The sequence below is a fragment of the Macrotis lagotis genome, chromosome 1, assembly GCF_037893015.1.
Source record: "Macrotis lagotis isolate mMagLag1 chromosome 1, bilby.v1.9.chrom.fasta, whole genome shotgun sequence".
Lineage (NCBI taxonomy): Eukaryota > Metazoa > Chordata > Mammalia > Peramelemorphia > Peramelidae > Macrotis > Macrotis lagotis.
Genome location: NC_133658.1, coordinates 160,821,687 through 160,965,865, shown reverse-complemented (window position 1 = coordinate 160,965,865; position 144,179 = coordinate 160,821,687). Strand labels below are relative to the sequence as shown.

The 144,179-nt window shown below is 37.2% G+C and overlaps 4 protein-coding genes and 2 pseudogenes across 5 annotated transcripts in view; 2 read left to right on the top strand and 4 right to left on the bottom strand.

Moving 5' to 3' along the window:
• The window catches only part of LOC141504348 (aspartate aminotransferase, mitochondrial-like), a 5,082-nt pseudogene extending 4,574 nt beyond the window's left edge, over positions 1 to 508 (bottom strand).
• Positions 509 to 588: 80 nt separating this feature from the next.
• On the bottom strand, positions 589 to 8,541 carry NANP (N-acetylneuraminic acid phosphatase). The gene is made up of 2 exons (XM_074209289.1): positions 8,324 to 8,541; positions 589 to 1,424 (listed from the first exon to the last, which is right to left on the bottom strand). The coding sequence occupies exons 1-2, from the start codon at positions 8,411 to 8,413 to the stop codon at positions 765 to 767; spliced, it is 750 nt and encodes a 249-aa protein (XP_074065390.1). The 5' UTR covers positions 8,414 to 8,541; the 3' UTR covers positions 589 to 764.
• A 22,658-nt stretch (positions 8,542 to 31,199) lies between these two features.
• Positions 31,200 to 53,204, bottom strand: POLR1B (RNA polymerase I subunit B). Its single transcript, XM_074209288.1, has 15 exons — positions 52,958 to 53,204; positions 50,838 to 51,005; positions 50,416 to 50,562; positions 49,526 to 49,658; positions 47,199 to 47,335; positions 46,865 to 47,088; positions 46,070 to 46,241; positions 43,127 to 43,298; positions 42,212 to 42,493; positions 40,308 to 40,441; positions 39,101 to 39,271; positions 38,448 to 38,604; positions 37,156 to 37,352; positions 35,905 to 36,158; positions 31,200 to 35,071 (listed from the first exon to the last, which is right to left on the bottom strand). The coding sequence occupies exons 1-15, from the start codon at positions 53,132 to 53,134 to the stop codon at positions 34,189 to 34,191; spliced, it is 3,408 nt and encodes a 1,135-aa protein (XP_074065389.1). The 5' UTR covers positions 53,135 to 53,204; the 3' UTR covers positions 31,200 to 34,188.
• Positions 53,205 to 57,996: 4,792 nt separating this feature from the next.
• Positions 57,997 to 101,482, bottom strand: TTL (tubulin tyrosine ligase). Of its 2 annotated transcripts, none has more exons than XM_074209287.1 (7): positions 101,171 to 101,475; positions 89,219 to 89,297; positions 84,199 to 84,440; positions 78,820 to 78,955; positions 75,604 to 75,873; positions 62,554 to 62,697; positions 57,997 to 61,664 (listed from the first exon to the last, which is right to left on the bottom strand). In XM_074209287.1, the coding sequence occupies exons 1-7, from the start codon at positions 101,325 to 101,327 to the stop codon at positions 61,550 to 61,552; spliced, it is 1,143 nt and encodes a 380-aa protein (XP_074065388.1). In that variant the 5' UTR covers positions 101,328 to 101,475; the 3' UTR covers positions 57,997 to 61,549. The 2 variants fall into 2 exon arrangements, 1 of the variants encoding a protein (XP_074065388.1); XR_012473322.1 differs by lacking the exon at positions 57,997 to 61,664 and adding an exon at positions 67,029 to 67,160 and having other exon boundaries at positions 62,612 to 62,697; positions 101,171 to 101,482.
• Positions 101,483 to 134,586: 33,104 nt separating this feature from the next.
• Positions 134,587 to 135,678, top strand: LOC141514576 (ETS-related transcription factor Elf-3 pseudogene; annotated as a pseudogene).
• Positions 135,679 to 142,122: 6,444 nt separating this feature from the next.
• Positions 142,123 to 144,179, top strand: part of LOC141518144 (uncharacterized) — a 36,479-nt gene continuing 34,422 nt past the window's right edge. Inside the window, exon 1 of the mRNA XM_074229919.1 lies at positions 142,123 to 142,131. Within this exon, the coding sequence (XP_074086020.1) occupies positions 142,123 to 142,131 (9 nt within the window). The remainder of the gene's footprint in view (positions 142,132 to 144,179) is intronic.

The following is a 144,179-nucleotide window of genomic DNA, read 5'->3' as shown; positions in this document are numbered from 1 at the left end:
GTACCTGGGTTCCAATCTGGGCTCAGACACTTAATAATTACCTAGCTGTGCGGCCTTGGGCAAGCCACTTAACCCCATTTGTCTTGCAAAAATCCCAATAAATAAAAAAATAAAAAAATTCACAGGGGCAGCTAGGTGGCGCAGTGGATAGAGCACCAGCCTGGGAGTCAGGAGTACCTGAGTTCAAATCCGGCCTCAGACATTTAATAATCACCTAGCTGTGTGGCCTTGGGCAAGCCACTTAACCCCATTGCTTTGCAAAAAAAAAAAATTCACATTAGAGAAGGGATACATTTTTAAGGCAAAGCACTTTTGTACTTTACATAAGTACTTATGGAGTGTTAACTAAATTGCCATGAAAAGTGTTAGTTTACAGGTACTTATAGGTAGAGATCAGTATTTCCTGACAAATATTTTTCACAAATCTAAAATTCAGAATCAATACCTATTTTAATCCATAATAAAAAGATTCAAGATGAGAAACTTTTGGGGAAAAAAATTCCCCCAGTAATTCTCATGATATTATATATAGAAGTCTTTCAGATTATATACCCACCAAACCCATAAGAAGTTTCAAGTTTTCTGATATAAATTAAGAAAAAACTTTTATTTTTCTCAAAGAAAGTGATATGTGACTTTTAATAAATTATTAGAATTAAACATGTTCTTTATTTGGAACCTAGAAGACTAAAAGAAGATAAATACCTCTAGTACATTTCCAGTAGAAATGTGAGGGAACTTCTTAATGTCTCTTTTGGTATTTGTTAAGCTGACAAAATAGGCATGTAATCTATAGCCTTTAAGATAGCAGGTAACTCTAGCACAGAAGAAACAACATAGTGAGGTACTGGGGACTCTTTCTGGGGCACAATTCCATTTTTATTTATCCAAACTGTTGCTTTAAAACCAGCATTAAGACCTCCTTGGATATCTGTTTCAAGAGTATCCCCAACCATCACACAGTCTCCTGGCTGAACCCCAAGGAGATCACAGCAGTAATAAAAGATAGATGGTGCTGGTTTCTCCTCTTCTTGCTCTCCACCTACAACAATAGCATCAAAATATGGCTGACAGTCACAAGCTTCAATCTTCTCCCTTTGTGTCTGTGTGTCACCATTAGTCAAGAGAAGAAGGGGGATCTCCTTTCGAAGTTCAATCAGCATGTTTTTAATATCTTCTGATAAAGTTATATGCTGTAGACGTGTAGATTTCCAAAGAAAATAACATTCTTTGGCCAGTTCTTGAACAGCTGTCTCCTCTCTTGTTTCTTGAATAGCTTCTTCCCAATGTGAAATCCTTAGATTAGTAATGGACATTTTGGACTCTCTGTAGCATTCTTGGCTGAATTTAATTTGGACTTTTTCACTAATGATTTGAGCTTCTCCTTCTTTGAACTGGTATTTTGACTTCAATAGTTTTGTCACCTGATAAAAAGATATAAACTTAATTAAGACACAAATCAATCCACATGAAGTTCCTACTATATGTCTAAAACTGGAGATACAAAAGAGGTGTGTAAACTGCTTTCAAGAAGTTTACAATCTAACTGGAGACAACATGCAAACCAATATATAGCAAACTACATGCTAATAGGATAAATAGGAAATAATTAACAGAGGGAAGGCCCTAGAATTAAGAGACAGTTAGTGAAGGCTTCCAGGAAAAAAAAAGGGATTTTAATTGGGACTTGAAAGAAAGCCAGGGAGGGAAGCAGGAAGAGTGGAGGAGGGAGGACATTTTAAGACTTCAGGGGCAGATCCTAAAGATCTACATGCATGTCTGAGCTGGTGTTACTGGATCAAAGAGCACATTGTTGGGGAGAAAGATGTGGAGACTGAAAGGTAGGAGGAGTCTAGGTTATGGAGGGCGTTGAATGCAAACAGAGCATTGTGTATTTAATTCTGAAGGATCTAGGAAGTCACTAAAGTTTACTGAGTAGAATGAAGTGGTCAGACCAGTGCTTCAGGAAAATTACTCTGGTGGCAGTGTCAGAGGAAAGAAGGGGGAGTATTTGAGAGATGCTCCAAAGATAAAATTGACAGGCCTTAGAAACAACTGAAATATGGGGAATGACATAGTGAGAAGTCCAGGATGACTCCTGGGTTGTGAACCTGAGGGACTATGAAAATAGTATTGCCATCTATAGTAATAGGGAAGGAGAGGAAGGGAGGGTAAGGAAAGAAAAATAAGCTTTGTATTTGCTATGCTTAATTTACTACTTGGCATACCGTTTGAGATGTTTGAAAGGTATGCAAGATTGGAGGTTGGCAGAATAGGCAGAATCATTGGAATAAAAATGGTAGTTAATTAAATCCATAGGAGCTGGTGAGATCAACAAGTGAAGTAGTATAGAGGCAGAAGAGAAAAGGGCCCAGGCACAGAACTGTTTAGAGTGTAATCTGGACCAGGATTAGCAAAGGAGACTGAAGAATGCTCAGACAGATTAAAAGGAAAACCAGGAGAGTAGTATTCCAAAACCCAAGAGAGAGAATATCCTAAATTGGGTTATGATCCCTGAAAAGCTTAAAGTAAATTTATACTAAAATGCATTGGGAGTCAGAACTTCTTCTTTCACATGTAGGGAATGGAACTGGATACTTCCCTAGCTCCAGATCACAGTAGCAGCAAGTGATTCCTCTAATGGTTCAGTCCCAAGGAGATATGAAGAGTGGGAAAGAGGAGCTCCACGGTATTAAAGGAAAGGAAACTGTATGGAGCCAGGCTTCTTGCCAGTATAAACCTTCTGGGATACTTTTTTTTGGGGGGGGGGAAGATACAAAGGGGTGCTAAATAACTCTGTAATTCTTACTTTCCTATAGGCACCAGAGACTGCATAGATTTCTATTTTTTCCTCTATTTCATTGTGGAAGAAATGAAAACTTACATACAGTTATTTTGATTTAACGGGGTTTTTTTGGCTGCTTTTAGCAACTAGGAAACAGAATGACATACCCTTTACCCACTCCTTTCTGACTTACCACCTTTAGAGAAAGTAAGTTACTAATAAATGCTGGTATGAATGACAGGCAAGAAACTTTTAAAATGAAATAAAACTTCTGCAGGAAAGAACAGGAAGGAAAATAAATTATTATTTTTTTCTTGTCCCTCATTTTTGAAGATCATTTTTTTTTAAAGAAAATCATCTGTTTTTGAAGAAGACTATGACATAAGATGCCATGATATGAAAATTAATCGAGTACTGTGCAAAGTCACTAATTGGGAGGGTGGTAAAGAGGGAGGATATTATCTAGGAAAGAAATGTTACTACCATAAAAAACTTTCTGGGGATTTAGGGGTAGGGAAAGAAAAATCAAAGTATTATACTACTAGTATTTCAAAAGTTAAGTTTAGACCACCCCTTATATACCTGGGGAGTCAATTGTGGTGATACTGAAAAAGAATACTCTAAGAAATGACAAGGGAGACAATTTCAGGGAATCTTTGGTTAGTATAAACTGATAAGGCTGAAATGAGAAGAACCAAGAAAACTATACAAAGACAACAAAACTGTGAAAAAAAAAAACTGACTCAAGAACTTAACAACCTTGTCTTCAGAGAAATTTTGATAAAGATGTGATCTACCTCCAGAAAGAGAGTTAATAGACACAAGGTGTAAAAAAAAAAAACACATTTCTGGACATGGTCAATAGTCTTTTTTTTTTTTAGGTCAATGTTCTTTTGCTTGACTTTGCTTCTTTGTTAACAGAGATTTCTTTTTCCCTTTTTCTATTTTTTTCATGGTGTGGGGGAAGACTTTGAGGAAAGAGGTCAGCAATAGTAATGCTCCCCAAAAAGCCATCATAACTTTTAAAGAAATGTACAAAACAAAGATGCTCAGAAGGAAGGAGACAAGCAGAACAGTCAAAAAAAATGTGTAAAGTTTATTATTATTATTCATAAAAAGTAAGCGATATGAAATAGATTTATGATTTCATTTAGAATTACATTTTTATGTTTTGCTATATGTATGAAAATGCTTTTTTGATGTCTTAGTTTTGAACAGTTTTCCTAAAAAGTGAGTAAGATGTCATTCCAATAGCATTTATTAGTTAATTTATTAGCGCCCATATGCCAGGCATTGTGCTTGGCAATGGAGATAGAGGAAATAAAATTGAGATTGTCCCTGCTTCTGATAAGAATTCATACAACACAGGAGATATGAAGTAAATACAGTGATTGGGTGAGAGGAAGTACCTATGGGGATAGGAATCAGGGTCTTACAAGTGAAGCAGTGCTTGAGCTAAGTTTTTAAGAAAGTCAGGGAAGGAGGTGTAAATGAAGGTGTAAATGAAAGAGGAGTGCATTCTAGGCACAAAAGGTTAGCCAGTGCAAAGTCATGGGAAGAGGAGAAGGAATGTCCTATTAAGAGGAAAAACTCTAACAAATAGTGCATGAAGGGGAGTAATATGGAAAATATGGAAATAAGCCAGAGCCAGACAGTGAAAAGTCTTTAAATACCAGAGTAATTTGTATTTAGTTGTTGAGGTAACTGGAAGCCAATGGAGCTTTCTGAGTGGGTAATACGACCTGAACTTTAGGGATATCACTGGGGCAGCTGTGGGAAAGATGGACTGGGGTGGGGGGCGAGGGGGAGGATCAGTTTGTACTTCAAAGGTCCAGGTGAAAGGTGTTCAAGGGGCCAAAGGATGGTGGTCATATAAACAGAGAAAAGCAGCCACTGCCTTGTGGGGGGTGGGGAGGAGGCGAGTCAAAATGAGGTGTGAACCAATTTCAGCTTTATCATGAGTTGTGCAACTTTGGGCAAATCCCTTTTCTCTCTGTGGGTTCCAGTTTCTCCATCTGTAAAATGAAAAGGTTGGACTAGATGACCTTTAAAATCCTTCTAAGCTCTAAATTTATGATGCTAAGGGACTGACTATGAGGGACGCTATGGAGGAAGAAACAAAAAGGCTTAGCAAATGATTGGAAATGGGGGTGAGGAGGGCTACAAGTTAACTTTGAGGAATGTACAAAGTAGCCAATTAAAAATATCCAGTAAGTAGTTAGTTATGTTAAAGTAGAACTGAGGAAAGAGACTAAGGCTAGATATATAATAGACCTGGACCTGTTTCATAGAGATAACAACCCATAAGAGCAGATGGGAACCTCAAGAGCATTCAGAGAAAGGAGGGTCCAAGACAAAGCTTTGAGATAGACCCACAATTTACGGGTTGGATGAAATGAATGAAATCCATAAAACAAAGACTGAAATCTAGCCAGACAGTAGAAGAATCAAGAGAAATGTCATGAAACGCTAAGAGGAGAAACTATTCAAGGTATCAAATGAAGTAAAGAGGTCAAGAAAAATGAGGATTTCTTAGACCTTTTCTTAAAGGGCATTTGATTTAGGAACAAGGTATTACTGATAACTTTGAAGAGAACAATTTCAGATGATTTAAGGATGGAATTGGAAGCATAACAAAAAAAAAATTGGAAAAGGTCTGCAAAGATTTTTATAAAATTTATCTCCATCAATTACAGTGGAATTTACAACATCTGATGTGCTACAAAGCCTGAAGGAAGATGTAAAGAATAGCACACAGCAAGGCAGGGGAGGTGGTGAATTCTGTGTAGTATATGGCTATTCTGAGTACACTGAAATATCAATTTTCAACATAAGTGAAAGAGAAGATACCAAAAGTTGAACCTTATTAACCCTCCCCTCTGAAAAATCTGAGAAATATTAGTAACTACAGATGGACTTGTTTACTTTCTCTAGCTCTATAAAATATACTCCATTTACATACTCCACATACACCATTGATGACAGTAGAAGGGATAGACAGGATTCCATAAGCAATTTACTACAGCACTGAAAGGTGTCAAGATGATAAAGTTCCCCTGTGCTTATTTGTTGACTACCAAAAAAAAAAGCATTTTATTGGTAGCTAAAGTACCACTTTAAAGTCTCTTGATAGGGGTGGCTAGGTGATGCAGTGAATAGAGCACCAGCCTTGGAGTCCAGGAGTACCTGGGTTCAAATCTGACCTCAGACAATAATAATTACCTAGTCGTGTGGCCTTAGGCAAGCCACTTAGCCCCATTGTCTTCAAGAGTTGCCTTGGCTAAAAGTCATCACCCACTGGTCATTCTGGTGCCATACCTCTTAGAATTTACAGCAGTATTTATTAATCACACATATTTATAGGCTGATGGAAAAACAGAATCTGTTTCAAGATTCTCTTCTATTGTTTATCACCTCAAATTTTTCAACAATGATTTGAGTTAATCATTCACTCAACAAAGATTTATTCAAAAAAAAAAATAAAACAACAAAGATTTATTAAGGGCTTACTATGTGTAAGGCAGTGTTAAGCACTGGAGAGACAATCCAAATTTTTGTTAAAGGAATTACAAGTCAGAGGGAAAAAAAGGCAATTTACATAAAAACAACCCAAGTGACTTAAGTGCAACAGAGGTTCAGGCAAAGTGCTAAAGGAAGTATTAGGAAGCAGAGATGACTTTCACTTGGGGACCAGACTAAGAAAAAGTTCTACCCTAAACTGGAAGAAGGGTAGCTAGGTGATTCAGTGAATAGAGCACTGGTCTTAGGAGTGAGGAAGATGGAAATTTGAAACCAGCCTCAGACAATTGCCACTTACTAGTCACTAAATGACTTCAGCAAGTCACTTAACCTTGATCACCTAACATCCAGAGCCATCTCCAGTCATTCTGATTCATATCTGGCCACTGGACCCAGATGGCTCTAGAGAAGAAAGTGAGGCTGATGACTTAGCACAGCACCCCCCCCCCCACTCAAATCCAAATCATGTACTTGTCATGGTCTTCTAGAACTAAGGACAAACAAGTGCAGTATAAATATTATCTTTTGAGCCTCATAACAATCTTTAGAGTTAGTGCTATTATTATCACCCCCATTTTGCAGTTGAGAAAGCTGAAGTTAAATCATTTGTCCGGGATCATACATCTAATGTATGGGACAGGAATTTAAGTCAAATATTTCTGACTCCAGGCCCAGCCATACTACCATCCAGCTGTTGCTATTAACCAACACCTCTCCCCCTACCACTGCCACCCCCAGGACTGTTGTAAGAATTCAACCAATACTATTTATAATATGTAATTACTAGTTAATATTATTATTATTACAGATGTGGCACTAGAACTGAATTGGAGCCCGCGGGCTTAGGTTTTAAATCTCGGCTCCGCCACTTAGGAGAGGAACTTTGAGGCTTGGATTAGATAGACAGCCTCCAAGGTCCTTGCCAGCCCTGTATCTAGGACACTTAGCACTTATAAAGAGTGAAGGGAATAAGAATGCCAAACAGACTATAAGCACAACCTCAAAAGTCCAAACTGTAGAAACAGAAGAGAGATGGGAAGTGGTCGGTTTGTATTGTAAGGGGTATAAAGTGCTGACTTTTCAGAAACATAGTGCTAAATTAGTCTAAGCCATAGGCCTCCGTTTCTATTTCTCAAGAATCAAGTGAGCTTGAGAACCCGGATCTCCGACTAGAAAAATTATGTCACCCTAACCTTATAAGATGTAAATAAAGACTAACTTTCCTGGGAAAGCTTAGGTACACTTCCCTTCTCTTCGGGCCATCAAGTTTAATCAATTGTTGTAAGGTTCGGCAGAAAAGAGGAGGGTGAATGAGTTGTGGCTTTTGTGGCTTTTTTAACCCTGCTTCAGCTTCTGTAATTTGGCTTTTCCTGCTCTCTCTCTCTCTCTCTCAGAGTGAGGAACTGCCCTGCTTCTTGCAAGAATCGAATTAAATTTTAACTCTTTGCTGCCACTTTGAGAGGACTCTGAGTAGTCATTTCGGGTTAGGGTTTGAATTCCCCGCACTAGCGTCCTCCAGACGGTCACATTTGGGAACCATCCAGGTTCCTCTCCTCCAGGCAGTCCTCAGGCACAGCTCGGTGGTGAAGTTGGCTGGTTTTGGGGTCCAGACCTGAGCCTGTGTGTGGCTTTGGCCAAGCCGCTTGACCACTCCCCTCAACTTCTCCAGAGCCCCGGGGCTGTTATGGGGATCACCTTAAAGCGCCGATCTCTAGCGGCTATTGTCATGCCTCCGTTTTATCGGGGTCGTGCTCCAGGTGTGGCCCGACCAGGGCAGGGTGCCTGGGGTCCATCACCTCCCGGATGGTTGCATCAGCCTTCAGGCCATTCCGCCCCGCTCGGTGGGCGCCCTCGAGGTTTTGGGGGACAGCGGAGAAAAGTCCTTTGGGGGTGGGGGTGAGGCAGGGGGTCGGGGCGCTGGGCAAAAGGCGATGAACTGGGGGTGATCTCGGCGCAAGAGGGGGGGAGGGGATTGCGGAAAAAGCCCGGCCAGGGGCGGGTGGACGCCGTAACCGTTACCTCCAGCATGGCTCTCCTAGTGGCCTCCGCCGTGTCCACCAAGGTGTTGTCCAGGTCCAGAAACACCGCCCTCACCCGGTGCAGCCCCATCCCGCGTCCTAACGGCCCGAGCTCCCCGCACAAGTGGCGGCAGCGAGGGCAGAAGTCCTCGCGCGTGCGCAGAAGAGCCTGGCCATCCCCACCCCGCCTAGAGGGGCGCTCCAGGCGGCTGAAAAGGTCACCTGACCCGCGGGCCCCGCTCCGCTCTGGTCACGAGGCCGGCTAAACCAATGCCCTTCCACTTCCCACCACGCCTCCCCACCCCGGTTGGAACTCCCGCGAGATTTCAGAGGCGGCGCGAGAAACTGTCGGTCTATAAAAGGCGTGAGCAGCCGCGCCATCAGAGGGCGCCGATCTGAGGCGGGCCACCGGGAATGAATGGCGGGAGTGTGAGGACGGCGCGTTCAGTAACGTAATGTGGGAGTCTGTCAAAGCACAGCCGGGTGTGAGGGACGAAGGCGCCGCCTCCCCCGGCCCTTTACGCCTCCCTGATTCTTGCGCTCCCTTCTCCTTCTCTGAAGTAAGCCCTAAACGCGCTTCTGACCCTTAAGCCAGGCATGGAACGGGCTTCTCTGTTCCTTGGACAGACGAAGGCGGAAAACGTGTGTTAAAAACGTGCTGTGGGCCGGAGATAACGAGAAATGGGCCTTGATAGGGGCGGCCTCCAGCCACTCGGCCGCTGGGGGAGGCCGACCCCCAAAAGCTACTTATAATTCCCTTAAAAAAACGTTTTTGGCACCGAGTGCTTCCTTAATTATTTTAGCAGAAAGTAGACATAACGAGGATTCTTGAAGGATCCGCAGCAACCTCATTAGGTAGGTAAGCTGAGAAATCTTGATACAGTATTTCACTCCATTTTATTATAATATTTTCCCCCCCTTTTTTAGGTTTTTACAAGGCAATGGGGTTAAGTGGCCTGCCCAAGGCCAAACAACTAAGTAATGATTAAGTGTCTGAGGTTGGATTTGAACTCAGGTCCTCCTGACTCCGGGACCTGTGCTCCATCCCCTGCACCACCTAGCTGCCCCCCCCCCCCATTTGTTATAGTATCTTAGAGAAGAGCAAGGGACCCTAAGTGAAGCAAAAGAGATAGTTAGCAGAATCTCACATTTTCTTTTAAGTTTCCAATTCCTTATTATAGGCTTCTAAAGTAATTTTACTTTATACTAAAGTATAAATAATTATCTATTATCTATTATATATAATATATATTATATAAATATACTAAAGTAATTTTAAGAAACTCCCTTTGTCAATCGTCCAAAGAGCAAGAAGCAGCATAAAAAACAGATTCCTAATTTTCAAGTAATTCCCGTCTAAAACAAGTAGATTCTGAGGTCTCCTTTAGATTTAAAATTGTTTTAACCAAAGTTAACAGTGTTAACAATTGGACTGTTTCAGGTCCTGCCTAATAAGATTGCTTATGGGGTTTTGTTTTTAGTTTTTGCAAGGCAAATGAGGTTAGCTTGCCCAAGGCCACACAACTAGGTAATTATGAAGTGTCTGAGGTCGAATTTGAACTCAGGTACTTCTGACTCCAGGGCCAGTGCTCTATCCACTGCACCACCTAACCACCCCTATGTTTTTGCTTCTAATCTTTAACTTCAGACCTGGAAGGGTATTTTAACTTATAGGGGTAACTTTAGTAACTATCCATTAAACTTAAAGGGAAAAAGAAACTCTGGAGTAAATCCATATTTGATGGAAAGATTATTTCAATAGCCATAATGTTGTGTTTTATTAAAGCACAGCCATGAGCTAGGATACACATAAAAGTAAGCATTGAATTATTAGGATAAGCTTTCAACTAAGTTACTTTTAAAGCCCAGGGCAGTTAGTATATTAGTAATTCTAACCAGAGAAAATGAATGTTTTCATAGGTATTTAGAGAAATTTTGACTTCTATTGATTTTCACTTCAGAATTTTGAAATGTTGGGTCATTTTCAGTATTTATTTGATAAAAATGATGGTATTCTGAGTCTTATAGTGGGTAGGGTGTTCACTGAATCCTTAAAGTAAGTTTAGCAGATTTTACATTGGAATTTTAATTTGTTGACATGTCACTGAAATGACAGCTCAGGGGCAAATTAGAATAGATAAATGTTTTAAAGCAGATTGCTCCTACTTTAGATAATAGAAATAATTGTTGGGGCAACCAGCTAGCAGAAAAAAAAGTATTTTGTTAATATAACAATTTATGATGGTAAAATGAGAATTCAATTCTATTGGAGATAGGAAACTTAGAGATTACAAGGTGAATGAGGAGAGGAGATAACTGTGAAAAGCTATTTGAAGCAAACATTAGGAATCTTGTCTATCAAGATGAAAAAGCTAGGAGGGTTGCTTCTTTCAACTCCACTTGAGGTCCACTAATTCAATTCAACATGACTAAACATCTGTCTTTAAGGAGTTTTTGCCATCAACTAATAAATGTGTTTTCTGTGACATTTCCAGCCTATTCTTGGAGCCACTCAAAATATAACTCAATATATGATTTTTTTTTTAACCATAAGTACTTTCAAATATGGTAAACATTAGGAGAGAAACATTTGAGTGTATGTGCAAGGCCTTATATGATAGGATAATAGAGGAGTTTAAGAGATAAGAAATGTGGTAGAGAACAAAGGGAAATTATTCACTGGAGGAAAGGAAAACATATAAAATTAAAAACACCTACATTTAAGAGCAAGACAATTGGCATGCCATACCTGTTGAATCATGAATCCTTAGATGGGATAAATTACTGTGAATGTTCATGAATTTTGGAGTATTGGAGTTCATAGCATCAACTACTACATAAGACAACTCTATACTCATCCCCTTTACCATAGCAAGATCTATTAATTACTCTAATTCTATAATTCTGGTTCTGTTTGCCTTACTCTGGGCTATTTTTCTGAAGCATTAAATCTTGATGTGCACCTGAGGTGACAGGAAATTTAGATGCTCAGTCTCAGTAATAACACTGAAGTATAAAGTGGGATTTTTGTTATTGTTTATGGGTTTTTTAAAACAATTACTTATATTATCTAAAGTAGGAACAATCTACTTTAAAACATTTATCCATTAAAACTGGATACCAGTATTCATGTGCAAATTATTACTGTTGGGCATTTCATTTTTTAGCTGTCCTACTCCCTGAGAGAAAAAGAAAATGTGGCAGTATCAGGACAATGCCTGTTCACAGAAGTATAATTTATGCTTAGCTGATTAGGTGTTAGCATTGTTAAACTTAGAATGGCTCAAAGGAAATAAGAAATTTTCTTTCATTCCCCAAACTTTAGAGCAGGGATTAATCTTTTTTCCTGTGACCTGACTTCCTTTGGCAGTCTGGTGAAACCTGTGAACCTCTTCTCAGAATAAATAACATATATTGCTTACATTCACAATTGAAAGAAACTTTAGATTTCAGTTAGAGATTAGTAGACTATATTCTTTCTCCAAGATCATGGACTTACTGAAATCAGCAGCTAGTTGGTCCAGTAGATAAGGCCCTAGATCTGGTATAAAGAAACTCCCGTTGGAATCCAGTCCCAGATACTTGACTAGCTGTATTTCTCTTGGTAAGTCACTTCACAACTCTGTCTCAGATTCCTCTTGTCTAAAATGGGGATAATAATAGTACCTGTCTCCCAGAGTTTTTGTGAGGATAGAATGAGATATTTGTGAAGTACTTAGCAAACCATAAAGCACTCATAATGCTAACTATTTTAATATTAATTCTAACCACAGTCTCCGTACAGGCACTTAAAGATATAAAATCCTTTAGCATAAGCCAAGTCTAGGAATCTTTTCAATATTCTGATCACAAACAAATTTGCTACATAAAAACTATACACATTATTTTATGGAGGTTCTTTTTCTGGAGTTGTATTCATTTATGAGTTGTTTTCTACCTATCATTTTCATAAGGTTTTGAATTTTACAATTTTACCCCCTCCCTTCCCTTCCCTCACTCCCCTACAGCAGGCAGTCTGATAATCTTTACATTGTTTTCATGCTATATATAGATAAAAATTGAATGTGTTGAGAGAAAATTCATATCCTTGAGGAAAAAAAACTATTAGATCTAGTGAAATTATGCAGTACATAAGACAACTTTTTTTTTTAATTGAAGGTAATAGTCTTTGGTCTTTTAAACTCCACAGTTCTTTCTCTAGATACAGATGGTATTCTCCATTGCAGATACTCCAAAATTGTCCCTGATTATTACACTGATGAAATGAGCAAGTCCATTAAGGTTAATCATCACCCCCTTGTTGCTATTATGGTACACAATGTTCTTCTGATTCTGCTTATTTTACTCATCATCAGTTCATGCAAGTCTTTCCAGGATTCTCTGAAATCCCATTCCTCCTGGTTTCTAATAGAACAATAGTGTTCCATATACCACAGTTTGTTCAGCCAATTCCCAATTAACAGACATCCCCTTGATTTCTAATTCTTTGCTACCACAAACAGAGCTGCTATGAATATTTGTGTACAAGTGAAGTTTTTACCTTTTTTCATGATCTCAGGATATAGACCCAGTAGAGGTATTGCTGGATCAAAGGGTTTGCACACTTTTATTGCCCTTTGGGTATAATTCCAAATTTCTCTCCAGAAAGATTGGATGAATTCACAGCTCCACCAACAATGTATTTGTGGCCCAGATTTCCCACATCCCTTCTAACATTGATCATTGCCCTTTCTGGTTATATAGGCCAGTCTGAGAGGTGTGTGCAGTCAAACTTCAGAGATGCTTTTATTTGCACTTCTATGACTTATTTTCCAGCTTTGTAGAGAAAGAGGCAATAAGATCTAAAATTTTGCTAGAAATTTAAATCAATCTTTCTGGTCTAGAGTTAGTCAAATCTACTTTTGTGTGTGTGTGTGTGTGTGTGTGTGTGTGTGTGTGTGTGTGTGTATGTTTTTTGGATATGGAGGGGATTGCCTTTATCCAATCTTTTTAAAGTTTCTCCTATTGATCATCTTTCACAGATTATGAAACAATAGCAATACTCAGCAATCATGTCCTTCAGTTCCTTCAGTATTTTCAGATATAGTTTATCTGTGTCAGGTGATTCAAATTCATCAAGGACAACTAGATGCTCTTTTTTTTTTGGTTTACAAGGCAAAGAGGTTAAGTGACTTCACACAGCTAAGTAAGTATTAAGTAAGGATCGATATGAACTCAGGTCCTCCTGACTCCAGGGCTAGTGCTGTCTCCACTATACCACCCAGCTGTCCCTAGGTGCTCTTTTAAAACTATTATTTGCCATAGATTTTAGTGCTCTTAATGATGCAATGCTTTCTTGTTCAAAGATAATGGTTTTATTTTGTATTCCTTATTAGTATTATTAATTGGTCTTCTTTATTTGTACTAACTGGGACCTAGCTATAGAATGCTAACTTGTTTCTAGTGAAAGCAATAAAAACTTTTCACATTTGTTTTTTTTTGAAAGATGTTTCTTGGGGGCAGCTAGGTGGGGCAGTAGATAGAGCACTAGCCCTGGAGTCAGGAGAACCTGAGTTCAAATCCAACCTCAGACACTGAATACTTACATAGCTGTATGACCTTGGGCAAATCATTTAACCCCATTGCCTTTCAAAAAAAATTTTTGACAGTAAATAAAAATAAGAATTAAACAGCTTTGCTCCTGTGTTTGATTGTCTCATGTATCCCTTGTAATAGGTCTAGCCATGTCACATTCACACATACACACACATACACATTCCCTAGGGGGTTTTTTTGCCCAGTTTCAATTTATTTTGAACTTTAGCATTCCTTAACACCAAACTATCCAATTACCTATATACAGTGATTGATGAACTTAGCCATCAGTTGTAGTGTTCACACTACATGGAACCATGAGAATTATGGTTATAATTTACTTTTTCTCACTGCTGCTTTCATTTTTGTCAGGGTCTTAATTTTTTTTATTTGATAAGCTAAGCAGCACAATGATTTATTAACTGTGTGACCCTGGATTAAAAAAAAGCATGAGATAATGTGTTACATCTGATATTGGAAGGAGATAATCCATATAAACTCCTGGGACTCTATAAAATGTTTAGAGCTTTTTTATAAGCTGTTGCAAACAAACTGGAAGGAAAGATTCATATGATGGATGATTCAAAAAATGTCGAAGATGTATATATGTATGTCATTGACCATATGAATTAACTCAGAACACTACTAAAGGTTTTGATGGACAAAACTAAGATCTTGAGCAGCTTGAAATTAAAGATCTGAACAGAACATTTGAAAAACTCATAATAGAATTTGAGTGATTATTGACTCTTAAGACAAAGCCTTTTTATTCAGCCTAGCATTCATAGGGTTCAGAGTCCTGAATTGGAGGAGATACAATTTTAAAAATTTGTTATATTTGTATAATCACATTTTTTCCTGGACTAGAGACTGATACCACTTTTTTTCCCCCCCTGGATCTCATTTCCATCCTCTTCTCTTTCTTCTTACCCAATTACAGGTGTCTTATCTTCCTTAACTCTTAAACCTTTTTTAGTTAAAACTTGTTTAGTTTAGGACTTATCCCTCTTTTAATTTGCCTTCCCTGTTGTTCTCCCTTTTCTCTTTTCTCTCCTGTTTCCATGTTGAGTGAAATGTATTTCTGCCCCCAGTTGTGCATGTGTGTATGTATGTATGTGTGTGTGTGTATGTATATATATATATATATGTGTGTATATATATATATATATATATATATATATAAATAAAGTCTCAAGTGCCACCTGCTACTCCCATCCCTTCCTCCTTGTTTGTTTAGTCCATATATCTCCAAATTTTATGAAAATTCCCCCCATTCTCTCCATTCTTCCCCTCTCCACTTATTCCTTTTTCCTTCCCTTTGCTTCATTTGAAAGCATTTTTTTAAAAAAAGGGAGAGAAAGGAAGGTGATAGAAAAATGTGGAACTCAAAAGCTTGCAAAAGGATGAATTTTGAAAACTATCTTTGCATGTAACTGGAAATTTTTTTTAAATAAAAGCATAACATAAACATTCCTAGGCTTTCTATTAGATTCTGAGAACCCTGATGATGATGCATTCTAATGGACTTCATCTTCTTTCCATATAAACAATTCATCTTTATTTAATCTTTTATGATTGCTCACTTATATTTACCTTTTAAAATTTCTTTTGACTCCAATGTTTGTATTTTATAGTTTGTACTTCTAGTCTTTTCATCAGGAACAGGAAGTCCTCTTTTCCTTGAAGGTCTATTTTTCTAGCTGTATGATTATATTTAGTTTTTCTGGATAATTTATTCCTGAATGTATCCTATATCCTTTGTCTTAATATTGTATTTGAAGCTCTATACACTTTTATAGTTGTGGTTGCTAAATCGAGTTTGATCCTGACTATTCTAGCTACTTGAATTTTTTCTTTTTAATACCTTTAGTAGTTTTTGTTTGATTTGGAAGCTCTAGATTTTGGCTATAATATACCTGAGTGTTTTTTATTTTAGGATTTCTTTCAGGAAAGATCAGTGGATTCTATTTCTACTTTGCCCTCTAATATTAAAAGTTCTGGGCAGTTTTTCTTTTATGATCGGTCTTGTCTTTCTGGTAGTCCAGTAATTCTTAAATTATCATTATTTTTTGAAACTCAAGGTTTTAGAAGTAAATGTTGAAACTTGCTTTTGCACGTAGCTGGAACAAATTTAAAAATAAAATAAATGATCAATTCTTGATCTATTTTCCAAGTCAGATTTTAATATAAGATACCTTATACTTCTATTTTTTCCAGTCTTTAGACTTTATTTCAATATATCTTGTAGAATCATTACTTTCTGCTCTTGCAACTTATTTCATGGGTGGTGTATGATGAAGATGATGATAATGATGATGTTTGTCTTTCATCCTTGAAGTTAACTATGGCATCAAGGGGGGTGATGCCATAACAAGCAAGTGAATTGGAGCTGAATTGAGGGGGTCACTAGCCTCATTTTCTCCTCTGGAGCCTCCTAGGGCCAGAATCAGGATGACTGGAAATGCAAGGTAATCAGGGTTAAGTGGCTTGTCCAAGGACACAACAAGTAGTGTCAAGTTTCTGAGACCACATTGGATCTCCTGACTCCAAGGTTGGTGCTCTATCCTCTGTACCACCTGGCTCACAATCCTGGGTAACACTGAAGAGAAAGACTCTTTCTACTGCCAAAAGCTTTGGCCTGGTCCACTCTTCCCCTACTTGTTAGATATCCTGACCCTCTCTGACTCAGAAATGGCAAGTCAAGAGCCTAAAGCTATTGCAGCTGCTTTTTGTACACCAGCCTGAGATAGTTCAGGACTTCTTACAACATGCTGGCCTATTAGCCTTGGAAAAACACAAAGAAGAGGCTCTCTTGCCTGCTTTCTTCTAGGAGTCAGCCCAGTTCTTTTCTGGTTCAAAAGTTATCACCTATGCTCCAGTTGTATTTCTTTTCAGAGATGTTTAAATGGGTACCAAGTTTAGCCTGCTCAGAGTTTTGTCCTCCTCCTCCCTTTCTTCCTTTCTCCTCTTTCATAGATCACAGTTTCCCATTGAAATCAAAAGTTGTATGTATTACATTTAATTTCTTCAGCTAGGAAAAAAGGAAAAAGAATAAAAAGTTGAAGTGAGAGGTAGACAGCTTTGGACAAGTGATTAGATAGTATATTCTGGAGAAATGATGTACGGCTATAAGGATGATAATATATCCCTTGGAAAAAGGTTAAATTAATAAGTCAGGCACTTTGACATCACAGTGAAAGAAGTATTATTCATGTCCCCCATCACTTCTGTCAGACTTTTGGGGTATTGATACTTTTTAACAATGCCAGATGCTTAAGGTTTAATTGGGTCACTAGAACTTTTGGGGGGTATAATTTAGTTTTAACCCACCCAGATAGCCATAATGTGACTGGCTTATTAAAATTTTACTTTTTGAGGGGAGTTTTTTTTAAATTATGTTGTGGAATTTTTTTCTATCTTCTCTCACATTCAGAAATAAAACAGGGTATTTAACATATGCAAGATGCAATCCTAATAAATAACTGAAATAATTCTTTCTCATTTTGAACTTTATAAACATGAACTTTAAAAAAAAAGTTTTAATTTTAGTTAAGGTGATAGTTAAGTGACTTGCCCAAAGTCACACAGCTAGGCAATTATTAAGTCTCTGAGGACTGATTTGAACTCAGGTCCTCCTGACTCCAGGGCCAATGCTCTATCCACTACACCACCTAACTGCCCAACATGAGCCCCCTCTGAACTCTGGACCTACCACTTCAAGATTGGAATTGAGTCCTTGGGGAGCCTGCACTGGACTGTGTACCTTTCTCTGGTGCAACAGATCTTTCCTGCCAACCTAAGTTTCCTTGAACTGGAAAATTTTTTCATTCTTTCTTCTTGTAGGTTCATGGAAAAAGTGTTAAAGCAAATTTCTCTGATAAATCTTGTCTCTCAAATGTATAGAGAACCAAGTAAAATTATATATACATGTTATTTACATATTTTATATATATGCCAAATGCATATCACTTCCATTTATAAATTCTCAAAGAATATGAATAATTTTCATATGAAGAAATCAAAACTATAGTCATTTAAAATTGCTCTTTCATATTGATTAGAAAAATGCAAATTAAAGACTGATACTGTTTTATCTGTGTATAATGCTTATAATTTCTACTACTTTAATTTTGTGACTTTTGGGATTATGTAGAGTAATGAACTCACTTATTAGAGACATATGGAAGAAAGAGCTCTTCTGATTAAAAACTTGTGTTAAGTATTTAAATTGTATGTATACTGATATGCAAAATGAAAATTAACTTAGTATTTGAGAAAACTACAAAAATGTGGGAAGTCTCACTGTGAGAAGGTCTGTGAGAATTTGCCAGACAATTTTTGGCCTTGGTAAAATCAGGAAAGCTTAGCTCTGTTAAAGAAGAACTTCTAAGTGAGATGAGCAGAACCAAAAGAACATTGTACACCCTAACAGCAACATGGGATTGATGATCAACCTTAATGGACTTGCTCATTCCAACAGTGCAATAATCAGGGACAATCTTAGGGTATCTACGATGGAGAGTGCTATCTATATCCAGAGAAATAATTGTAGAGTTAAAACAAAGACCAAAGACTCTACTACCTTCAATTAAAAAAAAAGTTGTCAAATACACTACATAATTTTGCTATATCTAATATTTTTTCCTCAAGGATATGTTGTTTCAACACATTAAATTTTGATCAATGTATAGCATGGAAACAATGTAGCAAACTGCCTTCTGGGGGGTGGGGAGGGAAGGGAGAGTGGAGGAAAAATTGTAAAATTCAAAATCTTACAAAAAATGATAGAAACTACTAGTGTACAAAATTGGAAAACAAAATATTAAAAAAAAAAGAAGAACCTCTAATGGGAACCTTGTAAATTTTAATCTGAAATTAGGATAACTAGCAAACTTCAAAGTTTGCTTATTTATATAACATAGAAATGATTTATGTAGTGAATTGTCTGAATATTGATTAAGAAATATCAAGTTACATCTTTGGGTCAATTTTGGATCAATGAGTCCCAGTTGCCTTTTGCCATAAGGATTAATATGCAGTTCATTAAACTATCTAGGCAAACTGGAACCAGTGCCTTTCTGGTTTTGATTGAACTATCATGGCAGTCTGATGGCACAATAGATAATGTGCTTGAACCTAGAGTCAGAAAGACCTCAGTTCAAATCTGGCTTCAGATAATTACTAGCTGTGTGACCCTGGACAAGTCAAGTAACTTCTTTTTTGCCTTAATTTCCTTATTTATAAAGTGGGGATAATGATAGAACCTATGGTTTTTTTAATCTCTTTTAAGAGAAATAAATTTAAAAATCATTTTGTTCCTATTTGACCATTCTTTCTGATAATTCTAAATGCCAGCAGGACCTTTTTACAGGTTAGATGATCAAGGATCCTTTTGAAGATTTTTTTCCCCTAACTTATAAACTCTGTCATTTTTATCACCCAAAGGACTCAGGAAAATTGAAATTCTCAAAACTTCAGATGTATTTTCGGTTCCTTGATCTGAAATTCTTCCTATAACTCTGATAAGTTAACAGCTTTAGGTTTTCACTAGTTTTCATCATGTGAAATAAATGGACAGTCAATATGACTAAGTTTTGTCAAGCCCTATTAAATTATACTACATTCCATCACTAGCAAGTTTGAATAACATTACTTGAATAACATGAATTGTCAATAAATATCTAAGGTATACCAGTGCTAAATGCAGGACTACAAATATTAAAAATAAAGTCCCTGTCCAGAAGGAGCTTACAGTCTAAGCTAACGAACCTACTACACACATACAGAAGCTAAGTGTACAGAAGTACCTAGTGTGGGGGCATGATGAAGTCAATGAAATAATGAGTATAGTTGGAGAAGCTAAAGAAGTTCAAAAAGAATATATTTGAGTGGAAAATAAGGAGATACTCACTGAAAGGGCATTGCACAGGTTGGAACCTGGCATGTGAATCTATTTTTCTAAATACCTCTAACACTTGAGGCATTCAATTCCAGGTTCAACAACTAATATTGCAGTGAAAGGCCCTAAGGTGCTGATTCATGGAAACATATCTCTCAGGGTAAGTGGTTTAAACTGAATAGTTTGATTTAGGACAGACTTCTCCTTGACTTAAAATTGCCAGAGGAAGACATTTCCTAGACATGTCTTGATGAAGTAATCTGCTACATCCAGATGATGGAGCAAGATACCTGCTGTCTTAAATGGATGTTATCATGCATACCCTGTTTCTTTTTAGTCTACTGATTATAAATTTATGTTTCTTGTTTGTTGTTTCTTACTGTGTCCTAATCCTTTGGGTAACTAGATGCTAGATTTAAGGAAAAACTGGAAATTTAAACCTTGACCTCCCTCATTCCAGTATCTTGTAAAAATTACTGATAGTGTTTCAATGTGTGGTTGGTAATACCTTAGGTACCACAAAGATACTGCTCTTGAGATTCAGGTCCTTCCTGCTAAATGTGAATACTTTTTGCCAATTACCATATTTCCCCATGTATAAAATGCTCCCATGTATATGGGAGCCCGATTTTGGGGGGGCCTGAAATTTAAAAAATATATATTACATAAAATTATTGAACTCATTTTGTTCATAAAATTCACACAGCTACTCATCACTGCCAAAACTCCCATCCATTGGCTCTTTCTCATCTGCGTTTGATGATGAAGACTTAGAAGAGGGTCTGACTGCTCACCTGCCTGTGCTCTGGGCTGTGGTTGGCCACAAGCATTCCCTGGGCTAGTCTGGTGTGTGGACACATGCTTAGTCCATCCCATTTCATGAACCTGAAGCACCAATTGTGTCCTCTTTTGAAATCAATAATTTCTTTTTCATCATCAATTCTTCTGGTCTCCTGCTGAACCGTATTTGTGGACACAGGAATTCCAATTACCCTTTGCTCTTCAATTTCCTAACTCAGGCCATTTTGCTTACTCCTCTCTCATGGCTTTCTTCTGCCAGAATAGGGTTTTCAGTTTCTTCCAAACTGATGTTCAGCAGCAAGATTTCCATTCATTTTTCCAAACTGGACCACTTTGAACTTGAATTCAGCACTGTATGAAAATCTTTTCTGAGCCATTTCTAGGTGGAACATGGCAAAATACAACCTAATATACCAGTAACAAATGCAAAACAATGAACTCAAAGACAACAAGTGCAAAAAAAGTGGGAAATACAAGTAAAAAAATCTACAACCACTGTATAAGAGCTCCCAGTTTTTAGCCCCCAAATTTTTCAGAAAGGGGTGCATCTTATACATGGGGAAATACAGTAGTATGTTCAAAAAAGAGTAGGTCTAGAAGATCAGACAACAGTGTATTTTAAATCTGTTTAAGTTAAATGAGGATCTGTAGATAGAAAAGTTACTTCAAATGGTTGGATCATTACATTACTGGTATATCTTTTCATGTTGAGTCTCATTACAAACTGAAGAAATTGGTTCTTAATTTTATTCCAAAGCCCAGGTGCCGGTACAGATACAGGTATCACTGGATAAAATGGGCATCATAAGTGATTAGTATTTTTCTCTTTATATTTTGACATGAAGACATATTGGTTAAAATGAGCAATCCATTGAATGACTTTACCTGTCCCACCCTTTAGAACCATAATACACAAACAGCAAAACAGCATTAAATGAGTTCCTATATCTACTCAGTTCAGCTGTGAGGAGATTGTGGGTGAAGTACTGAGGAGGAACATAAATGCTCAATTGATTCTAAGCCAGTTATTTTATTAGCTACAAGTATGTATCCCTGTTAGCTCTAGCCCAAGAGTCTCGCAGGCAATATAGGTTATGGCATAATGTGGGCATAGCAATGGGATAAATACATATATATATATCCCAATTGAGGATCCAGATAAAGGTTTATATCATTATAAATCTGATTGCTATTGTATAGATTCAGAGGGAACAAGTGGGAGAGGGACCTTCAGGGTAGTCAATTAGCAGGTAGCCTGTATTCCCTTATTCCCCAGCAACTTCCCATCAGTTTCAAGGGTATCATAATTAATAGATTTTGCTAACATTGGGTTAGAAGAAATTTGATAAACTAATTATGATCAGTAAAGCCTTATATTAATTCTAGCTATTGGTCAAGCCTCATACTAAGTCAGCTAGGTGGCATAGTGGCTAAATGCTAGGTTTGAAATTAGACTCATTTTCCTAAGTTCAAATTTGGGCTCAGACACTTATTAGCTGTGTGACCCTGGGCAAGACACCTAACTTCAGTTTTTTTCATCTATAAAATGAACTGGAGAAGGAAGTGGCAAAACACTCCAGTAGCTTTGCTAAGAAAATCCAAATGAATCACAAAGAGTCAGACACAACTGAATAACAAATTTTTTGATTGGATTTTCTTTTTTTGGGAAGGAAGAAACTTGATGGGGCTTTATTTTTTCAATTAAAAGTATTTTTTGCATCTTCATTTTATTAAGTTATCATATAATTTTATTTTTTTCATATTACTACAATAGTCATGTTGTAAAAGTAAACATAATACCCTCTTACCCCCAAAGAAAGAGAAACCTCAGGAAAAAGTGAGAGGAAAAAAAAGTGTGCTTCAGTCTGTATTCACTTCAGCTCTGTCTTTGGGATGGATAGTTTTCTTTATCATAAGTCCATCAGAGAAATTGCTTCAATATTTTTTCCTACAGTTGCTATGCTAGTTGTATTTCTCTTCATCCTATTCCCTCTGTCACATTTATTCTGTTCTCTCTCTCTCCTTTCAACCTTGTCCCTCTTCCAAGGCTAGGTGATGCAGTGGATAGAGCACTGGCCTTGGAGTCAGGAGTTCAGATGTGCCTCAGATACTTGATATCTGCTGTGTGACCTTGGGCAAATCACTTAACCCCAGTGCCTTGTAAAAAAAAAATTGTCTTGTATTTGACTATCCTCTCACACGATCTTCCCTCTCTTCTATCACCTACACCCTCCTCCCCACCCCCATTCCCATTCTCCCATCCCCTTCCTCTCCTTTTTTTTCCTCTAGGGTAAGATAGATTTTTATTTATTTAATATTTATTTATCCTCATTTTGTACAATTTTTTATACATTAATAAAATATTCTTGTTTAAGAGTAAACAACCCCCCCCAAAAAATATAGACTCACTTGAGCTATAAAGTAAAGGGGAGAGAAAAAAAATAAAATTAAAATTAAAAAAATAATAGTAATAATTGTAGGTATGGCCAATTGGTGCAGTGGATGGAGCACCAGCCCTGGAGCCAGGAGCACCCAAGTCCATATCTGGCCCCGTACACCCAACAGTCACCCAGCTGTGTGACATGCAAGCCACCCCCAACCCCACTGCCCTGCATAAACCAAAAAAAGAGAAAAAAAAGCCTAAAATAAAACAAAATAGTAATAATAGTAGGGGCAGCTGGGTGGCAGACAGAGCACTGGCCCTTGAGCCAGGAGCACCTGGGTCTGAATCTGGTCTCAGACACCCAACGATCACCCTGCTATGTGGCCCCAGGCAGGCCACCCAGCCCCATTTGCCCTGCAACCCCCCCCAAAAAAAAAATAATAATAAAAAATGTGCTCCAGTCTGTGTTCCAACACCACCAACTATGTCGTGGGTGGTTCACATTCTTTATAATAAGGCCATCACAAAAGTTACTTCCATATTTTTCCACTGTTGTCATTGCTGATCACAACTCCCTCCTTTCATATTTCTCCACTACCATGTACTATATTTTCTCTCTCCTTTCACTCTGACTCTGCTGTAGGATAGCTGAGTGGCACAGCAGACAGATCCCTGGCCCTGGGGCCAAGAGGCCCCAAGCCACCCACCCCCACCCCCTTAGGCCCAGCATCTTCTTGGCCCTATGGTCCAGGACAGGCCATCCAATCCCAGCCCCTTGCAAGAAGTAAAAAAGAAAATGCGTTATATCTGACCACTCTACCCCCATGGTCCATCCTCTCCTCCTTCATTCACATCCCCACACCTTCTCCCATCCCCCCCTCTCCTTCTTACTCCAGATGTCTGTACCCCATTGAGTATTTATGCTGTTTCCTCTCCTAGCCACCTCTGATGAGAGCAAAGATTCCCTCATTCCCCCTTGTCTCCCCCCTTCCATATCATTGCAATAGCTCATTGTAAATAAAGAAAATTTTTATTGTATGAAATATCTTGGCCTATTCCCCCTCTCTTTTTTCTTTCTCCCATTACATTTCCCTTTTTTCTATTGACTCCATTTTTACCTCATATTTTATCTTCAAATTCAGCTTTCTCCTATGCTTCATCTATAAAAACTCTTTCTACCTGCTCTGTTAATTGAGAAGGTTCATATGAGTATTATCAGTGTCATTTTTCTATACAGGAATACATGCAGTTCATCATCATCATTAAGTCCCTCATATTTTCCCCTTCTCCTCCCATCTCTTATGTTTCACCTGAGTCCTGTATTTGAAGATCAAACCTTCTGTTCAGCTTTGGCCACTCCAACAGGAACATTTGAAATTCCTCTGGTTCATTGAAAGTCCATCTTCTTTCCCTGGAAGAGGACATTCATTTTTGCTGGGTAGTTGATTCTCAGTTGCATTCTAAGCTCTTTTGCCTTCTGGTTTATTATATTCCAAGCCCTATGAGCTTTTAATGTAGTTGCTGCTAAGTCCTGTGATTGCAGCTCCACGATATTTGAATTGTGTCCTTCTGGCTGCTTGTAATATTTTTCTCTTTGACTTGGGAGTTCTGGAACTTGGCTATAATATTCCTGGGGGTTGGTTTTTTGGGTTCTCTTTCTCGGGGTGATCAGTGAATTCTCTCCATTTCTATTTTGCCCTCTGCTTCTAGGATATCAGGGCAATTTTCCTTTGGAAATGATGTCAAGGCTCTTTTCCTGATCATGACTTTCAGGTATTCCAATAATTTTTAAGTTATCTTTCCTAAATCTGTTTTCCATATCAGTTGTTTTTTCAATGAGATGTTTCACAGTTTCTTCTAATTTTTCATTCTTTTGGTTTTGAAGTATTGAGTCCTGATTTCTCATAAATTCATCAATCACCCTGAGTTCTATTCTTTCTCTGAAGGATTTGTTTTCTTCAGAGACCTTTCTTATCTCTTTTTTCCATCTGGCCAATTCTGCTTTTTAAAGCATTTTTCTCCTCAATAACTTTTTGAACTGTTTTATCCATTTGACCTAAACTGGTTTTTAGCATGCTATATATATATATATTTTTTAGTTTTTTGCAAGGCAAACGGGGTTAAGTGGCTTGCCCAAGGCTGCATAGCTAGGTAATTATTAAGTGTCTGAGACCGGATTTGAACCCAGGTACTCCTGACTCCAAGGCTGGTGCTTTATCCACTATGCCACCTAGCTGCCCCATAGCATGCTATTTTCTTCAGCATTTTTTTTGGATTTCCTTGACTAAGCTGCTGACTTCATTTTCATGTTTTTCCTGCATCTCTCTCATTTCTTTTCCCACTTTTTCTTCTAACTCCCTCATTTGATTTTCATAGTCTGTCATATACTGAGCCCAATTTCTGTTTTTCTTGGAGTCTTTAGATGCAGGAGCTTGTGCTTCCTCATTTTCAGACTGAGTGTTTTGATCCTTCTTGGGCTCACAGGCAAAATATTTCTCAATGGTGTTCTTCTTGTTTCTCTGCTTGCTCATTTTTCCAGCCTTAGCCTGTTTTGGGGGTACTTCCTGAACTTTTGGGACACTCCCACAAGGGTCTCAGTGTGTGAGGCTCTGTCCTCCCTTCTGGTCTGTGAATGACCATAAGTGCCCCCCCTCTGCCACAGGGCTGAGGTGGGGGGGCCCCTGCTGTTCTATGGGGGGGGCCTAGACTGCAATCAGGATCTGAATGTGGTCAGAACCCCAGAGTCCTGTTCCAGGGGCAGAGCTCAGCAGTCTCTCTCTCTCTTCACTCCCCTCCCTAGGTTCAATGGGTTCATGCTCTGGGGGCTCCTGCTTACCAGCTCTACCTGCTTCTGGTTCCTGGATCTGGACTGCCTGGGCCACGCTGCTTGCTGTGTGCCCTGAGGGCTGGGCTTCATGTGCTCTGGCAGAAGTTCCCCCCCACCCCATTCCTCTAATTTGTGCCTGGTGTTCCGCGGGGGTAGGTCAAGAAACTCCCTGGCTGCTGTGAGCCGCACCCTGGGACTGCCTCCGGGAGGCTGAAGTTCTTTCGCACTGGTGGGCCACCCCTCTGGTGGGCCGCCCCTCCAACCCCGGGGAGCAGAGCCTTTCTGCTCTTTTGCAGGTTACCTTGAGTAGGAGAACTGCCTCACTGTGTCCCTCTGTGAGTTCTGTCTCTTGAAAATTTAGTTAGAGTCCTTAGTTTAGAATTTTATGAGAGAGCGCCTAAGACATGATCCTCTCTTGTTGCCATCTTGGCTCCACCCCCATAAAATAGATTTTTTTTTTTAGGTTTTTGCAAGGTAAACGGGTTAAGTGGCTTGCCCAAGGCCACACAGCTAGGTAATTATTAAGTGTCTGAGACCAGATTTGAACCCAGGTACTCCTGATTCCAGGGCAGGCCCTTTATCCACTATGCCACCTAGCAACTCCTATAAGATAGATTTTTAAACCCTATTGAGTGTGTATGTTATTTCCTCTATGAACTTCTTCTGATGAGAATGAAGGCTCACTCACTCCTCCTCACCTTCTCCCTCTTCCATTATATTGCAAAAGCTTTTTTTTGCTTCTTTTATGTGAAATAACTTATCCCATTCTACCTCTCCTTTCCCTTTCTCCCAGTATATTCCCATTAGATCCCTCCTGCGCCTTGTCTACATAGGCTCCTTCCTTGTCTATATGAGTTATAAGCATCATCTTCCCATGCAGGAATACATGCAGTTCAACATCATTAAATTCCCTCATAATTAGCCCTTCCTGGTTACTCTCTTTATGCTTCACCCAAGTCCTGTACTTGAAGATCAAATTTTCTGTTCAGTTCTGGTCATTTCAACAATCATTCAACAATCTGGTCATTTCAACAAAATCCCTTATTTCATCTTTTCCCCCCTGAAAGAGGATATTCAGTGTTGATGATTCTTGATTATAATCCAAACTCTTGCCTTCTGGAATATTTTCCAAGTTCTATGGTCCTTAATGTGGATGCTGCTAAATTCTGTTATCCTGACTGTAGCTTCATGATATTTGAATTGTTTCTTTTTGACTGCTTATATTTTGTCCTTGACTTGGGAGTTCTGGAATTTGGCTATAATATTCCTGAGAGTTTTTATTTTGGGATCTCTTTCAGGTGGTGATTGGTGAATTCCCTCAATTTCTATTTTACCCTCTGCTTCTAGGATATCAAGGTAATTTTGCTGAATTATTTCTTGAAAAATGAAGTCTAGGGTTTTTCCTAGCCATAACTTTCAGGTAGCCCAATAATTTTTAAATGATCTCTCCTGGATCTTTTTTTTTTCAGGTTAGTTGTTTTTCCAATGAGATATTTTACATTTTCTTCTAGTTTTTCATTTGTTTATTTTATTGTTTCTTGATTTCTCACAAAATTATTAGCTTCCCCTTAGCTCTATTTTACATTTTAAAGAATTATTTTCTTTAGAGAGCTTTTGTTTTCCATCTAGCCAATTTTGTTTTTTAAGGCATTCCTCTCCTCATTGACCTTTTGGATTGCTTTTGTCCATATGACCTAAACTTGTTTTTAAGATGTTATTTTCTCACTTAATAATTACCTAGCTGTGTGGCCTTGGGCAAGCCACTTAACCCCATTGCCTTGAAAAATCTAAAAAAAAAAAATGTTATTTTCTTCAGTATTTTTGGTATCTTCATCAAGTTGCTGACTTGGTTTTCATGATTTTTCCACATTGCTCTCACTTCTCTTCCCAATTTTTCCTTTACCTCCCTTACTTGATTTTCAAAGTCTTTTTTAAGTTCCTTCCATAGCCTGACACCAATTTATGTTTTTCTTGGAGGCTTTGGATACAGAAGCTTTGACTTTGTTATCTTCTGAGTATGTATTTTGATTCTTGATGGACCAAAATTGGCTATAGTCAGATTTTTTTTTTCCTTCTCTTGTTTGCTCATTTTCCCAACCTATGACTTGATTTTAACTCTTTATTAAGGTGGGACTCTGCTTCCAGGGTGGAGAATGCACTGTTCCAAGCTTCTGAGGGTTTTTGCAGCTGTTTTCAGAGACATTCCCCAGGGACCTCAATTCCTTCAGTCTTATGAGAGACTGATTGCTCTCCTGACCTGTGTTCTGGTTTGTAGATGACAAAAAGCACTCCCCTCTGCTCTGAAACTTTTCAGGAGGGTCTTTGCTCTGCCAAGGCAGTAAAGACCATTTTCCTGAGACAGGGACCCAGACTGTGACCTGAATCTGAGTATGGGCAAAGCAACTGAGTCCTGCCTCAGAGATGGTAAAGAGACCTCTGCTGTCTCCTCCTGACCCCCTTACCATGCATGGCCTGAATGTTTTGGAAGCAACTGCCAGGTGGCTCTCCAGGCCCCTGCTCTCAGTTCTCTAGCTGGGTCTGCTCTGAGGCCTGTGCTAAATAGGGCTCCATGCTCACTCTGGTGGGGCAGAGTTTTCCCGCTGACCTTCCAAGTTGTCCATGACAATCGCTAGGCTGAGAGGTCTGGAAATGGCCTCTGTTGCGGCAGACCCAGGAACCCCTCGGGATGTTCCTGAATGGCTGGAGCTGGTTTGTTCCAGGGTGCACTGCAGCCCTTTCTAAACCCTGTGTAACAGCTTCTCAGTGGATCTTCCAAGTTGTCTTGGACTGAAAAATTGTTTCACTCAATCTTTCTGTGGGTTCTACCATTCTAGAATTTGGTTAGTTATTATTTAAAGGTATTTAGAGTGGTCTAGGGGAGAGCTGGGATTTCCTACCTTTACTCCACCATCCTGGCTCCACCCAAAAAGCAACAATTTTTATCATTCATCTTTTCTAAAATTTTGAGTTTCAAATTTTCTCCCTCCTTCTTTCCCCTCCCTCCTCCTTAAACCAGTAAGCAATTTGATATATGTTATATATGTGCAATATGTAAAATCCATTTCCATATTAGTCATGTTGTAAAGTAAGTTTTTCTATTGTCTTTTTAATCAGTTTGAATAAAAGTTTGTCAATTTTGCTTAAAAGAATCAGCTTTTAGAATTATTTGGCTTCCAGTTTTAGGTATTTTTCCTCTCATTTTTAAAATATTTTTTCCATACTCATTTTTTTTAGGTTTTTTTTGCAAGGCAAATGGGGTTAAGTGGCATGCCCAAGGCCACACAACAAATCTGAGACCAGATTTGAACCCAGGTACTCCTGACTCCAAGGCCAGTGCTTTATCCACTACACCACCTAGCCACCCCTGCCATACTCATTTTAGGTTTATTTGTTGGCTTTATAATTTTTTTTTTTTGTAGATTTTTCAAGGCAATGGGGTTAAGTGGCTTGCCCAAGGCCACACGACTAAGTAATTATTAAGTGTCTGAGGTTGGATTTGAACCCAGGTACTCCTGACTCCAAGGCCGGTGCTCTATCCACTGCACCACCTAGCCGCCCTCTCTAATTTTCTTAATATGTATATTCAGTTCTTTAAATACTTTATTAATATATGTTTGTAGAAATGTGATTTTCCTATGAGAATTGCTTTGGCAGCATCCTAGAAATTTCAGTATGGGGTGTAATCATAATTTTTTTCACGTAATTATTTCTATGATTTGTTCTTTGACCTCATTATTTAGAATCCGTAAAATCTCTATTTGAGTCTGTGATTTATTTTTGGTCACTGAACTGGCTACTATTTTTATTATGTTATAATCTGTGAGAATCATATTTATTATCTCTGCCTTTTTACATTTATTTGCAAGTATATCTGTACTCTAATAAATGGCGAATATTTGTAAAACTTCTATATGGTGCTGAGAAATATGTATGTTCTTTTGCATTCCTATTTAGAGGATGTTACAAGTCTTTAAGCTCTAGTTATATTTGTCTTTTAGACTTCTGTTTGTCCAGTTCTGTTTATCTGTTAGCTTCTACAAAAACTGAGGGACATTGAAATCTTCAGTCACAATTGTTATTTTAATTTTTTGTAGTTTTGTTAATATTTCTTTTATGAATTTAGTTGAGGCATTTGGAGAATATAAGTTTAATATTGATATTGGCTTGTTGACTGCAGTTACTTTCAACACTTTCAGTGCAATGTAGTTTTTGTTAATCCTCTTTATAGTTTGAATTTTTTTGTTTTATCTTTTTTTTTTAAGGTTTTTGCAAGGCAAATGGGGTTAAGTGGCTTGCCCAAGGCCACACAGCTAGGTAATTATTAAGTGTCTGAGGTCAGATTTGAACCCAGGTACTCCTGACTCCAGGGCCGGTGCTTTATCCACTGCGCCACCTAGTTGCCCCTGTTTTATCTTTCTTTTTAAAGAATTTCCTTGATGTTCCTTGATGAACAGTATTCCACCCCCACCCCCCATTTTTATTCTATGCGTGTCTGTTTTTTCAAATGTGCTTTATGTAACTTCAGATTATGGAGTTTTGTTTCTTTATCCTTTCTGCCTTTTTTTCATTTATTCAAACAAATTAGAATTGTTTAATCCATTTACAATTAAAGTTTAGGAGAGATAGGTTTGTTTTTCTTCTGTTTGTCTCATAGTTTATTTTTCCAAATAGAATGTTCCATGTGCTATTATAGTATACAGTACTATTTTAGCTTAGCCTGTTTTAGGATTGCCCTGTTCTGGTTTTCTTTTTTGGAGCCTCTCCATCCCCCCTTCCATCCCCCCCCCCATTTTTTCATTTGTTATTCTTTTCCTTTCCAAAACTCCTTTGGAGTTTTGCTTATTTTTTCTTTCCTGCATTTATCTGGTTATTTAATTCTTCCCTTCTTTTTTTCTTCAAATTAAATTTTTTTTCCCCTCTAAATAGAACCCCCCCCCCCACTACCATTCTCTTATCTTCCCTTCTATTCTAGACTTTAGTATTTTATTCATAGTCCCAACAGTCCTTTTTGGTTCATGGAATTATACCTTTTAAAGTTCGTATTTTTGATTTCTTTTCTGAAAATTTGCTATTGCTTTGTGTAGCTTGCTTCCTCACTTTTATTCTACTGTGCCCATCTTTAAAAAATACTAATTCCTCCAGGTGATATATTATTGCCTTATGGTGGAAATCTTCGTATGTGTCTCTATAGCTCATTATTGATCTTTGCCTTTCCTTTGATCTCTTTTCCTCCCCTCCCTCTTTTTTCCCTAGGATGACTTCCCAGTCATTTGGGTTTTAAGGACCAAATTCCTGTAGGTGATATCCAATGTAAAATCCCCATTTCCTTTTATAGGATTTTTTTCTCCTGTAGGAGCATTCATCAGTGCTACCCCCTCCCACCATTGAACAAAATTGCTCCTTTTCTTCTTTCAGTAATCTTTACCTCTTCACCCATACTCTTGTAGGTGATTTTTTTTTTTGAGATGACAGGTTTAATTTTTTTCTTCTTTGTTAGTCTATGACTTGATTAGGACCCTTGTTTTCAAGAATCAGTTTTCTTGGACAAATTATTTTTGATTGAAGTCAATCTTTTTGCCTTAAATATGAGATTCTAAGCATTCAACTCTTTTATAGGGTTTTGTAACCCTGATTTTTTTTTTTTAGGGTTTTTTCCCTGACTGCATCCAGCTTTTTTCTTTGACTTGGAAGTGCTGCATTTTTTACCTTGATGTCCCTAGGAGTTTTAATTTTGAGGTTTCTTTCAGATGACCTGTGGATTCTGTTTTCAAGCTGTCATAATAGTTCTGGGCAGAACTTTCATTTCATGAAATATGATAATCCAAGCTCTTTTATTGGTCATGGCTTTCAGGTTGTCCAAATGATTCTTAATCTATTCTTTACATCTTTCAGTTCTAAACTTGTTTAGGGCCTTTTCTTGTTCATGGAGTTCATGGTCCTCCTCCTTCTAGGGTTCAAAGCCTCTTTCCTTCATCCCAAAGCTGAGTTCAAGGGACCTCTTCCTCTGTGGATTACATTGAGGCTGTTTCTTCACCCTCAAAGATTTTCCCTTTTCTTGGACTGAGCAATAGACCTTTTCTTCCTAATAACCTTTGTCAAGGTCCTTTTCTTTGGCAGGTGAGTTGGGTCTTCCCTTCTCCCTACCTCTTCCTCAGTCTAGATCAGAGCCACCACACCAAGAGGGCAGTCAAGGTGGTCTATTTTTAGTCACTTAGAAAGGTGGTAATAGAGGCAGAAGGAGGGATTTAGGGAGATGAAGGTGAGCTGCATTATTTCTTTCTATTCAGTCATTTTGGCATCAATTGCCTATTGGTGTAAATTCAAAATGAGAAAAATGAACCAAGAATAACTATATCTTAGGATTCCAAGTGACAATTTTCCTTTTAGGATAAAACATGCACTCATAAATTATGACTTCGACAAAAAAAAAACAACTCATGTTCAGGTACTTAGAGTTGCCTATTAGATTGATAATAGTAACAAAATTATGCATTTCCTGCCAAATTTGACAGACTGGCAAATATGTCTAATTTAAAGGACCCCCAAAAGAAAATGCAACTGGTTATCATATAATTACAGAAATTTTTGTCAACTTCCTTAATTCTAAAGTTCCTTCAAATTCTAAAATTTTGACACAAGTATAAAAGAACAGAGAACAATTTTCTTCATCAACCTATTCATTAGAAAGCCATAGCAGTTTTCTTATTCGTTGAATGGCCAGATCTGATATCCACATAGAGGGTTGGAATATCTCAGAAATCTGTGCCTGGTATGTGCTCTTGAACTCTTTAAAAAGACTGGCATGTTTATCAATTTAAAAGAAATAAACCTACGAGAGTGCGCTAATCTGTTGGATGACTTTGGGATCCAGAAAGATCAGCCTAGAAACTTGAGTCAAATCTAAAAAGTTTAATAGTTTAAAAAAGCGGTATCCAGAATAAGGGAAATAATGCTTCTACTGTTCAAATTGAACTGGAGTGGCACTACACTGATCATTGACTTCTCCTTTGTAAGACCATCATCTGTGTCCATTTTCCCTAATGATTGGTGCCCTCAAATGCTTTGTCATAGGTTTTCTTTTTTACCCACTCCAACTTCCTTCTTGGCAACCACATAAGTTTGTATGAATTCAGTCATCTCTCTCATATATAACCTTAGCAAGATTTTCTTTTTCACCTGCATTTTCTTGATTTCTTTAGATGTCTAAGAAAGGCATGATCTAAAATAGTTGAAAATGCTTAAGAGATTTAACATAAAAATAGATGCATCAGGTCACATATTTAACATCTTGTGCAGTTAGCTAAAAAGCAGGATAGCCAGTTGAGTTGAGATTTCAGACTTCACTAAGTCTGCTTAGAAGTTTTAAAAGTAGACATTTTAAATTTAGTTTTCTTTATAACAGTCCACTAGGGGAATGGATTCTAGATCCTATACAGGGCTAGTCCTGCTTCTCTGGACTTCTAACCCTACTTCCACGTGAGTATGTTTCCCTCTACAGAATATAAACTCTTTGAAAGTAGAGACTATTTCATCTGTGTCTTTATCCCTAGTGCCTGGCACACTGTAGCCCTTAACAAATACTTGCTGTACTAACTTTAGTACTATAGCTATTTTCACTTTATATAAACTCACATTACACAAATCTGCTTTCCAGTGGGCAGGCAGCAGAACCTTGTGCCAGCCAAAACTTTGGCTCCAGCTCCTAGCAGGTGGTAGTGACAGGAGCACTGCTATAGCCTCCTAAGCCAGGGGTCTTTCACTCTTCATGAACACTGAAGTTACTCTCCTTGCAGGGACAAGGCCCTGTAGAACCCCACAGCGGGAGGAGGAAGTCTGTTAAACAGACCTTATGTTAAACAAGAACTGGTTGTACTGCTTCTCTCACCTGTTTTGATTCTGAAAAAATGATCTAAAATTATCATGAAATTATGACTTAAAAGCACATTAAGGTTTCTGAATCAATGTTTTAAATAATAGAAAATAAAAAAATTTATCAATATGGGTAATTACATCTTGTGTAAGGAATGTGGTTCAGATAAGAATGTAGAGAACCTTAGTTACAATCTTAAGAGATCTTAGTCTAATTTATTTAGCAATAGTCATACATAAGGTCTTCTTTAAGCTTCCTTCTTTCCTATACAGAAACTCAACTTTGTTATCAAACTGTTCATAAATACAAAAATTCGACATAAATTCTACTGAATATTGAACACTGTATTAGTTTATGTGCAAAATATTTTGCTTCCTGAAATGATTCCCAAATAATGTTTAGACAAAATAAGATTCAAATTCTTCCAGCCCCCCCAAAAAACTTGTTTTTTATTAAAAAAACATTTTAAATGTAAAAATATATCTGAAACGGAAATCTTGAGAACAGAATAGTTAAATGACATCGAGTTTGACTTTTATGTTCATAGCTGCCAATTCAGCTACAAAATAGCGGAAAACATAAGGAACAGAAACTGTGTCAATAGTGTCACTACGGTTACACACAGTGCAGTTGTACTTCCTGTTGCGCATGGCCGACCAGGAAGGTGGTGGCTTCTCTAGAAGTGGTGAAAGCAAGCTACCACACTTCACACACACATGGGCCACTGAGCGGTCAGAGCAGTTGAAGAGGCGGTCATGAAGCAGAAAGGAGGTGCCATGTGCTAAAAGGGCATCTCGTTCCATTTCTCCAAAACGAATTCCACCCTGAACATTCCTCCCCCCAATGGGCTGGTTAGTGACTTTATCTCGGGCACCAGTTGTCCTCACCTGAAATTTGTCTGAGACCATGTGTCGTAAACGCTGATAGTAGACCACCCCTATGAAAATATCTGCTTCTAATTCTACCCCACTGATGCCACTGTATAGTCTCTCCGTGCCATAGAAGTTGTAGCCAGCAGCCTTTAACATCTCACCAAAGTGCTCTAAGGCAGAGTTCTCCTCTGAAAAGGTGAAGGGGGTGGCATCATGACAGAGGCCATGCAGAGCGGCAGATTTCCCTGCCATGCTCTCAATCAACATGCCAATGGTCATTCGAGATGGAAAACCATGAGGATTGAACAGAATGTCAGGCACCATCCCACTTTCTGTAAAAGGCATATCTTCAGCAGGCCACAATCGACTCAAAATTCCCTTCTGTCCATGGCGACTGGCAAATTTATCACCGATTGTTGGATTTCGGGGGACTCTCATTGTGATGCAGATGCTTTTGAATTTTCCATTCCCAGAGTCATTGCTACATACTTTGATATTATCCACAATACAGTTTTCTTTATTTCTAAAAAAAAAGCAAAGTTCATATTTATTATTAACTTACTCAATGGTCTTAGTTTCTTTAAAATAATGTATTTGGGTAAATACTTCCACCATGAAACTTTACATCAGAAATTCTCTTTCCCTTTCTCTGTTAATATGGATCCCAAATACCCCAAGGCTCCCCCCACGTTTATGTTTATAATTTGTAAACTTTCAATAAAAATAAAATTAACCACATCAAAATGCCAAAATGGACCAGAAGGAGAACTGTTCTGAATGTTATTGCTAAGTGAGTTTTTGTTTAGCACTGAAAACGAGTTGTGGTTTTCAAATTGAGGATTCCCCTGAAAAGCTTCATGATTCCATTTGTAACAATCAAGTTATTTGAAATGCTACCCACTGTTTTACTGAATTTGTTATAGAAGTCAACTAAAGATTAAATTCAGCTCAAGAAAACAAATCTTAAGCTTATCTTTACTATTTTTAAGGAAATTACTAAAACAGAGTTGTTTGTCAATCAGTCAAAATACATGTTAAGCACCTACTATATGCCAGACCTCTTACAGAGGGTTCTAAGAGAGAGACTGGTACACAACAGTCTAAAGGTAACCTTTACTTTTTGTAGCATTTGTTCACTTATTATGGCAGTAGGTACTGAAACTTAATGCTTTCCTTTCCCCAGATGATGTCTGGAAAAGTTCCTGGCTAATCAAGTCAGCACCGATTGCTAAAATGTGTTCATCTCAGCAAGAAGCCTAACAATCATATTTTCACATAAGCTTTTGGTAGAAGAAAGCACATCTCTAAGGATCCTCTGTAAAATGAATAAATTTTTAAAAAAGGATCCAAACTTACTTATAGTATGTCACAAAGCTTTCGCCTGTGTTGATATTTAGATAACTGTAAAAAGGGTCCCCATATTTCAGAAGAGCTCCAATATGTGGCAAGCCATCATCATCTAATTTCTGTTGAATCCGTTGATCACCAGGCTTGACTCCAAACACCAGACTATCATTGCCTTGCTTGATTTTTTCAGAAAGATCTATGAGTTCTGTCTTGTAGACACTTCCATGAGCAAAGCCTCTTTCCCAAGAAGCTTTATTAACAATCTAAGAAAACAAAAGAAACATTTATCTGAAACCTGCTAGATCACTGTCATATTAGAACTTTTGTTTGGTTTTTGAAAGGCAGTGGGGTTAAGTGACTTGCCCAAGATCACACAGCTAGATAATTAAGTATTTGAAGCCAAATTTGAACTCAGGTCCTCCTGACTTCAGGGCTAGAGCTCTATCCACTGTGCCACCTAGCTGCCCCCAATATTAGAACTTTTAAAGATAATTCTAAGAAAAACGGCAATTCTATTTGGCTTTAAAATAATCTTTCATCAAAATCAAATATATTAATGTCACTTTCAGTCTGAACTTGAATTTCCAAATTAAAAGAAATCTATTTACAGGATGATTTTTTTGAGAGCAAGTATAATCAACAAAGAAGAAAACTAGCCTACTAAATTTCTTTAAAATGGAAACACATACAAATAAACTATTTCCCATCATCTCCTACTCTGGTACCTTTATGGGGCCTGGTGATACATCATAATTTTGTTCTTCAAGGACCAGCCAAGATGAATTTGGAGAGATTCAGGTTGACTGAAAGAAGATAAATTTTTTGGCTGTGATACTGTTCAGACTATTTGAAAGGCTGTGGAAAGCTATGCTATATACTGGAGCACTGACAAAATTGCAGTTCCTTGAAGAACACTTATTCTCATATCAGTTCTCCTCACAATTCACTCAAATAAAATAATCAAATCACACATTAAACAAATAACAAAGATTTTAAGTCCTTGAATATTTAAAGAATTTGTTGTATTTTAAAGTCTAAAGTCTAAATGTATAGGTGCCAAAAGCAACATATCATGTCAGACTTTTCCTATGTTATTTTTTGCCAATTGCTGGTGTTTTTTTTTTCATTCTATTTTTAAAACAACATATTGCTCCAAAGGCAGGGGTTGGAGAAAATATGCTGGGAAATATAGGTAACAGAAAAATAGATTTTTTTTTAATGCCACCCTGCATTTTTGAAATCCCTTTCCCAATAACATACCATAGCATCTTCCATATCATATCCTGTGTAAGAAATAACTGCCACAATAGCATTTGTCCCAATGGGATAGTTATCCATATCATAATAATCATACATGTATGGCCTGACCAATGGGCTTTGTGGAGTCTGAAGACGATACAGTTTATTATCTGATCGATCACGGTAAGTAAGAAGTGGAAATCCCATGGTTTGTTTGCCTAGAGGAAAAAGAGGAAAAAAAAGAAACCCAAATTGTGAATACTCAAAATATTTTTAAAAGATTTATTATCTCACTATCCGATGTATTTTTCCCCATATGATGGAGAAAAGTCAGTGATAAGCAATAGAGAATGGCAAGAGAGAAAAACAAAGTAAAAAGAGAGCCAGATCCATAATCTACCTACCCCCCAAATTCATGACTTTTGGGCCTTAATCAAGGATTCCTGTATTTTTTTTTATGTAACTGACATTTTCATAGCACTTTAAAGTTTGCTAAGTGTTTTTAAATTCATGAACTGATACAGGTAAGAAGTACAAGCTATATGATTGCTATTTTACAGATGAATATATTGTTGAAGATAATGCTTAAATAACTTGCCAAGGGGTCATATAACTAGCACCTGAGATAGGATATGATCCCAGGTTTCCTCATTTCAAGTTTTGTGCTCTATCTTAATACTCCATGCTGATTCTCATCACTGAAAATATTCTCAAAAAAATTATTTACCAATTATTTCAAATTAGTTTGGGAGATTTCAAAGAGTTTTTTTTTTTTAACTGTATTATCCTATTTCAACCAGGCTGGTAGAGCAGCGAACATGAAGGTCTCAGTACTGACTGGCATAGGGGGTTTGACCTGCTATTTCCAACCTGGACTAGTTTGCTCCTTGTTAGGAAGTGTAGAGGGTCTCCAGACTTAGTACAGATGCCCAAATGACTTAACTCACTGTAGCTCAGACTTCCCAAACTCAAGCAACCCACCAACCAATGGCTCTCCTAGTATCAGGAACTAGGCATGCCCCCAACTCCTGGCACTCATTTCTTTCTCAAGTTAACAAGTAAAACAGGAGAGAGCAGCAACTAATTAGGCTGAAAAAAACAGACTGAGCTTGATCACCCTGTTACAAATCTATTCCCACGTAAGAATAGGGTTATGGAAATATACACCTTATTTTGGATTATAGTTTAAAGTACTCACATTTTATATTTTAAAAATAGTGTGTAATTAAAAATTATTTTTACCTGTTTGTTGGGGGAAAAATATTCAGTTTTTAAAAGTAGCATGTAATTTTCCTAATTAACAAGATAATTACCCATCTGGCACTGATACATGTTTCGAGGACTCTGATTATGATCAGAGAAAGGAATGAAATTGGCCACTACACTCAGCATACTGTGAGGAAAGAGCTCCTGGTGTGTCGTTACTCCGGGAACAATCTCATTCTCAAAGATAGCAATGTTCATAAAGATCTGAAACCAAAAAAGGAACAAAGTAGGAAATAAATAGTGGATGTCATATTATTTAGAAGCATGAGAAAAGGGGAGAAAATTTTAGTAATTTAGCTGAAATCAAATGAAAATGCTTATACTCCATAATCTATGGGAAATGAAGTTAAAATTTCCAGTACTCATTTCCTGTTGCGATCTAAAGAAATATACAATATAACAAAATTACAATATACAGAGTTGATTTTTTAAAAAATTAACATGAGTTCTCTATCTAAAGAATGACATATATGTCAAAAATATAATATGATAATACAATATATATATCAATATATTATATATGACATATAGAATAATAATGAGAAAAAATTTTAAATCACCATTCTATAATTCTGTAATGGTCAAGATTCCAATTATTTTTATCAAGTATTTTTAAGAGATGGAACAAATGGGCAATTAAAAAGACACCTGAACCCACATAAGTCTTTTTTATAGATACCAAGAAAGTACATCCCCCTACCTGTTCCAGAGTGCCAATTAGTTCTTCTTTACCTAATTCCAAATTTTGTACAGGTCGTATCATTCTACAAGGAGTAGTGAAAAGAAATAGTCCAGGGTACAAACTTGGTTTTCCAGTCATTGGGATAAGAACTATTTCCATCCAAGGAGGGATTTGTTTTTCCCCCAATACCTATTTCCAAGAAAAAGAGAATCAGAAAATGCTCCCCTCCTCTTTAATTCCATGAATGATAGTTCTATATTTTAGCAAAAAGCAAGCCACCATGGAACTAGTAGCAAGTTTCAAATTATCCCTGATGAATGGAAAAAAAAAAGAAGTAAAGATCAGAATGGAAGGAACTTAAAGTTCTTGTACCTTTCCCTCTTCTCCAATCCTTGATGACAGAACTATTGAGCAGTGGGACAAATTAGTGGAGGGGCTAGTTCACTAACTTTCTAAATTCCTCCAGAATTTTATGCCTGATAATTTAGTCTCCTATAATATAACCAATTTAGGAATAACCAATTATAAAATGCATAGTTAAGCATGTGACAACTCACACCTCACATGTAAGCCTTGTAGAAAACTGAAAATACTTTCTCTAGTTGTAAGCTAAATGTATAAACTATGAGCAAAGAATGTACAATTTTATGGACAGTTATTTTGTTTCTCTCAAAACAAAGAACATTATAATTCAAAGGATAAAGTCCCTGGAATTAAATAGAGTAATCTATTGGAGCAGCTCTCCAAATACCTATTTTATTTCTCTTTTCAAAGCTCTGAAGACACCTAATTAGTATGACCTATTTGAACTGTATCAGGTCTAAAATCCATTATATGTGAACAACCTAATCTGGGTACTCGGTTTTTAGCTCCCAACTATAATCATTAATAGTTATTTTGTTTAGTTTCTCAGTTAGATTTTAAATTTGCCAATCAATCCTTCAAATTAGAGACCAGCAAACATGCTGATCAGACACTATCCCCTAATTCAAACCATTTAAGCTAATTACCCACTGTGTTAATCTGTTAATTACTTGTCCGAAAATATTTTTCAACCAGGTACCAAACAAAATTCTCCCTAGAAAATGGCCATTCCTATGCTCTCTCAAATTCCTTCAAATTAATTTATGGCCCACTTTCTCAGAACAAAGAAAATAAAAAAGAAAAGTTCAAAATAAAAGAAAAAATAAAAAAGGGAAGTCAATTTAGAATTATTTAAGATCACCTTAAAATTCCGAAGACAATCTGCAATGGCAGGAGCAAGATCCTTTTCCACCCAGCCTATCATGATACCATTCAACATAACAGGATAGCATTCGTTATAAGGTTGACCTGGAGTCCCATCAAATGGTGTAACCCCTGGGGAAAGAGGGCAATAATATGATAAAGCAAACCATATCCAAACCCTTCTAGTCATTAAATACCTGCACATGGGTTTCCAATAATCTCTGTCATCACTTTGAAATACTTCAGACATTTAATATCAATACCCTTAGACTAATTTGAACCTATAGGCCTTCCTTATTCTTTAATCAGAGTACCATGAGTCACAAAATGAAATCTCAACTTTTTAATTAATTTTTTCCTTATTGGTAAGAGGCCCCAGAAGTTAAATATTGATTAAAACCAAAAGATCAATAGATATACAAAATAGAATGCTTACATGCATGATATTACAAAGATGGTTTAACTGAAACATTCAACACATTAACATAGAAAAAGGGGTCAGAATCACAGACTTTCAGTGGATACCTTGTCTAACCCCAAAAGTAGCCCCACTACCAAATCTAGCTTTTTGACTGAAGGGTCAATGAGAGGACATCAACTAGCTCCCAATAAGGTAGCTGGCTGCACTGAAGGATCATGTTAGCAAGTTTTTTCTTATACCAAGCAGATGTTTATCATGTATCAGATGTTACTTTTAACTGTTGTAGCTCACTGTTTAGGGACATTTATTGTCCTCAATTTTTGAACTCACTTCTGGATTCCTGAAATTGTTTAAGATCTTAGATCTCTGTGGAAATGAAATGTCACTATGTAAACATTCTAGAGGAAGTTTTGGAATACTAGAAGATATGTGCAGTCTAGGATGAATGGCTTCTGGACTCCACTCTAAGATAAGAGAACTAAATGGATACAAAACAAGAGGAGGAGATCAAACTGTTTCTAAGTTAGAAAAAATACCACTACAAAACCAATGAGGAATGGAAGGCTCATGTAAAAGACAAAGTAGGCTAGAGAGGAAGGGGAAAGAGCATTAGAAAATAAACAAAGGAGTTGGCTGAGGTGGTGAAATGTCAGTCATCTTATGGGCAGAAAATGCAATGCAATCTGATATAGAAATAGAAATGAGTCTGGAAAGGACTGCTATACTCTCCTTAGTCCATCACATTACATACCAGATAGGGTCAATGGGCACAGATGTTAAAATGGCACCCACTAGATCTAGAATGCAGGGTCTTTGGCATTAAGGATTGGTGCTTTTAGGTCTTTACTTTCAAAGAAAGCTTTGAAAATTTGTTGCTTTTCAACATGGAGGCGATGATCAACCTTGATGGACTCACTCATTTCATCAGTGCAACTATCAGGGACAATTTGGGGCTCTCTGCAATGGAGAATACCATCTGTATCCAGAGAAAGAACTGTGGAGTTTGAACAAAGTCCAAGGACTATTTCCTTTAATTTAGAAAAAAACAAACTGATATCTTATAGTCTGATCTTGTTATCTCTTATACTTTATATTTCTTCCTTAAGGATATGATTTCTCTCTCATCACACTCAATTTGGATCAATGTATAACATGGAAATAATGTAAAGACTGACAAATTGCCTTCTGTAGGGGGTGGGGGGAGGGAAGTAAGATTAGGGGAAAAATTTTAAAACTCAAAAATAAATAAAATCTTTAATGGAATAATAAATAAAAAAAAATTGTTGCTTTTGATTTTAGCAGAATTTTGTAAAAGAGCAGAGCGTCACCTCTAACATTGCCAATTCTACTTTTTTAATTTTCAAAGTGTTTTCAACAGTTTGCAGGGTTGAAACTCCATGTTCTTGATGATCTCCCAAGAACTTGGCATTATCCATCACAATCACGGTAGGAGGAAAACTCACTTTACTACAAAAACATACCTAAGGAGCAAAGCAAAGGTGGGATGGAAGATATGTAGGTAGCCTGTGTGACTATCTCACAGATAGCAGTCAAGTGGTTCATCAGGCCACAGGGTTCTCCATCTGGTGTGTGCACAGGACAAAGGAAACCCCAGGACTCAGGAAGCAACTTGCGTACTGTGGTCGTTCTCATCTTGGCAAAGGCAGCACCTCGGTGTACACAGCGAAAATGGGAAAGGTAGCGTATGAAATTGAGTTTGTCAGCCACCACACAGAGGCCAGAATCTTGCAACATGCCAAGACCTGAACAAAGCAAACATCAAAGTTGTTTAAAAGCTCCAAATGTTCATAAGTTACTGTAATCAAATAAATTCTATATTCACTGCTGTTAAATAGGTTTATACATGATGACTATCCCTAATATATTTTTGTCAACCATTTCAACCTTTAGCCCAACCAAACCTTATACTAAGGAGGTATGTTTCTTGTAGTTGGATGCCTGGTTAACACAGAATTACATAATTCATTCCTAAATAATCAAGAACTCGCTATAGCTATCATTTCTGATAGTTACATCATTTCTGCTTTTTATTTGAAATGCCATAAGAAGTGACAAATATGAAGAATACATCAAAATATGAAGAAAACATCAAAAAAGGGAAGCCTTATTAAGTGATATGGGATAAAAAAAGCAGGATGAGGCTAGTATATATATTATGTAAAAAACAAACTAGAAAAAGACTAGAGATGCAGAAGCCAATAGGAGACTTAAAATTTTATCTTGCTAAAGCTGATATTCACTTAAAATTAAAAATAATAAAAGCCTCATGTATGGACAGTTTTTATTTTCATTTGGTTATTTCAATATTCTCAAACATATGCAACAAAAATCTAGGACAGTTTTTTTTTAGTAATTTAAGAAAAAAATAACTTCACCTGATTTTGATCGTAGAGTCCCAGTAGCAAGAAGATACTCAAATGGTCTTGTAAGCTCTAATCCCATACTAAATACTTTCATCAGATTTTCAGTATTAATAGAGACATTGGTTTTTTGAGCTCTCTTATCTAAAGCTATTTTAGTAGACACCAACCAAGCTTCCATCTTTTCCTGAATTGAAAAGAAAAATAAACAAACAAATAAATAAATACAATGGGGAGATGACTTTTTAAAAAATTTCCAAGTGCATTATAATAACAAAGTGACTTAATCAGATCAAAATTAGTGGTAGAATTTAGGATGAGAACCTAAATCTCCTGATTCCCAGATCAGTACTCTCTAACTGAATTATGCCTAATGAACTATACAGAAATCCTCTGAAGTGCCCCCTCTTCCATAAAGCCTTCACTAATCCTGTACTAGGTCTTCCCCCATCCCACCTAGCAATTTGTTCAATAACTTTCTAATGCATTTAACATGGAGTATTTTTTTTTATGCACAGGATATATATCTTACTCTTCTACTAGAATGTCAGATCCCTAAAGGGACATTCCTTATTTAAAACTCTATCTCCATATGGTGCTTTGTACACAGGAATACTCAATAAACACTGTTTGAATAAATCAGTATTTCAGTTGTTTACAAATATACTGATATATGGTCCTTTTTTTTGGCAAGGCAATGGGATTAAGTGACTTGCCTAAGGTCACACAGCTAGGTGATTATTAAATATGAGGTTGGATTTGAACTCAGGTCCTCCTGACTATTCACTGCACCACCTAGCTGCCCCAGTCTTTTTTGTTTGTTTTAGGGTTTTTTTTTTTTGCAAGGCAAATGGGGTTAAGTGGCTTGCCCAAGGCCACACAGCTAGGTAATTAAGTGTCTGAGACTGGATTTGAACCCAGGTACTCCTGACTCCAGGGCTGTGCTTTATCCACTACGCCACCAAGCTGCCCCTGCCCCATAGTATTAAAGTGAAGAAAGTATAATCACTTCTATATTATTCACATGGGGCTAAGGAAAAGGTGAGATAACAAAGATGTGGACAATAAAAGAAAATGTAGCTGGCTTTGGAATGTTTCTATGCTTAAATATGAAAAGTCAATAAAACTTTTCGCTCTTGAGAGACTAGAGGTCTCAGCACCTACACATGCTTCAACCCTTGAGAGCTTTAAACAAACACTAAGTGTCAATTAATGAAAACAGTCAAGAAAAGTAGATAATTGCACTTAAGAACTTGGAAGGATGTAGGCTCATCAGCTGGGACAGCAATGAAGGAAGAGGCCATATACAGAGTGAAGTGGTCTTTTTCTTCTTGCAAAAGTCCCTCTTGATCTCATTATTGGCCCTTTCAACCATCCTCCTATCACCACTTTTTTTCCAAATCTTTCTCCTTATTTACTGGTTCCATCTCTATGCTTCAACAAACATACTCAGATCTCCATTCTCTTAAAAAAAAATCCTTTTCACTAAATCCTAACATAGCCTCAAACTACTGTCCATATCTTTCTTTTCATAACTCAACTCCTAGAAAAAGCTCAACTTCACTTCCCATTCACTTCTCAACCTCTTATGCTCTAGATTTCAATCTCATCTTTTTAACTAGAATGAATTTCTACAAAGGGCAGCTAAATGGCTCAGAAAATTGAGCAATGAATCTGGAGTTAGGAAGATCTGAATTCAAATTTGGTCTCAAACACTTAGTAACTATGTGACCTTAGGCAAATCATTTAATCCTATGGAAAAGGAAATGGCAAACCACTACATTTAAATTGCCAAGAAAACCCCACAGAAAGTATGGTTCACATGGTCATGGAAGAGTTGGCACAACTAAACAAATGAACAGTTTCTACATAGTAAACAGCAATATGTTAGATATAGATCTGATGATCTATCCTTTTTCTTTTTTTCCTTCCATTTGCTTTTTATGTTATTGATCTCCCCTCAAGTTTTTTATAAAGACATTTCTCATGGGTTATTTCTTTTAAGTCTCTTTTCTATCATCCTTTTCTCACCCTTTATACAGATATACTCAGAATCTTCCCTTTTCCTATGGCAATATCATTAGTTCCTATGGGATCTACTATCATCTCTATACAGATTAATCCCAGCTTGATATGCCCAGTCCCAATTACTCCCCTGAACTCCAGTATTACATAATCAGCTGCCTATTGGCTATCTCTAGGTGGATGTCTGATAGGCACCTCAAATTCAATGGATCCAAAAGAGAAGTCATCTTTTCCCTCACATTCTTCCCTTTTTTCTAATTTTCTTATTATGTTGGAGGTTTCATTCTACTTCCAGTAACCCAGGTTTACATTTTCAAAGTCACTATTGAAGGCTCTCTCCCTCAGGTTAAAATAAGTTGTCAAATCTTGTCAACTGTCCCTCTCTAATTTCTTTCACATAGAATCCTCTCCCTCTAATTATACTAAAACCACCCTAGTTCAAGCTCTCAAGTCTTGCCTAGACCACTAGCCTTCTAATTGATTTCAGTCTGTAGTTCCTCCCTCCTTTAATCCATCCTTCACTGATGCTAAACTGACATTCCTAAGCACAGATATGACCATGTCATTACTTTGCTCAAGAAATTCTAGGGGTTTCCTTTTTAACCAATTACTCTGCTTTTAAAGCTTTCTGCCTACCTTTCGAGGCTCACTGATATATTCCAGTCAAACTAGACTCCTATGCTGTTCAGTAAATATGACATATTATTTCTTGCCTCTATAGTCTGGATCCCTCTAAAAAGTCATTTCTGTTATTGTATCAAGTTTATAGGCAATCTTGGTTATTTTGCATGATAAAGTACTATCTCTTTGGGCCCAGAATATCACTTATTAAAATTCAAACATTAAGGAAATTTGGAAAGAATTGTAGGTTGGTGTATTTTGCATTTGAAATACAAGAGAAGAGTGCCCAAAGTGTAGAAAATATTAATTTACCTTTAAAAACATAAGAATGAGTCTTCCTGGTGTGAGAACTTCTTGATTCATTAAACTATCAGGATTCTCCTCCATACATTCTTCTTTGGCAAAAGTAAACAACTTTCGGGTCATGAGACAAAGTACATAAAACTTTTCTTCATTGGATTTCAGATGGATACACACACACTGACTTAAATAAAAAGAAAAAAATTCAAAGGAATTCAAACAGTGATTGACACTATATCATTTTCTTCTAATCAAATTCATGAATATTTACTAAATATATATGTAAACATATAGCTATTACTTAGTCAATCCATACTGAAGACTATGTAGCCTCAGAAGAGAAATGGAAAACTGTCATTTTCCAATACCATAGTTTCTTTCTTCTAACTTGGTCATTAAGTTAAATCCAATGAAAAAGAAAAAAGCTATCATTATACTAAGTCTTTGCTCCAATAGATTCTTTGACTCAGGATAGCCACCAAATTAGTTGCTGAATTATATTCTCACTATGTCAACTACATACACTCACACCAGACCTTTAATGCCATTGCTCTAAGGAATTTTTAGTGAGAAAACATCCTCTCCCAATGTAGGTCAGCACAGGCCTGCCTGGGAATCAGAAAGGTTCAGTGAGTTGCCCAGAGTCACACAGTCAGTAGGAGTCAGATCCAAACCCATAATTTCCTGGCTCTGAGGATGAGGAGCTAACTACTATATCACAGCATTTCAAATACATAATCATAAAAACCCCTCACCTTGAACCCCAACTAACAACAAAGAAAGAATACTTTTCAAGAAAAGACATACTCTAATAGAAATTCCGCAGTTTGTTCATTCGAGTACCAATCAGGAAGGTTGAGCTTTACTCTGAAACGTTCTCCCAAATAGTTAAGGACTTGTCTTTGTGTGAGACAACCCTCTTCCATTACAGTTCTTAACATCTGAGAAACACAGTTCCTAAAAAAAGAGTTCTCCTCTCTTCCTTTAATCAGTTCCTGAAAAATCTGGTAATCAGAAAAACCAACTAATGCCTAGAACAGAATAAAAAGAAAAGTTTAACATTAGTGACTTAATCAAATCTATATTTCACATTGTATAATCAGAGCAAAGCTCTGGAATCTCATGAGAAAAATGCTCATACCTTGAGTACAAATCCCAGAGGAAGAAAAAACAATTCTTTATGATAAATAAAATTCACCATCACTGAACCATTCTCCAGGTAGTGAAGGTTCATGTTGATTGCAGTGTGTTCATCCCTAACACAGTGCATTGAAATTCCTGTCAAAAGAAACATTTCAAAGTGAGAAACTTCAGCAACTCTGCTTGACTATGATACAAAAAAGGGTAACTCTATACTCACAAGGATAAACAGTTGTAAGCTCAAGTAACTTTTTTCATAAAGATCAGTTTGATTGCTGATACAGTTCTCACTTGCCATAAATTCACATTTTACACATTCAACTTTACAAAGAAAGAATTCTCCAAGAAATGCACATTCCCCCCCAAAAATGTTAACTTTACTGTAATGTACTGTATCGCACTCTCTTCCCTCTTATCCAATGACTCCTGGTCTCCTATTCCCTCTCTGCTCAACAAACAAAAATAATCTTTTAAACAACCTCCCAAAGCAGAATGAATGCAGAGAGATCCACCACTACTATCTTTAATGGGAGCTTGAATGGAGGCCTCGAGAGATGAGAGCTGAGAGAGATTTGCTCCAATCTACCCCACTTGCCCATGTGTCTGTCTTTCATTTGTCCATGGCCCCTGAGTGTTGCCCTTCTTTCCTGTGTCCATGTCCAACTCCAAAATCAACCTTCTACATGGCTTGCCCTGGATCCCATGTATTCCTACTCCTGTTTCCTCCCCACACATACATATCCTTGAACCATTTGATGGGATGCTCCTATGAGCCCTCCTTCCTCTGCAAACTTGCATTAAAATAAAAATCACTTTCCACAGATGTCTGCAGAATGATCCACTGACATAATTCAAGAATCATCTGTCTGTGCTTATATAGGGTTAGTATGTACTTATGGAGAATATGATACATAATTTAAAAAATTAAGTAGCCAAAATGACTTCCTTCTTCAAAATATTTGGAATACAAAGCAAGAGAAAGACAGAACACAAAAAATAAGGAGAATCACAGAACTGGAAGTGGAAGGAACCTGAGAAATCATTTGTCCAAGCCCTCCACCATCGTATTGTATTGCAATTTAAGGTCTCTGTTGGTCTAGATGGGAGCAACAAGTTATGATACAGTTTAAAATGATGTTTATGACCCATGGGACTGTGAACAAATCATGAAACTCCCAGCCTTCTATTTCATTCCCTTGTGGTCTGACACATCTTCTAGCTCTAGCTAGTTCTGTGATCCAGTGATCCTTTGATCCACACTGAAGAATTTCTACTTTTTTTTTTTAGGAGGGGGGAACTACATTTAAGATGGAGGGATTATGTTCTTTCATATAAAGAATTGACTTTGTATTTTAATATACACAACCAAGAGAACACAAATGAATTCCATTACAGTAAAGAGGTTGAAAAATATTTTTTAATTTTTGCAAGGCAATGGGGTTAAGTGACTTGCCCAAGGTCACACAGCTAGGTAATTATTATATGTCTGAGACCAGATTTGAACTCAGGTTCTCCTGATTCCATGGCCAGTGTTGCTATCTAGCTGCCCAGAGTCTCTCTATATGTTTATTTATTTATTTTAGGTTATTGCAGGGCAAATGGGGTTAAGTGGCTTGCCCAAGGCCACACAGCTAGGTAATTATTAAGTGTCTGAGACCGGATTTGAACCCAGGTCCTCCTGACTCCAGGGCCGGTGCTTTATCCACTGCGCCACCTAGCCGCCCTGACTCTATATATTTAAAACTAAAATAAAGGAAATTTGGAGAAGTAAGAAAATTCTTTCTTTTATTGAGTCAAAAATCAAACAATTAGTATTATACAGGGCAGCTAGGTGGCGCAGTGAATAGAGCACCGGCCCTGGAGTCAGGAGGACCTGATTTCAAATATGGCCTCAGACACTTAATAATTACCTAGCTGTGTGGCCTTGGGCAAGCCACTTAATCCCATTGCCTTGCAAAATAAAAAAAACAACAAAAACCTAAATTTAAAAAAAAGTATTATACAACAATGCACTGTGTGAAAAAACAAACAAAAAAATATACTGTGATGTCTATCTGTGAAATATACAAGGAGAAGCTTGTTGATGATCTGTTAAGAATGGTGTTTTATAAACAGAACTGGGACAAAAATTGGAATCAATAAATATCAAGGTCTCTTCCAACTTTTAACAATGAAATACTTAATAAAATGGAGTCACACAAAAGAAAAAACAAGAATCAATTTTAAAAAACTTTCTCTTTATTTCATTTAATCTGCTGACATTTAACTTAAATTTATCTTTTTTGTAAGCTAATATTCCAGTATTTATTGTTATGATTCACTACTCACCATAATGGGTATAGCCAGGGCCTCTGGTTTTCCATTTTGGTCTTATCATTGCAATGGGAAAATTCCTCCGAGGCATAATTAGCATCCTGATAATTTTTTCAATTCCATTTATTATGAAATAGCCTCCCATCTCCTATTGAAGAAGTTATAGGGATGTTATCACCACAAGGTTACATATGCATATTCATATCTATATACGAATACATCTCTGTAAAATCAAATATTGTCCAAATCACTAATAAGAGAAATGTACATTAAAAAACTGAGGTTTTCATTTATACCCTGCAAATCAGCAATGACAAAAGATGGCAACAGTTAATGTTAGAGAAGTGAAAAAGTTAAACACACTAGTATACTGTTGGTGGAGCTGTAAATCAACACAATCATTTCAGAAAGCAATTCAGAATTATGCAAATAAAGTAACTAAAATAACCATTACTCTTTCACCCAGAGACCCCATTACAAGGTTGTACCTGAAAGGAAGCCATTGATAAGAACAAAGTCCTCAAATACAACAAAATATCTATAGCAGTATTTTTTATGATAGTAAAGAATCAGAAACTAAGGTGGTGACCATCAATTGGGAAATGACTGAACAAATGTTGATATATAAATGTAACAAAATTTGCTGTGTTGTAAGAAATGATGAGCTAAAAAGAGAAAAGCAAGGAAATATTTATAAGAACTGATGCACAGTGAAGGAAGTCAAGAAAATATAGTGACTGACAATGTGATAGGAAGAATACAACATAAATATGCACATCAAAAGCAGAGGTGACAAAATCATAAAGAATAAATATGACTCGAAAGAAGGGATGTAGATATTAGATAAGATTTTTGAATGCACTAAAAATGTCTTTATTCATCCCAAATTATTGATTTCCTTTTACCTCTGCTTCTTCATGGTGCTCAATAAGAGCTTTTGGAGGAAGATTATATAAGTTGCACAACTTAGACTTCACCATAATAGGAATATAGCCAAGGCATTGTTTAATAATTCCCTTTGGGATTCCATTCACAGACCAGCTGATATCAGCCTAATGGAAAAACAGAAGGAAAAAAAGTTCATTAGCCAAGATTATATGTCCATATAACTGAAACTATAGAAGTAATAAAAAGGTTCATTTTAAACAGTTAACATAACAATTCTAATTTTGGGAGCAGAGTGAACAGTTCTAATTTCTAGATATTTAATACTTTAGATTTATAAAACAAATTCCTAAATGATAAGAAACCCAGATATATGTGAAGAGCATTAGGCATACCAGATATATAAATATTCATTTGTTATTAGTCATCTTTATTCACTTACTGTCAGCTTTCCCCGATATGTACTTCTCCTACCACGACATTCTGCTGGGTAGACTTTCAACTCTTTGCAGATGCTCCCTTTAGGGACCACAGGAGGACTAACCACAGCGTCCACAATGGAGAGAGTGATGCGTTCATCTTTAAAAGCAAACTCCAAGGGTGGAATGGCCTGAAAACACAACGTAACTTTTCTTTTTGTTGCATTTTATTAAGATCTTTCATTCAAAAGATTCTCTAATTACATCTTCCTAATTTAACTAATAAATTCTTACTGATTGTCATAAAGGAGATAAGCTGATTTAGACTTGATAATAACTGAAGCTATCAAAGAAGAACAAGGCAATCACTGGAGATGGTGCATTCCTCCTCAATAGGAAGGTTTCATTTATAACTTTCTAATCAAGAAAGACATCATTTTATGTATCCAGGGGCCTTCAGAAGTAAGGTGGTGACAGGAGATCAGGTTTATTTTATCTTATTTATTTTAGTTTTTTTGCTAGGCAATGGGGATATGTGGCTTGCCCAAGGTCACACTGCTAGGTAATTATTAAGTGTCAGAGATCACATTTGAACTCAGGTACTCCTGACTCCAGGGCCAGTGCTCTATCCACTGCACCACCTAGCAGCCCCAAGAGATCAGGTTTAAATGTGAAAAGGAAAATGAAGTCAGAATTGCCTCTTAGTGACTTCATGGGACAGAAAACAGAAAAATCTTCCCTGAATATTTCATCTCCCTCAGCTCCACTCTTTCATATTTTAAGACATATTTTCATCCAGATTCTCTCATTTTTCTTATTTCAAAAGGAAGACGCTTCTTAAGGCTAACTCTGCTACCTGTGCCCCTGAGCCATCCTCTACTGCAGAATATTTTGAATTTATTTTTCCTTTAGTTCTTTGCCTTACTTCTACTGGCATGCTACCATACCAAAACACACCTTTTTTTTTTAAACCCTTTTAACCCTGTGCTACAAATCTCATTTCTTTCCTCATTTTCAGTACTAAACTTTTTTTGGAAGAGTCTATACTTGTTACTTCTATGTACTATCATTCACATATTTCTCAAACCCTGATAATGTGACTTCTGCTCAATCTCTCCACCAGAACTTCTGGAGGTCACTGTTTCTTTTTGTAGAATATATGATAAAATGGAACAAGCATAGGAGAACTGAGTTCAGATTCTGTGGCTGATGTTATGTAGTTGTAAGACCACAGGTCCCTCCATCACTCAATTCCTCCGGGCTTAAATTTAAGAAATAAGCAAAACTATAATAGTTAAACCTCTATCTACCTCACTATTTCACTGTGTGGTTTAAATGAGAGGCTGGGATATGATGTTTTATGAATTTATCTATTTTTGTCTGATTCCCTTGCTAGATTGTAAACTCCATGGGGGCAGGGTTAGGTCTTCCTAAAGTTTGCATATTCCCCGGAGCCTAACAAGATGAACAACCATTTACAAGGGGCTGAGACAAAGGCAAAAATCAAAATAACTCTGGAGAAATTTGTATTCAGTTGCAGGAAGAGGGGAAACAACACACATGATAAACACTGCTGAAGGAATGGGTGATTCTCAACCAACAACTATTACTTATAAACTGTCAAAGACAACAAGGACCTCCCCATAATCTCTAGGCTCAGTTAAGTCAATATTTATTCAGAACCTATTGTGATCTAGAAACTGGGCAAAGTATCGCAGATATAAAAGTTAAAAATCGGATCCCATTCTCAAAGAGTTCATACCATAATCTGATCAAAACTGGATAAAGTTGGGGTAAAAACAAAATACAGGATAGACTGGGGAGTCGTCTCGGGCGGGGGGGGGGGGACACTAAGGAGGGCTGGGAAAGGCTCCTGGGGGTGAGATGGGGTGAGATGGGGTGGGATGGAGAGAAGAAGCCGTCCTTCCCCATCTCCCGCGGGCTCAGCTCCGGACCCGAGTCAGTCACGTGGGAACAGAGGCGGGGGCGGGGCGTGGGGAAGGTCAGGGCACGAGACCAGGAGGGGGAGGGGGAGGGGGAGGGGCGCAGGGGGAGGGGCGTGCCGCTTGGGGTCAGGACGGGCCGGGTCGGAGGTCAGCGAGGGCGGGAGCCCAGAGAGAGCCGGGTGGGGGGGGGCGCTCACCTGCACCGCGTGGCAGAGACCCTCTCGCACTGCATAGTTGAAGGACTCGATGTGCGCCCGCGTGAGCTCCTGCAGAGCCGGGAGCTGCTGCTCTTTGGGGAGCCCGTACCCCGGCTCGGTTAAGTGTTTCAGGACGGGCCCGCTGGCCAGGTTCCGCCACTTATTACCGGGATCCATGGCGGTCCCGGCGTGGGAGAAGCCAGCCCCGGCGGCTCGGGATCCCAGAAGGCACTTGAACTCCCGCCCCGCCTCGCTCTCGTGGCCTTCTGGGAAATGTGGTCCTAAGGAGCGTCACAAAAATAATCCCGGAAAACTACAAGTCCCAGCAGCCTATGCGCGTAGTACTTTCAGTTTTGCTCTCTGTGTGTCTATAATTTAACACCAAAATTTTGTCAAATAGGACATTAGAGAAAATTATATATATATGTATATATAGTTGACTCAATAAGTCAACAAACATATAATAAGTGCTTACTATGTAAGTGTGTGAAATGCAAATATTAAAAGAAAGACAGTCCATCACTCCAAAGAGCTTAAATTCTAGTGGAAGAAGACCTTACATAAAAGGAGGCCTAAAAAAAGGAAATAGGAGGAGAGAGACATAGTAAAGAAACTCCAGTGGAGAAAAAAATGGCATCCTACGTCCTTAAAATGGGGATATCTTGGAAAGAGCAGGAATCAAACAGGATCTTGGTATCTAAACCAGAGACAGTCAAAATAAAAGGGAACAACCCCCCCCCCCCCCATCTAAATCAATATTATTGTTATTGTTGCCCAGTTGTGTCTGATTCCAGGCACTTCCACTCTCTATCTATTGAAGTTCCATGACACTCTATCTCATCCTCTCCTGTCCATTTTTCCTTTCGCCTTCAGTCTTTCCCAATATCTGGGTGTTGTTTTTTTTTTTAGGTTTTTGTAAGGCAATGGGGTTAAGTGGCTTGCCTAAGGCCACACAGCTAAGTAACTATTAAGTGTCTGAGGCTGGATTTGAACTCAGGTACTCCTGACTCCAGGGCCGGTGCTCTATCCACTGTGCCATCTAGCCGCCCCATGTTTTCTAATGATTCTTTCTTCTCAATATGTGACCAAGCTTCAGCTTCAGTACTTGACTTTCCAAGTGAATTCATTTCTTTAAGCCTGAATTAATTACTTTAAAAATAGACTGATGCGATCTTTTTGCTATCCGAGGGACTCTTAAAAGTCTTCTACAGCACAGTTTGAAATCATCGATTCTTCAGTGCCCAGTTTTCCTTATTAGGAAACTGAGGCAGACAGTGGTTAAGTGACTACCCAGGGGCAAACACCTAATACAAATACTCTCACAACTAATTCTCAGAGCCATACATTGGTACTCTGGCTACAGATCTCTGTTGGCCAGGGGATAGCTTTGCTTCCTAGTATGCTATCCAGTTTTACCATAGATTTCCTTCTGAGATTCAAGTGTCTTAATTTCATGACTAAGGTTGCCATCTGTAGGGTTCTTTGAGTCCAAGCCTATAAAAGCTAACTCTGTTTCCACTTCTCCCTAGGACCATTTGCCAGGGTTTTGGGTTTTTTTTTTTTATGTTTAACTAGGGGATTTTTTTATGTTAAGCTTCAAGCCAGCTTTTATATTCTCTTCTTTTACCATTATCAAGAGGCTTCTTATTTTTCTTTACTTTCTGCCATCAGTGGTATTATTTGCATATCTGAGATTTTTTTATATTTCTCCCAGCAGCCTTAATTCCAGTCTTTGATTCCTCTAACCTGGAATTTCACACTATGTATTCTGCATATGTGAAATAAATATAAAGCCTTATTATATTCCTTTTGCAATCTTAAGCCAATCAGTTGTTCCATATTCAGTTATAACTATTGCTTCTTAACCTATATACCTGTTCCTCCAGAGACAAGTAAGATGATCTAGTACTCCCATCTCTTTGAGAACTTGTCACATTTTGTCAAGATTCACAAAGTCAAAGGCTTTAGTGTAGTCAATGATGCAGAAATGGATTTTTTTTTTGAACTCCCAGTGAACATTGGCAATTTGGTTTCTAGTTCCTCTGACTCTTTAAAAACCAGCCTGCTCTTCTGGTAATTCTCAGTTCACTTATTTATACAATATAAATTTATACAATTTCCACAGATCTGACAGGTAAACTAATCTCCTCACTCTCTTTTGCTGGTTCATCATCAATGACATGCCCACTAACTGAACATGTTTTTCTAGGCTCTGTTTTGAGTACTTCTCTATACTTGATGACCTCAGAAGTCTTCATATGTTAACATCTATATCTGTGTGGCCTTGGGCAAGCCACTTAACCCTGTTTGCCTTGCAAAAAACCTTAAAAAAAACACCTATTTGCAGATGTCCCCAGGTCTATATCTATAATTCGAGGCCCTAGTCCCACCTCACAGAGTCCCTAAAGCATAGTTCCTGTAAAATTAGATGCTTAATAAATGCTTATTCTCCTTCCTCCTAGAATAGGTTATTTTCAAAAATATGTTCAATAGACATCTCAAACTCATTATTTTTCATTTTCCCCTCTCCCTCTAGACCATTCCTTTGCCTCTTACTATAGAGGCTAGCACCATCCTTTCAATCACCTAAGTTTACAACCTGTGCCTTCCTCAATTCTTCACTCACTTACCTTCCATACCAACTGTTGTCCTTCCTATCTCCACATCCCCTTCTCTCTCATCATTTACACACTATCTTAATTTCTGGTATACATTCATCATCTCTCCCCTCAATTATTGCAGGAATCTTTGACTTGGTCTTCCTGCCTCAACCTCTCCCCACTCTAATTTACCCATTATACAGCCACTAATGATTATGTGTGACATCAGCCCCTTACTCAAAACCCTAAAGGCTCCCTATTATCTCTAAACTCAAACTCTTCTTTGACATTTAAATCTCTTTGCAACTTGGCCTCTTTCTGCCTTTCCAATTTCCTTAGACATTCCTTTCTAAAAAAAAAAAGCCTGTTCACTGCCCTTTTATATATGTCACTGTAGATCCCAAATTTATGTTTTTGTGCAGCTTTTCCTCAGTTCTAGGGCTTGGAATCTCTGATTTCCTTTGGCTCAAGCTTCATTTTCTATATGAAGCCTTTTCTGATTCTTCTTTTCCATATCCACTTCTCTTGTACCTTCCTCACTGAAATGACCTTATATTCTTTTTTGTATAGATTATGTATACGGCATATATATGTATATATATACATATATGTATATATACATACATACATATACATGGATATCTTATTTCCCTCATTAGAATGTAAGCTCCTCAGTCTGGAACTATGCTCAAAGAGCAACAAAAATGTGCATACCCTTTGATCCAGCAATACCACTACTGGTTCTATACCCTGAAGAGATGATGAAAAAGGGTAAAAACATCACTTGTACAAAAATATTTATAGCAGTCCTGTTTGTGGTGGCAAAGAATTGGAAATCAATTAAATGTCCTTCAATTGGGGAATGGCTTAGCAAACTGTGGTATATGTATGTGATGGAACACTATTGTTCTATTAGAAACCAGGAGGGATAGGATTTCAGGGAAGCCTGGAGGGATTTGCATGAACCGATGCTGAGTGAAATGAGCAGAACCAGAAAAACATTGTGCACCCTAACAGCAACATGGGGGCATGATCAACCTTGATGGACTAGCTCATTCCATTAGTGCAACAATCAGGGACAATTAGGGGCTATCTGGATGGAGAATACCATCTGTATCCAGAGAAAGAACTATGGAGTTTAAACAAAGACCAAGGACTATTACCTTTTGTATTGTCTTATCTTGCTATCTCCTATACTTTACGTTTCTTCCTTAAGGATATGATTTCTCTCATCACATTCAATTTGTATCAATGTATATAACATGGAAACAATGTAAAGACTGGCACATTGCCTTCTGTGGGGGGTGGGGGGAGGGAAGTAAGATTAGGGGGAAGATTGTAAAACTCAAAATAAATAAAATCTTTAATTGAAAAAAAGAATGTAAGCTGCTTGTGTGTGTGTGTGGGGGGGGGCTGGGACTTTTTCTTTTGTCTTTGTAAACTAGTACTTAGTATTATGCTTGGCACCTAGTAAGCACTTAATAAGAATTTGGTTCCTCAATACTCGGATTTTTGTTCCTCACAAAGGTGGAATGTTACATCTAAATATAACCACTGTTGTGACCTTGGGCAATTCATTTCACTCTGGAAGTCAGTTTTCTCATTTGTAAAAAGGGGGTTGAACTTCATGGTCTCCAAGGGTTCCTTCTGTCTCCAAATACATGATCCTACAGTTTATTGTTGTATTAAATTATCTTATCTTTACACATCCATATATAGAGATAGGTATTCTCAATTTATCAAATTAAACTATTTCCCATTCCAAACATGATCAGTTTATCAAATTAAGCCTCAAATGGAGAGCCAAATGTGTGTTTGTGTGTGTGTGTGTGTGTGTGTGTATGAAATGATCTATTAGAGATTTAGTTTTGGATGATTGATGCTTTTTTAAAGGAATTTGTTTTGTTTGGGGTATTCCCTCTTCTAATGGATTGGGTTGTGGGGAAAAAACCAGTTAAAATCCACTTTAGGGGCAGCTAGGTGGCACAGTGAGACTAGAGCACTGGCCCTGGAATCAGGACCTGAGTTCAAATCCAGCCTCAGACACTTAATAATTACCTAGAAACCTAAAAAAATCCACTTTAATCACTATTTGTGACTGTTTTCTTTTAACTCTTCTTTTGCCCAGATGTGATGGATAAAAATCAGAACCATTATTATTAGTCCAGTAGTGTTGAAGTCTCTTCATCACAAAGTACCTGAGTACTTTCCTAGCTTTAGAATAAGTAATGCAAAAAAAATCATTTGCCATTCCAAGCTATTAAGTAACTGGCAAAGTTGGCTACAATACTCCTTAAGTGCTACCATATATGATAAATGTGAACTTAATCCTTTTAAGGAAATAATAACTGGCAGTGCAATATTGTTGTGGTGAAGATTTCAGTATAACATCTTGTGAAAGAGTCATGGAAGATAATTCCTACTATTCCCCCTAAGACCAACTTTAATTTAAATATGCCACAACTAAAAACTGAAAAGTAATTTCATAAATTTGCATCTTCCCACTCATTATCATGACCAATCATCTGTTTTTAGTAGGTTATTCTGCCCCGAGGATGAAAATAATTTTAATTTCCACAAACGTATGACTTTTATAGCAGATGACAAGTAAGCTCAAACACTTTCTCTGACCCTAGTATTCAGAACATTTAAAACAAAGGATGATCTTTTATAATAAAGGCTTAAATGAAATCCTAGGTGACAGATTTCTTCCCTTGGTCCCTATTGCTAAATGTGTTTGTGTTCTTCATGAGAAATCCAAGATGTTATTTTTCCACAGCAAATCCTGCTGTGGTAGACTGAGGTAGTTAATGATCTATTTCATAAGAGAGAAACTAAAGGACCAGAGAGATTAACTAAGCATAAAACCAGATCTGGAACTCAGCTCTCAGTTCCCAGTTCATGGCTCTTCCCATCATATTATGCTACCCTTGGCATTTATAGCTGAGTTATCCAGACTGTTTAACAAAAATAAGGGGCTATGATTTTGTTCCACAACTAAGCCTTGTGTGATCTGAAATATAGCTGTCTTTATAAACTTAAAACCCTTTCAGATAATGTGTGATTTAGGAAAATAAAAACAGAACTCAATGTATTTCTTAGGTATCTGTGCTTTTGAATAAAAATCCCTGGGAAACATTCAAGATGCATGAACGTTCTCAATTCATCTATATTTTGAGTAAGGTCTATTTATTATAAGGGCTAAAAAATATGCAATGGTCACTCATAATTCTAGAGAACCAGGGTGTGCTCTAAGAAACTGTCTTTATTAAAATTTTAATTTGGGCATTTTCGCCTAAGAAATCAGCAATCCTACAAATCAGGACTTGAATTATTGTTCTGTAGAATGCTTAGGCTTAAGAGAGTGTTAATGCTGCAGATTAATTCTAAAAATGTGTTTACCTATTTTTTAAACTGAAAAGTCTGGTTGTTAAACATTGAGTAGCATACCCTTCTATTGATCTTTAATTATTGCTTGAGTTAAATAGGACTGAAGTAGAAAGTTCACAGAATAAAGTTATAATCTTCCTGGTGGTTAATTCATAACAATAACAGTGGTAGTAGTAACTATTATATAGATTTAAGGTTTGTAAAGTATTTTATATTCATTATCTTATTTAAATCTCACAATACTCCTGCAATGAACTAATGATGAATCACACTAAATTCTTCCAGATGACATCATCAATGGACTCAGGATACAGAATGAGACATATTTTTTGGACATGACCTGTGAGAGAATTGGTTTTGCCTGACTGATATTTTTTTAGAAGGAATCTGATTTGCTTTGGATTTTCCCCTCCAAAAGGGTTGGATGTGGGAGAGAGAAAAAATAATTTGCTAATCAAAAACACAAAACTTAGAGAACCATATCAGTACTTGTTCTGGTTTACCATTCTTGTTCTTCTGTACAAGACAGACTTTACCACTGCCATTACTTCAAAGAAAGGGTGTGAAAGGTGAAGAGCCAGTTTTAAGAATCTACAATGACATCTTAGAAGTTGGTCACATTCCCTTCTCCCAGAAAATACCTGTTAGTTATCTCAGACTCAAACATTTAATCAAACAGCTGCTTTATAGCCTCCAAGATATACTTTTATTAGGACTGATTTTGTTTCTCCCCAGAATACAAGTGCTTCATTATCTTTAAAACCAGTGGGTGCCTGGTTTCTGACTCCAAATCCCAGTGAGAATTGACCCAAGCAGGTCATATTCCAAGCAATTCAGTAAACATGCCATTGCCGAATGCTGGACATTGCTTCTATCAAACGACTCTTGTTCCTTTTGGATGCAACATTCACTATCATATGTTCAAATTCTGCTACTTAAAAAGAAAAAAAACTTCATTGTAGAGTTTTATTGTGCCAAGGATGAAAGAGAGATACAGTGTGCCTCAGACCTAATACTGCACTACAGCTATGGAAAAAATATTTCATGTTATTGTAAGAGGAGGGTATTTTTTTATTAGACCATTTGCAGAAGCATTTCCTAAATGCCATCAAAAAGGTCTCTTTGCAAGTCCTTATTCCTGACTTCTAAGTGCATGAATAATGAAACATTAAAGACATATATGATCTCAAAACTTCCAACCTGCTACTCATTTGGTCTCCTGATGTGTCCTCCAAACAGAGGAAACATAAAAAGGGACAGTCAGCTTTACAAATCCAAAATATATCTAACTTAAAAATAAAAAAGATGGGGGGGGAACTGACAGGGGAAAAATCCTTTATGTGCCATGTGGACTTTTGAAAAGCATCCCCCACTTCTTTTTTTTCCAAAGTAGACTGCTCCAGGTGGATGACTTGTCAACCATCAACAGCAGTTCTCACAAAGCTTTGCAGCACAGGCAGGTAGCCAAGACTGAATGAACAATGCATAGAGTCCAAGACCAAAGGAGAGGTCTCAGATAGGGGAGCTATGACCTGGAAATTCAGGTACGTATTCAAAGAGTCGTAACAAATTCATTGGGAAGAAGGATATTTACTCTTTAAAGTGTAGAAAATCTTAATGAGTGAGGAAAGTTTTTTAAAAATTTCAAAAGAAAATCATTACTTCAATAAATCAGTTTAAAATAGAGATCTTAAGTAGGTTAATAAAAGAACTCAGATCTCAACACGCACTCAATCTGGTAAGAAATCAGAGGATGCCATTTTTTTGCTTATTACTAAGGATAGATAACTTAAAAAAAAGGATTAGCCCTAAGAGTTAATTTTCTTTAAACCCAACACTTTTCCACCTCCTCATGATAGAAATTCTAATAGATAACTGATCCTAATTATACTCAGAAACCTCTTCATCTCTAAGCTTGGATCCTCTTCCTAAGTTCAGGGATTTGGTGTTTGCTCCTTTCAGGTTTTCAACAGGTACCAGGAAGACAGGGCACAAGGAAGATAGGGGGTGAAGGTGGTACAGGAGGGTCAGTAACCAAAAATTAATGCTCTGAGGAGTTCCTAGTTCCCAGAGCAAGACAGATTTTCTTAATGGAAAAGAATAGAAGAGTTACCTATTGGGAACTGAGCTAAGGCACTAAGACTGCAGCAGGTGGAAAGAATTTACACATTAACAAAAGGACCAAGCTTCACTGGGTCCCTGAGGAAGAGAGATGCTGTTCACAAAGTTGCCTTATTAATAAAAATAAGATTATTTTTTTAAAAAAGGATGAGAACATAAAATTGTTGAATCCTTATTTTTTGAAGTAATATTTTGCTGTCTTCCTAGAGAGATTTGCTTCAGTTTTCAAAAGTTGCATGAGCTGTGTTTAGAGCAGAATCTGGTGAAACAATGAGCAACTCTGGCTCATTCTGGATTCGCTTTGAAAGTGTTTTTATTTTTCTTCTTCCTTTGCAGATAAAAAAAATCCACTTCTCTCCCATTTTTGGCATGATTTCAAACAATCCAATAATCTCTGTTCCCCCACTTATCCTCCCTCCTGCCCCACAAAAGCCCAACGTGCTGCAGTTCTTTCCTAGATGTTGTTCTGATCATCTCTTCATCATAGCTTAATAAATGTTGCCTGTTGATTCTGCTTTTGCACTGTGTCAGTAAGAGGAAAGACACTGGATATGGCTATATCCACTATACCTTGGCAAAGCTCTGCATAAAGTTTCCTAAAGTGAGGGAAAGAAATAGAGGTAAGATATAATCATTAAATGTGTTCACAAGGAAAACAAACATACCAAGCTTTTTCTTATCCTTCTACAGCCTGCCTATGAAAATCATTTCCTATCCCTGCTTTGGCAAAAGCAGAGTGGCCATGACACATGCAAATAAATGTGTGGGTAAATCGTCATCCTCCAAATGTGCTCTGATTTGATTTTGGGTACCAACTTCTACTGCAAACATCACATTTATTCAGTCATCTTCATGAAGTCCTTGGGAGAGTGATATTTTACTTTATTAATCGAAGGACTGTTTAGTGTCCAGGACACTAAGTGAAGGACTCTAATCTGTCTGCTCATCATTTTCCGTGTATCCATGTGATCAATAGATCTTAGTTTTTGAAAAGAAAGAGGTTTTAGAAGTTATCTAGTTCAACTACTTCATTTTACAATAAATAGACTGAGTTTTTCACAGGTGCCAAGGGACAAAGAGGTTGATGGAAGAACTGAAAATTGAGTTCCTAGTTCCCAGAGCAAGACAGGTTTTCTTAATGGAAAAGAATAGAAGAGCTAAATTATTATTAATAAGCAATTTAATAATAATAATAATAATAATAAGGATAAGGATAAGGATAATAATAATAAGGATAATGATTCTCATACCTTTGCAGGGTTGTGGTAGGGAAATCATCATATAAACCTTAAAGGTCTATATAAATGAGACCTATCATAATTATTATGTTTTTTTTATTCCCCAAATCGTCTACATAGTACTGAGCACATAGTAGGTGTTTACTAAATACCTGCTGAATGGGGAGGGGGGAGGAAATCATGTAATAAGAACCTATTATCAATCTATCCTAAGGAAGGTAAAATGAAGTATCTAGGGCTGGCTTACTGGGCACATGCGGGAGCCCCATTGACTTCAATGAGCCAGACCTTCAGCTCCTCATCCACCATGAAATCAAAGCCAAAGAGCTGGAAACTCTGGTAGTGAAGGTGTTTAGTGCTGATTGCAGGCTCTATACACATAAGGCAGCTTCTGTAAAATTGAAGAAAGAAAGGAACTTAGTAAAGAAGGAAATGGCAATTTATTAAGCAATGCTAAGCACAAGTTCCAAATATCATCTCACTAGATTCCTGTAATAATCTTGGGAGATGGATGCCATTATTTATTTATTTTTCTTAGTTAATTATTTTTCTAACTACATGCAAAGATAGTTTTTAACAATCATTTTTTGGTTCACATTTTTATCCTTCCCCTCTCCTCCCCCTTCCACTGACAGAAAACAATCTAATATAGTTATGCATTTTAAATATATTTCCATATTAATCAAGTTGTGGAAGAATAAGAAGAAAGACCATGGTGGAGGGAAGTAGGTGTCATTATTATTCCCATTTTATAACTAAGGAAATTGAGGCTGATTGAGGTGAAGTGACTTGTTCAGAGTCACAGAATTTTGTTTTGTTTTTTGTTTTTTTACAAGGCATTGGGGTTAAGTGACTTGCCCAAGGTTACACAGCTAGGTAATTCTTAAATGTCTGAGGTTGGATTTGAACTCAGGTCCTCTTGACTCCAGGGCTGGTACTCTATCCACTGCATCACCTAGCTGCCCTACAGAGTTAGTTTTTGAGGTCACATTCAAATTCAAATCTTCCTGAGTTTAGTATTAGTACTTCATTCACTGTGCCACCTAGCTGCTTATAGGAAATCTTAAATTTCTATTGTGTTGTTTCAGTTGTGTCTGACTCTACAATTCCATTTGGGTTTTCTTGGCAAAGATACTAGAATGATTTGTCCAGCTTATTTTTCAGTTGAGAAACTGAGGCAAATAATATTAAGTGATTTATCCAGGATCACTGGGATAGTGTCTGAGGTCAGATATGAATTCAGGAGAATGAGTCTTCTTGACTCCAGGTTTGGCTCTCCATCCCACTAAACCACTTAGATATTCCATTAAATTTCAGTAGATAGGCATATATTAAGTGTTTGAGGAAGATTTTATATTAAGGCTTTAGTTTAATAAGAGTTAATAGAAATTATCATTAGAAGTGTACTTCATATTTATTACTAATTACGTAGTGCTTCTAAGTTTGCCAGTGCTTCATCTCATTTGACTCTAACAACCATACTGTGAGATCGATAGATCATCTTGTGATGTCTTCCTTGGACATCAAGGATAAATGTGACTTGTACATGAGATAGTGAGCAAGAAACAGAGGCCAGATTCAAAACAGAATTTGCCTAACTCCCAAGTCAAGTACTCTGCCCACAATGCTATTTTTCATCTCTCTATCCTTTTCTATTAGTTAGATACTAAAAGATAATTAGAACCAATCAACCAATAAATATTTTTTTCAAAATTCTAAAAATTACCAATATGTTCAACCACAACTAAAGTGATACCTCTTTCCCAGGCCTTTCAAAACAAACAAAACACCCACTTAAGGACATTTTGAAATGTTCATTCTTCAAGTACCTGTAGCTGTGTATTACTTTATTGAAGATATCATTTTCTGTGTATTTTCAGCAGGAGAAAAATGAATTTGACCAAAACCTTTTTGTAAAGCAGATCAAAAACACTGTTCTTTCCCAGAGAATGGAAGACAAGAAAAAAAAAAGGCTGACTGAATCTTCTTTCCTTTCTTCCTCCTTTTCCAAACTCTTTCAAATCTGGAGCTGTGATTTCATTAGTTTAGGAAATTCCTGATGAGGAAACCCATCTTATTTAATTTATAATCTTAGAGAGCTCTGGGACTTCAACCCAGGTATTCTTTAGTCTGAGGCGAGCTCTTTCTGTTTCATTATGCTGCTTCCAGACTGAATTATGGTGACCAATTCAAGATTCACAGGATCTGGAGTTCATCTAATCCATTTTTAAAACCAAGGAAGAGAGATGAAGCAATCTACTAAAGGTCAAACAGGTAAGAAAGTAGTAGAGTTGGGATTTGAACTCAGATCCTCTGACTCCAAAGTCAGTTCTCTTTTGTGATATTTATCACTTTTTTAAATGGGGAAGGGGGGAGAAGACAATCAGGGTTAAGTGATTTGCCCAGGGTCACATAGCTAATAAATATCTGAGGCTGAATTTGAATTTAGATCCTTCTGACTTCAGTGCTCATCTAGCTACTTCTATGTCCTACTCCTTGACAAAGACACGTTTCAAATTTCCTGAGTCAGATGCCATTGCATGGTTATTTCAATACTGGACTGAAGAATGTAATGTTAAAAAAATCTAACTTTATTGTTTAATCTCATTTGCAGATTTGAATGAGTTAATTTATAAAGATGATCTAAAAGAGATTTTCATTGGTTAGCATTCAGATGGTGTTGCACAGGTTAACCTTTGATAACCAAGCTGGACAGAGCCCAGTATAGCTTGAGTCCTGAAGTCTGTCAGTAAAATGTGTGTTGGCATGTAATATGAGTTGAAAAAGAATAATACAGACTGAATCAACATTTTAAACTGAGCAATTAAAAGATTTGTTGGCACTTTAAAACAAATTCATTTCTATGACTATGATTTTGCTGACTGTTCCTAATAGTTCTCTGCCAAAAAAAAGATAATTCATTTCAAATGTTTGATGACAAAACAAAAGAAGATGAAAAGTCAACTTGTTGGTTTTTTAAAAATTATTATCTCTTCTATAATTAGATACTAACAATCAAGATAAATACTTCTTTAATTTGAGGCTTTAACCTCAACTCACTAGGATTATGAAGAGACAATATGATCTGTCCTCCTACAGCCAATCAATCAGTTGCTAAGTCTTGTCATAACCTTACCCATCATAACAGCTTACCTACCTATTAGACCCCTTTTCATCACATACATAGCCACCTTCCCTAGCTCAGGGAGTATTACTTTTCATCTGTACTACTTATAAAAGGGACTTCACTGATCCTCACTTTCAGGATTCCCCTTTTTCCAATCCGTCCTCCACATAATTGCCAAAAGACTCTTCCTAAGTCAGTAGATAGGCTAAAATATATCTTCAGTGGCTCCCAATTTTTGAGCATAAAATATTAAATTTCTCAGTCTGGCATTAAAATATGGCTACAACTTATATTTCTAAATTGTATATTACCCCTTGCTATGTATTCTGTATTTTAGCCAAACTGCACCTCTAACTGTTCCATTAAGTCAACATTCCATGTCTCACTTCCATGCCTTACCATAGGCTATTCCCTATGCCTGGAATTCTATGCTTCCATCTCCACCTTTTCAGAATATTTAGTTCCCTTCAAAGCCAAACTCAGGTGCCATGATAAATATGAAGCCTTTCTTATTCCCTACTAGTGCTACCCCACACCAAATTTTCTTTGTTTTAAAAAAAAGTTTTGATCACCAAACATTATTTTTTCTTCCCAAAGAAAATTCATGTTGTTTTCCTAAATATCAAACATTTTTTTTCCTTTACACTTCCCTTCACCCATCGGGGAAAAGGAATCCTTGTAACAATAAGCATATCTGTCTTTACATAACCCTCAGTGGAAAGTTCCTTGAAGGCAGATTTTATATCTTTAATGTATTGCTTGGGATTGTGAGAATTAATATATTTTTGTTTTGCTTAGAATTTTGCTTGGAACATTTTATAATTTGGATGAACATATAGATAGAAAGCTTACCAGATCTGAAATTGACAAAATGTTGGCAAGGATACCTAACACATTGGACAACAAAATAGAAACTAAAAGGATCTCAACAGACTAAAACACTGGACCAAATCACATAAGATCACATTTTAATATGAATAAAAGGAAAATCTTATTTTTAATCTCTCCCCCCTAAGAGTCCTTAACTTCTTCAAGGGTCAATTTAGGACCTACTTCTTAGAGGAAGTCTTTTCTGATATAACCAATGGCTAGTGTTTTCCACTCAAATTACCTTTTATTATACTTATCTATATAATGCTCCCTTTCTTTCTCCTCACTACATCCATCTCTCCTATAAGTTCCTTGAAGGCAAGGACCATTTTTTTTTCTCAGCACATATTCAAATGCATCTGTGATTGCAACCATTCATGAGTACCTATTAAAGGATGCAGATGGCAACTCCTCTGTGTCTGTGCATCCTGTGTTACTCTTGTCCCTGTACTTCCATAAGTTGACCACAGGAGGAATCCACTGCATAAGTTAGAAGCCTACCTCCAGACACCTCAAGGGTATTATTTTCAAGTCTCTTGAGGTTATATTTTAATCTAGTTCTTCAGAATTCCTTAATTTTTATAGGTAACTCTCTGTTCATATTCACTATGAACTCTCCAATTCCCTCTATGTGTTAATCAGTTTTAATTCTTCAGAAACAATTGTATTTCATGTCTAGGTGCCACATGTAGAGTTTGGAATTAAAAATATGGGCTTTTGCTTACCTGAGAAGCTTGGGGGGGTCAGTTTCAGTTTTTGCCATTTCCCAAAGGCAAACCAGCCTGCCCTCCCCAAGGCATACCAGTTCTTGTCCTCATGTTCAACTCTGGACCCAATTCCTTGACCATCTGTATTGCCTGTCCCAAACATATATTCAACAAATATTTAGTAAGCATCTAATACATAATAGGCAAGGATAAGATTTAGTAAGTGCTTAATAAATGTTTGTTGAATTTAATCCAATAAAGGAAATCTGGGCTTGTTTTGGAATTAAATCAAGATGACTGAGCATCTTAAAATAATCATCCAAGCCTCCTCTCTGGGTATAGGGAGTAGGAGGGGGAGTGTGGGCAACCTTCTCTCTCCAATTCATGTTACATTTCAAAGACTTTGTACCATTTATAAATTTGCTTTCATTTTTCTTGTCTTCTTACTATGTAATATCATATATTGTTTCCCTATATTTGTGTTATTTGTACCATGAGGGTAAGAACTGCATTCTATCTAGATTTTGTATTTTTCTCAGGGTATGAGCACCATGCTCTACATATACTAGCTACTAAATAAATTTTTTTAATTGCCACTTATTTCTAAGAATAGATATTCTTCAGCTGTTGGAAAAGGGGGGTGGCAATTAACTAATTTTAGCTATTATGCAAAGTCTTTTGAGTAGATAGATGAATTTTCAGTGATAGCAGTGCTATACATATCAATGTATATACATATATACATACTATCTTGACCTTCCAGATCAGGTCATTTATTCACAAGCAAGGTACAACAAAAATTGTTTGTGGAAAAGACTCAGTGATCCATAGCAGCAACTTATGTAAACCTAGCAACAATATTAAACAGATTTTGACTTGTGCTTAGGGTCTTTAAATTTCAGGATTTTGGTTCATGCTGCTGAATCAGATGGTCTGTACTGTATTCACAGCCAGAGAATTAAAAAAAAATTAAACTTAGAAAAGCAAATGTATCAACTAATGGGTATAATAGTTTCATTTCTACTAAAAATCTACATCTTAAATATATTCCATCTTAAGATGATGGACTCCAGTATCAACTGCAAATTGTTTTAAAAACAAGCCTCTTGTATTTTCCACAAAGTTAAAACTTTGCACAAGAGTATAGCAAAAATATAGTTACTCATTCTCTTCTCATATATGTATATATACATATATATATATATACATATATATATATATGTATATTTAATGTGCTGCTCCAAAGCTACTTTACAGAGTAGCTATAAGTTACTGTTAACAGTTTAGTCTTGACTCAGCATAAACTCAAATAACAACCCCAATCTATATTCAGAATCTTTAGAAACTAAGAGAAGCTCAGAGCCTGTAAACTGAGCTGTATCTAGTACACTGTTGGAGAGAGATGGCTTAAGAAACTTAACAGATCAGACATTTTGGGCTGAATTAAGTGGCTGAAATTTTGTGGGGATAAAGGTAAAGGCTTACATGGGTTCAAACAATAAACCTTACAAATACAAGATAGAGAGGCATAGTTAGAGAGTAGTTTGTCAAAAAAAAAATGATATGGAAACTTTAGTGAACTGAAAGCTTGATATAAGCCAATGTTGTGTTAGGGTGGCCAAAAAACCAAATATGCTCTTAGGCAGGAAGACAGGTCCAGTGCCTAGAAATAAGGAAGTGTCAATCCCATTGTATTTTTGCCATCTTCAGATCATACTGGGAGTGGTTCAACCCTTAGCCTAATTTGCACCACTTTATTTTTTATGGTGCTTATGGCCAATTGGTTTTGTTTTAGAAATGGAGCACAGAATGAAAAAAGAGCTGGAATGTAGTCAGGAAGAACTGGGTTCAAATCCTGACCCAGTCAGTTTTTAGCTATACAACCATGGGCAAATTCACTTCTTTAGGCCTAATTCCTTACCAAAACTGGAAATTATCATACAATGGAAAGAATGCTAATCTTGTAATATCAAGACCTTCTTTGAATTCCAGCTGTTACCAACAGTGTGACCTTGGGTAAGTCACTTACCCTTTCTGAGCTTCAACTTCCTTATTTGTACAATGAGGAGTTGGGATAGATGATATCTAAGATCCTTCATGACCCCATTTTTACTAAAACTTTGCATCACCACCCAGCTAGACTTTTTTACTTATCATTTTACATATGAACTTCAGTTCATTTGATACTATTCATATGATTTCAGTAAGAGTTAATTCTTCAGGTATGAAATGCAATTCATAACACTTTCATAATAAGTTTTAAGGACCATTGTAACTACAAATCTGATAGTCAGGACAGTTGGAATAAAGAGCAACAATGAAAAAGTCACCCCACTATTCAAGTCTGAGCCCAATGATACCACTAGTGGTTCTTTATTTGAAATGTTGGTCAAGAATACTCACCTTCCTTAAATGAGAATGAAAATATACTCTGCTCTAAATTAACCTACTAAATTCCATAGAATAGCTCATCCTCTAACTAGAACAAGCTAATTTGTTCCATTTGGACACAAAGAACAAAATTAAGAGTCAAGAGCCAAGGGGGTAAGTTTCAAAGAGGAAAATTTAGATTTGAGGTAAGGAAAAAGTTCCTGATAATTAAGACTATCTCCAAGTAGAAAGGGCTGTTTCAGAAAATGGAGGACTTTCCCTTTACTGGAGGTCTTCAAGCAAAAGTGAAGACCACTAGTAGATTAGGTAGGGGTTGAATTAGATGGTCTCTGAGGGCCTTTCCAACTTTGAAATTCTATGAAAATCTTAATATTCTCAAATGCAAAGGAAATCTAATTTCTAAAACAATGCATTATACTTGCCAGGCTAACTGTGAGTGAAAATTAAGGACACTGCTCTAAGAACAACTCAGATGTGGGGCATACATCATCTTATACAGAAGTTTGGGATTCATGTTTTATCTTTTTTTTTCTTTGATTTTTGCAAGGCAATGGGCTTATGTGACTTGCTCAAGTTCTGAGTCAGGATTTGAACTCAGGTCCTCCTGACTACAGGGCTGAGACTGTGCCACTATGCCACATAGCTACCCCATTTTAGTCAATAAGTAATAATTTTACTTAATACACAAAGCCTATCTTAGACAAACTGAAGTCTAATAAAGGTCATCCTCTTTAATATAATAGATGATGGTCTAGGGAAATAGTTTTGAAGTCCAGAAGCCAGACATTAGGCTAGGAGGGAAATGAAGGCTAGCTTGGGCTCTTCCACAAAATGCATTCCAAGAGGAATGCACTAGAGAGAGAGAAAAACATGGGATTGGAAAGACTGTAGCATACATCTCCCACATTTTCCAAATAGACTATTTGAACAAAATAAAAAATTTAAAAAATTTTCTATTTTCTCAGAACTTGGCACAAAGCTGAGTATGTAACAGAACTATAATAAATTTTTACTGAATCTAATTGGATAGGCAACAAAATGTGGGGCACAAAGCCAAGAGATCATTAAATGTTCAGAATAAAGCTTAGGAAAGACATCAAATAGATTTAAAATTCTAAATAACATAGGGGAAACTTAGGTTAGCTTGACTTTTTCTAAGTACGCATTAATTTGGAATGTTTTGACTTAAAGATAATCCTTTTGTTTCCTAGGACTATCATTCAAAGAGGCTATTTCATCTATATATATTTCAAAAAATAAGAACAGGTATAATTTTGCCCTGTATGATTGTGTGAGTTATGGGGAGCAGAAAGGTCTATTGAGGGCCTCAAAATATTTGGGAAAAAATTATTTTAAAATACTTTTAATCAAATTCACGAAACTACCACAGCTCCTTTTTATATTATCTTAGAAAAGAAAATGTAGAAGGCTCCAATTAATTAGGAATTTTTCTTACATAAGCACTCCTTAAAATGTAAATTGCTTAGCATTTTAATGTGTGACACTAAAATCTGAGGGGGAAAAGGTCAAATAGCATAGCCACAGTCATTCTATAGCAGGTGATATTTAGATAAAATGAAGAGAAATTTCAATCTTTCCAGGTCGATGAAAAAAATGAAATTTATTCAGGGCTGAATAATGGAACAAAAACTGATTAACCTTAGACTAAATGTATTTTATTTATGGTCATGTTCTAAGATGACTGCCATATTTAAATACACAGGAAATAAAAGCTTTAGAAGCAGCAATTTTTTTGTCATCAAATATGTTTCAGGTCTGCCTAGTAAGCATTTTTATTAAGTGCTTACTGAGAGCCAGCACTTAGCTAAGAACTGGAGATACAAAGAAAAGCAAAAATATTGACCTCCTTCCAGGAACAATATGCTTGAGAAAAGTCACTAGCACTGACCATTAAGAGATCACTGGTGATTTTGGAGAGGGTAATTTCAATTCAGTGATCAGGTCAAAGTCAGATTAAAGAGGATTTTGAAAAGAATGAGAGAAAAGTGGATGTACCTGGCATATAATGATTGAAGAAGAAAGAGAAAAGATATTTGCCAATAGCTAACAAGTATGGTCAAATCAAACAAGAATTTTTTTTTAAGGAATTCATCCCTGTAAGTTTGACTTTCTCGAGGATGGAAAAATCAGTAATTTTTTCTTTCCTAGAAAGAATTTTTGGTTTTCTGACAGAAAAAAAGATAAAGGCATTTATGCTACATCATTTTAAAAATCCAAACCCAAGAACAATTTAACTTACTATGTTAAGAAGATAATATATGACCATGAGCCTCCTTTGTTTCACCCAGCATACCATATTCTTACTACTTTCATGTCTGTTTTCTTACAGTTTCACTTTTGGTGGGATTGCCTCTAATCATAAGACAGGAGAAACAGGCAAAGGCTGAAAATGTACACTAACTCAAGTTTGAAAGACAAAGCTGGATTTGGGGACATTTTATTTCTATCAAGTCAATTACCTTATTATATGCTCTCCCCATATTAGAATTTAAGCATTGAAAAAGACCTTAGGGGCGGCTAGGTGGCTGCAGTGGATAAAGCACCAGCCCTGGAGTCAGGAGTACCTGGGTTCAAATCTGGTCTCAGACACTTAATAATTAACCTAGCTGTGTGGCCTTGGGCAAGCCATTTAACCCCATTTGCCTTGCAAAAAAAACCTAAAAAAAAAAAGACCTTAGAAGTCATCTAGTTCCATGGCTTATTTGATGTACAAATCTTCTCTATCTATAGTCATACAGTTTTGGATTACTTTCAGTGACAGGAATTTCATTATCTCACTTAGCAATCCATTCCATTTCCCAAAATTAGCAAACTTGTTGGGAAATTTGCTCACATAGGGACCTGGAACCTGTTCCCCTGTAATTTCTATTTATTATTCCTAGCTTGTCTCTATGGAACCATGGAGGAAAAATAGCATGACTTCTCCAAATGATAATCTTTCAACTATCTGAATGTGCCCTTTATATTCTTCACCTCATCAATGAGCCCCACAAGTTTTCTCCTCTAGAGTTAACATCACACCCTCTCCTTTAAAGTATCCTTAATATGTCACAATTTTGAATCCCTTCATACTGGCTGCTCTTTCGGCATACCATTCTAATTTGATAATGTTCCTCTTAAAACACACCAGAACTGAACACAAAATACTCAGTGTTTTCAGACCAATACAGAAATTGTACTATAGTACAGTAGTTTTTAACCCAGTAAATACTTAATAAATATGGGCAGCAAGGTGGACAGAACACTAGGCCTGAAGTTAGCAAGACATCTTCCTGAGTTTAAATCTAGGCTTACTAACTACTTAAATAACCCTGGGCAAATAACTTAACCCTGTTTGCCTCAGGTTCCTTCTTTGTAAAATAAGCTAGAGAAAGAAATAGCAAACCTTCTTCTAGTATCTTTGCCAAGAAAACCCAAATGGGATCACAAAGAGTCAGATATGACAGAGAAAACTGAACAGCAATAACAAAAATTTTTGTTAAATTGATTCTCTCTCATGGTAGATATTCAATGAAGCTCAAGATCACACTAGCTTTTTGGTAGTCTACTAAAACTTCTGAGCATATTTTATTTTTTTTTATTTTGTTGCCAGTACTTGTAGGATTTCAGATCTGGAAGAAGTTTTGAGGAGCTAAAGTGAAAAAGGAAGTTGGGAAGCAGACCCTCAGCAGATAGTGGGGAGGATGTGATATCTTTCTACAGGGAAGACCTTTTTCTCAGTTTCATGGTAACAATATTTCTAAATTCAAGAGGATTAGTCCAGTTAAAAGTCTGGTTCCACTATGGCCACGTTTTCAATTTGATTAACACTATTAATGCTTTTATTTCCCATCAATTCAATTTACTTCCAATCCTTAGTCTGCTGATCTGTGCATACATGGTTCCACAGAAAAATGTAATTAGTTGTCCTCAAAGTGACAAATATGATAAAAATAACATTAAGTAGTAAACATTGGAGAAGTTGTACAATAGAAACACACTAATACAATCTGGTTGGAGCTATAAATTTGTCTAACATTGTGAACAACAATTTAAAACATAAAAACAAAAATAACTAAGCACTCATATTCTTTGACCAAAAGGGCCTTTTGACCTCCCCAAGGAGGTCAAAGACAAAAAAAAAGGAAGATGCACATATACCAAAATATTCATCTTGCACTTTTAGAAGTAGCAAAAACTGTTTATAAAGTGACCCCACATGAATTAGTTGACAAACTTCAGTAGATGAATACTACTAGCAGGTTGTAAAAAAATGACAAATGGGATGAATTCAGAGGAACAGAGAAGACTTGCATGAACTAATAACAGAGAACAAAATAAGCAGAACAATGTAAATAATGAATAGAATAAATACAAAGTGAAAACAGCACTAGAAGGCAGCAAATCTGGGTCCCAGAAAACAGATTGGAAAACATACTTCACTATTTTTAGGAGAGAGGTAGAGATTATGGGTACAGAGAATAGTATATTCTATCCCTTTTTGTTTTTTTTAATGGGAATTTCAATTGGAAAAGGCAATGTATTTTTTTTTTTGAGGGGGAGAGTCAATTGGGGTTAAGTGACTTGCCCAGGGTCAGACAACTAGACTCAAGTGTCTGAAGCCAGATCTAAACTCAGGTCTTCTTGGCTTCAGGAATAATGTTTTATTCACTGGGTCACCTAGCTGTCCCAAGGGCTATATGATGTGAATTAACTATGGCATGAAAATCATATGGCATGTCAAAAGTTATTAATAAAACTTAAAATACAGAAAATTTGGAATTCAAAATTAAAAAAAATATTAAAATTGTCTTTACATGTAATTGGAAGAAATAAATACTATTAAAAATAAAAATGCATACAGAAAAATTATCATCTATTTAATTAGACTGGAACTATAAGTTTAAAGTCATTAAAACTTTTGAGCTATCTAAGTGCTACATTTATTTCTTTTTTGTAATCTGTCCTATCTATAAAATAATCAATTGGTAACCTCAGACACTAGATTCTGAAGTAAGTTTTCCATTATACTCTTCTGACTGATAACTGCAAGAGGACATAAGACAAATAATTTGACCCAAGAATCAGACAAAAACTACAATTAATAATTAGTGATCACAGGATTTCTTTTGTTTCTATACACTATACCACTTGATAGAAAGATACAAATTTGACCCAAGAAACAGACAAAAACTACATCTAATAGTTAATGAGCACAGAATTTCTTTTGTTTCTATATGCTATACCACTTGTTTCCCTTCCCCATCATCAAGAAGACTGGAAAATCTCTCTTAGAAAGTAACTTAAATAGCAACCAGAACCTAATTTTGATTTTCTACCTTCTCAGAGCAAAAGATGTTCCAAAAAGTCTGTTTTTTAATTATCTGAAGTAGAAATAGCTCCGGGCAGGACATACATTCCTTTGGGACAAGGATAATTAGGAAATCCCTCGGCTCAATTTGTGACCAGTAAGAAGGGAGCAAGTATCAATGACCTTTACTTCTATTTGCTTACTTGGGACCAGAAACACAAAGAATAGAAGGAATGTGGTTAAAAAAAATTTTTTTTTAAACCCAGGATGATTATTTGAACATACAATAGACACCAGGGACTAGTATTAAAGATGATCAACTAGGGATTAGGAGAATTGAATTCTAGACATTAATCTGGTGTAAGTCACTTAGGCTGACACCTAGAGTACTTACCTCACAGAGTTGTCAAAAGGATCAAATGAGATAACATAGGTCAGAAGTGTCAAATGTGTGGCCTGTAGGACACAGATGACCAACAGCCCTAGGAATATAGCTTGAGCCAGATTAAGATGTAATTGGGAAATATTTAACAAATTAAATCAAAATACATTTAAGCATGAATAATATAAATATGGTTTTCCAAATCAATATGTCTCCAACAGGAATCCTTTGAATTTGATTAATGGCTCCCATTTTGATTTGAATTTGACATCATTAAGAGTATAGTTGAAATCCTGTAAAAACTTCAATTTTTCATAGTACACAGAAGTTATTGTTATTGTTATTATTACTATTGAAACCATAATAATAATGGTCTCATCTTGATCCATGTAAAAGCCTACATTCTTGGGAAAGGGGAAGGGAGAGGAACTCCTTTCTATGGAGGGGAACAAAGTCAAATCTCCACTAAAAATTGCCAGAGCTAACAAAAAAAGATACAAATAAATTACCTTATTATTTGTTTGATTTGTAATAAGATACTATTTTCCAGCGTAATGTTCAAAGCACTTATTAGATACTGATTGAATTCCTCAAAGAACATTTCATTCCCTTCTTCATATTTCCCATAGTTTTTTGAGTATTCCTTTTGAATGCAGTGATTGGTCAAATGGCAAGTTTTGTCTTGGAAATTAGTAATATTGTATGGTTCTGAAGAGGTCCGAAGTACGCCCTCTCTGTAGAGGTAGATATTATATTGATGATCCACTAGGACCCAGCTCCTGTCAAAAAAAGAGACCAGTCACTTTTTTACTCAAGCATTTGAACATTCACACACAAAAAAATGTGCCAAAGTAATTATTTTCATAATTTGACATAAATTTTAGTAGGAAAGAAGCATATTTTAACCCAAAAGATAAATTCTGACAAAGTGTTTGGGATGACAACTTTAAGACTTAACTACACTGAACAAATGAGTTACAACATTTAGAACATCTTATAGAAAGCTATTCTGAAGCTGGTTTATGATGGTGTTGAGATTTAAGGAAGGAAAGAATAAATCTGAAGCCAGACCCAGGGAGAAGAACTTTTCTAGAAGAGTGATCCCAATTTAAATGGTCATTTATCATGGTTTTTATTCTTTATCTTGTGACCTACTTCAATGTAATTTTTTATATCTGTGAAATGAAGAATCCTGCACAAGGATCTCATGAAGACAAAACATTAAGCTTACAAGAAACTCCTTAATATGATTTGTTACACTCTGATAAGAAAGTACTTATTCATTAAATAACTTTTACACTCTATAATCTACTCTATTATCTATATATTATCTATATCTATATCTACTCTATTATCTATATATTATCTATATAATATATATCTATATTATCTATATCTATAATCTACTCTATTATCTATATATATCTATATATCCAAGATTTGGATAATTTAAATCCTAGTTGATAAATAATAATCAATTTAGAACATAAATCCTCCAGGGAAAACTAAAATACCTTCTGGGAGGTAAGATGAAAGCTATCATTGAATATACACTGATAGTATCCTTGGATGACCTCAGGATTGCTTTGATCAGGAAAGAGCATCTGCCTCTCCTCTTCTCTTCTGTTAATCCTTTCACCTAGCTACCTTAAGACCAAGATAAATGAGGTTCTGGTCAATAAAACAAATACTAAAGATAATCTCATACCCACAAAACTCTTAAACAGTTGATGGAAAACAGACATTCATATATGGTGTTACACATATCTGGGACAGGGAATATCCTCCCTGGATTTTCCATCTCATTTATTGACTTTGTATAAATCTTGATGGTGTCTCAACTTGTTTTCAAAATTATAATAAATTCCCTAATTTTACTAGGTAAAATCATCTGTAATAAAACAAAGAGTTTTGGTTCTTTTGGAAAAACAAAAATTCTGATTTTAATAGAAAGAATTTTTTTAAGAACTGATTTATTTCATTGCTATAGGGAATTCTTGGTGAGAAAACTCCACTGAAGCACATCAGCAATTTATGTGACACATAGTCTCAGAGATCTGCTTAATTCTCAAGAGCAGGAATTATCTTTTGCCTTTCTTCATGTCTTCAGCACCTGGCAAAGTGCCTGGCACATGTAGTTTTGAGTCATATTTGACTCTTTGTGACCTTATTTGGGGTTCTTTTTTTCCCCCAGAGTGATTAAAATGGTTTTTATTAAGATATCTTAACAAAATGGCACACCTTTCCCATGGTGGGAGAGAAGGGTGGGGAAATCCCAACATACAAGCTCTTTTATGCATTTTGAAAAACTTTGTTCCTGCCCCATTCATGCCAACCATAGGCTGGGGTCACAAATCTAATTGATACATTGGTTTCTATATATTTCCCCACCCTGCTCATTATATTAATGAGCAAGAACAGATATATCTCTTTGAGCATGTGCAAAGGAGAAGGTCAAGACTAGGTTGCTCTTGACCAGTTAAGGACTAGTTTCTTCTAATCTAGTTTGTCATCTTTGGAATGGGATTTAGGAGAACTCTCCCAGTTTTGTGATTGGGGCCATTCGCCCTTTTTAATGAATTTCAAAGGGCCCCCCCCTCCACACCCTGTGAAGACCAACAAAGCCCTTCATTCCTTACAACTCCTCCCTCTTCTTTTAAATGACTACTTGGTCTTCACACTTCACCAGCAATATCTTCCTCAAATTAATTCGAAATCCTCATCTTTGATAGCACTACTGACTTTTTCTCTCAATATTTTTACCTCTTCATTATTAGAGCCATACACCAGTCCTAATTTGCTGATAGAATTTTGTACAAGTTATTAACTGGCTCATACACAGGAAACACACACACACACACACACACACACACACACACACACACACACACATAAAATAGTAAGATACCCAGTAACTGTTTCCACTATGAACCAGTAAACCCATGCATCCAAAGAGGTACTAAAGGAGCTTGTCTAGGTTTGGACTAGTACATGTGCCAACTTTCTGATATCCCTGGTTATCTCCTTTACCACCTTCCCATTGTCATCTATCTTTAGACAACAATTTGATAAGTTCAGTTTGCCACAGACTCCTTCTTCAGCCAAAAGGTAGTCTAATACCAATCTATGTTGAATAATCGCCTCTTTTGTTATCAAGGCTTGATCAGTCAGTAAGTCCAAGTCCAAGGCTGTGTGACTGGTAATTTTTCCACTACAGCTTGGAGTCTTATTAGTCTATTCAGGATATAAACTGGGGTTCCATAGCCCCAACTCTATTTGGGGTTCTCTTGACGGAGATACTGGAGAGGTTTGCCATTTCTTTCTCTAGCTCATTTGACAGATAAGGAAACTGAAGCAATTGATTTAGATGATTTACCTGGGTCACACAACTAGTACATGTCTGAGGCTAGATTTGAACTTTGGAAGAAGTTCCTGATTCCAAGTCCAGTGCCTTATCCACCTTATCTACCTACCTGTTCCTGGTACATATTGGACACCTCAGTCAGTATAAGTTAGAGGCAGAACTTGAACATAGGCCTCCTTTAATTCAAATCCATCATTCTTTCCACTAGTAATATTTCCTTATTTGCATAAAATCTACTTCTTTTAATCTGTTAATTATAATGTAAAAGGATTTAACCAACATGCCCTGGACCATCCTTATCATTTTCATATTTCTTTTTTTAAGTATTAAAAAACCCCAGAAACATCAATTAAAAAATTACCTAATATCAAATTTGCGATGACCTGGCTCTAAAAGCATAGGCTTTTCAAGGTATTTCTGAATCACATGCACTTGTCCTTGGTTATCTATAAAATCCAGAAGTTCTGTAGCCTCTGAAGAAATAAGAATGCCTTCACCTAACGGGAAAAAAAATCAAGTCATTTAAATTCACAGAATGGGGAGAGAAAGCCACATAAAACCAAATGGAAGTTATGTATTCTAAAACATCAACTAGTAACCCCCAAACTCTTTCCTTCCCTTTTTTTTCAATCTTTTTTTTTTTTTTGGTTTTTGCAGGGCAATGGGGTTAAGTGACTTGCCCAAAATCACAAAGCTAGGTAATAAGTGTCTAATGCTAGATTTGAACTCAGGTCCTCCTGACTCCAGGGCCAGTGCTCTATCCACTGTACCACCTAGCTGCTGCCTCCCCCCCTTTTTCCATCTGAGAGAGTTTGAACATGCACAGATTTCTTTAGGGCAGAAAAGATCATGAAGGTTCTCTTGTCTACCATATGCTTTTCTTATCATGTATCTAATACAACAGCATGATTATACTGGCAAATTTCTTTTGGAAATGAGATTTCATTACTGTTTCATCATGAATATGTGTACTAAATAAATATCACTCCTGCTTTAAACAAAAACAACAGATTAAAATAAATAAGATCATTTTAACATCATAGCTCCAGTTTTTAATTTTTTTAGATGACATTTCAGTAATTAACAAGAGGACTCCACAATGACTAACATCCTATATGTTCCTTAATTCTAAGTATGCATCAAGGTCCTGTTTTCCTTGGTGAGTTCCTGGGTTAATTCATCCATGCTCATAATTTCTAACATGTACATAATGATGATACAAAAATATACATCTCCTGCCCTCAGTTCTCAAATGAATTAAGTCCCATGCAAGTTGTTTCATTTTTTGGGGGCGGGTTTTGCAAGTCAATGGGGTTAAGTGGCTTGCCCAAGGCCACATGGCTAGGTAATTATTAAGTGTCTGAGGGCGGATTTGAACCCAGGTACTCCTGACTCCAGGGCCAGTGCTTTATCCACTGCGCCACCTAGCTGCCCCAAGTTGTTTCATTTCTTTGAAGAAAGTGGTTTATAAATCTTAAAGCATTATTTAAAAATGAATTATTATTTTATATATGGTCTCCTCAAAACTTAATTGCTTTCCTTTTTCTTGACAAAGATCTATCACTAGAATATTCTCATGCTGATCAGTTAGGTAGTGCAGTAGATAGAATACCAGGCATGAGGTAAGACTTGAGTTCAATCCCTCCTCAGATACTTACCATTTGCGTGATCCCAGGCAAGTCATTTAACCTCAATTTTTCCTCAGTTTTCTCATCTGTAAAATATGCACAATAGCACCCTACCTCCTAGGGACACTGTGAGAACCAAATGAGATAATAATTTTAAAGCATTTACCAAAGTGTTATATAAATATTAGATGTTTTTATTATAGCTATAAGAATTACTTTTTAGATAGCAAATGCACACTGATTTCAATTAGAAGAGCACAAAATTTTCTCAATTCTCAAAGCAAAAATTTTTCTCATCTGGCTTTGGGTTTTCTATCCTATTATTAATATTTTACATTCTTTCAGTACTTTAGATAATCCATATTGCTCATTACCTCTCATTAGAACTCTATGAAGTAGCAAGGTAAAGAATCAATTCCATTTATAGTTGAGGAAATTGAAAGATAGAGATTCTAAGTGGAGTAATTTGGAGAAAAGCATAGGGAGAATTTCTATTAGATTTACAAATGACACAAAGCTGGGAAACTTTTAATGGTGGATACATTTCTAAACCTTTCTGTGGGGAGATAGGTCTTCTAATTCTATTTCAGTGCTTTTCCCACTATACCAACATTGGCTCATAGAATACATCTTGGAGGAATCTGAGAGAACATTTCATTTAATCCCTCATTTGAGAGTTGAGAAAATAGACCTAAAAACCCTAGACTCAAGTCTTACTCCACGATTTGGAACAGTTCATGTCAAAATCATTTTGGGATTTTCATGGACTCCAAAACTCAATTTGAATCAACAATGTGACATAGGAGCTACAAAATTTAATGTGATCTAAGGTTGAATCAAGAGGCATAGAGTATCCAGAATGAGAGCTGTGTCTGTTTCCTTGTACTTAGCTCTGAGCAGGGGACATCTGGAGTGAAGTGATAAACCAGGAGTGGCACAATTTGGGAAACTCTCTAATAATGACAGCAGATCCAAAGAAGGGCAGTTAGGACCATGAGGGGAGTAGGGACTAGGCTCTAAGAGGATAAGCTGAAGGAATTGGAGATGTTCACTTGGAGAAAAAATTTAGGGTGCAAAGATGAACCATCTTTGGAGTGTCTGAAGTGTTTTAATATGGAATAGAAAATTAGGCATGTTTTGCTGGGATCTAAGAGGGCAGCAGTGGGCAAAATGGAGTCATGTGACCTCTCTGAGTTTCAAATTTCTTTATCTATAAAATATGGTGGAAAGGCCAAGGTTAAATGTAGGCTTGAAATAAGGAAAAACTTAAAAAAATTTTAGAGCTATTCAAAATTGAAATGAATTACCTCAGGAAGGGGAGAACATCTTCAGTGCTGGACGCTGGATGACATTTGTCACCAATTCTTATTTGGGTACAGTTTAAAACAGATATCTCCTGAGGTTTCTCACAATTTTTATGCTAATGTAATATGCTGCTAATGTTGTTGTCGTTGAGTCATTTCAATTGTGTCCAACTTTTTGTTATCCCATTTGGGTTTTCTTGACAAAAATACTGAAATGGTTTGCCATTTCCTTCTCCAGTTCATTTTACAGATAAGGAAACTGAGGAAAAAGGTTAAGAGAGTTGCCCAGGCTCACACAGTTAGTGTCTGAGGCCAGAATTGAATTTGGGAAGAGGATTCCAGACCCTAGATGTCCACTTCACCACCTCAGTTGCCCACTCTGCTAATTAGATCTGTCCAGAAAGAGAACAGCATCCCTTAGGAAGTGGTGGGTTCCTATTAACTGAAGGTATTAAAGTAAAGGCTAGATGACCACTTTTAGGAAATGTCATAGAGAAGATTACTGTTCAGGCATAAATTTGACAAGATAATCTGAGATTGCTTCCAAATCTCAGATTCTATAATTCTGGATTGGATTTGAAGTGAGACCACCTGACTTAAAACATCAACTCTGTTATTTACTACTTCTAGGACTTTGGTAGGACACTGAACCTCTTTAGATCTCAGTTTTCTCATCTGATAGGCTAAATGACCTGTAATGACCTTTCAGTTGAAAATCTTTGATGTTACAACTTGCTCCACTTACAAAGAATCCTAGATTATAAAAATCCTAGAATTTTAGTGCAACATTCTCATCTTATATATGAAATGAGGCTCAGGGATTGACTTGACCAAGATCACAGAAGTAATAAGTTGTAGAGCTAAGATTCAAAGCTAGGACTTCTGGATCCAAATCTAGAATCACAGAAATGTTAGAGCTGAATGAGACTTTTACCAAATTGATTTCAGTCATCTCATTTAACAGATGAGGAAACTCAGATCCAAAAAGATGGATATATAGACAACCTGGAGAGATTCAGATTGGATTGTAGTACATTTAGGTGGGTTCAGAACTGATTGGTAAATACTTAATGGAATAGTATATTGTACCCTGGTTAATATTTTAAATATTTCCTTAGGAAGATGATTAGGCATACTTGTCAAATTTTCAGATAATGTGAAGAGGAGAGATTCAGCTAACTAATAACCTCAGTAATAGAATTAGGATACGAAGTGATCTTGTCCTAAGGTTCCAGAAATTGGATGAAGCTAACACGTTGAAATGTAATGGTGACAATTATAAATTCTAACAAATTCTAAAAATCAACTCTACAGCTTATAGTTCTGAGAATCAGAAAACAGTACATGTCAAAAAAGACCTGGGGATTTTAGTGGACTGAAAACTCACTAGAAGTTGATAGTGTGATGTGGGAGCCACAACTTACTATGATATTATGCTTCATTAATAGCAGAGTTAGGACAGTTATTAGCTCCACTATGTTTCATTCCTGTCAGATCATATTTGGAATGGTATGTCCAGTTCTGGGCATTCTTGGAAAGGGTATCTATAAGGTAGAAAATGTCTAGAAGAATGTAATCAGAATGGTAAGGGGAGTTGAAGCCATAGAATACAAGGAAGAGTTGAAAGAAAGGGCATTTTTAGCTTAGAGAAATAGAGGGGGATACAATGAGAATAGTGACCTTTAAGGAAATGAAAGAGTCATGGATGAAGAGTCGACTTCTCAACAATTTTAGTTGTACATTACCACTATGGTAATGTGTTTTGCATAATTGAACATTACTTACTATCTCAGAAAAGGGGGAGGGAAAAAAAAGGAGAGAGAAAATTTGGAACTTAAAAATTTTTTCAAATGAATGTTAAAAATTATCTTTATATATAATTGGGGGAAATAAAATATTAAAAAATATTCTAGTTGTATAAGAGGCTATTTGAGAGTGAATATAGTAGAAGGGGAAAAATAAAAATCACTGTCCAGAGGACTCAATGACCACTACTGGAGGCATAATCTGAGTAGGGGTTAGACTGAATGATCTCTGAAGTCCCTTTGAAATCATCAGTTCTACAAATCTACAAAGCAATCTATTGCAAATCATAGTTTTTGAGGGACAGAGACAGATATAGAAAAACCTAAGCTTCCTGATTTCCAGGATCACACATGCTATATGATAGACATGGCTGAGATTAATCACATAAAACATTTTTTGTAATAACAGCATGGATAACATTTGCTACAGTCTTTGAGCTGTTCTGACATGATAATGCTCAAGTTTAAAAAGCAGTTTTCTGAGAGTACACAAACATAAGTCCCTTCTTCTATCAGTAAGTGTAAGAAATGCAAAATTATGAAGGGGAACTATCCTGGTCATAAATAACCCAAAAGGTAAGCTAGCTATTCAGTTTCTCTCCTTTCAACATTATTGTGGCAGTGCTACAGTAGAGATTTGACAAGCATGTAACAGCCTTACAAAAGGCTACTTTTTTGTACCAATTTCTAAAGAAAAACTAGAATTGAAAAGATGGTCATGATGCTCAATGTGATGTTATTCATTTGCAGAGAAAGGACTCAGCACTTTGATCTCATGGACAGGAAACTTGATATGCCATCAGGAACTTTGTAGGATCTATTCCTGTTGATCTAAAACTCTCACTATTTCATAATTGGCCTTGAAGAAAGATTGAATCTTACCACTCAGGCTAAGATGACTCAGGACATCATATTTCAGTTATCATTGAAACAGCAAAGCATCATAAATAAAAGGAAGAAAGAAAATTATTCTTTTGAGTATAGCCATGGCCATAAGACTAACCTTTGGCACCTGCTGAGGATTTAGCTATCCATACATTGCCTTCTCCACCCTCTTTCCTCCTATTAAAGGAGGCAAGGAAGACTTCCCTTTCATCTGTCCTTGAATTGTTTATCAAATGGCGGATTCCATTCTGCGAGGGTGATGCTGGGGCCACAGGAGTCTTGAGATTAGTCGGATAAATCACATAGGATTCTGGAAACCATGTGCACGATTCTGTCAATTCAGGACTTGTCTTGATTAACCTAATGGATAACAACAGATGGTCAGTTGCCCTCTTTTATTTAATTCCAAAGAATATCTTCTGGGGCATGGGGGTGGGAAGTAGGAGAAAACCCCTTGGTTCAATAAGTCCAATATGTCACTCTGATTACTCTTTAGTAAGGTCTGGTTTACTCAACCTAGGGGACAAGCAGTCACAGGAGGAATAGAGTAGTCAAAGACTGGACTCTTCTGGCTTAGTTCTTGTCCTTGGGCCTTTTCATGAAGGAAACAGGATATACCCTGAGGCATGAGTTCATTTGCCAAATGGAATGTTAAAAGCATACCCCAGCTCATTCTGACATGCCACTTCATCCAAAATAACTTTAATAGTATCCACAAAGAAGTAGAGATATTTTCTGTTCTTCAGTGTACAACTTCTCAAATCAACATTTTTTGCCTAAGAATACATTTCATGAAAAACTGAGCCAGACCTACATTGGCAAGGTAAAAAGTTGACAAAGTTAATTGGATAATACAATCTAAAAAAAAATAAGCACTTTTGTCTCAATTATCTGTATAATTTATTGGGGGAGAGAGGAAGAGTGGTAGAAGGGACCTGAGTTATTCAAACAATTTGCTTAATTCTCCAGTTCTCTTTGATAATGTAGAGCTATCCTCAGTTTCTAAAGAAAAAAAGATAATAACTAATTGGAGAGGACCCCAATAATTATAGTAAGATGCCTAACTATTGCAACAGCTTCCTCATTAGTCTCCCAGCCTCAAGCCTTTACCCCTCTGTAATATATCCTCCATAATTGTTAAAATCGCACTTCTAAAGTATAGGTTTGATTGTGGCACTCCCTTAAAAAAAAAAAGCTCTAGTGTTTCTCTGTTGTCTTTAAAATAAACTACAAACTCCTCTATTTGGTATTTAAAGCTCTTTGTGATCTGATCCCCCTTCTACCCCTCCAAGCTGATGACACACTGCTCCCCTTCACACACTTGATACATTCAATTCAAACTGGTCTCATATGAAACTCCATTGATCACTTCCACATTCTTGCACAATTTGTCTCCACCATGCCTAGAAAGCATTACGTTACTCATTTTTACTTTGTACTATCTTTAACTTCCTTTAAACTCAGTTCAAGTATCACTAACTGATAGAACCCCTTTCTTATTCCTTAAGTGTTCCCTCCAAAAAAATCTTATTTCCTATTTACTTCTGTATGTGGATATAGGCAGCTAGTTAGCAAAATGGATAGTTAGACTTGAAAATTAGGAAGTCCAAAGTTCAAATTCTGTCTCAAACACTAGCTAGGTGAGCCTGGACAAGTCCCTTACCCTCTCTATGCCTCAGTGTCTCCATCTATAAAAAGAGGCTGTTAATTGCACCAGCTTCAGAGTGTTGTTATGAGAATTAAATAAGGAAAGTGTTATATAAAGGTTTCTAAAGGTGTTGTTAATTAGTCAATTCAATTGGGTCAGACTCTTCATGACCCCACTTTGGGGTTTTCTTGGCAAAAAAGTTTAAGTGACTTGCCCAGGGTCACACAGCTATAGTAAGTATCAGAGACTGGATTTGAACTCATGAAAATGAAGCTTCCCGACTCCAGGTTCAGTGCTCTATCACACCATCTGGCTATTGTTTTCATTAATAGATTCTAAGCTCCACAGAAGGAAGGATTACCTCATTTTTGGTCTTTGTATACCTAGAATCTAGAGCAGTGACTGGAATATTGTGGATGCTGAAGAATTTCTTGTTGATTGATTATGTGTTCAGACATCAAATCAACAATATTTGTTGGCTCCTTACTATACTCAAGTTACCAAGTCAGGCTAGGATTCAAGTAGAAATGACATAACTCAGTGAACACTGAAAAACAAACTGAAGACTCAGAGCTAATCTTAGAAATCAAAGGAAAAAAACACTTATCAAACCTATTGATTCTCAGTCATATTTGCATTCCCTGCTACAATTCACTTCTCTAGGCCTTACATCTGAAAGTTAAGTGAACAACACTTCTTTCTGTAGTTGGGGGATTGATTTTTGTCCTTTATAACTGAAGAAGACCATGACAGCAAGTGAATAATAAGACATGAACATTATGTTGATTAAAATAAAGAGAATGTTGTACAAAGACAAGCTTCTCACTGCCTCTTTCAGAACTATCTATACCCAATGACCTGCTAATAGGAAAAAGGACTACTGGTATTGCTCTGGATACAGTGGGAGGACTTGTTCATTTACATGTGTTCCCTTTCATTTAACTGAGGCACCTCAGTGCTTCAGTAATGTCGGGGAAAGTGACAATGTGATATTTTTGGTGACAAATTTGCAATGGATGTTGTGATCAGGGGACACTGCTACCTCAGACCAGCTAATGAAATTACAGAATGTAAGGGACAGTTAATGCAGACAACAAGCTGTATATGAAGTTTGCTGCCCTCTTACAAGGTGGGAAGAATGGTTTCAATCAAGCTTGGTGGAATTAGAGGGAAGTTAAGCCACTGGCTGGTTGGCAGCTCAGTCATAGCTCAGGTGGTCTTTTGGAAAGCTGGACAGTTCTCAAGACAAAGAAGAGAGGAGTTTGTAGGCATTGACAGTCAAGAAGAGAGCCAGTTAAGGAGGAAGAACCAGTTCTAAAGGGAATCTCCTTGCCTCCTGAAGAGAGTAGAATTTCTCACCACTACCTCAACAAAATATATTGCCCCCCCCCCATTCCCATTTATTGGCCATGGCATCTACTAGGGGAGGGAAAAAGTTTTGTAGCTAATTTTCTCAAGATATCACCTTAGTAAATATGCCTTTACTTTGAGCTAACTGTGTTCTCTAGTTTGTACATTTATTTTTTTTTTTATTCCTGTTCAACTCTTCATGATCCCATCTGGGATTTTCTTGGCAAAGATACTGGAATGGTTTGCAATTTCCTTCTCTGGCTCATTTTGCAAAGAAGCAGACAGAGGCAAAAAGAGTCAAGTGACTTGCCCAGGGCCACAGAGTTAGTAAATGTATGAGGTCATATTTGAACTCAGGCAGATGAGTCTTCTTGACTCCAAGTCTGGTACTCCATCTACTTGACTATCTAGCTATCCTATCCTCTAGGCATTAAAGTAAATGAATCAGTGGGTGTTCTTGAGCTACAGTTTTAGAGGAGTGTAGTCCCATAGAGTATCCCATGGGTAGATGTTCCTCCAGGGGATTCAAAATTCAAGTGCAAATTAGTGTTGGATGTCTCCCAGAAGGATGCTACATTTCAATCTTGAACTTAGTTATTAGTTATATACATATATAAATGTCCATATACAAATGGGCAAGTAAGTCAGAGCCAAATGACGATCACACTTTTAACTTTTACTAAAAACAATGAAGTTAATTTTATTAAAGTCAGGTTAAAAAAAGTTTAAGCCATTTTTTCTTTTTTTCTTGGAATTTTGAAAGATTATTCTACTATCTTACTTTATTAGTATTTTAAAACCTGGTTATAGCTAATAATAATAGTTATTTAGGGCATTTAGGACAGCTAGATGGCACAGTGGATAAAGCACTGGTCTTGGAGGCAGGAGGATCTGGGTCCAAATCCCACCTCAGACATTTAATAATTACCTAGTTGTGTGACCTTGGGCAAGTCACTTTACTGTTAGAGAATTTTGAAGGACTTAGGATAAAGAAAGCTATCCATTCAAAGGCAGAGCTGGTGGTGTCTGAATACAAATTGAAGCATACTTTTTTTTTCCACTTAATTTGTCTTGAGGTTTCTCTTTTTTTGGGGGGGGCTTATGTTTACTTTAAGAACATGATTATTATGGTAATGTTTTTCATGACTACAAATTTGAACACTTATCAAGTAACTTGCTTTCTGAATAAGGGGAAATGGGGTAGGTGGAAGGTAGAGAATTTGAAACCAAAGATTTTGGAAATGAATGCTGAAATTTCTTTTTGTATGTAACCAGAGGAAAAAATAAAATAAAGAAACAGAGAGAAGCAGAAAGAGGGAGAAAGAGAGAGAAAGAGAGAGAGAGAGGCAGATAGACAGAAATGCAGAGAGAAACAAAGATTTAGGGACAGAGATAGGCACAGAGAGACAAAGAGACAGAGACAGAGAGATGGTTAGACATGCTTTTAAAAAGATGGCTGAATGAGAGTGGATGAGAGTAGAGAGAATGAAGTAAAGCAGAAAGACTAGTTTGAGTAGAGTTCTCTTGGATCACTGTATTTCTGAGAAAAGGTAGGTCATTCACAGCTGATCATCCTGTAATATTGCTATTACTTTGTATATAGTACGTTTACCAAGAAAACCTCAAAAGGGGTCAGGAAGAGTCAAACACAATTGAAAAACAAAGTGCTTACTAGGCTTCAGGCACTGTGCTAAGTGGTTTATAAGTTTTATCTCAGTTGATCTTCAGAACAATCCTTTAAAGTAGGTGCTATTATTATTCCCATGTTTCAGATGAGGAAACTAAGACAAGCAGATGTCCACAATCATACCACTAGTATTATACAGCTACATTTGAACTCATGTCTTCTTGACACCAGGCCTAGTATTCCATCCGCAGAACCACCTAGCTGTTAAAATAAGAGTTCTAGTGTGTTGCCAAATAAGCATAAAGTAAACTTTTTTTCCTATTTCTTTAAAAAAAATTTTCAATATAAAAAAGCATGCTTAAAAAATTATACAGGGGCAGCTAGGTGGCGCAGTGGATAGAGCCCTGGAGTCAGGAATACCCGAGTTCAAATCTGGCCTCAGGCAAGCCACTTAACCCCATTTGCCTTGCAAAAAATCTAAAAAAAATTATACAAAGTTTAATGTACACTTACTTAACTAAAGAAGCTTTTCGGCAAAGTTTGTCGGCCCCTCTGTAATAATTCACCAGCTGTATAAGACCAGGTTCATGGCCTACAAAGGAAAACAAGCAGTTAAGACATTAACTTTAAGGGTGGAGGAAAAAGAGGTGGGCAACAGAACACCAAGAAAAACAACGGTATCATCATCATCCAACAATATTACACAGAATAAGGTGACTATGATACTACAACCATTTTATAATCAGCTCATTATTATTCACTAAATATTCATTATGTATCAGGTACTAAGCTAAGGTAGAGACAGTCCCTGCCTTCAGCCTATACTCTAAAGGTGGAGGAGGCAACATGTATATACCTAGGAATTTGTAAGAGATCTATAGAATAGATTAAACTAATCTGAACAGGGAAGAAAGATATTAGCAGCTTCAACAACAATCTCTTGACTTCAGATTCAGTCCTCTTTTCACAGTATACACAATCATATTTAGTTTTCAACTCCCAAGTATTACATTAAATAATATTTATGAGGCCTATTTATATCCTAATGAAAGCATGTTATTAAAGTGAGCTAGAGCAAAAAGTCATAAGGATTTACCCTGACTATTCCTATGCTTAAAAGCCCTACTCATAGATTTGAGGTTTTACTGGGCTGACCCCCAAATTTCACATTCAACAAATTATCTTTCTTTTATTGTTTCATCTAAAACAATTATATAAGGGAAAGAGAGTATATGAGATAAGAAAGAAAAAGGGAAAAGATTATATGGTGGATAGGAATCAGAATCAAGACTCACAGAAAAGGAGAATTTCAGAGCTAGAAAGGACATCATTGGCTCTCTAGTTCATTTCTCATACCTGAAAAAGTATCCCTGTGACTAAATACTTGAAAAGTAATTATGGATAAAGGTTCTAAGTACTTGAGAAGCCTTCCCTTTGATTATCTGTCCAAAGTTTATCATTGTCTTTCCTAAAATGTGCTGCCCATTACTGAACATGATAGTACAGATGTGACTTAAGGCAAAGAACAACATAGTACCTCCTTATTCTTGGAAAATTTCTCTTCTCTTAATGCAGTCTACATTGCATTAGCTATCTTGGCTATCCTACCAACCTTTTTAAAAGTTTTTGTCTAAACATTTAATTGATTTCCTTAATCTCTTCCCTTCCAGGAAGGTAGATACTTTGTACATGTTTTTCTAGTGGAGCAATTTCCTATTATTTTATCCATTTTCTGGTTTTTACAAATTTCTGAAAGTCAAACGTATCCATTTCTATGGCATCATTTAGGTCATTAAATTCCTGCCCCCCTCCCCAGCATCCAAATATCAAAATTTCTGCCTTTACTATACAATTTAAAAAAACCTGGGAAAAGTTAGAAAATTTTCTGCAACTAGCAGAATTATCCAGTGAGAAAATTAAGACAGGAAAGTACACTGTAGGCTGTCTTCTTCCACAAGGAAAAAAAAGAGGTTTTCTTGTAGTACATTAGGGCCTAAAGGAAGGCATAGTGCTTATTGCAGAGACAGATATCTAGAAGATATTTAATAATGTGTATAGAAAGTGTGACTAGATAAGACAATATCTTTGTTATGTCTTTTGTTTCTTTAAGGTTTTTGCAAGGTAAATGGGGTTAAGTGGTTTGCCCAAGGCCACACAGCTAGGTAATTATTAAGTATCTGAAGCTGGATTTGAACCTAGGTACTCCTGACTCCAGGGCCCGTGCTCTATGCACTGTACCACCTAGCTGCCCCTAAGACAATATCTTTGAAAACATTTAGAAACTAGAGAGGGTTATGTGGTATTAGAAAAATGATGACTGGCATTATCAATAGCAACTATGACATAGCATAAACATGCATATATAGTCAGCATACTCATACATACATACATATATAGATATAAATCTGATTGATAAAGTGAGAGATTGACTGATGGCAATGGTAGAAAGGAGCCCTGATGTTGGATCAGAGTACCTGGGATTGAATCCTGGCTCTGATGGATACTAACTGTGCGACCTTGCCAAGTCACTTTCACTTCTGTGGAACTCAGTTTCCTCCTCTGTAAAAGGAGGGAATGGGGCAGCTAGGTGGCACAATGGATAAGGGGTAGCAGCCCTGGAGTCAGGAGAACCTGAGTTCAAATCCGGCCTCAGATACTTAATAATTATCTAGCTGTATGACCTTGGGCAAATTGCTTAACCTCATTGCCTTGCAAAAAAAGAAAAGGAGGGAATGAGACTAGATCTATAAGAAAAATTCTTAACCCTTTGGTTGTCACTAAATCTTTTGGTATCCTGATGAAGCCTATGGATTCCCTTATCAGAAAAAAATGCTTTTAAATGTATAAAAGGCTTATAAAATTATAAAATTAATTCTACTGAAATACAGTTTTGAAAATATAAAGTAAACTAGCTCATAGGCTTCTGGAATCAAATGACAAAAACAGAATTTGGAGTTAAGGAACTTGAAACATCATCCAAATCTGCATTTCATAGAGGAGAAAAATGACTTCCCTCCCACCAAAGGTGAAATGACTTACCTAAGATCACATAGGTGGTAATGGAAACAGCATTTAATCAAAGTGCTTAGATTTTAAATTCAGAACTCTTTCTACTCTACTAGGCCCCAAAGCACTTAACCAAAATGTCATTCAAGTAGAAATGCCAGGTTGTTTCCTATAGATTATCATCTTCATGGTCTGTAAAAGAAGACTGATCTAACTAGATGTATGAAACTTGAAGCTATTAAGAATAAGGGGACAATAAGGCGAAGTGGAACAGATATTATAAGGTTGGGTGTAGCTTCTCCAGTTCAAACCAAAAGCAAAATTAAGCATAAGCAATCAAGTATGTATTAAGCATCCACTGGGTTCCAAGTATGGTGCTAGGAGTTAGGTATACAAAATCGAAAGTAAAGTAGTCCCTGATATCAAAGCAATTAAAACCTAGTGCAGGGAGATGTATATATGCACACATACCCATATATGCGTATGTGTATATGCATAATATATACAAAATTATTTTTGGAGAAGGGCATAAACAGCTGAATTCAAAAATCTAGAAAAGTTTCATGTAGGAAATAGTGCTTGAACTGAGCTTAGAAGGAACTAGAATTTCTAGGAGGAGAGAATGAAATCCAGGCCTGTTTCAGGTATGGAATTGGAAGATAGCATACTGTATGAGGCCACTTTGGATGATATGTAGAATGTTTGAAGGGTAGTAACATGCAACACATTGGAGAGGTAGGGTCAGACCAGGTTATAAAGGGCTAAGATTGTCAAACTGGAAAAAGCCTGCATTTTATCTTAGAAGCATGAGAGCACCACTGGAATCTACTGAGTGAAAGAATGACATAATCAGAAATACTTTTAGGAGAATCAGTCAGGTAAGTCAGAAGAGGATGGACTGCAATATGGGGACAGTTGAAGCAGGGAGATCAAAATGGCTGCTAGAGTAACAGACTAGTTGAGAGAAAATAAGAGCCTGAATTAGAATAGTAGTTGAGTGAATTGAGATAAGCTAATATATATAATATTTGTTGTTGACATTGAAAAAACAAGATAGGGCAACAGACTGGATATGTGAAATGAGAGTGAGGCATCAAGGATGATACTGATATTACAGCAAAGAAAAAAAGGAATATAATATACTGTGTGGGATGCTAAATGTTTATTTATTCTCCTGGATTTTTGTTCTACAAGATAGTCCAAGAACTAGTTGCCCATTATATTTGCCAAAAATATTACAGAAAAGAAAAAAGAAATATAAAATAGTCTATGGGAAGCTAAATGTTTATTTAACTCCTGGATTTTTACTCTGCAAGGTAGACCAAGAACTAGGTGTCCATTGTATTTGCCAAAAAATATTACAAAAAAGAAAAAAAAGGAATATAAAATACTCTATGGGATGTTAAATATTTATACTCCTGGATTTTTTACTCTGCAAGGTAGATCAAGAACTAGTACCTATTATATTCGCCAAAAAGAACAGGGAAAAGATATGGAAGTAATGAGCAGAGAAGGTGAAATGTTTCAAGGCAAATCCCTAAATGATGAAAAGAACCATTAGTTTATTAAGGGATTTTGAAGTCCAAAGGTGACACTAATTCTTATAGATCATGCTGACAATTAAAATACATTATCTAGAAACAAAGTGATATCTATTATCTCTTTCTTGTGTAAAATGGATAGTTTTTGTATTTGCATTCCTAGCACTTAGCACAGTGTCTGGCTTAAAGTAAGTATTTAATAAGTGTTTGTTGATTGACTGAAAACATGAGTATCATGTGGACATTTGCATGATGGAAGGATTACAGAGTACTACTTCATTCAAATTTTAGAAGTAGATGAGACTTTAGGGGTCATCTATTCCAATCCTCTCATTTCATGAATAAGAAAACTGAGGTATCAACAGGAAGTAACTTGTAAATCACAAAGTGAGTTAATAGCAGAGTCAAGACTACACTCCTAGATCAATGCTCTTTTCACTACAATGACAATAATAATGTTTGGCCTTCATTCTCAAAGAAGATCATGGCATTAGGGAGGTGATGCTATGAAAGACACACGAACTGGATTTGAGTATGTTGGGGGAGGGGGTGCTGTACTAAGTCACCAGCCTTACTTTCTCCTCCAGAGTCAACTGGGTCCCGTGACCAGATATGTATTGGGATAACTAGAGACTGCCCTGGATGTGAGGCAGTCAGGGTTAAGTGACTTGTCCAAGGTCACATATAAGTTCCAAATGTTTGAGGCTAGATTTGAACAAGGGTCCTCCCTACTCCAAGGCCAGTATACTTTACACCACACCACCTTGCTGCTCCACATTGACAATTAACAAGAAAGGAATTGGTTTTTAGAACACTAAGTACATTTACAGTTACTTATGACACTGAATGATATGGAAACAAGATGAATTAATCAGTCTGTCACCAAGCTGCCATACACTCGTGTATTTGCAGCCGAAAATACTAATCTCCAGGCCAAATTTACATTACAGATCTGTTTTCTTCACACTTCTCTTTGTCTTACCTCCAAAAATCCTGCTAGCCAAAACAATTGGGAGATAGAAAATTAATGGGACCTTTTAACCGTGACTGGCTTCCAGGCTCCTGGCTGGCTGTAGTCTGCTTTAAGCCCAGGAATTCTGCAGTTTGTCCCCTAGCTGGCCACAGGGATCTGATACATTGGACACCTGTCAGATGAACAGTCGGATTGTTTCCCACGAGCCAAGGGAGCAATGTGATTTGCAAGGCAGAGCACATGGCGAAGCAACACAAGGCTGTTAATTGCTAAATTGCACACGCACTATGTTAAGCAGCAAGAGTTATTAACCAATATGTTCTACCACCAATGGGCTTCTTGCTTGTCCTCAGTCCAGGACTAGACCATAGGAATAATTGTTTTGTTCTGGTCACTAGCACAGCTCATGTTTAAGCCCTTGGGAGACGGCTTTTCAAAAAGTGATGGCTTATTCCTTCTCCTCCTCTCTGTAAATTCCCATTTGCTGCAGTGTTGGGGAAGATTCCAAATCCAAGCTGCTTACTCTATATTGGACCTTGGACAGGGTACATCACCACTAAGGCCAGGATTCTCTTTTCCAAAATGAGAGGGTTGGATTAGATGACCTTTTCTGTCTTTTCTAGTTCTAAATCTAACCTCCTATGACTGAAGACTGCCAGTATCAATTCTAGCCCCAATCAGAATAAATTTCAAGGTCAGAAGGATTCGAAGATTATCTCAAAGGACATTAACTTAAATTATTCTTTGATTTTCCTAACAAATAACAAACAGATTGTCTAATGGTTACTTCTCTTTCAGTGACTTTCAAGGCAGCTGTTTGTTCAGTGGATATAGCACCAGACTTGGAATCAGAAAGACTTCAAATACAACCTCAGACACTTCCTGGCTGTGTGATTCTGGGTAAATTACTTCTGTTTGCCTCTTTCCTCCAAAGTGTAGCCTGAACTAGATTAAAATGTGATTGGGAACGTTTAGAAAATAAATAAAACAAAACATAATGTATATTTGTGGCTTTCTAAATCAATATAAGACCTTCAAGTTTCCCTTTCTAATTCAGTTTAATACCACTGTTTTAAAGGATAGAAAGAATTTGCCAGAATCCAAACAAGACTTTTATTTTCCTCTTCTCACTTCTCTAATTTCCAATGAGAAATTGGCAGTTGTCACTGCCTTCTTTTTGTGTAAATGAAATTTAAAAGAAAAGAAAAATAAATGTAAGAGAACTCCCATATTATTTAAGATTGAATTTCTTTTACTACTGAGACAAAGCAAAACAGAAACCAATTTGGTCATTCAAGGAAAGCTGACACAGTGTTAGGATTTAAATGAGCATTCTTATAAAAACTAACTTATCTTTGGTCTAGTAGTTAGAATGATAAACTTGGAATTCAGAAGATCTAGCTTTGAAACCTTCTTTTTACCCTAACTATGATCTTGAAAAGTCACTCAGAACCTTGGTTTCTACATCTGTAAAAGGAAGATAATGGCAGCACCCGCTTTAGATTGCTGTCATGAGGATCAAATGAGGATGTCTGTAAAGTGCTTTGGAAACCTAAAAGCACCCTGTAAATATGAAATATTCTAATTTAAGATAATATCTTTTAAAAACCTCCTTAGAAAAGGGAAAAAAAATCATGCTAATAGGATTATTGGATCATAGCCTTAGAGATGGAAAGGAAATGAGAGCTCATCTAATTTAACCTCCTCAGTTTGCAAATGAAGAAACAAGAGTTCAAAGAGTTAAATGTCTCACTGGAAGATATTTGCTCTCTGAATTTCTAATGTCTATGGATTATTCTTTTTCATTAACCACTTTCTCATTATTATTTTTTCTTTATTTCTCTCTGATTTTTGTATAAGCTCACCTGAACTAAGTCTTACTTGTTCCTTTGGGAGAACTTCAGAATGTATTGTTCATAGTATCAGTGATTATCTGATTTCAACATTTTCTGTTGCTTCTTTTCTTATACTTTCCTTTTATTGTTCTACACCATGCTGTTCTCAGTCCCTTAGTTTCTTTCTTTTCTTTTCTTTTTTCTTTTTTTGCAAGGCAGTGGGGTTAAGAGACTTGCTCAAGATCACACAGCTAGGTATTATTAAGTGTCTGAAGCCACATGTGAACTCAGGACCTCCTGACTCCAGGGCCAGGACTCTATCCACTGCACCACCTAGCTACATCAATTTCTTAATTAAGAAAGAACTAGGAGACTCTTCTAGAGAAAAGATGTTTAGAAAGGGGGACATAATACCTTTCTTCAAGTATCTGAAAGGCTGTCATATGAAAGAGGCAGTAAGGTGGGACACTGGATGGAATGGCAGTCCTGGAGTCAGGAAGATTACTCTTCATAAGTTCAAATCTGGCCTCAGATATTTACTCTGTTTGACCTTGGGCAAATCACTCAACCCTGCTTACTTCTGTTTCCTCATCTATAAAACGAATTGGAAGACTTAACAAACCACTCCAATATCTTTGCCAGGAAAACCGGACATGACTGAAATGCCTCAATACATATATATATATACATATGAAAGAGGAATCAGAACCAAGAGTAATAGATAGATTTTAAAAAGAGGAAAATTTAGCCTTGATATATGGAAAAATTTCTTAACCATCTACTTCCCAAAGCAGAATAAGCTGTTTTAGGAAGTAGATTCTTCCCCCCACTGGAAATCTTCAAGCAAAAGCTAGATGACCACCTATCTAGTCCACTCCAACATTGGAGAGGGGACTCTTTTTCAGATATGGGCTGAGCTAGATAGCTGCTGAGGCCCCTTCCAACCCAGAACTTCTTGAATTCTATGAAATAAATTATTGAATTCAGTTTCAATAATTGAAACATCAATTATTTCAAAATAACATGCACTTGGGTAACACATCCTACTGGACCATTATTCATATATTCTTTTTGAGTTCTGTGTTTTCATATATTTTAATTTTCCCTCTCAGGGTAATAAATCTTTGAGGAAAATAATCTTTTTTTCCTTCAAAAATCACAATCATGCTTTCTTCCCCGACAATAATAGCAATTGCGAAAATGTGTAATCTATGTTCAAGATTTACAGTGCTTTGTAATTAATTTCACTTGATTCTTATAACCTTCTAAGGAGGTAGAGCTACAGTTAGCATCCCCATAAGAATCAGAAATGTTGTCCCTAAGGTCACACAGCTAGTATACCCCCCCAGCAGACACTAAGTTCCTGGAGGGCAGGAACTATTTTTCTCTGTTTTTGTACTCTTATCACCTAGCAAGGTACCTGCTGCACATAACATGTTTAATAAATGTTTGAGTGTAATAAATAGCATTGCCAGGGACCCATCCTGGGTCCTCTAGCTCCAACTCTGTTGCTGTCTACTAGTCCATACTGCCTTCTACACAGTGTTATGGACCCAATGGAGATCACTGAAAAGTGAAGTCAGACTCAATTCCAGTCACTACTCTAATTCAATGTAAAACTTTTTCCTGTTTCCCACCAACCTATTATCCAACTGCATCCTGTTTATCTTCAGCAGACATGAAGTCATCCAGGCCCCACTAGGGATGCTGAAAGAAACTCTAACTTAGAAGAGCTACTTTTCATTTCATTTTACTCCAAGTAGAGGCTTTTCATCTGTGTTTAAAGGACCTGAATTAAAAACTACATGTTAGTTACCCCAACTTCAGAACCACTTCCTCCAGGTCATTCAAAACTGTCCTGATGACCTCTCAATCTCTAAAAGGAAAAGCAACTTTCTTTATGGCTATATTAGTGTTAACTGTGTAGTTGCCTAAAATGGCCCCTTAAAGGATTTAGATAGTTGTAGGCAATTATAAAATCATACAATAAGAAATACTTGGGACCTTAGAAATCATGTAGTCCAGCATCTTCATTTTACAGATGAACACTTGAGGCCCAGACTTCCCCAAAGTTATATTAGTAGTTGTTGGCAGAGCATAGATTTAAAGCAAGATCCTCTGACTTAAACCTAATGCTCTCTCCACTACAGTATGTTTCCATGGCCTTCTTTCTACTCCTACTGTTAACATCCTGGGATAGGCCTTCATTTCTACTATGTGAATTACTTCAATAGCCTCCTAACAGATCTTCCTGCCTCCATCCTTCTCTCCTCCCCCAGTCCATCTGTCATACATCTTTTCCTGGACTTAATATTCCTTCAGAAGACAGGAAGTTTTAGCATCACAAGACTTGAGTACAAGGAGACTAAATGAAGGATCTATGATTTCATCAGCAGAAGGAGTAACCTTAGGTACACAGAGATTAAGTGATTTGCCCAGGATCACATAGTTAGTAATTTTCAAAGGCAGGATTTTAATCTGCTTTTCATTGATTCCAAGTCCAGGACTATAGTTATGCTGCCTCTTCAATATCACTATAAGCAAAACAAAAATCTGGAAGCCCTACAACTATCAGTAAGAGTATTTTAAGTTTGAAAACTGTCTGAGAAGATCTAAGAAAAAAATCTAAATTGTCAAATGAACTTTCAGTGGCTTTATGTCAGACATTGGGACTGGTATACTGGAAAATGTCTTGGTTTAAATTAATTAAAAATTTCCTGTCTAATCACTTAATATGGTCAATGGAAATGACATTAAAGAAGAGTCATTAACCTCTGCTTTTGCTGCTGTACCCTAACAACTAGGGGCATTTTCATCTACTTGCAGCTGAAACCTTCATATGTTTTGTCCTCCAATTAAAATGTGAGTTCCTTGAGAATAGAGATCATCTTACTTTTTATTTGTATCCTTAGCACTTAGCACAAGGTTTTGCACATAATAAAGGTCTAATAAATGCAACATTCACTCACATAAAATTGTTCTGGGTAAATTTTTGACATGAACTTCCTGGATAATGGAAATTGAATCAGATGTTTTGCCCCATCTTTTCCATCTCCTGCCAAAGGTTTCTAAGGCTTAAGGAGTTGATAAAAGGATTTTTCTTATGCTTTAGGCTTGGCAGTTGCTATTACCTAAGTCAGGTTTCTAAAATGAAAATATGTCTATGCAGCTCTGTGGTTTTTTTTTAACTGTTCAAGAGAAAACATAGAACAGTTCTAAGCAAAGAATGTGGATGTGGTTCTATAAAACAGAATGAGATTACTTGCCTCCTACCTCATTTCACAAGAATACTGGTAATAAAGAACCAACAAAGGCTAAGTAAGAAAGAATAACATCCTTCCCACTCAGCCTATGTAAACTCCTTTAAATGACATGTGTCTTAGATCTGTCACTTCCATCAGGTTGTAAACACATGATCATTCTACTTTTCCAAATTCTGTTAGTTGTCACCTAGGACAATGAAAATTCTCTCCAAGAGTAAAATGTTGACCATCAAGAAGTTAACTAAGTGATCTTGAGCCATTCAAAAGCAAACTTGCTTCCATTTGTCTGTCAGAGAGAATGTGACAATTAGCCAAATCAGAGGAAGAAGTTTGGCAGTAAGAGTGATAACTCAATTCTTTGGAACTAGGTGTGTGTGTGTGTGTGTGTGTGTGTGTGTGTGTGTGTGTGTGTGTGCGCGCGCTCGTGTTATTTATATACAAAATACATACACTTTTATATTCAGAATACAAAAGTGAATGTCTTTTTCTCAGTTCTTTTTCACATAGATCTTCAAATTCTAAAAAATTCTAAGATTCCCTGGTATTAATTTTTTAAAGTGACTCCATTTTTTTCCTTCCGAAGAATAATACAACTTAATTCTTTATAGAGAACCCATAACATTTAAACTTAAGATACATTAAAAGAACTGAACAGTGCTATAATCACAAGCTAAAGATGAATGGAATGTTTAAAAATTATATTGACTGCATATAATCTATGCCTAAATCTTCAGAAAAGATCAATAGATGAATTTCACTTACTCAGGCAAAGGACTCAGAAGGAAAAATGAACATATGTTATACAAGTTATATGACTACTTTGTTCAGAAGAGAAGGAAAAGATTAAGCATAAGCTTATGGCAATCATTTTGCGTCTTGTGGCATTTTGGGGTCAGATCTATCCTAGATCTTAACTTCAAAAAAGATATGCTTTTATTAAATGATTTAATAAATAGATTTAAAAACAGAAAGACATTAAATCTGATACCTTACTCAACTGCATATTCTTTCTACTAGAATGGTTCATTTGTGTCATTTTTTGAGTTCAGTTGTTACTTTCATATCTCCTAACAATTAAACTAACTTCCACTGATGGCTTTTTCAGTCTTAAAGAGGTAATCCTAAATAGACTACTTCCCTAAGAATTCAAGAAAAGGGGGATCACTCAGCAGAATATTTCAAAGACCTGAAGGTGACTAAAATAACAGGTCCAAGTTTGTCAGTGCTGCAGAATGACTGCCCAGTTTTCCTCCCAACCATGAATGACTATTATAACTGATTTTTTTTCCCTTTTAAACCCAAGAAAAACTTTCTCTTTTTGAGAAATGAAGCCTAGAGACCTAATTTATTACCTTGGATACTGGGTAAAGCCCCTGTTCAGGGTTTCTAACTGGTAAATACCAGACCTGAGTCCCTCCCTCGTTGCAGCAGGCAACACCCAATGCAAAGCTGCTGCTCTTCGGGACCCTACACCGCCAATACTTCCCCTTCTCCCAGGGCCGCTCACTCAAGTCCTTTTCTGTCCCACTATGCAGGATCTCCCAAAATGTAAATTTCTGAGTCGGCCCATTGTTCAGGACACACTGCAAGGCAAGAATGTGTGTGTGTGTGTGGGGGGGGGGGGATCAGCAGCCCCAGTATGGTTTGGGTGAAGGGATGAAGAATTAAAGCTCTCAGGTTTAAAGCCTCTCACACCTTAAGAGACTGTTTCACCTTCGTGGAGGGGTTCTAAGAAACGCGATCTGTGAGAAAAGGTATATCGTCTTGATCACCCCAGGATGGTAGGAGAGCAGGCATTAAAAAGGCAGTAGTGGGGAGGTGGGCAGGGGGAGTGGGAAGGCGCTCACCCAGTCTCCCAAAGGGCAGTCTGTTCCTCTCTCCTAGCATCAGGTTAAACCTGGGGTTGTCTTTCTTCAGTCGTTTCCATTGTCCGGTGGACAGGAGCAGCTTGGAGACTTCGGCATAGACGCTACTGTTCTCGTCGCGCACCACGAAGGTGTACATGATGCTGGGGAGGGCGGCCCCGGGTCTCGGCGGCGGCGGCAGCTGCAGGAACCAGCCTGGCCCCGGAGGGCGACGGCGAAGGATGCGACTCGCAAGCTAATGAAGGGGCCGCCTTCCCGGCTGGGCACAGCGGCCACGGTCGGACTGGGTCGGCCCTTCCCGGGGCAGTCCCCAACCCCAGGCTGGGCTACCCCCCAGCGGCCGCCTTCCTCCTCTTCCTCTGGGCAACGTGGGGAGTCTCCCCGGCGGCGGCAGCGTGCTCAGAGCCCGACCTCCTGGGCACCCCCTCCCCACCCTAGAGCGGCGGCACCGCCTGCCTGGTGGGGACCCCCAGCGCCCGCAGCCTCCGGAGCCCCGAGTTCTGCCCGGCAGCCTTGCCTTCCATGGGCTCCTGGGGCATCAGTCGCCCCCGGCCAGCCTCCGGCTCCCGCAGAGCCGGGCTCCTGGACGTCGGAGGCGGCAGCCGCCTCCCCGGGTCCTGCCCAGCCCCAGCCCCGTCCCTGCCCCAGCCCCAGCCCCGGCTATCGCCCCGGCCTGGGCAGCCGCCCCTCCTCTTTCATCTCGCTCCTCCTCCTTCCCCTGTGAGTCTGCGCTGAGCTCACGGGTCAAAGAGGAGGGGCTTTGCGCTGGGCTCCTCTCCCCCACTGTCCCTAGCCCTCCTCCCCTTAGGACTCGGCTTCCCCCCGCGGACTCCCCGGTGATCTCGTTCCTCATGGCTGGGGGGAGATTCCCAAGGGGTTTGGGCTGGGCCCGCCTTGCGGGGTTTCAGGAGTGGCAGCTGGAGAATTCAAAAGGCAGGCTCTGGAATATGAGCAGGGAGAGTCCTCCATGGAGGAGAATGGCTGGGTGGAGCGGGGGGAAATTGGTGAGGAGGGCTGGGGGGTGGGCCAGGACCGCCGAGTCTCTGTTTTAGTTGTCACCTCCTTTGTTTAAATGGAGAAAGAAAGAGTTGCGAGCCCTCCTTGCACCTCTGCTGAAGTACATTACCCACATTTATTCCCACACCCAGGCAGAAAGCAAGCAAACAAAAAACTAACCCAGCGCTGTTGGATTTGAGGGGAAGAAAGAGTCTGCTACTTTATGATAACTAGGAGACATCCTGGCCCGCTAAAATGTGACATTGGGAGGAGTTTCCTTAAACCTGTTTTTATACTGCATAGAATGAGTTAGAAGGGAAGGGACAGAGGAGGGAGGGAGGATAAAGCTAGAAAAATATCCACCACGTGGGTGAGGAGTGGGTACAGTCTGGAATGTTAATGATGATTATAAGTTAGTCATGTGTTTGGCTTAGTGTTGGACATTCCAGAATTTGGATTTCGTGCTTTACTTTTAATATAGTGCTTTAGGGTTTGCAAAGAACTTCCCTTAATAACATCCCTCTGTAGTAGGTAATGCTAGCAGTCTTATCCCCATGTGACATGGCTCTAGTCATCAGCTAGTTAATAGCAGACGTGGGATTAAGATTTCCATATACCATTTACACTATATCTTTTGATAGTGGCCTTTTTTTGTTGTTTTTTTTAAACATCCTTGCCCTTTATTCTTTTACCTCTTCCTTCCTACCTCTTTCTGCTTCCTTTGCCTTTGTTCAGCAGGGATCATATGTTTACTTACATCCTTTACATTTCCTATATTTCCAGTTTCTTTTTTTCTTTTATAGGTTTTTTTCCAAGGCAAATGGGGTTAAGTGGCTTGCCCAAGGCCACACAGCTGGGTAATTATTAAGTGTCAGAGATCTGATTTGAACTCAGGTACTCCTGACTCCAGGGCCAATGCTCTATCCACTGCGCCATCTAGCCACCAGCCCCCTGTCCCATGTAAGTTTTTACTAAGATTTTACAGAGAGCATCCTGTTCCTTATTTCTTATTGCAAAACAGCATTCTATCATAATAACATGCCACAATTTGTTATGCTATTCTCCAACTGATGGGGCATCTCCTCAATATTCAGTTCCTTGCCTCAAGAAAAGAGCTGCTATAAATATCTTTATACATATAGATCCCTTTCCTTCCTGTTTTCATTTCTTCTAAAATATGGACTTCATAGTCCAGGCATAGACTTCAGTCCATTCTGGATACAGAGCTATATTAACCTTCCTAACATGACTTTTATTATATCACATTTCCCCTGTTCCTTTACTCCAGTTTAAAAAACCTATAGTTATCCCCTCTCAATCATGTTCAAATACCTTTCTCTGGCATTCAAGGTCTTCCAGACTCTTCCCACATTATTTTCCTTGCCTACTTTCCCAGAGTTCCTAAATCAAGAACTCTTTGGGGGCAGCTAGGTGGCACAGTGGATAGAGCACCGGCCCTGGAGTCAGGAGTACCTGAGTTCAAATCCGGTCTCAGACACTTAATAATTACCTAGCTGTGTGGCCTTGGGCAAGCCACTTAACCCCATTTGCCTTGCAAAAACCTAAAAAAAAAAAATCAAGCACTCTTCTCTCCACTTTTTTCATCTTCTTGCTATAATGTTATGTTGATTTCTATTTCTTTGCAGGTAACCTGCAGTTACCATGTAGGCAGGAAGCTAGCAAAGTGAAGGGGACTATAGGTATCTGGAAATAGAAAGTGTGGAATTTGAATTCTTCTATGCCATTTAGTATTTATGTGACCTTGTGCTACTCAGGAAAGAGGACCTGAATTCATATTCCATCTCTGAAATTTGCAATCTGTGTGATGTTAGGCAAGTTAACCTTCCTTAACTTTCCTGTACTTCAGTTTTCTCACATATAAAATAAGGGATATGAATTGGATGTTCTCTGAGGACCTTTCCAACTTTCAATTTACTATGTTATGAAATAAAATTTGTGGATTTTACTTCCTTATTTTTAAAATAAGAGGATTGGACTAAATGATCTCTAAGGTCACCTTCCGTAGTCATGGAATCATAGATTTAGAGCTGGTGTGGAGTTTGACCTCCATAATTTACAAATAAAGTTAAGAACCTTGCCCAGAGTCACACAACTGATGTTTGTCCTTAGTTCCTTTTTTAAAAAATTTTGTTTAAGGCAATGGGTTAAGTGACTTGACCAAGGACACACAGCTAGGCAATCAATTATTAAGTGTCTGAGGCCAGATTTGAAGTCAGGCCCTCCTAACTCTAGGGCCAATGCTCTATCCACTGCTCCACTTAGCTGCCCCTTGTCCTTAGTTTTTGAAGAAGATCATGACATCAAGGAGGTGATGCCATGACAAGCAAGTGAATTGGATTTGAGTGAGAGAGGTTTGTGCAAAGTCACTAGCCTTGCTTTTTCCTAGGTCCAGTGGCCAAAAATGGATCAAGACCACTGAAGGTTGTCCTGGACATGAGGGTTAAGTGACTTGTCCAAGGTCACACAGTAAGTATCTGAGGTCAGATTTGAACTCAGGTCCTCCTGACATCAGGGTTGACACTCTACCTACTGTACCATCTAGCTGCCCATTAGTATCTTAGTGAGGATATGAACTTAGGTGATCCTTACTTCAGTCAGGAAGTTCAGTACTTTATCCACTGCTTAAACACTTTCTTGTGTGAGCATAGTATTAAAATCACAAGAAACCTTAGAAGGTCATTTACTTTCATTGCTTCATTTTGCAATGAAGAAATTGAGACCTTGCTCAAGGTCCTACAGGTAGTAACAATATCAAAATTAGGACCCAGGTCCTCTGTCTTAAAAATCTTTTACTCTTTTACTGTATTATATTGCTTTTTTTTTCAGACTTTTTGCAAGGCAAATGGGGTTAAGTGGCTTGCCCAAGGCCACACAGCTAGGTAATTATTAAGTGCCTGAGACCAGATTTGAACCCAGGTACTCCTGATTCCAAGGCCGGTGCTTTATCCACTGTGCCACATAGCCGCCCCGATTATAAACTTCTTGAGGCAAGGACTAGCTTTGGCCTCTTTTTTTACCTCCCTCCCCATCTTAACACAGTTCTGGAACATAGTAGATGCTTAATAGATGTTAATTGAATTGAATTGAAATTGAATTGATGAAGCCTATGGACTCCTAATGATATTTTTAAATAGTTTATAATTTAAATGGTTCATAACTATTTTCTTCTTTATTCTTATAAATAAAATACATAGGATTACAGAGGAAACCAATTATGTTGGGATGTGGATATCAAAATATAAATAAATTTCAGTGAAACCCCCTTTATAGGTAAGGAAAGAGGTCTGGAGAAGTGACTTGCTTCATCCACTACGCCACCTAGCAGCCCTTCTTATATTGTTTTTTAAGTAGTCATTCAGACTCTACCTTAAGATCTCTAGTGACTGGTTCCTCTTGAGATAGTCAAATCATTTTAAGACTGCTCTAATTATTAGATCAGGTGTTGATCTGAAAAGTGTAAATTATGTCTACTGTAACCTAGTAGCATCAAAGAATTTATTGGGGATCTCTTCCTTAAATATCAAAAATGAAATTGGAATAAGCGATTTCCAAAATGCTGTGATTCCTAGTACAAAACATCATATTTTTTTAGAACTTGATTCTAAGGTAAAATCAATATTTATTGATTAAATGAGGCAATTGAACAGAATTCTTAGACAGATACCTGTTTTTTGTTCTTTTCTTCTTTCAGCTGTCTCTATCCTTTTCTTTTCTTCCTTTATTTTTTTTCCCTTTCTCTGTGTCCTTGATCTGCCAAGAGCATCTATGGGTCTTTGGCCCCACTGGTGGAGCATGTTTAAGGCAACCAGAAAAAACATTTTTCTTTTGGCCCATCTATGAAAAGTTCATTCATTCATCAGCCTCCAATATCACCGCTTTCATGAAATCTTACCTTACTGAGTGTTCTAGCCCACAAAGCATACTATTAGCCCAGGCAAGTCATTCTGAGTCTCTTCCTATGATGCAATTGGGTGCTAAGTGGATCATGGACTTTTAAAATTGTTCTCTAGTAATTTCCTATTCATCTTTCTTTCTATTATCTATCTATCTATCTATCTATCTATCTCTATCTCTATCTATCTATCATCTATCACCTATGTATAAGTGTATGTATGTATGTATGTATATATTTATGTATGTATGTATCTATCTATCTCTCTGTATCAGATATCTCCAGTTTTCTGGAGACATCTTAAATTTTCTGAGGATAGGAACCTATCTTCAATTTCTTCTGCATCTCCTGAAATACATTGCAGGAGAAAACTAAAAGATCTATCAGAGAGGAAAGAGCTCTAGCCTTATAGCAGGTAGAGTAGTGGGTTTGAATCATAGTTCAATTAGTTGGGTGATCTTACTGAACCTTAATTTCTTCATCTATCAACTGGAGATAATAATTGTACCTCCAAAGGTGGTTGTAAGAAAAGGACTTTAAATGTGCTGTTGTTTTAATGACTGCTCTGTAAATAATTTTTAATTTGTAATTATCATTTGCCTATAGCAAACTGTAAGGCAAGACATTTGGTCTTGAGTGAATATAAATCTTTCTTAATCACAGTGGTCCAACTTGACTAGATAAGGCCCATATCTGGACAGTCACTCAGATATGGTCATGTAGTCATATCAGAAGTACAACCCTTATATGGATTCTGGGTAACCAGTTACACACCTTGTTTACAGTTTATGATACTTATGAAAGACTTGGCATGAGGATGGCTTTGTTCTATGCTTCTGTAACTATCCAGTCCAGGAAGCAGAACATGTGAATAGAGAAGCAAGCAAGCTTGATGGAGGGATGAGTGGATAGTGGGCAATGGTGGACATGGAGCAGAACAGATAGACTGGAAACTTGGAGAACTGATAAGCAAATTTGGGTTATGCAGATTGATTTACCTGTAGATTTGACCCTGCTGCCTCCTGCCACTAAGGCTGTACTATAAAAAGATATAAATCTCTCTAAGCTTTCTCAGCATTCCTTTGGTTTCTCTGAACAAAGAACTTGCAAAGCAATGAGGTTGGGATTTCTTTGAAACACCCTACTCCCCTCAATTAGATAAGGACTTACATTTGGTGTCAGGATTGGATCTGACATACATTTGATTAGAAGTTTTGATAGGATTGATCCCACTTGAACAAACCTAAATACTCCCAAGAAACTTGTCTAAAATACATTGAATTTGCTCTTTTTTTCATCTCTGCAATATTCATTTTCCTTTATGAAAATATGAGAGAACACCTTGTTAAATTTCTAGAGAGCACTACTGAAAGATGTCCTGAGATCTTCCTTTCTTCAGGAAATTAAAAAGTGTCCTGATAGCCTAGCAGTTTAGTGAAGAGTGCAGGATTTGGAATCAAAATCCCTGGGTTTAAATTTGATATTGCTTGGGTGACCCAGGCAATTCATTTAATATCTGTATAAGATTACTCATCTATAGAATAAAGAGGTTGAACCAGATGACTTCTAGGGTCATTTGTCATGGTAAATGTATGACTCTGTGAGCCCTTGCTATGCTTTCTATGAATCCAGTTCAGACTATCAAGTAGGAGAATAAATAGTATAAAGGATATTTGGGAGGAGGTCAACTTTCTCAATATTTTTATTGCTTTCATGCTGAATATGAACAACTTCATTCAAATGGATTTATTTTTTTCTCACCATGCCTGGGGTTAAGCCTTTTACTCTGGTCCATTTTAATGGGTTATTTGATATTGGATATGAACAAACAGAAGCTTTCAATTGGTCCCAATGTGGATTGGAAAGAATTGGTTACTTAGCAAGAAGCTTTCCATTTTCTCATTAAAGGGGAGATACCACTTCTACTATTATTTTCTTCTTCCTCTTTTCTGAACACACAATAACATGCTCTCCTTTGGACTTCCTGTGTCAGGGAGTGAGAGTTCCTCCTTTCCCTCTATTCTGATAGCTGTTTTATTAAAGCAGCAAGAACAAATATTTATCTAGATGAACCTGAATTTGTATCTTTAAAGCCCTGCTTGTCTCTTCTACTTTGTGATCTTCCCTCAGCCCCCCCCCACCCCCACCCCCAATCATGGGTGAAAATAGCAATGATGATTTGGATGCTTCTAGACTTGAGAGTAACATGATAAGTTCAAGAGGATGGGAACTCCTAGGTTTGGTGCTAGTTGCCCAGTAGGAGGTGACCTTTGAAACAAATTTTTAAAAATATTATTTACTTAATTATTTATTTTTAAAAATGTTTTTCTAATGCATTTTTTATTTGTTAACATTTTATTTGTTTTCCAGTTATATACGATAGTAGTATCTACCTATCATTTTTTTGTAAGGTTTTGAATTTTACAATTCCCCCTCCCCCCCACAGAAGGTTGTCTGATAGTCTTTACATTGCTTCCATGCTATACATTGATGTAAATTGAATGTATTATAAGAATAAACATAAGAGTAAACATAACCCCCCCACCCACACACACACACCAAGAAGGTGAGAAACCTCAAGAATAGAGAGAAAAAAAATGTACTTCAGTCTGTGTTCGGATTCCAATGGCTCTGTCCCTGGGGAGAGTTGCTTTCTTTATCATAAGTCCACCAAAGAAGTTGCTTCAATATTTTTTCCACAGTTGCTATTACTACTGTACCTCCACTCTATTCCTCCCAACTCTCATTTATTCTATTCTCTCTCTCCTTTCATACTGGCCCTGTCCAAAAGTGTGTTGAATCTGAGCACCCTCTCCTTCAATCTTCCCTCTCTTCTATCACCCATTCCCCCTTATCTCATCCCTTTCTTCTCATTTTTTTCTAGAGTAAGATAGATTTCCTCACCCTATTAAGTGTGTATGTTATTTCCTCTCTGAGCCATCTCTGATGAGAATGAAGGCTCACTCATTCCCCTTCACCTTCCCCCATTCCACTCCATTGACAAAGCTTTTTCTTGACTCTTATGTGAAATTTCTGAGCTTCTTCTTTGTCTCCTTTCCCTTCCTCCCAGTACTTTCCTTTATCATCCATTTATTCCATCTTTTTACTATATTATACCATTATATTCCACTCCTTCCTATGTCCTGTCTATATATGCTCCTTCTAACAACTCTTCTAAATGAAAAAGTTCATATGAGTTATCAATATCTTCTTCCCATGCAGGAATACAAACAGTTCGATATCATTAAGTTCCTCATAGTTAGTCCTTCTCTTCCACCCCCTCTATGGTTCACCAGAGTCCTGTACTTAGAGATCAAACTTTCTGTTCAGCTCTGGTTGTTTCAATAGGAAAGTTTGAAAGTCCCCTGTTTCATTGAAAGTCCATCTTTTCCCCTGAAAGAGGATGTTCAGTTTTGCTAGGTAGTTGATTTTCGGTTGTAAACCAAGATCTTCTGCCTTACAGAATATCATATTCCAATCCCTACAATTATGTAAGGTTATTGAATTCAAGTTTTATTCATCATAAAATTCATACAACTCCTCGTCACTGTCAAAACTCCCCTCTATTAGCTAGTCCTCATCTGTGTTTGATAACTAATCACTGTCTTAGTGATGCAGAGAAAAGATATAGAGAATTATGAATGAAGAAATTGAGTGGAGAGGTAAATGGACTTCTACCTACTCTTGAGATGTAAATTGACTACCAGGGAAAAGATACAGAGAATTATGATTGTAACAGAAACAAAATTTGTAATCTTAAAGGCTGCTAATCTTGTCAAATTAGGTGGAGATCCCCATTCTTGATGTAAATTGACTACCATTGATTCATTGTTTAATGTAAAATTTGTATCCTGATTTCCTTAGGCTTCACCCTCTACCTAATTCTGGGTCCAGTAAATGGGAAAGGGAATCCACCTTTTGCCCTCAGGGTAAGGACAAGTGTATAAAAATCTGGATGGGACCTCTGCTTAGGGCCAGTCTTCTCTGAGGGAGTCTTCCCTGACTTCCTGACCCAGTTAGCTCTGCTTGACTGTTCTTTTGCCTCTGGCTCTCTTTACCTACCATTTTCTTATGAATTGTAACTTCTTTAATAAATTTTTGTTTTATTTCCACCCTTGATTTCCTGAATCTGAATATTATTCCTCATAGGCAGATCCTAATTCCAGTAGGCAGTGGCTATATTAGGAGAGGCTCTGAATGCTCTCCTGTCTATCTATGTCTGGTCTGTGGCTGATCACAAACACTCCCTGAGCAACTCTGGTGCTTGGATGCATGCTTAGTCCATTCTGTTTTTATGAACCTGAAGCACCAATTGTGTCCTTCTTTGAAATCAGTCACTTCTTTTTCATCAGCAATTCTTCTGGCCTCATAATGAACCATCTTTGCAGACACAGGAATTCTAATTGCCTTTTGCTCTTTAGTCCATCTCTTCAATTCCCTCTCTAAGTCAGGCCATTTGCTGACTTGCCTGTCATGGCCCTCTGCTGGAGCATTTTTGGTAGCTTCTTCTTCTTGTAGCCCATCTTGGATTGTTTTCTCAGTTGGAGGAGGACCAAACTTATATTCAGCAACACAATTTCCATTCACTTTTGCAAACTAGATAATTTTTAACTTGAATTGAGCACTATACGAAAAGTTTTTCTAGGGCATTTCTTTGCAGAATGTGACGAAACATAACCTAATATATGGATAACAAATGCAAAACAATGAGAACAAAGAAAGCGGGAAATGCAAGTAAAAAAACTCTGCATCCACTGTAAAGATGCTCCCAATTTTGGATCCCAAATTTGTCAAAAAAGGGTGTATCTTATACATGGGGAAATAGGTAAGTGTCTGAGGTAGGATTTGAATTCAGATCCTCTTAACTCTAAACTGCTGCTCTATCCACTGTGCCACCTATCTGCTCCAAAGCATATTTTTAGAAAAGAAGATGACAATAATCAGTAGACAAAGACTAAGCTTTGCCCTGGCTTGACCAAAAAAAAATGTGCTTTTTGTGCATTACTTAGACAGCTCCAATCTGAAGTGAAAGAGAAAGTCCTGTTAGTAATTCACCAAAGTGTTTTAAGTTTTCATCTTTTAAGTAGCAATCTCCCATAAGAACATAATAGAAACTGAGGTTATAATACCATGTTTTGAGTGCTTGTTAATGCATTCTTATTTATTTATGATATTGGCGTTAAGTGACTTGCCCAAGGTCGCACAGCTAGGTAACTATTAAGTGTGAGTTCGGATTTGAACTCAGGTCCTCCTGACTCTAGGGTGGTTGCTCTATCCACTGTGCCACCCAGCTGTCCCATTGTTAATGCATTCTTTTTGAGTCTTTTGTTGCTTTAAATCATTTCCTTTATGGTAGAGAAAAATAAATAACTGATCTACACTTGACTTACTTTGTAAAAAAAGAACTTTCTAGAAAGGACCCTGTTAATCTATTTTGGGGAAGTGAAAATGATCCATTTCTAAGCTTTATTTTTAATATTTTCCCCTGGAACTCTGACAATGATCCAGTGGGTATGAAAAATGCCTTACTTATTGTAGAGTCCCACTTCTGGACTCCCTTATCTTTCCCAGGTGAGTGTTGGAGGGGCAGGAGACAAGGATGAGGAAGGAGACAAGTACTCCATCAGGATCTCCAAGTGCTCCATTTATTTACTAAAACACCAGTGCTTAAATACCTTTCCAGTCTCTAATCCACTCCCACTCCTGTGGCACTTAGTAAGATAAGATTTTGGTGTTCAAGGACACCAGGTGAAGATAATTCACAATACAAATATACAAAGGTTCCCAACAACTTATGTCATTTATAAGTCCAGACTTCTCCAGGATTGAACTCAATACCACATTAACCCCAGAGATGGAACTCCTCCGGGAGAGAAGTCACCAACCACCATGGACATATATGTCTTTATATCAGTATGGAAGAATATATATTCTGGCAGTAAATGTAAAGATGAACTTAAACAATCACATTTATTAAAATCATGATAGAAATGGAAAAGACAATAGTTGGGTAAAGATATTTCCTCAAATTTAGTATTCTTGTATTTAATGAACATTCTACTAATTCACTCTGAACTGACATGTCTGTGTATCTACAGTACCAACATAACTAATATTCATAGTCATATTACAGATGCACTGCAAGATCCAGAAACTCCTAAAACTTTGCTAGGATATCTTTTATAAGCAATTTTTAGATCCTTCCAGTCCACAAAACTGCTCATCTTTTGACCACGAGACAGAATCATCTGTACAATTTTTCAGGTGATCTTTTTTCTTTCTTTCAGGGAGTGTAGTATACCCCTTCTGTAGCCTTAATTTCCTTTGTCGACTGAACAGCAGTATGAAATGGATCATGTTGACTGGCCCAGGGCTGTGGCCCATCTCCCAGAGGGATAGGGCTGGCTGAATGGGCATACGGGCCTGGCCAGAAGCTGGATGTGCTGCCAGCTGCTGCCCCTTCAGGAACCAAGGTGACAGGTAAAGTTTGCTCAGATCATTGGAAGCTTCTAAAACTTTGAAGACAATTGTATTCAATCTAGTTTATGTGAGGTCTAGTTCAATGTCTTCTTTCTCCTCTGCCTCCGCCTCCTCTTCCTCTTCTTTTTTCTTTTTCTTCCTCCTCTTTCTCTTGACATCAGTTCGTATCAGTCTTCCCAGTTTTTCTGAAACTATTGTGCGTCATAACAATATATCACAACTTGTTTAGCCATTCTCCAATAGATGGACATCCTCCCAATTTCCAATTCTTTATCACTACAAAAAAAGAGAGCAATTATATTTTTGTATTTATAGGTCCTTTTCCTTTTCCTCCTCCTCCTTTCAAAGATAACTCACTTAAGGACACATTTCAAAAGACTCTGTTTTGTGATTCTGAATTTTCCTTGTGTTCCACCCCATCTTGTATCTTTGGAATGGTTTCTGGGTGAACACAACTCAGTTGTTCCCCCATTTATCCCTAATCAGACAGAATTTTCTTACCCTGTTGAGACTGGCCAGGTTTTGTGCTTTCCCTCGATAAGATGATTTGCATTGTTTCATTCCATTGGTCTCCCTTTATGCTGATTCATTCACAAAAAAACATATGAAAGCTTAGTCCTACAGTTGTCTATTGGGTCAGCTTAGTTAAAGTTGCCAATTTTGGACTGTATCTGACTGATGAATATTTTGATGATATCTTTTTGTTGTTTGCTTTTTTGCAAGGCAGTAGGATTAAGTGATTTGCCCAAAATCACATGGCTGGTGTCAAGTTTAGGAGGTCAAATTTGAATTCAAGTCCTGCTGATTCCAGGGCAGATGTTCTATCCACTTCATCACCTCATTGCCCTGATGATTGTTTCTGGCTATTTCAGCCTAGGATCTGGAGGTGACTGTAGGTTGAAGAATATAGGCAAAAAAAGGAACCTTGGAAGTTATCTAAAATGATGACCTTATGGATCAAGAATCTCTGCTATGATTTCTCCAGCAAGTGGTCTCACAGTTTTTTCTTGAATCAGAACACTCTTCTATTCCTCTATAATGCTGAACAGCAGATCATTAACTGTATTTGGAATGTGAGGTGTTAATTTGGTGGGGTGTGTGTGTGTGTGTGTGTGTGTGTGTGTGTGTGTGTGTGTGTGTAGATCACTTTGGAAGTGATCTTTCAAGTCTTAGCTGGCTTTTGTTGATATTAGTGTTTACAACAACATGAATAATTGATAGGGAAATGGAATATTGATGTCTCCACTTGGAAAGGTAACTGAGATCATTATAAAATCTTACATCAGAAGAAAAAGTACTTGGTTTAATATGCTGCTAATATTTTCAGTAAATTTCCTTTTTACACAAGAATGGAGACATCTATGAACAACATCCTTATATTAACTTTTCAAAAATTTGGACAGGATTATTTTCTGGTCAATTTTTCCTTTCTCTGAGTCCCACCTGAGTGATTATGGATATGGAAGGAGGCCATTTCTTAATAAGTGGCAAGAGAGGCATTTCCTCTATGTGCTTTCTTTTTGGTAATCAGAATTTAAACAATGTAGCAGACAGTGTACTGGACATGAAGTCAGGAAGACCAGGTTCAAACCCTATTTCTGAATATTATTAGATTTGGGACCATTCTTCAGTTTCTCAATCTCCATGAGCCTCAATTTTCTTACCTGCTTAAAAACAGAGATGGGTGAAGTAAAGAGACATGAAAACTCTTGATTTATCAACTTGCTATTTTTCCATTCAAAATGAGGTGAATGTAAACTGCTTGAAAACTTTAAAGAAAAAATGAATATCAGTTATTACCACTGGCTTAAAGTGAAGTGGCATGAAATCTGACAAGCCAGGGATAGGAGTGTCATCCCTTTCCTTTCTTGTTGTCCAGTCAAGACCTGCAGTAGGCAGAATTCAAAATAGGTAAACTATCTTTACTGCTTTAAAAAATCTGCTTCTCAAAATCTAAGGTGCAGAACACACTAGGGCAGGTTTTTTGGTTTCCTATGAAGTTCCATATAGAGTAGTCACTCCCTCCCATTATCATTTATCAGTGAGCACATACAATGCTTTATTCTGACCTGCTCTGAAAGTAGGCCTTTAGGCTCTGGATTAGAAAAGTGTAATGGAAAGCTCAATGAATTTAGAATAAGGAGACCCAGGTCCTAGTCCTAACATTTTTCATTATTGAGCTGTATTCTCAGAGAATCTTCTAGCTACTCTTTTTTTGTTTTGTTTTTTGCAAGGCAATGGGGTTAAGTGACATGCTCAAGGTCACACAGCTAGGTAATTATTAAGTATCTGAGGTGGGATTTGAACTCAGGTCCTCCTGATTCCAGGGCCGGCGTCCCCTAGCTGTCCCCAGCTGCCTCCTTTTAACCACTCTTAGTCTCCACATCCTCATCTGTAAAAAAGGGTTTGAGTTAAAAGGCCCATTTCAATTCTAACATCAAGCACCTTCATACCAGTAAAAATGCATTTGTACCTTGGAAAGCATTCTTAGATAATTTACTAAACTGTAAATGTATGGAAGATAGGAATTGTTTTTAAAACATCTTTGCATTCTTTATAAGGCTGCTTATAATAGAGACTCAGTAACTTTAAAAGAATGAACTAATTCATTCTATTCTATCATTGGCTTAACCTAGAACCATCGTCATGAGTGTTAACTCTTTTTCCTTGTATTTTATTTTTTAATGTAGTTTTATTGATGCTTTTTTATATCCTTTCTGAATATAGCATTCTTGAGTTTTCCATGAAACAGTCTTTTCCAACATGAAACCATCCCTTAGAAAAATTAAAATTCATGCAAAACCAATGTAATGAAGCATATATTGAAGCAACATAATTTCTTGGAGAGTGTTTAAAAAATTTACATTACTTTAATTATGTATATTTTCTTTACATTATATTGCTATTGCATATAATGTTTTGATATATATCTGGTTCTCCTTACTACATTCTTAGCATTTTAACAGAGAATTCTTAAAGTATAGCAGTGACAATCCAAAAGAATGAATCTCAAATGGCATAATTTCAGACCGAAAGGGGTGGTATTTTGGGGGTAGGCAAAGTTTCTTGTGGGGCCTCAAATTATACTGTGTTGGCAGTCATCTACTCTAATTACTTATTAGCATGGTCTCATCTCCCACCTTGAATCATTTTCTCCTCTCCTCTCTTGCCTCTTCTAGGATTACTGAATAGAAGAATATGATGATGAACCTTCTATAAAGAGAAAAGAGTGAGGGAGGGAAAGCACCAGATAGAGAGCTTTATGTCCAAAATAGCTCAGCAGGCTGTATCAATAGTATCTTTTCCAACCCCTCTAGTAACAAAGGCTGTTGGAGTCAGGCACTACCCCACTATTAGCAATGCCATTTGGGCACACCCTACTCTTTTATGTCAAACTATGCTGCCACCAATATGACTCATGTTCTGGCTGCCCACCCACGTTCATATGGAGGATAACAGTCCCTCAAATAAACCAAGTTAATGATGAGTTTGTAGCATCTTTTCAAGCATGGAAATCCACCTAATGTCAACCCTAGAGCAAGGCATTCTCTTCGTTGTATGTATGTAGCACCATCATTTTCCAGGCCTGGGATCAAAGTTCATGGGACTGACAGAAAGTCATAACTGGAAGACACCTCAGATGACGTAGGTCAGGGCTTGGATAACTTTGGCAGTCTTTAGTTCAGTGATACTGGCCTCTTGGGTATTCCACCAACAAGATACTCCATCTTTCAGCTCCATGCATTTTCTCTGGCTGTTCCCAATGCCTGAAATACTCTTCCTCTGTTCTCTTTCTCCTGAACTCCCTGGCTTCCTTTAAGTTCTAAATAAAATCCCACCTTCTTCAAAAACCCCTCTTTCACCTCTCTTAATTTTAGTGCTTTCCCTCTTTTAATTCTTTATTTTTTTTGGCAAGGCAATGGGGTTAAGTGACTTGCCCAAGGTCATACAACCAAGTAAGTATTAAGTGTTTGAGACCAGATTTGAACCCAGGTACTCCTGACTCCAAGGCCGATGCTTTATCCACTCTGCCACCTAGCCTCCCCTCTGAGGTCATATTTGAACTCAGGTCCTCTTTACTCCTGGGGTAGGCCACCTAGCTGCCCCTTAATTATTTCTTTAATTATTATGCTGTATATAGCTTACTTTGTATGTATTTATTTACATGCTGTCTTCCCTATTAGATTATAAACTTCTTCTTTTCTTTTTCTTTTTAGTTTTTGCAAGGCAAATGGGGTTAAGTGGCTTGCCCAAGGCCACACAGCTAGGTAATTATTAAGTGCCTGAGACCGGATTTGAACCCAGGTACTCCTGATTCCAAGGCCGGTGCTTTATCCACTGTGCCACATAGCCGCCCCGATTATAAACTTCTTGAGGCAAGGACTAGCTTTGGCCTCTTTTTTTACCTCCCTCCCCATCTTAACACAGTGCTGGAACATAGTAGATGCTTAATAGATGTTAATTGAATTGAATTGAAATTGAATTGATGAAGCCTATGGACTCCTAATGATATTTTTAAATAGTTTATAATTTAAATGGTTCATAACTATTTTCTTCTTTATTCTTATAAATAAAATACATAGGATTACAGAGGAAACCAATTATGTTGGGACGTGGATATCAAAATATAAATAAATTTCAGTGAAACCCCCTTTATAGGTAAGGAAAGAGGTCTGGAGAAGTGATTTGCCCAAGGTCACATAGCAACATAATGTAACATAAACACAGGGTCCAAACAGAATATATAAAACAATTCTTAAGATTCATGAGAAGCCTAAATCTATTTCTTTTAACTAACTTTTACTTCTGAGAAGTAAGGCACACAGCCAGAGAGCAAGGGAGAGGCATAAAGGAAAGAGAAGCAAATTTGAGACAGATTCACCAACAGTCACAAAAATACATTTTCATGTGGGTCTTTTCAGTGCTTGTGATTACTTTGAGCTACTGAAGCACAGATCACAGGAGACAGGATACTTGTCCTCTCATCTTCTGGTTCAGGCTTTGCTCCTATTGGTTAGGTAAAACCTCCAGAGGGCATCCTGGCCACCCTCTGAAAAATCCTTCTGGAACAGATCGGGCAATGAAGTTGGAGGAGACATTCCTGAATTTCTGCCCACACTCCTTGTGTCATTCCTTAGCTCTTACCACCCACCAGTAAGAATGAACAGAAGGCTCTACCTGTCAAACTCTGGAGGATGAAATAACATACTTTCTAGAGCCTCAGGGAGGTGAGAAAACTCTCCCTTTTATCTCCTAGACTTTTTATTTAAATCAAGCATGCCCAGGAAAATTCATCTAGTTCATTTTCTTTTGTCCTCTCTAAACTCACAACCCAGTTTAGACCTTTATCATCTCTCCCCAGAACTATTACAAACACCTTCTGATTGATTTCCCCAACTTTCTCCTTGATAATCCATTCTTCCCAAAGTTGCTAAAATGATTTTCCCAAAGCACTGGTCAGATCATGCTACCAATACTTAGGACTATAACATCTCTACAATGCCTCAAATACAAATACAAACCCCTCCAGTATTAAAACCCTTCATGACCTACTTTGCCAGATTTATTAAATGTATCATCTTTTTAATGTAGCCTTTGATCCAAAAAAATCAGTCTTCTTACTGTGCCTCACATATGATTTTCTATCTTCCATCTTCATGCCTTTCCATACATTGTTTTCCTTAACTGGAATATTCTTTCTTCTCCCCTATACCTCTTTGAAAATGTCCCTTTTCCTTCAAAGATCACCCCAAACACTATCTCCTATATAACACTTTTCTTGATTACCTTCCGTTTCTATTTTTCCCTCCCCAATCAAAATGACCTTGTATGTACTTTGTACTTAAGTATGTAAATGCTATTTCCCCTGTTTAACTGATAGCTTTTTGACCTATTCAGTCTGGAGCTATTCGATTTTATTTTAAGCACTTATTATGTACACGAAATAGCTAGTTTTGGGATACAGAGAAAAATAAAGTCAAGTATCTCACATTTTAATGGGGTAGAACATATATAAATAATTTGGTTACATGCAAATTGTATACAGAGAAGAAGGTAGGTTCAGAAGGGAAGACAACAGTAGTTGGGATGGGGTGTGGCCAGGACAGATTAAAAAGGTCTTTAGTTTTTGAGATACATATTGAAGGTAGCAACATTTTATGACAAACCTTTCAAATATCACCATTGAACACATCAACATTATTTCTTCCAGTTCATAAACTCAGAAGAATGAGAAATGGAAGGAACCTTTTCTATCCCCTTCATCTTTATAATTAAGGACAATGAGACCATATAATTGAAATTACTTTCCTATGATCACTCAAGCTGTTTTGAGTTGAGATTCAGACCCAAGATTCACAGATTCAGCTTCTCTGTTCTATACTCTGAACCAGAATTTTACCTCTTTGAATGTCTTTTTATCTTTATCAGATTTCTTCTTTGGTCCTTTCTTATAATAGCAGCACTTAATATCAACACTCTGGTATACTTCTATATAGTCTCTTACAAATCTAAATAATGTAGCAGATAGAATTGAATTAAACCTGTTCTCTAATTCTCTCTCATATTTTGTTAGTAAAAGAAAAAAAGTATTGTTTCTATTTTGTTGATTTATCAATCAACTGATATCTTTACTTATCTTGCATTTATTTACCTGCTAGTTCTTATGGACTAAGATTTGTTTGATGGTATCTTTAAAATGAGAGGCAATGTGGAATAGTAGATAGAGAGGGACACAGAGACTCTGAGTCTGGATTTAAGTCCTGCCTCTGATATATAATCTTTCAATGTCTCAAGCAATTCCAAGATTATGAGTTATAGAACTGTTGCTCACCTGCTTTGGTAGAGTCAGTCACAGGTATGAAACAGCAACAAAAATATATAGGAAGGGCAGCCTGCATATGGCATGGAAATCTAGCCTTGGAGTCAGGAAGACTCAGGCTCAAGTGCTGCCTCTGACACACATTAGCTGAGTGATCCTGGGCAAGACACGAACAACTTTTTTTGGGGGGGGATGCAATCTGCATTAAGTGATTTGGCAGGTTCACCCAGTTAGTAAATATCTTGGGATTTGAACTCAGGTCCTCCTGACTTCAGGGCAGGCTCTCTATCCACTGTGTCACCTAGTTGCACCCTCTAACACAACATTTTCTGGGGGGGGGTGAAGCAATGGAGTTTACTGACTAGCCCAAAGTAACACAGCTAGTAAGTATCAAGTGTCTGTGAGGTCAAATTTGAACTTGGGTCTTTCTGACTCCGGGGCCAGTGCTCTATCCACTGAGCAACTTAACTACTACCTAACACAGCTTTTTAAGATTAAGTCCCAACAAAGTCATTGATCTGCCTTAACAGAGAGAATTTGACTTCTGGAACTCCTTATACTGATGACATCATAGGTCTTGACCAAATTAAAATGTATGGGATGATATGTAAGGCAAATATTATCTTTTTCCAGTTAAGTTAAACATTACTATAGATTCTAATAAGAAACATAGTTTAAAAATTAATTAACCTGAAGATTATTTTCAGGAGCAAGTTTTGGATATTTTCATAGAATTTTCATTATATTTTTTCAGGGATTAATTTTTTTTAGTAAGAAAAATTGATTTTTCTGAGCCAAATGGAGATAGATCAATGTCACCTTCAGCAGTCTATAGCCCCTTAAGCTATTTTTCACCATTTCCATAGCTCCTAAGCTATTTTAAATCATTTCCAAGTAGCAAAATGGGTACTTTTTTTGGTCTTAGGTATCACTGTATTCATCCCTGAAACCTGTAAAGGGCTAACCCCCAGATATTAAGATTTTAAAAAATTAAAATCCATAAGTATGTAATTAGCCCCTCCAATATGTCCAGAGAGAAGGAAAAAAAAATACAAGAGATGATACTTATTCTTTTTCTTTTTTGGAGTATTTGTTCTCAATTTCTCTATTTTTTTATTAGAGATTTTATTTGAGTTTTACAATCCCCCCCCATCTTACTTCCCTTCCCCCACCCCCCAGAAAGCAATCTGTCAGTCTTTACTTTGTTTCCATGTTGTACATTGATCCAAATTGAGTGTGATGAGAGAGAAATCATATCCTTAAGGAAGAAACAAAAAGTATAAGAGATAACAAGATCAGACAATAAGATATCTGTTGATGATACTTATTCTTAAGAAATATTCAGTTCAAATAGGGAAAGAATTTGAACTTGAAAAAAGAGACAAAAGGAGATTATATAGACTTGAACAGGGAAGTATTCCCAGCAGTGTCTGGGGAAACTTAAAGTAGTAGGCCAGAGTGAAAGTGGGGGGGGGGGGAGAAACCAGATTTAGGGGAACTACATGGGGAATAGTCCACATATGTGGTGTTGAGGATTGTAAAGTAAAGGGGATGTTGTTGACCTTTGAGGTCAAAGATGCTGATTTTAGCTATATGGGGGCTCCATGTGTGATCAATTATCAGACTAGGAGCTGTAACCTTTCTGCAGAGCCTGTTCTGTTGTATGACTGCCCATGGTTCCATGTACTTTACACCATCTTGGTTCCAGCCCATCCTTCTGGTACTCACCAAGAGGATTAGTCTGCTGTTGTTACTCTTATGCTTAGAGAAATTCTTTTCCAACAGAATTTCAGAATTGAAATATGCTTAGAGATTTATGTGATCAAAGGACCTCAGAGGCCATCTAGTCAGTAGTATTCTGGTAAATGTTTAATAACTGCTTCTCCCCCAAAGAAACACCTGTGCAATGTACTTTCAAATTTAATCTTCATATTAACATCACTTTCTTAAATCTGAACAGTCTGGAAAGTCAACAATCCAATAAATCAGGCCCTGATCTATAACATTTGCTAATTTCTAAGGTATAAACGTACAAGCTGGAAAATGTACATGTTGCCTCTCAGGAGGCATTTTGAGCTAGTTGCATCTAGTGCAATACTCTAATTTACAGATGAGGAAACCGAGGCCTGCATTGGTGAGCTGACCTTGGTTCAGTTCTTGTACTTCATTATCAAAGAAGACCAAAATGACATCACTATGTTTAAGACAAATTACACTGTGTCTGACTGTGGCTGATCAGCCCAATCTGAGCTTGGAATGCTCTACCACAGGTTGGGCACAAATAGTCCATGTGAACACCCGGGGTGGGCACTTTAAACATATATATCATGTTTCCTTTGAGCTGCTTCAGTTCTGCCTTTCTCATTGAGGGCAGCCCCTTCACTGATGAGGGCACACCACGCTGGGCGGTCCTGTGCCAGTGTCTCCTATGTTGTACAATCAATTCTAAAGTTCTTCAATGAGATCTTCAGGGTGTCTTGGTATTGCTTCTTCTGACTCCCTTGTGAGCACTTGCCCTGTGTGAGTTCTCCATCAAATAGTTTTTTTTGGCAAGTGTACATCTGACATTCTAACAACATATCCAGTCCATCATAGTTGCACTCTCTGTTGTAATGTTGGAATGCTAGGTGGTTTAGTTCAAGAAAGGATCCTAGTGTATGGGATCTTCTCCCACCATCTGATCTTTAGAATCTTCCCAAGACAATTTAAATGGAAGCAATTCAATTTCTTGATATAGCACTGTAGACTGTCCAGGTTTCACAGGCATATCACAATGAGGTTAACCCAAGACCTTTAGTTTGGTCAGCAGTTTAATACCTCTTCTCTCCCATACTTTCTTTTGGAGCCTCCCAAATACTGAGGTAGTGCTGGCAATGTGTGTGTGTGTGTGTGTGTGTCAACTTCATTGTCAATGTGTATCTCCTTGGATAGGACACTGCCAAGGTAAGTGAACTTGTCCACAGTACTCAGAACTTCTCCATTTGCTGTAATAAATGGTTAACATATGGTTAGTGTGGTGCTGGTTGACCTACTCAAAGTTATATGGGTTGGTGGGAGAACAAGGATTCAAACCCAGTTCTTTTGATTCTAAATCCAGTTTCTTTTCCATTGCCCTACTCTGCTTCCTTGAAGATCATCTAGTGGAATTTATAACTGAACAATAATTATGTCTGCAATGTATAAATTAGTGGTCCTCAGACCTTTGCTGGAAATTAGTCTAGTAAAAGGAAATCAGCTACTTCCCAAGAAATACAACTTCATTGCTATGAAGTTTTTTTTTTTTACATCACAATTAAATTTGTATTTTTTCAACTTTTGTGAATTTCTCTTAGTTCTGATCTCTGGAACTCAACAGACCATCCATCAAATACTTGACAACTGTCATGTCCTTCTTCCTCAGGCTTAGCAACTTAAGTTCCCGTAACAACATTTTGTACTTCAGAACTTTCAGCTATCTTGATTGTGATCTTCTGGATGCTCTCCAGCTTGTCTGTGCCTTTGTAAACTTTGGTGCTTAGAACTGAGCACAAGCCAGAAGTGACCAGGGCAGGGCAAAGCTGAGGACTATTATCACTTACATATTCTTGGAAGCTCTGCCTCTCGATGCATACAAGTGTGCATTTTATTTCTTGGCCTTCTTATCATACTTTGACTCATATTAAGCTTGTAGCTCCTTAAAGCACCCCTATAAGGGGCACCTAGGTGGCGCAGTGGATAAAGCACCGGCCCTGGAGTCAGGAGTACCTGGGTTCAAATCCGACCTTAATTTAATAATTACCTAGCTGTGTGGCCTTGGGCAAGCTACTTAACCCCATTTGCCTTGCAAAAAACCTAAAAGAACCCCACCCCTATCTTTTTTAAATTTTCTTTCTACTCATACTTTCCTGTTTAACTGTTTTTTCCTTAATAAAACAAAAGATCTCAAAACTTCAGGTTATCTCTTTTTGGTAGTATCTTTCTCCATCAGGGGAAAAATTATTTGTTTATAATTTCATGAATCCCACAGAGGAAATGCTAGGCAGCAGGAACTAGATAGTTCGACCTGAGACATACTGGAGGTTAGGGAGTGGGAATTAAGTTTGAAGCTATTTTTACATTGTACTATTGGTTAAGGGGTAAATAGCAGTTGATTCTGTTCTGGCAGAAACTCTGAGGGTCTTCCCCTCCCAAACTGATTCTCTTATGAAACTAAACTAGACTAGCTTTTGCCTCAATTCTTACCTAGACTTTAATTATCGAATGGATGTTGCCTCAGACAAAGTGAGACCTGGGAAAAACCTTAGCTTAAAATGGCAAGGTCATCCAGTTGTCTTGACCTATATCTTGCCATGGAACCCCAGTGCCTCTGGAGGAGAGAGTGAGGCTGATGACTTTGCACAGTTCTGCCTCATTTAAATCCATTTCATTTGCAAATAAGTTATCATGTTCCTGATGTCAGTGGTCCTATTTGACAAAAAAAAAATGGCAGACAATAAATAATCTTGGTTAAGGACATCAAGAACAAGCAATAGCATTATTTTGGGGGAGAAGAGTTCTTTAAAGATTAGTTGCAAATAGTGCTAATCAGAAAAACAAAAACCAGATGCTTGACAAAATGATGGTAAGATTGTTGTGAGTTTTGGGAAATGAGCTCAATGTGAATGGCAAATTGAGAAATAAGTAGAAAAGGAACTTGAATAAACGTCTAAAACAGTCATTCCTAATTCCTAATTGCTGGTCAAATTGAATTTCAGAAAAGTGTTGGTAGAGGGAGAAAAACTGAATGTCACAGTGGGATGTGTCTGTACAAGATCTTTTCCAGGCACTTCTAATTGTCCTGTCATTTCAAGATTCCACTTGATTATTTTGCTGATGTTAGTATCTGTACTCTTCTTTTCTTAGGAACCTGTGTTTCTCTGCCATCTGGTCCTTCAAGCTGCTATTGAAATAAGAATACTCCTTTCTTCTACCTTGGGAAACCTAGGACAACTAGGGGATACAGTAAATGGAGCAAGAGCCCTGAAGTCAAGAGAACCTGAGTTCCAATTTGACCTCAGACACTTGACACTTACTTATTTTGGGTAAGTCACTTATCACTGATTACTTCTTATTCTGGGCCATCTCCAGTCATCCTAGTTCCTATCTGGCTATTGGTAGCCAGATGACTCTGAAGGGGAAAGAGAGGTCACAAGACTTAGCACAAAACCCCCTCATTCAAATTTGATTCACTTGCTTCTCATGAAATCACCTCTCTGGTGTCATGGTCATCTTCAAAAATGAAGGACAAACATCATCATCTTGGTAAACAATTGTGTGCATTTGAAAAATTCTTGCTGTTCATGCCAGGAGTGCCTTGTTTCTTTGTCTCTCTGTCTTTCAGATTTCTTATAGAACTTCAAGGATCACATCAAATACTACCTTTTTTCCAGGCATTTCTTGATTTGTGCACTTGATAGGAAGATTCTCACCTTTCTCAAATTACTTCTTATTTACTAATTTGCAAAAAGTCAATTATCAATAATCATTTATAAAAAGGATAATATGTTCTGGGAATTGTGTTGGAGATACAAGGAAAACCAGTTTCACATTAAAATCCTTTAGTAGATTATAATCTCCTTGAGAGCAGGAACAATTTCATTTCTATTTCTTTTTCTCTTCCCACCTAGCATAGCACATTGTACATGCTTCTAGGGCATCTGTGCTTTGCATATTCTCTCCAACTCAGTTAGCAATTTCTCCTGATCTTGTACAATTGATCTCTATGTTCTCCAATATGTTTTTCTTTTTAATCATGTTAAGATTTTTCAATCAAAAAGAGGTCTCTAATTCTCTACCTTCTCCCATTCTCTTCAATTTGAAAAAAAAGAAAACAAAAACAAAACCCATATAACAAATATGCATAGTCAGACAAAACAAATTTCTACACTGTCTGTGTTACAAGAATTTATGTCCCATTTTGTGCCCTGTTTCCATCATATTTCTGTCAGATAGTGAATAGCATGCTTCGTCACTGGTCCTCTGGAATTGCATTGCATTAGTCAGAGTTCTTAAATCTTTTGAAATTGTTTTTATTTTCAATGTTCCTGTGTACTTGTTCTCCCAGTACTGTTTACTTCACTTTGTATCAGCTCATACAAATCTTTTCAGGTTTAACTGAAACCATTCTTTTCACTATTTCTTTCAGCACAATAATTTTCTAATACATTCATGAACTATGATTTGTTCAGTCATTCTCCAGATGATAAACAATTCTATATTTTCTAGTTATTTGTCACAACAAAAAGACATACCATAAATATTTTTGTACCTATGAATCCTTTTTCTTTCTTCGATTTCTTTTGGGTTATAGGTACCATTGTACCTGTGTTACAGGGTATGTACATGTAACCTTTTAGACTAAGTTACAAATTGCTTTCCAGAATGAACTTCTCATATATTTTCAAAGAGAATCCATTTAATGAACTTGGATTTTTCTCTAATTAGGAGGTTTTTGTTTTGAAGTCTGTAAACTTGTTTTGAAACAATATTTTGATAACTGTTTCTAATATAATTGGTTTTCTTTTTATTCTATATATTTTATTTGATGCATTTAAAAACATTATTTTTGAGAAGAGGTTCCTATGTTTCAACTGACTGCCAAAGGATTCCATGACACAAAAATATTAATAGCCCTTGATTTCTTGATATTGTCTGTAGACAAACTGTCTATCGATGATTCCTTGTTTTTGCCAAATAACCTGCCCATTTCTGTGATGATATTCATTATGTTCCCTTTCTTTTCTATTTCTTGGTTAGTAATGTAGTACAATCTACCCATGTCTATTGTATATCTTTCCATTAGATATTGGATGACCCTCAGATTTAACTCTTTGGAGTATATGTATCCTATTTTTCTTGAACATCAGGTAGAGATAGGGTCTAGATTTGTAATCTGAGTAGTATAAAAGATTCCTGGATGAAGTACAATCCATTTACCAATGCAGATCAACACCTTCTTTATGACTAATAGTCTCAGAGAGTTGCCTAGAGCACTGAAAGGTTAAGTTACCTGCCCAGGTTTTGCCACACAGTCAGTATGTGTCAATGATGTTTATCCTTCATTTATTTTTTTTTAGGTTTTTGCAGGGCAAATGGGGTTAAGTGGCTTGCCCAAGGCCACACAGCTAGGTAATTATTAAGTGTCTGAGACCGGATCTGAACCCAGGTACTCCTGACTCCAGGGCTTATCCACTCTGCCACCTAGCCGCCTCTGTCCTTCATTTTCAAAGAAGACCACAACATCAGGGAGGTGATGCTATGACAAGCACTGAACTGAACTGAATTTGAATGAGGGAGTGCTATGCTAAGTCACCAGTCTCACTTTCTCTTCTAGTGCCATCTGAATCCAGTGGCCAAATATGAGTCAGGACAACTGGAGATGGCCCTGGATGCAAGGTAATCAGGGATAAGTAACTTGTGCAATGTCACACAGTAAGTAGCAATTGTTTGAGACAGGATTTGAACCCCCATCCTCCTGACTCTAAGGCTCTATCCACTGCACCATCTTCAAGGTCAAATCTCTGTTATATGTTACAATTGCATACAGTAGACATTTAATAAATATTTGTTGAATTGAATTACCTAAATTCCCTGAAATACAAGTGTAATGGGAGTATGTACAGAGCCCTAGGGAAGAGAGACTTTCATTTTTTATCTTTCTCTTATTATCATAATACTCAAGGAGGACTCCAGGCAATAAAGCCTCTCTTTAATTGATGATCTCTCCCTTCCTCATTTCCATTTCAAGTTCAGTGTACTCTCATTATCTTAGGCAAAACTGTGCATTCTTCCTCTTAGTTTAAAGAGTACTGTTTCATGAAAAGCTTTCTTAGGTTTAACCTAAAATCTTCCTATTGTAGTCCTTGAAAAAAATACTTTTAGAACTATTAGAACCAGAGAGTAAAATGAAAATGGAATCCACCAATCACCTTCTGAAAAAAACTTCAAAAGAAAAAAAGAAAAAATCCATATCCTAAATTTCTACATTTAAAAAAACCCTAACAGCATCAAGGAAAAAAAAAAGAATTCAGGCACTAAGGAATCATAGTCAGGATCACACAAGACTTAGATAATTCTATTACTTTTGATAAGAGAGGTCTTGGAATATGATTCTAAAAGGCAAAACAGAAAGACTTACAACCAAAAACTTACCTCAGAGGATATTTATGCATTGATGAAAAGTGGAATCTTTGAATACAAACACAAGAATCAAGAGAAGTCTAGAAAGAGAAATTTATTAGATATGATGTTAATATTATAATAAGGGGAGGAAAAGCAAATGTCTTCAAAGGGCATTGAGGGAGCTAAATAAGAAAAATAGAAGACATGGGGATTAATTGATTTCATTCTGAGAGTTTTACGAGGAAAAAAGAAAAGACAGTAAAAGGAGGACATCACCACAGTAGAAATGGGGAAGAAGAAATGGCACTTAATATGTCTCATAATTTGGATGCTTGAGAGTTTAAAAAAACCTCAAAAAGGAGGAAAGGATAGAGAGAACCATGGTCAGATGAACCCTACTTTTATTTGAAATGGACAGAGAGAAGTGGAAATCATTTATGTACACAAATGGAAACAAATTGTTGTTGTTTGACTTTGTTCTCAAATAGGACTATGATATCAAGGAGGTGATGTCATGACAAACAAGTGAATTAGATTTGTTAGGGAGGTAAGTGTGGTCACCAGTCTCACTTTCTTCTTTGGAATCATCTGGATCCAGTGGCCAGATATGGATCAAGGTGCCTGGCAAAGGCATTGGATACAGTGGGAGATCTTGGCCTTTTTAAGATAAAGTCTTTAGGGGCAGCTAGGTGGCATAGTGGATAGAGTACTGGCTCTGGAGACAGAAGGATTTGAGTTCAAATTTGATCTCAGACACTTAATAGTTACCTAGCTGTGTGATCTTGGGCAAATCATTTAACCCAATTGCTTTGCAAAAACTAAAAAAAAAATAAGGTCTTTAACAGGTCTCCATTTGACTGAATACTGCCCATTCAGTGATTAAGGCATGTAAGAAAGAAATAAGATAGAGAATGAAGACCCTTAGGGTTTATGGCCAAAACTAGCCTGGAATCTATTGTTGACCAATCAAGAAAGCCAGAGTAATTTGAGGCTTATAAACCATTGTGAGGTTTCAGTAATCAAAATGTACATTCCCATAGGTAAGGATGTGATATCTAAAGAAGGAAAGGAAGGAAGGAAGGAAGGAAGGAAGGAAGGAAGGAAGGAAGGAAGGAAGGAAGGAAGGAAGGAAAGAAGGAAGGAAGGAAGGAAGGAGGGAAGGAAGGAAGGAAGTTGCCCAAATGGCCAGTAGAGGAGCCCTCCAACTACACTCACATAGAATGATGCTTGTCCTTTGCTCTTGACATCAGTAAGGTGATGTCATGTCATGCAAGTGAATTAGATTTAAAGGCTGTGGGAAATCATCTGCCTCCACAGAGGAGAAAGTGGAAACAAGTAGAAATGGAGGGGATGAATTAAGAGGAAAGACAATACTGGGAAAGAATCATTGCAAGCAAAACATTGTGTAATACTTAAAGAGGAGGAGGAACTAAAAGGAGGGGGAAAAAGCAAAGAAGTAAGTTTATCAATTAGGGAATGACTGTGTAAAAATGATATATTAATACAATGGAATATTATTTCACTGTAAGAAATGATGAAAGGGATGATTTCAAGGAATACTGGGAAATATGAACTAATATACAGGAAAATAAGCAGAATCTAGAGAACAATTTATAGAAGGACAACACTCTAAAAGAAGATAGTTTTTAAAGACATAAGAACACAGATCAATGGAATAACCAGTCATGTCTCCAGAAGACTTATGATGAAATAAATCACCCAATCTATGATGTTACCCAAACTCCTGACAGAGGTGAGATAGTCTTAAGGAAAAGAAAGAGATGTATGTTTTGGCTATAGTTACTTACTGCATGGATTTGCCTCGTTTGACTACACTTCTCAGAAGTGTTCTCCCTTTCCTACTCAGTTCTTAATGGAAGGTAGATACTGCTATAGTGCTAGGAAAGAGAAAGATGAGATAAACACAGCTAGAGAGAGAGAGAGAGAGAGAGAGAGAGAGAGAGAGAGAGAGAGAGAGAGAGAGAGAGAGAGAGAAAACTAGGAGAAAATTCAGAAGGAAACCAAGATAAATAAGACAGTTTTGAAAATATCATGTGAAATTTATTACATACCTTTTAAAAAGCAAAAAGGTATAAATTGGAGATTTGTGTTTTTGTATACAGTTCTCTTTTGGGGTTCAATTGTGTTAAAGAAATGCTAATTTCTTTGTGGGTTTTTTGGCATTTAAGTTCAAAATTAAAAATAAAATTAATTTAAAAAGGAAAGCTATTTAAATCCCTTTTTACATGTTTTCATATTCCCCCATCTGCTCCTTATATTTCTAGGTTACTATTTTTTTCCTCTCTCTCTCTCTCTCTCTAGATTTCTTCCATTTCAGTTTTCTTATTGGTTGATGACCCTTGAAGGAACCAGATGGACTATTTGATTATATGATCTGTAGACAGATGAAGGGACAGCTGTAAGACTCAGGGATGTTCTTTCCAGGGCCTAGTTACAGCCTGCCCATGAAGGTCCTGTGGGGCACTATTGTCTTGCTCTATTAGGACTTTTGGCTTAAAGTATTGGCAAGACATCCTAGTCCTGCCTTTTAAATTCCTTTCATACTTGGGAAGTAGGTTCCATTATTAAAATCTCTAGATTTATCCTCAGCCCTCATAATCAACGACAAGAAGATTTATATAGGATTTTAAACATTTTGAAAAGTACTTTATAAGCATCTCTTTTTTTCTACATAGCAACTCTGGGAGGTAAGGCATTAATATTATCTCCATTTTACAGATTAAAAACATAAGGTTGAGAGAGTAAATGTGAACCAGGCTCACACAATCAGCTAATGAATGTCTGAAGCAATATTTGAACTCATGTCTTCCTAACTACAACTATGTCACTCTCTGTGTACTTTACCATATAAAGGCCTCATTTTTTCTTGCTTAATCTGGGAATTGAGTCATCATTCAGGATAACAAAACCAAGAATAACCAGGGTTCCCAGTTCTTCATGTCCAGTGTAGTTCCTGTTTTCTACATTGACATCTTGGACTCTTGAAGAGAATGCCTTCCTTGTTGTTACAATAATACTTCCTTTGTAAAGGACTGTTCTGGATAGTGAAAAGATTCGAGAGCAGTGGTGAAGGGAATCTTGTAAGAATATTAGTCTGTAATTGGCTTGGCAGCTCTTCCACTATCAGCTGCTTTAGTGCCTTTGCAGGGTGCCTTCATCATTCAGGAAAAAAGGAAAAAACAAAAGGAAATGGTTATCTTGTCAATGGGGCTAGCTTTTTAGTTATTCTTGGCTTAGAAGATCAAAGAACTTAAAGGATTCTGTGGTGAAATAACAAAGCTGATAGTAGTGATGATAAAAAATGCTTGAGTCAGAGTCTAGAGAGACTTCTATTTGAGTTCTCTCTGATACATACAGCAACATAACTATGAGCAAATCCCTTAAGTGTTCTTAGCCTTAATCTTCTCAACTCTTTTTTCAAAAGAACATTTGCAAATCACTTTGCAATCATTCAAATGCTGTGTATAAATGTTAGCTAGTATCACAAGATAATAATAATGAGTTGATAATTTGCCTAGACCATCTGGACACTTAGATTGTTTTCAAAAACTATACAGTGGAACCTCGGTTTACGAGTAACCTGGTTTACATATGCTTCACTGGACAAGGAAAATTTTTTTGCAAAATTTGTCTTTCAGGATGAACAAAAATTCTCAGTATGACTATCATGTTTGGACTTGAATGGCTTGTGAAGGGATGATGCTTAACTAGGGCAATGTTTTGTTGGGGTCTTTTTGCTTTCTTATGTTGAACAAAGGAACCTCATTTAACACACTGTCCATTTCTACTTCAATACTCTCTCCATGGACAGCCCCTTCTCACTATTCACAATTATCCCCTTTGCCCTCATTACCTCTTACCTGAACTGTTGCATAGACTCCTCATTGGTCTACCTATTTCAGGTACCTGCCCTTTCCAATTCATTCAGAAGGAAAGATAAAGAAAAAAAAAGGTCAGTGAGTTAAAACATGAAAGTGATGCTAAAAAATTAAAAAATAAGTGAATTAGAGTAACTCTCCCAATGTTGAAATCCCCAATGTTCTCATGGAAGGAAATTCTCCTTCCAAGCAATAACCCTTCCTCCTCATCTCCCTTTCACCAGCCACAACTCTTCTCAAAGGTAAAGTCCAGGTTAATTTTTTTTTTATTTTCAGTTTATATTGTGTACTAATCATTTCTACTATATTTCAGGAGCATCGGGGACAAAAAACACTTAAAATTATAAATAATTACTTAATATGAATATTTTTGGGGTACCAATCATCCGATTTTACATTATTTCCTATGGGGAAAATTCACTTCACAAATTGCATGACAAACAGAATTTTGTAATGAATTAAATTTATAAATTGAGGTTCTACTGTACTTCTAGACAGTTTAATGTAATCTGTTTTTGAGTTTATTTTTTTAAGTCTTTTTAAGTCATGTCCAGCTCTTCATGACCCTTTTTGGGGTTTTCTTGGCAAAGATACTGGAGTGTTTTGCCTCCTTTTCCAGCTCATAATGCTGGCAATTGAAGCAAACAGGGTTGAGTGACTTGCCCATGTTCACACAGTCAGTGTCTGAGGCCAGTTTTGAACTCAGGAAGAAGTCTTACTGACTTCAGGTCCAGTACTCTATCCACTGCACTACTTGGCTGCCCCAAGGTATAAATGCTTACCCTGAAAATTTAAGTATTGGCTCTCAGGAGGTGGTTCTAGCTGATGTCAGCACATTCCTCAAAAAGACTGTTTCCCTCACTTAAGTATGATTTGCACTAACAAACTTCAAAACTATGGTAGAGAAACAAACAACATGTGATTTATATTAGCATGTAATAGGTTTATTGTTGTTTTTAAATAAATTAGAAAATATTTTAAAAGACTATACATTTTAATTTACAATCCAGAAAATATCAATAGATATAACCCAAACAAATTACAAGCAAACAAATTCTCTTTAGGGTCGTCATAAATGTTTTAGAATCTAAACTTGCCCTGAGACCAAGAAGTATGAAATTCACTTTACATATTTGGGGGGGGGGGATGCATGTGGAGACAAACAATGCCACTGCTGGCATCTATAGTTCAGACTTCAGCATTTCTTCTAGACCCTGCTGTTACACATAGAGGTTTCATGGGGGAAAAAAGCCTGCTCAGACTATCAAGAAGCTGTTGGCCTCCAAGGGGCCTCTCTCCCTTTTGTGTCTCCACCATTGTCCCTTCATAGGAAAAGACTCTTGGTTGTATTGCTCTTTATACCAAGTTGGAAAGCAGGTTACTTTTCCATCATTAGTTGACTGAGATGGAGTACTGGGAAAGGACCAGATAAGAAGAATTTTGAATCTGAGAGACCAGGAAAGAAGGATTCTGAATGTCAGTGCCACTGGCCTTCTGTACAGGTGAGTTGCATCTTGGTGGTTTATAGGACCTGATTGGACTTGAATTATTGGAGAAATATCATGCTCATATTTTTTCTTGAATTTAAACTTTGTATGGAAATACAGAGGGTTATGTGTAAATCTGTGGCTTAGGTGTACATGAGAAAAAAAAGAGTATGAATAAAGGGGAAATCAGTGGATGCAATAGAAAGACAGTGCTGGAAGCAGAGTTGGATAGCTTGGATTTGAATCATGACTATTGCTTGTAACCTGTCATCTTGGGAAAATCATTTCACCTCAGTTTCCTTCTAGATCTCACTTTCACATTGTCAATTTTTAGTCCTAGATCAAACTGGATTATATGTAGCAGTCTATCCAACTAAGTGGTGCCATGGACAGAGTGTTAGACTCGGAGTCAGGAAGACTCAAGTTCAAATCCAGCTTCAGACACTTACTAAATGAGTGACCCTAAGCAATCACCTGATCTCTGTTTGTTCCAGTTTCCTCAATTGTAAAATAAATGATAAAAACATCTACCTCTCAGAGTTGTTGTAAGGATCAAATAAGCTAATATTTATAAAGCATTTAATACTGTAACTAATATATAATAAATTATTTCTTTCCTTTCTTCCTCTGTACATTCATAAAAACTGTCCCCATGCATGGATTATAATCTCTACTCATCTCTGCTTTTCAAAATTCATATTCATTCAAGGCTCAGCTCAGGTGCTATCTCCTCTGTGAAGCCATGTCTGATCCTTCCTAAATCCTAGTGCCCTCTTCTGGATTTTCTCTAATCTCTCCTTTACCTCGTTAATTCTGCATCTTTTATTATAACTCCCTGGGCACATGCTTTATCCTTGTTTGGAATGTAAGTTTCTTGAGGGCAAGGGTCATTTTGTTTTTTGTTATAGTATTCTCAATAGACAGCTGAGTGATTCAGTGGATAGAACACTGAGTTTGGAATTAGGAAGACCCATCTTCCTGAGTTCAGATCTTGTCTCAGATACTTACTGGTTATTTGTCCCTGGGCAAGAGACAATCCTGTTTTCTTTAATCCCACTGGAGAAGGATATGACAAATTACTTCAGTATCTTTGCCAAGAAAACTCTATGACTGGTGGTATGTTCCACTGGATCACAAAGAGCTGGACATGACTAGACAACAAGAAGACACCCTGACAACCTTAGGGAATTGCTGACAGGCAGTTCTTAGAAATGATTCTGAAAGGGTGCAGGTTGGTACAGTAAATAGAATGGGGTGATGAAAAGGACTTTTAATCCTAAATCTAATTGTTGTGGTTTTGAGACAGATGCTCTTCATATTAAGAGGAAGAAGGAGATTAAAAGAAAAATTAAATGTCAGTTCTATTTAGCTATCTTGCTCTTCTGTGAAGCCCCCAAAGAACTCAGGCCCAGCAGCCGAAGGCTTTATTTATAGAGGCTTTACTTATATGCTTTACTTATAGAGGCTTTACTTATATGCACAACAACAAAACTCTGAGAATGGACAGAATCTTTTCTTTATAAAGAGAAAAGAGGCTTACCTGGACTACCTCCTGCCGCTGCCTTCCCTGCGCCCTCTGGCTCCAGGCTTACACTCTGAGAGAGAGAGAGAGAGAGAGAGAGAGAGAGAGAGAGAGAGAGAGAGAGAGAGAGAGAGGAAGCCTCATGGTTGCATCTTGTGAGATCAGCAACATTTTCAGCAACTATATCCACACCATGTACCAGGCAGAAGACCCAGCTCCAGCCTCATCGACCACCTTGGGTGGTGATGACCTGGTACTAACCCTGAGCAATCATCAGATGCCCCAAAGGGCACAGACAAAGTCAGCTGGTCAGGGATGCTGCCCCAGCAATGGACAAAGGCCCAGGTCTTAGAGTGGATCAACTGTCAGGTGGAGAAGAATAAGTATGGTGCAAGTGCCATTGATTTTTCCCAATGCAATATGGATGGTGCCACATTGTGCTGATGCCCCCGGGAAGAGTTGGGCTTGATCTTTAGACCTCTGGGAGACGAGACCTATAACCAGCTACAAGACCTCTCATCTGGCACATCTGATGAGCTGAGCTGGATCATTGAGCTCCTGGAGAAGGATGGACTCACCACTCCAGATATCATGGGAGACTCTATCTTTGATCATGGCAGCCCCTTCAACCAAGATTTGTTGGATGACTCAAGGTTGGTCAGTCCCTTTTACCCAGGAAGCTATGGGGCAGGGGCTACTTCTCCAGGCTGCTCAGATGTGTCCACTTCAGGGACTGGAACCTCACAAAGTCCCCACTCAGACTCTGGTGCAAGTGATGTGGATTTAGATCCCACAGACAACAAACTCTTCCTCTTTTCCTAGTGATGACTTCTCCAACTTTAAGAAAGGAGACCTGAAATATGGAAAGAGGAAACAAGGACGGCCCCATAAGCTGAGTAAGGAGACTTGAGAGTGCCTGGAGAGCAAGAAAAGCAAACATACTCCACGGGGGACACACCTATGGGAGTTTATATGGAACATCCTCATCCACCCATAGCTCAATGAGGGCCTTATGAAGTGGGAGAACCAGCATGAGGGCGTCTTTAAATTCCTATGATCTGAGGCTGTGGTCCAGCTGTGGGGTCAGAAGAAGAAAAATTACAGCATGACCTATGAGAAACTCAGCCGTGCCATGAGGTGCCATGAGCGGGTCGATGGTTGGAGACTAGTTTATAAATTTGGCAAGAACTCAAGTGGTTGGAAGGAGGAGGATGTTGTCTTGAGCCAGAACTGAACTAAAATATGATCTAGGGACTCAGCAAACAATGAGCTCGAACCCGGACCAGAGACTTGTTCAGACATTTCAGGACCCCAGCCCTCCAAATCCCTTAAAAGAGGGTGGGTGCTCATGTTGGCTCTGGAAGCCAGTAGGTGTGCCGTAGTGGAGTAAAACTGAACTTTGGCCTGCCATGGGCTTGTTCTCAATAGTTGTTATGGATTATGGAGACTTTGGGCCCCTCCCTCCCCTTTTTTCCTCTTGGAATTATGAACCGTGGTATTGCTGACTGAAACCTAGAGGTCTCTGAGCTGGGATCCCTGAATGTCAAATGGAAGCTAAGGACCCTCTTTTTTATGAACCCTGGGACTGATACTTTGCCAGGTAATGGGAGGCCTCTGAAGATGGCCATAGAGAGAAGACCTATCAGCACCTTGCCTTCAGGCCTGCCCTTTTCCTGTGCTTGGATTCCTTGGGTTGTAGGTCAGAGCACTCCCTAATTTATGCGGTATAAATATGTAAGATGTACATAGAAATCTATTTTTTCAATGATACCCCTACCCTCATATACTCCTTGACCTCTGTTGATGTGTGAGGACAAAGACCAAAGACAATTGTTCTGAGGCCAGTGACTATAGAGACTTCAGCTACTATAAGCTGCTCATGGCCTTCCCCTGGACCAGGACAGATTTGTTTCTTCCTTTTGCAAAATATGCAACAGGAGCTGGGGGGTGGTGAAACTAGTCCCTAGGATTCTTCTTCTCTCCATAATGGATCAAAAAGTTGCAATAAAACATCTTCTGGGGGTTTGTTTTTATTTTAAAAAAAAGAGAAAAGAAATTAAGGATTTTTTCCCCTAATACAATGACTAGGTGTGACTCCCTAAAAGAACTGAAGCTAAAGGAACTGGAGAATAATCCAAAAGAGATCTGATGGAGCTGCAATATGAGGGAAGGGCAAGAGCATTAACTGAGGAAAACAGTCGAATTCAGAAACTCCATCACCATTTTCCCACCTGAGGAACATTTATAACCAACTTTGTACCCAGAGGAAGAATCTCATTAGCAAACATGGGAACAACTGAGTAGCATCTAGAAGAGACTGCTCACCCAACAAGACAAGGGAATTGGTGCCAAGAGCACAATAACATCAGACTTTGGTGACCTTTTAGGATTAGACAGAGGGGGTGAATTGCCTCTCCACATGTGCTCCTTAAGTGTACACCCATCTGTGAGCCCTAGATGTTTTCCTATATTGTACCTTGATCACATGTGTTCCCCACATGTGAGTCCTGACAACACATTTCTTATAGGTATTTCTCTCCATAATAATTTTCTCTAGACATCTACTCTTTACAATGATAAAGTGTATATTTATGAGAGTGTACCCAGGAAATGTCCTATTGCTATATTACTTATTATGCTATTTTATTACATGCTTTTGCTTTAAACTAAATGTGTCCTCTTATTGAATAGTAAAAATAAATAAATCCATTGGTGGACTTCCATGAACTGTTTTTTTTTAAATACCTTTAACTTGGGTTCCTGTATTTGATAAGGATAGTACTGTAGTTGTTAGGCTCAAAACCCCAAAAAATCACTGCAAAATTAGTATTTGAATCTAGGTTTGCTAACTCCCAGACCAACACTCTTTCCATTTCAAGAGTCTAGTGTTGGGTTCTCAGTAAGAATATAACAATGATAAACTATGCAACACAGACCAGCATGAAAAACAAAGATTGAAGATTTTTTAATTCATTTTCCTAGTGCAGCTGATTAGAAGATGATTTCAGACCCAGAGTTGTAGAGTTAGAGTGAAGCAATCCCTTCCAGTTCCCTCTTGGAGCATGAATCTGCTCTAGAACATCCCATATGAGTAATCATTAAGCTTCTACTTAAAGAGCTCCAGTTCTGGGGAACACAGGCACTTCCTTGGGAAAAATGGCTCTCTCAGGCTATCAGGCCACTTTCAGAGTTTTTGCTATGACTTTGAAAGAGCTTGTTGCTTATGATTTTGGAATTTTCTAAAAAAGTTGAGACAATACAAATGCCCCAAGATTATGAATATGCAGATATTTTTATTACAGTACCAATTAAATAAGTCTTTGAAAGAGCTTCTCTATAGTTGCTACTATTACTATTGCCATAAATAATAACAGCTAATAATAATACTTCAATGAATCTGAGATCTTGGTGATGTGGTTATTTCCTCAAAAAAAAAAAAGAAATGCAGATTCCAACTACTTTGCTTTCCTATTCTGGTAAGACTTTTGTCCCTAAGTTTGCCATAGCAGATGCTATCCATTGCTATAGACACTTTACTCAAGTTTTTCTGACTTTATGAAATTCCTTTTGGAACCTGAGAACTGTTCATCCATTGTTGTTGCTGTTCATCTTTATCTTTGTGATCCTATTTGAGGTTTTTCTTGACAAAGACAGTAGAATAGTTTGCTATTTCCTTCTTCAGTTTACAGATTAGGAAACTGAAGAAAATGGGGTTTGGTGTCTTGCTGAGAATCATACAACTAGTAAATGTCTGAAGCCAGATTTTAAACTAAGGAAGATGCATCCTCCTGACTCCAGACTAAAATCTCTATCTGCTGTGCCACCTAGCTTCCCGTTCATCCATTAGTCCTCTCTTTTGCAAAATGACCAGCCCATTTTATTTTATAATTATATTTCTCTTTAATGATAGCTTTTGTTCTACTTCTTCAAAATCCCTAGTTTTCAGCAGCCTACTTATGCCCCCCATGCATCATCATCGTCATCATCATCATCATCATCATCATCATCATCATTATGATTTGCAGACCAATAGTATTAATATTAGTTAATAGTTACACTGACTTTAGAATTTGCTTCTTCCTTTCTTTGTGCTTTTGCTCATACCCTGTCTCTACCTGCCTTCCACTTGCTTATTTCAAATGTGTTTTCAACACTTTTTTCAAAAGTTGGTTCAAGGTCAACCTTCACTAAATTTTTTTCCCTAATGTATTGCTGAGGAACAGAAAGCAAGGAAGTGGTGACCATAGACAAGTAATTTAAAAGCTCTTGTCAATTGTACCTGTTTTATAGCTGTAAAATGAAATATATAAGAAATATCTATATTGTAATAGCCTTAAGAATTTTTTTTTCTACTTTCTGTTTTTTTACCTCTGATTGTGCTAATATAGAAGTTGTTTTTAGATGAAAATCACCTTAATGATCTTAATTCTTTTATTTTTTTCACTTAAAATAGATTTAAATTTATTTAAAGAAGCATTTTGCTTTTACATCATAGTCATTTCCAGAAATCACCCTCTTTTTTCAAACTGAATTGAATTCTCTAATAAAGAAAACTTAAGCAAAAACAATTGTTATATAGAGCCTTTTTGATAATATAGTTAGATCTCTGATCTTGTAATTGATCATCTTTGTTGAATCCCATTATTTGTCTTCTAGGAGATTAGGTCTTGTTTACCCTTAATATTCTATGGCCTTTGAGATCTCTCCTAATTCTAAGATTCTGTGATTCTTTGAACATAACTTTAATGTCCGTTAAGTGCCTTTCAGTGCTAGAATTCTGCACAGTGAAGAGAGAAGATGAATCTATTTTCTACCACAATAGTTTCTATTGCTCTTATTCAATAAAAATGAGTGTTAGTATATTCTACTTTCAATTATTCATGTGAAATAATTATTCAGGTTGTGGCTTATTCAGGACCTTAATGTCTTATCTTCACTTTGACTCCCTAACTTTGGTTGCATGTTGTATTGTGAGGAAAATGGGCAGATACAATTCTGAAATAATTTCATACTTGGAATCAGGAGACCTGAGTTTGAATCTCGGTTAAACCTTTAGCTTTGTGAACCTAGGGAAGTCATTTCCCATACAAATGTTAAGTAAATTATCAAGTACTGTTCAAATGAGAAGAACTAGATAGTTCATTTGTCTTTGTTTACCTTCCTGCTAACAGCTAGCTTTTCATCAAGTTGAATATGATATGTTGTCTCATACCAAAAGCTTTGATGTGCCAGAGTTCTACTGGGTTACAGATAAAATAAGCTGAATCAAGGATCAATTGTTTTCAATTTTGCTTGGTCTCATTGACTGCTATTTTGGGCTCTGCCATTGTTTGATTTATTTGTTGTTTAGAAGGCTACATGGACAAGAGCTCAGTAGTTCCAGGACAACTGTTTTCTTATAAAAAGCCCAATCCATTTGAGACTACACATATAACAAATCCAAATACCTCACCTTTGGTTGAAAAAAGATTTCACTCAGCTTGTGCTTTGAAACATCGATCAGCTACTTTATTTATAATGTCATCAGACTCCTTTTTATGCATAGGCATGGTCATATTTACATAATGTAAGGTCATCAGGAAAGCTTCAGGACTTTAACTAACCAGTCTAGTACCATTCCATGGGATCAAAGAGTTAAAAGGACCCTTGATGATGATGTTTGTCCTTCTTTCGGTAAGATCACTATGACATCAGGGAGGTGATATTATGACATGCAGGAGAATTGGATGTGGATGAGGGAGTACTGTGCTAAGTCACCAGTCTCATTTTCTCCTCCAGAGTCATCTGGATTCAATGGCAAGATATGGATCAGGATGACTGGAGATGACCCTAGATGTGAGGCAATCAGGGTTAAATTACTTGCCCAAGGTCACCAATATTTCTGGTTTCCTTTGTAGTTCTATATATTATATTTTATGCATTAAAACATTATTATGAGATGGGACCTCCAAAATATCAGTAACCCCTTTAGTACAACTTCCTTATTTTGCAGATGAAAAAATTATTTTTTCTGACACTTTCGCCATTATTGGTAGGGCTCATTCATATATTTAGTGAACACTTAATAGTATCTTAGAACCCAAGACCATGGTAGAAATAAAAGGAAGTAAAAGACAATCTCTGCCCCATAAGGAGCTTACAGGCTAAAGATACAAAAATACTTAGAAAGTAATTTGATATAAAGCATCCTTATATGGAGACACCTCCCTCCTCCTCCTACTCTTTTTGATAGGGTGGGATGGGAGGGGGGAGTCACAGGTATTAAACACTGCATATCATAAGACTTTTTAAAAAATATGTTGGCTAGTTTTGTTGAATTTTTTTCTTTCTCCTCCTTTATTATGAAGGTCTTCCTCTCCCAGACTGTTTTTTTTTTATGAAGGCAAATCAGGCCATTTTTTTGTCTCAATTCTTATCTACTCTTTAATTAGTGGGTGGCCATTGCCTAGGACAAACTGAGAACTGGGAAAGATGTTAGCTTTAAAAAGACATAAAAGTCTCCCACTGCATCCTGGGCCATCCATCTCCACTTATCTTGACTTATGACTTGCCACTGAACTCTGATGATTCTAGAGGAGTGAGGCTGATGACTTTGCACAACTCTGCCTCACTTAAATCCATTTCACTTGTAAGTCAAGATATCATCCTTATGATGTCATTGGTCCTCTTCAAGAACCAAGGACAAATGACAACAATATAATATGGAATTTATTATGAAGGCTTACTCTCTGGGAGGGAATATGGTGAGAAATGCAAGTGATGTAAAACAAAAAATGTCAATGAAATTGATTTAATGCAATAAAAATGTTAAATGGAATTTAAGAATGGAATATTTATGGAATTTAAGAATTTCAAATTATCATAAAACTAGAATACCCCTCCATTTTACCAGCAGGTACAAGAAACTGTGAGTTCAGATTCTATTCCTCATTTCTATTGTTCATGTTTCTCTGAATCTTTGCCAGATGGAATCATAGACAAATGATATTTATTTAAAATACATCAAGGAATCAAAACTAGGCAACAGTAACACTATCATGTGTCTCAAAGCTGCTTCATCCAAGAGCCTTGAAAAAAGTACAGTCCACCTTCAATTCTCTCCCCAACCCCCAAATCTTTCCTCTAATTAGAGGAAGATATATGTAGCTTCACCATCCCCCAATTAACCCTTATGTCTCCCAAAACATTTGTCATTGAGTCATTTCAGTCAACTCAGTCAACTCCTTATGATCCCATTTGGAATTTTCTTGGCAAAGATACTGGAGAAGTTTACCATTTCCTTCTCCAGCTCATTTTACAGATGAGGAACTGAGGCAAACAGGGTAAAGTGACTTGACCAGAATAATATAGATAGTAAGTATCTGAGGCTGAATTTGAACTCAGGAAGATAAATCTTCCTGATTCCCATTTTAGTACTCTATATATTACAGTAGTTAGCTGCCCCTCTCCCCAAACACAGTGAATGTGAGTATGAGTATGATTGTGTGTGTGTGTGTGTGTGTGTGTGTGTGTGTGTGTGTGTGTGTCTCAGTTCAGACTGTATGGTTTATGGTAGTTGCCCCAAGTATGAAAGATCCCCATCAATCATCTGGGTGTTCTGACCCAGGCATTGTTTTAGGCTCTGAGAATGTGAATATAAGTAAAGAAACAATCTTCACCACAAGAAGCTTACGTCCTAATGGCGGAAGTAACAAATATACATATATATATATATATATAATCAATATAAAGTGAATAATTACAAATACATACAATGTTATTAAGTGCAAGGTAGTGGGCACTAATTGTTGAAGAGATCTGGAAAGGCTTCATGCAGAAAATCAAAATTATGGGAAATATATAGAAGAGGAAGAATCAGCTACATTTCCCAATAAACCTATTTCACCGTCTAATTTTCATTAGACTCTCTGCCTATTTTTCTTTTCAGCTTACTCTTCCTTTTTTCTTTAAGAATTATGGACAGGACTTTATCTTTTTGACTGGTTCAAAGTTCCTTCCAAAGCTTTGATGCTCTAATTCTTTTAAACTCAGTAATACTCTTGCTAGCAATAGACTCTTCACAGCTTTATGTATAAAACATCTTGTGTCTGTTACTGATACTGGCTGTGATGGCAATACCAGAATTAACTGACAGATAGTTGCTATGAGACACCACAGCTTCAAACCACCCTTGAATTCTTATTGCCAGTAAACAACACCAGTTTCTACCATTTGTACTAGATCCCATAAACTACTTTTGGATCCAGACACAAGAAGGTTTCCTCTTAGCAAGGTAAGGGAAGTATTTCTATTTAATTTGTCAATTCTTCAGGTTGGATAGGATATTTGCATTTTGCATTTTGAATCAAGAGACCCTTGATCCTATTATTTTCATAGCATCACTTGAACCACCTCTACCAAAAAAAAAATCATACCAGATGATAGTGTTTCTTGAAGAACTGAGTAAACCAAATATCCTAGTTAGTAGAGGGTTGCTATATATGTATAATCAATTAAATTTGTAAAAATAACTTAGAATACAATAAAATTCACTGGATGCTAGAACTGCATTGAATAAAAGGTAATTCTTAAGGAAATTCATGATATTATTTCATATATTACATATAAAATAAATAATAGGCATTCTTCTTTAGATATAAATTGGACCAGATAGTTCTGGAGTTCCTTTCAAATCTGAGATTCTGTGATTTTTTTTTTCTTTAAGGATTCAGACAGCACTTTTAACTCCATTTAAGTCTTATCATTATGGGCATAAATTATCAGTGCTCTCTAAATGTTCCAAAGTGTTGACTTAACGGAGAGCTCCTGTTAATGGAATGGTGGTTACAGAGTTTGCAAGTTTATCTTCTTGAATTGAAATGTAAGCACAATGTGGCTTATATATTATAAATAATTTTTCCAAATTTATACTATATAACTATATTACACAGAACAATATGGTTGGAGAGACTAAATAATACAAACATATGTAAATACATACATATACACATGTAGATACATACATATGAAACAATTGATCATATTGTAGGTCCTTTGAATGTAACACTCCTTCAGCTTCATCTAAGTTCATGGTTCTGTCTGAAAACTTTTCTATTCAAATTGACAGGAAGTCAAGCAGTATTTATTAAGGTTCTAATATTTGCCAGGCACCATGTTAAGAGCTGGGAATACAAAGGAAGACAGTAACAGTCCAGTGGAGGAGTCAACATGGAAACAACTAGATACAAACAAGTTATGTGCAGGATAACTTGGAGAAAATCAATAGGATTAAGGAGGATTGGGGAAAGGCTTCTTGTAGAAGGTGGGGTTTTAACTGGGACTTGAAGGAAATCAGGGAAGCCAGGAGGCAGTGACAAGGAGGGAGGGCATCGAGGTCTGAGTCATAGTCAGTGAAAATACCCAGAGTTGGGATATGGAGGATTTTCAACAGGGAGGCTAGTGTCCCTGGTTCAAAGAAAACATGGTGGGAGGTGGAAGGAGTAGTGTAAGGTGTAAGAAGAGTTGGAAAAGTAATATCAAACAAAAGATTTTATATTTAATCCTGGTTGGGGCGGGGTGTTAGAGAGAGTCCCTGGAGATTATTGAGTATGAGGGAATGACATCATCAGAGATGTCCTTTATAAAATTCACATTCACAGCTGAGGGAAGGAGAGACTGGAATTGGAAGGATAAATATTTTATGGAAAGAGATTGGAAGGTGTTTTTCCCTTTTTCAAGCAGATATATTTTTTATTC

Bases quoted from the DNA above. Each gene is read 5' to 3' on its own strand.
- NANP (XM_074209289.1), bottom strand. From the start codon at position 8,413: ATGGGGCTGCACCGGGTGAGGGCGGTGTTTCTGGACCTGGACAACACC. The intron at 1,425-8,323 runs GTAACGGTTACG...TCTTTTTATCAG, and splicing joins CTAGGAGAGCCATGCTGGAG to GTGACAAAACTATTGAAGTC.
- POLR1B (XM_074209288.1), bottom strand. From the start codon at position 53,134: ATGGATCCCGGTAATAAGTGGCGGAACCTGGCCAGCGGGCCCGTCCTG. The intron at 43,299-46,069 runs GTAAATTAATAT...TTTTCAATTCAG, and splicing joins TCATTCTTATGTTTTTAAAG to GAAAAGATGGAAGCTTGGTT. The intron at 35,072-35,904 runs GTAAGTTTGGAT...CTTTTTTTTTAG, and splicing joins AGCTTTGTGACATACTATAA to AAATAAAGAAAACTGTATTG.
- TTL (XM_074209287.1), bottom strand. From the start codon at position 101,327: ATGTACACCTTCGTGGTGCGCGACGAGAACAGTAGCGTCTATGCCGAA. The intron at 89,298-101,170 runs GTGAGCGCCTTC...TTTCCTTTGTAG, and splicing joins ACTGCCCTTTGGGAGACTGG to GCCATGAACCTGGTCTTATA. The intron at 61,665-62,553 runs GTAAGCCAGCCC...CCCTCACTTTAG, and splicing joins GGGGCTCCCGCATGTGCCCA to GAAACTTTATGCAGAGCTTT.